The sequence below is a fragment of the Hyperolius riggenbachi genome, chromosome 1, assembly GCF_040937935.1.
Source record: "Hyperolius riggenbachi isolate aHypRig1 chromosome 1, aHypRig1.pri, whole genome shotgun sequence".
NCBI classification, from domain to species: Eukaryota; Metazoa; Chordata; class Amphibia; order Anura; family Hyperoliidae; genus Hyperolius; species Hyperolius riggenbachi.
Genome location: NC_090646.1, coordinates 588,906,628 through 589,050,806, shown reverse-complemented (window position 1 = coordinate 589,050,806; position 144,179 = coordinate 588,906,628). Strand labels below are relative to the sequence as shown.

The following is a 144,179-nucleotide window of genomic DNA, read 5'->3' as shown; positions in this document are numbered from 1 at the left end:
AGCCAGAACTGACAACAGAAGCAAGGTAAAAGTTCACAGAGACAACAGGTGCAAGCAGAGTCCATGTAAAGTGACACACGTAAAGGCACCAGCAGGGATAAGAAGAGTAAGGAAGAAAGAGAACATGGTGTGCAGGAGCACCAGTAGAGGCAAAAGGGTTACAGGAAGTAATAGGAACTCACCGAGCCTGCAGAATCGGAACTTTATCCCCAGTACGACTGGCCAGACACTTGCCAAACCAAAAATATATATACTATATTGTTTTGGGAACCACCAGGGGCCCTCCTTTAATAGCTGCGTTAACTCTTTATTTATGCTATGGTGGTAATGACCACCTCTATGGCCCTTATTCAAATAACCTTTTTTCTTGAGTTTACTTCCAGTATTCCATATATGCTCAAATATAAGTCGACCACGTGTATAAGTCGACTCCAATATTTGACCCTCTTAACCTGGAATGTTTGATTGCCTCGTGTATAAGTCTACCCAGCAAAGTTAATGGCTGCACTTGGGGACCAGGAACAATTAACAGCTGCACTTGGGGAACAGGGGGGGGGGGAGTAATTTTTCATCTTATCTTCAAAATAACATTTTCAGTACTTTTCAAAAATAATATTAAAAAATACTGAAAAAGTAATCAAAAAAGTATTATCAAGGTCATTAGTTAGCCATTGTTAAACATCAAGAGTTAGTTGCGGGACTATTTGATAATGTTACAGATGAAATGTTCTGGACAATCAGAGATGCCAATGATGTGTTAAAATGGCCTACTAAACTTCTAGAAAAACACTGGACTGGTACTAAATTATTCTAAAGCCGCACAATGGGGGGAGGGGTGGGGTGCTATCATGAGATCTGTATGTTGTAGCTTTCTATACAAGAATTACAGAGACTTGACTGCAAGCTATCTGAAACATATGATACCTGGTAAAGAAGTTTCCAGAAAAGAAAATTCTGAAGGCCTACTTCTTCCAATATAAAGGAATAATTGGTGCGGAGTATGACTTTAATCATAGAGGAAAAATGTACAAGTGGCACATTCAGGATCAAGAATGCAATTGCCTTGAATATTCATATCTGAGCTTAACCTCGGCTCTGCCTGTTCAGTAAGCCAGCACCTATTCAGTAGGAGATCTTGGGCAAGTCTCCCTAACACTGCTACTGCCTATTTAGCGCGTCCTAGTGGCTGCAGCTCTGGCGCTTTGAGTCTGCCAGGAGAAAAGCGCAATATAAATGTTCTGTGTTTGTTTGTTTGTTTGTTTGTTTTGTTAACAAGAATACAATCATATATCAAACTTAATCTACAGAATAATCTATCACATTTGACTTTTTGAGAAAATGAACATTCCAAGAGTCACACAGAAGGGTGGACAGTCTACAACATAAGTTTCAAAAGACTTTCAAATCGGCGGTAAGGATCCTGATCATTTCAAAAGAAAGAATTAGTCCATAATACTGAAAACATGAAGTGCAGAAGCAACTTCAACAATTTGATGTCAATACATATGGTTCATGGAGAACATATTTGAAAACAGCCTATTGCAACAGGCTAGTCTACTGTCTTGTGACTTCAATTGCCAAGAACTGTTCAATACCTAAACTTTTGATATTAAATGTACGGTTAAATGGAAAGATGACATCACTTCATGGGATCCTGCTGGCGAACTACACATACTTTGTACTACTACTAGTGATGAGCGTAATGACCCAATTACGATTACACAAAATGTAGCGTAATTCGTGAAATTACGATTATGGCCGTAATCGAACTTTCGCGAATTTCACGAAATTACGCAAAATTTCACGTTTACGTAACACAAACAAATCAGAATTTCGGAAATTCATCCGTTCACAAAATTGCGTTCCAATCCAGAGCCTCCTGATTCATTTAGTTTCAAAGTTTTTTATTATGATAATAGAAAATCGGTACATAATTAGCCAAAGAATCGCCACCACCCAACATGGGTAGGGCGGCTGCATAACTAGAAAAAATATATAGAAATACAGTGGTTACATAGTTAAACAGTATAAGTTTTACATGGTAAAAATAGTGATCAACTGTATATTTTAGGGAAAGAAGAGAAGAAAGAAGTGAGAGCTATAACATTGGGGGTAACAGAGGTGGTGTTGGTAGGAAGTTTCATGTATTTAGCCTAAAAAGGTTAGCAATAGCATCGTAATGGGAGATCCAGGTCTCATCATCAGGGAACTTACAGTTATTGTTGCTTTCATAACTTTAATTTGAGGTTCCAGCCTGTGTAAATTTCTAATGTAAACTAGGCCTCTAAAATCGTTTGAAAATTAAAGTTCCCTCTAAACTCTACCCATGGCTCCCAAATATCGGTGAACTGGTCCATTGCGTCTCTAATTAGGGCGTTAAGCCGTTCACACACCATTATATAGTCGATTCTCTGTTCCAATACTGACAGAAAGAGGGTGGGCTGTAGCCATTGTGAAGCTATATAGGTTTTAGCGGCCACAAAAATGTATTGTAGAAGTCTATGCTGTAAATTTGTGAATTTTGGAGGCTTTAATCCCAACAGGTAAACCTTAGGATTTTTAGTTATACGAGAGGGAAATAATCTTGATATCTTTCTGGTTAGTTTTGACCAGAATAATGCGACTTTTGGACAAGTCCACCATATGTGGAAGGTGGTCCCATTAGCAGCACACCCTCGAAAGCATCGGGGGGAGTGAGCTGGGTCAATTTTGTGCAGACGTACTGGGTCTAAGTATGATCTATGTAGAAGTCTGAGTGAAGATTCTAGGTTAGAGGTCTGTAAGCTGCCTCTTGAAAGGGTATCTAAACATTGTGACCATTGTTCCTTAGTTAAGGTCGTACCTATGTCTTTTTCCCAATCCTCCATATAAGAGAATTTGTGGTCAGGTGGTGGTTGATTGAAGGTGCAATACAAAAAGGACAAGATTCCTTTGCGTAATGGGTCGTTAGAACAGATATTCTCAAAAGAGGATTGTTGCATATCTTGAGCAGATGACACTATGGATTTGTAGTAATGAAGGATTTGGGAAGCTCTAAAAAATTCTAAAGACGGTACATTTTTGTCAGCAATGAGCTGATTTAAAGAATAAAGTTTACCTCTTATCGTCAAGTTTCTGAGCGAGGTTAGTCCATTTAGCTGCCACCAGTGGAAAACCCGTAGGTCTTGGCCAGGTAAGAAGTCTGGGTTTTGGAGAAATTCTGTCCGTGGGGATGGCTGAGATTGTAATTTCCATTTAAATCGGCATCTACGCCAAATGGTCAGTGTAAAGGCTGTTATGGGAGAATTTATGGCTATAGTAGCTGGAAGAGGCGTTTTCGCCCATAGGGCCCCTTTCCATGAGATCGGGGACAGAAGAGCGTTTTCCAAAGAGACCCATAATGGTGTGTGAGGGCCTGCATAAATCATTGGTAGTGAGGCTAGTTGAGAAGCATTAAAATAACGTTTCAGGTGAGGAACTGAAAGGCCCCCATCTTTCCTATGCCAGTGCATAATTTTTCGTGAGATGCGAGGGCGCTTATCCCTCCATATAAATTTAAATAAGGCAGTTTGTAACTTTTGTAAATCTGAATTTTGTACTGGAGTGGGCAGTACCCTGAAAAAGTATGTAAGTTTTGGTAGCCATGTCATTTTTATGGCTGTGACTCTTCCAAGCCAGGAAAGATGGGGGAAGTCCCATTGTGACAGAAGGGTCAAAAGTTCTTGCATCAGGGGTCTATAGTTCCATTTGTATGTTTGGGAAACATCATTGCATAACTTAACACCTAGATATTGTATATAGTGGGGTTGAAATTGAAATCGGAATATTGAGGCCATCATTCTACCCATATCTTTAGGATAGTTGCAAAACATAATTTCTGATTTATCAATATTAAGGTGCAGACCAGAAATCAGACCAAAGGAGCGAAAGGTCTTCAGGAGATTGGGGATTGAAACCATAGGATTAGTGAGAGTGAGAAGGACGTCGTCCGCAAATAGACTTAGTTTTGCTGTAAGAGGGGGAATAGTATATCCTGAGATATCCGGGTGCGATCGAACAAACTCTGCAAGTGGCTCCATTGCTAATGCAAATATGGCAGGTGACAAGGGACACCCCTGCCTTGTGCCTCGAAATATATTAATGGGTTGATAAGAGGTACCTGGAAGTTTTAATGTAGCTTGAGGTGAGGAGTATAATAGAGTGAGGCAATGCAGAAAGTTTCCCTGTATCCCGAATCTCCTGAAGACCTCAAACATATATGGCCACGTCACGGTATCAAAGGCCTTCTCAAGGTCTAGAGCCAATAGTACTAAAGGAGCCTTGGTCTTCTGTGCATGTGCAATGATGTTAATGTTTCTTCTTAGGTTGTCAGAGGCTTGTCTATGTGGGACAAAGCCCACTTGGTCCCTGGAGACTAAACGAGGAAGGAGTTTGTTGAGGCGGGCCGCTAGCATGGCTGTCAGAATTTTATAATCTAAGTTTAAAAGGGAAATGGGGCGGTAATGTTTTGGGTTAAGGGGGTCTTTATGGGGTTTGGGAATGATAGTGATTGTGGAGGCCAAAAATTCAGAGGGGACGTGATTTAGTTTACGCAAGGAATTTAGGGCCTTAGTTAGTGGGGTAATTAGGTGTGGGAGACATTTTTTATAATACAGAGCCGAAAGGCCATCTGGGCCTGGAGCTTTGTGCAATTTTAAATTTTGAATAGTTTTAGTTACTTCTAATTCAGAAAAGGGGTCATTAAGGGACACTAAGGCTTCAAAATTAATTGCAGGGAGGTGGACTTGGTCGAGAAACTCATTGATTTTGTTAGGGTCTTGCTGTAAGGGAGAATTATAAAGCTGAGAATAATATGAGTGGAATATCTCGTGTATTTTAGCTGGATCGGCTGTAATATTGCCCTCTGGAGTCCTAATTTTATAAATATGATTAATTTTTTCCTGTTGGCGGAGCTTATTTGCTAGGAGAGTATCTGCCTTATTTGCATAGCGATAAAATTTAGCTTTAGTCCACCTCATTGCTTTTTCTACCTTACGTGAGAGTACAAGATCCAATTCCAATTGTGTATCTCTTATTAGTTTAGATAAATATCTAGAAGGGTCTATTTGATTAAGCAGGGTCAATCTTTTGAGCTTATATAAGAGGCGTAAAAAGTTTTCAGAGCGTTGTTTTTTGATGCGGGATGAGATTTGGATTAATTTACCTCTTATAAAAGCTTTATGGGCTAACCAATTATTCATGGGAGTAGTATCTTCAGGGACATTATGGTCAAAAAAGTAGGATAAGGCATCGAATGTTTCATTACGTGTAGAAGGGTCGATAAGGATCGACTCGTTTAGCCTCCAGGGAGTCCTACGGGTGACAGGGATCCGGGTGTCCATGCATAGCAGAACGGCATCATGATCGGACAGGGGTGTAGGGATATGTCGTATGTAAAGTAGCTGAGGGACCATAGAGGTTAGGAGCAGCATGTGATCCAGCTTGGCATATGTATTATGTACTACTGAGTAATGGGTATATCCTCGCTTATTGCCATGACATTCCCTCCAAGCGTCTACCATGAAATTATCCTCTAATAAGGTTTGGAGAGTGGTTCGTTGCTGTTTAGTTAGTTTATCGGGGGAGGGTTTAGATTTTTCTAAAGTTTCATTTAGCGTAAAATTGAAATCGCCACACCAATACAACATTGTGTTAGGTGCATGTGATATAAGTGGAGCAAGTTCGAGAATTGTGGGGAATGCCTGGTCGGGAGGTGCATAACAATTAATGATCTGAATGTTTTGAGAATACAGAGTCCCTGAAAGAATAAGGTATCTACCCGCTGGATCACACACTACTCCACCCACATCAATAGGTAGTGAGTTTCTGAGTAAAATAGCCACTCCTCGGTGTTTTTTGGTAGCATTAGCCATGTAAAATTTCCTATAGCAACTATGCATGTAATTAGGATGGGAAGACACTGAGAAATGTGTCTCCTGCAGACATATTATGTCAGGATTGAGACGTTGTATGTTAGCAAAGAGTTTCCTTCTCTTTTGAGGAGAGTTAAGACCCCTAGTATTCATAGATAGCAACTTAAATGGGATAGACATGATGTGTTATGAGAATGTGCTTATATGTTGCCCTGTATGAGTAGCCCTGGTTTCTCCTTGATAAGACCCCCAAAAAGTTATAGGATATAAACAGAAAACAGATAGAGTAAACATCAATATTCTGAATGGTGGATAAGCCACCAACATTTCTCGGATACCGAGGGATGGGAGGCACCCATATTAGTAGGTGCAGTCTCATTCCTCAAATGCGGGGAACAGCATAAGATCCCTGACCGAGCAGGGCATATGGTTTACACATAATCCTGTAAAGTAAAAAAGGGTGATTAGCTGAACCAAGACATGTAGTATTAGAGCATGCAGAGATGAAACATGGTATATCATATGGTATCGATAAAGCTTCTGCTAATGGTGGACATTTTGCTACAGTTAGCATTTGGGATGTAGAGAGTTATCGTAGAAGATAAGGGGTATTGCAGTCCCAATTAAATACAAATTAGTCCGGAAAAATATTATGTTGAAAAATAGTAATATAAACATGGTATATAGTAAAGGCTCTTTATAAGAAAGAATACCCCACAGTATTGTTGAGCAGGAGCAGATCTTGATAGAAGATAAGGCAGTCTCTTTGAAGCGTACAGAAGTAAGGCATAGAAAGTTAGTAGGGCCAAAATGGCGACGGCAGTGCCATTCCTCGCAACGTTCAAACAGTGTGAGAAAACAAAGTCAAAAAGAATATGGAAAGTGGTAGAACCGATATAAAGTTTATAAACTGAAAACTATACAAAAGGGGCAAAAACGATCTTGTACTTAGCTGTCTGAAAATGTAGGAGAAGCGATCTGGCCCCATTGCCGTCTGGCTCCTGGTTTCCATATTCTTTCAGGTCGCTGAGGGAGAGGAGCAGGGACCGGTGGAGTCGATGTTGATGGGAGTGGAAGCTGCTCCATGCGGATTTTGGCCTCCTCCAGGATCTTCTTACCCTCAGCCGCTGTGCGGATGACATGCGAAGTTTCTCCTAGCTGGAAGGTAAGCTGACAGGGGAACCCCCAACGGTATCGGATCTTCTCCCTAATCAGGGTGAGGGTAATCTGCCTCATGGAGCGTCGTTTCTGAAGGGTCATCGGGGAGAGGTCAGCGTATAGTTGAACCGATGGCGGTACCTTCGGTAGCGCAGTAAGTCCTCGGGCGGCCATCATAAGCTGGTCTTTCACCTCCCCGTAATGAAGTTTAAGTATGACGTCTCGGGGCAAATTAGAATTGCGCGGGCGGCCGAGTGCTCTATGTATTCTATCCATGCGAAACATGGAGGGATCCAGCTGAGGTAGTAAGGCCGCAAATAGGTTAGTTGCTACTTCCCTGATTTCTATTATCGATTCCGGTAGGCCTCGGATTCGCAGATTAGAGCGGCGGGCCCGGTTCTCGAAGTCCTCGAGCTTACCCTCCAGCCAGGCAATCCTTTCCTCCTGGGCGTCGAGCCTCTGCTTATCTTCAGCCAGGGCGTCGGCTATTTCGTCATGACGGGTTTCTAGATCGTTTACCCTGTCACCAATGTCGCCGATTTGAGCAGTGATATCCCGGACCGCTAAGGCCAATTCTTGCTTGAAAAAGATTTTCAGTTCCTTGTATTGGTCTGGCTGCGGGCTTAAATGAGCTGGTGAAACATTAGGCTGCGTTGCCGGAGGATTCGATACAGAGCTTTCAGGGGAGGAAGAGGCCGAGCCCTGTGTAGCTGTCTCCGCCATCTTGGAATCCCGCTTCTCTTGCTGCCGCTTCAGAAGGGCTTTTATTGTGCCAGGAGCGGCTTCAGGTGAGTTCTTGTTGCCCCTTCGCTTGCCTCCCATAATTAGTAAGGCGTCAGGTTGCTGAAGTGTGGGTCAGCTATCCCCGAAAAGCTTAGGAAAAGCCCATATATCTCGGTCAGGCACGGAGCCAGCAGAGTTCACATCCGTCCTCGCCGGCGCCGCGCATGCGCCCTTCCTCCTGATTCATTTAAAGCGACAGCACTGGCAGGTACCTTTGCATTATCCGAAATTGCAAGGCCCAACACTAAGTGTCTCAACATGACCGCTAAGTGCACCATGGCAAAGAGCACCTGTCTTAGAAGTGGCTGCAGATAGAGCCTCCTGATACATTTAAAGCGACAGCATGTGCAGGGGCCTTTGCATTATCAGTAATTGCAATCAGTAATTGTAATTAATGAGTGACTTTCCTGAGTTTGTAGAAAAGAGAGAAATCGAGAGCCCAATATGGTGTAGTATGTCAGAGATACGAAGGGAAATGGATAAGTGAGATGGTTATACTCACAAACATGGGTTACCGCTCAGGCAACCACTGTATAGGCAGGTGAGGAGATTAGACCTGTCCTCACTCAGGATTAAGAAGTTGCTCTCTGTAGATCATAAAAAATGGGGTAGGATCACCCCTCCACCTGGGGTGGACTCAAGTATACTGGTAGGTGATCAGAGGCGCCAGCAGAAAAAAAATTGATATAAAATTGTTAAAAATTGCCGAGAGGGAAAGTAGTGGACTTCCCCTCAATAATTAGACACCAGGGTCTGACATCAAATCAAACGAATACATTTATTCAATAGTACCCCAAAATCTGCAACGCATTTCGTGGGAACAGACCGACTTCCTCAGGCAATAAAACGGGGACAACAAACACTGTGAACAAAGGACAGAGGGTATTGCTATAAGATTGCCGCAAATAACAAACATACAAAAAAAATAAAAATCACAAAACGATGATATAGCAATAATCATATATCAAAAATCAGGATAATGGTTATGTAGGTTATGTATAGGAGTGGAGGATACAGAAAAGTATGAACACATGGGGAAAGATAAAAATAATAATAACACCACCTGGAACAGCGGTTACATGGTGCTAGAGTCATATTAATTAGTGACATGTTTAGGTGAACATATTGGGGCAAAACAAGGGGGGTTAAAAATAGGCAAAAAGAAGAGCATAAACAGCATAAATAACAGATGCAAACTTACCAGCAATCAATGTGCAGTGAATTTAGCACCTCTGTACTGGTCTGAGGATGCTGGCTGGTTTAAATGTGAAAGCAGAATGTCATCTAGCCAATGGGAAGGCTTGTTTGATGTGGGAGGGGTGTGTGGATGGTCATGGTGATATTGATCTAACGAATCAGACTGCGGTGAGCCGCTGAGTCTGATTGGGCTGCTCTTTTTGGTGGGAAAGTGTCATCAGTGATGCGTACTGTCATGGGCGGAGGGAAAAAAAAAAAAAAAACTATCTGGACAGTTTCCCCTCTTTTTCTCTTCTCCTCCCTTTCCCTTTCTCTTATCCCCTCCCCTCCCCTCCTCCTTTTCCCCTCTATCCTTTCTCCTTCTCCCTCCCCCCCCTTTTTTTTTTCCTCTCCCCCCCTCCCTCCCTCCCTCCCCTTTCTTTCCCTTCCTTCCTTCCCTAATCGCGCATGACACAGAACATCCTGATATGCAACACTGGTGGCAAATTGTTCAAAACGATATAGAGCAAAAAAATGCAAAAGACAGGGACAATTGGAGACAAAAAAGACAGGGACCATTTCTAAAAGTGCATGATATACAACATCCTGATATGCAATACCAGTGGCAAGTTATTCAAAAATATGTATATATATATATATATATATATATATATATATATATATATATATATATATATATATCAAAGAAATGCAAAAGACAGGGACAATAGGAGATAAAAAAGACAGGGACAATTGAAAATAAAAACGTAAAAGTGCGTTAAACAGATCCATGTTAAAATACACGATACATAAATAATAACAGATTGTAAGGAATAAAATAGTAAAACAAAATAGCCATTAGAAGAGAGTGACTAAGATAAAAGAAAAACTGTCAGAATGTATAATTAATGTATTTTTTCTAAAATTTCATTGAGGCCCTCCAGAACTAACGTTTTTAATGTTTGAATCCAAAACATTTCTCGTTTTTTGAGGTGCTCAAATGCATTTTGCTTACTTGGATCCACTGAGTCAATCAGTGTGATATTGAATAGTGATGGGTTGCTGTCGTGGTGGGTGCTGAAGTGGCGTGAAACACTGTGCAGTGGAAAATTCTTGATAATATTTCTTTTATGCTGTCCTATTCTGCTACGTGCTAATTGTGTAGTTCTACCCACGTACTGAAGTCGGCATGGACAAGAGATCAAGAGATCACGAATTTACAGTCGCAAGTGAGATGTTTATTTATTGAGAAGTGGCAGTTGGTACTTGTGGAGGTGAATGAGGTATCTGTACGGATAAACTGGCATGCTAGGCAACGCATCCTGTTGCATGGGGAGCAGCCGGGTACAAGCGGTGCGGAGCGATCTGGGGCATCCTGTTGGAGTGGGCGCAATTTGCTTGGTGCTAGGATGCTCCGAAGGTTGGGTGCTCTTCTGTAGGTGATTGGTGGGGTTTTGGGTAAGATTGGCCGTAGGTAGGGGTCCTGTAGCAGGATTTCCCATCTGTTATTAAGTATATTTCGGATCTTTGAGTGTTGCGCATTATATTGGGTGATGAATCTAGGAGGGCCTGTCTTAGTAATAGGTTTTTTGGGAGTCCCTAGGGTAGTGTGATATTTGGCCCTTGATTTGGCATCTTTAATAAGTTTTCTGGGGTATTGGCGTTCTGAAAATTTTGTTATCAAGATGTCAGATTGTATATTGTATTCTGTTTGGTCTGTGCAGTTTCTGTATATTCTCCTAAATTGGCTTTATGGTGTATTGGTAATCCAGGGATGGTGATGGAAACTGTTGAAGTGTATGTAGTTGATGGCGTCAACCGGTTTAAAATAAGTCTTTGTTTTAATTTGATTAGATTCTATGTAGAGTACCAGGTCTAAATACTCAATAGTGGAATGGTGGTGGTGGTGTGTGAACTGAAGTCCCGCTGGGTTGGAGTTAAGGAAAGCTATGAAGTGGGGAATGATGGAGGTGTCATCCTTCCAAATGAATATGAGATCATCAATATAACGTTTATAGAATACAATGTTTCTAGAAAATTGGCTGTCTTGTGAAAATTTCATATGTTCAAATAGACCCATAGTGAGGTTCGCATACGAAGGGGCGAAGGAACTACCCATAGCTGTCCCGCTAACCTGATGGAAAATTTGGTCATTGAATGTGAATATGTTATTATGAAGAATGAACTCTGCACATTGCAGTAGAAAGGTTTGTTGTTGGGCTGGCATGGAGGGATTGGAGGCCAGGAAATGTCTTAATGCACTAAGGCCAAATGAGTGGGGAATATTGGTATAGAGGGCCGAAACATCACATGTGAGCCAAATGTAATCCGGCTTCCATGGGACATCCTGGAGGAAATTAATCAGTTGTTGGGAATCTTTTAGGAATGACGGTAGGGCCTGGACATGTGGTTGTAAATGTTGGTCCAGAAATTTGGAAAGGTTGCTGGTAATGGAGTTAATTCCTGATATAATAGGTTGGCCTGGGGGTTTATGGAGGCTTTTGTGTATTTTAGGTAAATAATAAAAAATGGGGGTGCTTGGTTGGGTGTTAATAATAAAGTTCCTTTCATTCTTGGTAATGATGTTTAGCTGAAGGGCATTGTTGATGAATGTCTTAAGAGCAGTGGTGCTCAGCAGAGCTCGAATATTCGAGTAGCTCGAATATTCGAGCTCTTTTTCAGCTATTCGAGCTCGGTATTCGAGCTCCGAATAGCTGCAGCTATTCGAATGGGCTATTCGAGTAAACGCGAATAGCCCATTCACTATTCGAGCTATTCGAGCAAACGGCGCTATTCGAGCTCGGGTACCGAGCTCGAATAGCGTCATAGCCCAGATTGATGTCCTTAGAGCCAATCAGAGGGCTCCCAGGCCCTCTGACGGCAGCCAATCACAGAGGGGGACCCTGGCCAGCCCTTACCCTATAAATAGCGGCCGCCATGTTAGGTTTCTCCGTCCTTGCCTGAGACTTGCATAGAGAGAGAGTTGCTCCTTTGTGCTTTGGCTTAGCAAGAGCTCTATTGTGGTCATTTACCTAGCGTTTTTGCTCACATACACCTCCTATACACACCTATATTGTTGTTAGTTAGATAGACATTGTATTTTAGTTAGTAGCTTTTGTGTTACATAGACAGAGACAGCTGCTGCAGGCAAGCTTACAGCTTTAGGCCTCAGGGCCTGCCTGTGTGGGCAGCTGTTCTCTCCTGTCCTCTGTTAGTATATTTCTCTCATCTATACCAGTATTTCTGCTGTCCTTTACTACTGATTGATTCTGTATTTAGTATTGTAGTTATACTGTACTAGGACACTCACTGTCACTGTTTATAGGCTAAGGCTAAGGCTACTAGCTCCTGCGTGTGTGCACTCACTGTCTTGTACACACACACTCTATTTCCTTCTGATTACTGATTGATTATTGTAATTAGTTGTACTTACTGTTACTACTTACTCTTACTGTACTAGGAGTCTAGGACACTCAGTCACTGTTCATAGGCTACTAGCTCCTGCGTGTGTGCACTCACTCACTGTCTGTGTACTGTAGTGTACACACACACTCTATTTCCTTCTGATTACTGATTGATTATTGTAATTAGTTGTACTTACTGTTACTACTTACTCTTACTGTACTAGGAGTCTAGGACACTCAGTCACTGTTCATAGGCTACTAGCTCCTGCGTGTGTGCACTCACTCACTGTCTGTGTACTGTAGTGTACACACACACTCTATTTCCTTCTGATTACTGATTGATTATTGTAATTAGTTGTACTTACTGTTACTACTTACTCTTACTGTACTATAGGAGTCTAGGACACTCAGTCACTGTTCATAGGCTACTAGCTCCTGCGTGTGTGCACTCACTGTCTGTGTACTGTACACACACACTCTATTTCCTTCTGATTACTGATTGATTATTGTAATTAGTTGTACTTACTGTTACTACTTACTCTTACTGTACTATAGGAGTCTAGGACACTCAGTCACTGTTCATAGGCTAGCTCCTGCGTGTGTGTGTGCACTCACTGTCTGTGTAGTGTGTACACACTACACACACTCTATTTCCTTCTGATTACTGATTGATTATTGTAATTTCTAGTTGTACTTCCTGACTCTTACTACTTACTTACTGTAGTAGGGACACTCACTCAGTCACTGTTCATAGGCTAGCTCCTGCGCGTGTTTGCGCGTGCGTGCACTCACTGTCTGTAGTGTACACACACTAAATTTACTTGTGATTACTACTGATTATTGTAACTTCTAGTTGTACTTCCTGACTGTTACTACTTACTTACTGTACTAGGGACACTCACTCAGTCACCTCACCCACCAACCCACTCCATTAAAGTACCCCACTTTTAACCCGCCCTTTTAAAAAACTTTTGTCTTTACGCCCAAAACATCGAAGATGTCTGGAAGTGGCAGCCAGCGCGGTTTGGGCAAGGGGAAGGGCAGCAAGGGAATCAGGAGGAGAGGGAGCAGCATTGTGGCAGGCCGCGGCCGCGCCACCATGCACAGTTCCGCAGCAGCAGCAGCGTCAGTGGCTAACATTCCTCCCATAGCCACTGGCCGTGGACGCCTTGGGCGCCGCCCAGCAGGAGCATCTGCAACTCACGCTGCAGAGACACAGCAGCAGCAGCGTGTAGCACCTGCTCCGATTTTCCTCCAGCCGGGTCGGAAACGTCCCATTGAGGAAAAGCATGCAGACACTGTGGTGCAACTCATGACGGAGGATGAGCAGCCCGCCATCAGCTCTGCATCCGAGGCCTCCACCCTCACCACCACCACCCCTGTTCGCAGCAGCCACCCAGCAGGGTCTGGGGAGGAGGACAGTTCACCGTCACAAGTTGGCGACCTGTCACTCAGCAGTATTTTTACCCCAGGCACCATCAGGGTATTGTCTGCTGTTGTTAGCGATTTGGAGGAGGAGATGCTGATGGGCACTTTGGGGGATGAGGGATTGGACAGCAAGACTGTGGCGACAGTCAAGCAGCCCATCCATGCATCAGGAGAGGAGTTTGGGGGGGTCATCATCCCAGCAGGACATGTTTCAGGAGGGGGAGGATGATGATGACCCGGTGACAGACAGAGACTGGGTGCCACCACCTCCAGGGGATGTCGTCCTCAGCAGCTCTGAGGAGGAGGAGGAGGATGCGCTTGTGGGCCTTGCAAGGAGGCGCATCATTGCAAGCATTGGCAGCAGTAGGCAGGTCCCACAGCCTGCTGGTGTCTCAGGCTCAGCAGCAGCAGCAGCAGCATCTGCCAGTACCACCACCAGCCGCACCCAAGCCCCCCCCCCCCCCAACCACCACAGGGAGACAGGCGGCAGCAGCGCTTCCATGCCGTAGGGGGATGTTTCTGTCACCAATCTGGCGATTTTTCACCATGCCCACTGTGTACAGCAAGTACGCCACTTGCAACCACTGTCAGAGGAAGTTGAGCAGAGGTGCAGACCCCTTAAAGTTCAGCACCAGCTCGCTCATCAACCACCTTGCTGCGAAACATTTCCACCAGCATGAGGAGTTCCAGAGGCTGAAGGCATCTGGTGCTGGCAGTGGCACCACACCCATCACTGCACAGCCTTCAGCTGCAGCAGCAGCAGCAACAGCAGCCACCCGCCCTCCTGCTCCTCCAGCAGCACCAGCAGGAGTGCGGAAACGCACTGCTCCTCCCCCCTCTGCAACTCCTGCCGCCGACACTGAGGCCTGTTCTGGCAGCCAGTCCTCAGTGGCCTCCTCCGCTGTGTCTGCTGATTCCCGTGCCAGCAAAAGGCCACGCCAGAGCCTTTTGAGCGAGTCCTTCCAGGGGGTGGTTAGGGCTCTGCCTCCCAGCAGCCATCGCGTGCGGCAGCTGAACGGCTTGCTGGCACGGGCCATGTGCTCCCAACTCCTGCCGTACACGCTCGTGCAGGAGGGGAGCGACATTCGTGCGCTGCTTGCTTGCGCAGCCCCAGACTGGCAGCTCCCCAGCAGACACTTCTTTGCCCGCAAGGCCATTCCTGCACTGCACCGCTTTGTGATGGCCAATGTGGAGCGAGGGCTGGAGCACGCGGTTGGTGAAAGGGTCCAAGTCACCATGGACTCCTGGAGCAGCCGCTTCGGGACAGGCCGCTACCTGTCCTTCCCTGTCCACTGGGTCAGCTTGGTGGAAGGGGGTGAGGATGGGAGAGCAGCAGCGGGCACAGCAGCAGCAGCAACACAGTGGGTGGTGCCACCCCGCAGGGTCAGGGGAACTGCAGCAGGTTCCTCCGATCCTCTGCCATCCTCCGGCACACCTGGCCAAACCCCCCGCCTCAGCAGCAGCGTGAAGGCCCGCCACTGCCAAGCGCTGCTGCACTTGGTCAGCCTTGGGAAGACCAAGCTGACGGCAACCCATGTGTTGGACAAACTCCAGGAGCAGGAGAGGATTTGGCTGACCCCCAGAGGCCTCAGAGTCATAGAGGTGGTGGCCGACAATGGGGACAATCTGGTTGCCGCAATAGACAGGGGAAACCTGACCCACATCCCCTGTCTTGCCCACGTGCTGAACCTGGTGGTGCAGAAGTTCTTGCGCACCTACCAGGGGATGGGCGAACTGCTGGAAACGGCAAGGAACGTTGTGCGTCACTTCCGGCGCTCGGCTGCAGCCTGTGCGAGCCTGGAAGACGTGCAAAAGGAGCTGGATCTGCCACGCCATCGGCTGATCCTTGACGTTCCGACTCGCTGGAACTCCACCCTGGCGATGTTGGAGCGTCTGGTTGAACAGAAGCACGCTGTCAAACAGTACCTTGCCCTGGCCACTGTTTCCGCCGCTCAGAGAAGGGACAAGACCAGCAACAGGTGTGCTTAGTGCTGGCTCCCTTTCTGCAGGCCACTAACATGGTGAGCAGGGACCATGCTATGGTCTGCGAGTGGGTGCCCCTGGTTTGTCTGCTGAACAGGGCCCTCGATGCTTTGCTGGAACAGGGAGCGGCAGCCTTGGACCAGCAGGAGCGGCAAGCAGCTGCACAGTCCACCTCTGAGGGGGAGGAGGAGGAAGACTTGGTGGAGGTCCCTGACCTTGCTGCTGATGAGGGGGAGCAGCACAGTTTAGCTGAGTTGGTGCGGGGGTGGAGAGAGGATGAGGCTGACGAGGCAGAGGAGGAGGATGAGGACAGCAGCACTGCCGTCGATGTGCCAGCAGACGTGGCCCGCCTCTTCCCAATGGCAGCGCACATGCTGACGTGCCTGCGCAGGGACCCCAGGGTGATCCAGATGAAGCAGAGGGAGGACATCTGGATCAGCATGATGTTGGACCCACGCCTCAAGGGGAAGTTGAGCCAGTTCCTGTCGCCTGCAGGAGGAGACCCAGCGCAACAAATAAGGAGCTTGCAGCAGGCCCTTGTTGAGCGCTTGGAGGAAGCCTTCCCCCAGCCTTCCACCCCCACTGTCCAGCAGCCAGCACAGAGGCAGCAGCAGGTGCCTGCATCCAGCAGCAAGCGCCCCACAGACCTGCTGTCTCTCAGCCACGAGCTCTACAGGACTGTAGAGGCTCCGGCAGCAGTGACTAGAGAGGAGGTGCATGCAGCAGCATCCTCCACCGGTCACAGCCAGCGCCTGACCCGCATGGTGGCTGACTACATGGGCTCCTACAGCGGGCTTGACAGCGATGCCCCTGTTGATCCCATGGAGTATTGGGTCAAGCGCCTGGAGATCTGGAGCGAGCTGGCGCAGTACGCCCTGGAAGTGCTGTCCTGCCCCCCTTCCAGCGTGCTGTCCGAGCGCTGCTTCAGTGCAGCTGGTGGTGTGGTCACCGAGAAACGCTCACGTCTGTCTCACAAGTCTGTGGACAGACTGACGTTTCTCAAGATGAACCAGGCGTGGGTGGAAGGCGAGTTCCTGGCCCCTGTTGTCGGCGAGAGGGGGACATGAACTGTCTAAGAACCATTGTTAATGTGCCTTACCACCCTTTACCACCTCCTGGCTCCTGCTCACTAAGCCAGCCTGGTTCACTTTGACTATTACGTCGCCTGCAGCCACACATTTTACACCTACAGTGGGCTGCTGTGTACTGCCCTTCTGCTGTCTGTCTGTGTTTCCCACTGCCAGGGTACACAGATTTACCTTCTGCTGCCACTCTGCCACCAGCTATTACGTCAAACAATAGCTATATATCTGTGTAATTTGTTTTACAAACAAAACCAAAAAACCATTAAAAAAAAAAAAAGGTTTAATTTTTCTGAGGTGCCCGGGTTGAAAACTGTGTTGTCCCAGTTGTGTATTGGACACGATGTGGGCTGCACGACCGCTGTCTGGGACCTCCTGTTGTGTTCATTTACGGCCTGGTATCACCGCTAGGTACCAGGGCTATTATGTCACACTGCCTGCCTGCTGCCACACTCACACTACTCCTCCATTCCTCCTGCTGCTGCTGTCTGTCTGTGTTTCCCACTGCCAGGGTACACAGAATTACCTTCTGCTGCCAGTCTGCCACCAGCTATTACGTCAAACAATAGCTGCACACATAATTACTCCTCCATTCCTCCTGCTGCTGCTGCTGTCTGTCTGTGTTTCCCAACTCCAGGGTACACAGATTTACCTTCTGCTGCCACTCTGCCACCAGCTATTACGTCAAAAAATAGCTATATCTGTGTAATTGGTTGTAAAACCAAAACTACAAAACCATTACAAAAAAAAAGGTTTAATTTTTCTGAGGTGCCCGGGTTGAAAACTGTGTTGTCCCAGTTGTGTATTGGACACAATGTGGGCTGCACGACCGCTGTCTGGGACCTCCTGCCTGCTGTGTTTATTTACAGCCCTGGTATCACCGCTAGGTACCAGGGCTATTTAGTCACGCTGCCTGCCTCATTGACTGCCTGCTGCCACACACTCATCCTCCTCCTCCTGCTGCTGAATTTACCTCCTGCTGTCTGTGTGTTTCCACTGCCAGGGAGCACATACAATGGCGCTTCCAACATGCGTGCACCACCAGCTATTTGTTACGCTCAAAAATAGCTGCATTTCTTTAAAAAAAAAAATTGAAAAGAGAAATAAGTGAAGAAGAAGACGATATAGAAGAAGATGAAGAAGATGAAGAAGAAGAAGATGAAGAAGAAGAAGAAGGAGAAGAAGAAGAAGATGAAGATGAAGAAGAAGAAGATGAAGAAGATGAAGAAGATGAAGAAGAAGATGAAGAAGATGAAGAAGAAGATGAAGAAGAAGATGAAGAAGATGAAGAAGAAGAAGATGAAGAAGAAGAAGATGAAGAAGGAGAAGAAGAAGAAGATGAAGAAGAAGAAGATGAAGAAGATGAAGAAGATGAAGAAGAAGATAAAGAAGATGAAGAAGATGATGAAGAAGATGAAGAAGAAGATGAAGAAGATGAAGAAGAAGAAGATGAAGAAGAAGAAGATGAAGAAGATGAAGAAAAAGAAGATGAAGAAGAAGAAGATGATGATGAAGAATATGAAGAAGATGAAGAAGAAGAAGAAGACAATATAAAAGAAGAAGAAGAAGATATAGAAGAAGATATAGAAGAAGAAGATATAGAAGAAGAAGAAGAAGATATAGAAGATAAAGAAGAAGAAGAAGATGAAGAAGTATATACAGTACTGAACAAAATTCTGGACACAACTTCTCTTTTCACCTTTTTTTTTAAAGGAACATCCCCACATAATCACTTGCTGTTGTTACTTGGAAAAAAAGATGTTTCTTGCATCATTCACCCTCAAAACAAGTGTAGGAAGCTATTTAAGGCCAATTCGAATAGTCAGCTCGAATAATGAGCTCGAATACCGACTCGAATAGTAAGCTCGAAGTCCGAGGTCGAATCGAATAGTAAAATTTATTCAACTCGAATATTCGACTGACCTCGAATAATTTACTATTCGAATTCGACCAAACTCGAATTTTGAAAAGGGGTATTTGAGCACCACTACTTAAGAGTCTGATTAAGAGTGGGGATTGGGTCAGAGGGCAAGGTTTCATAATGTGAACGGTTATTGAGAAGTCTAGCCGCTTCCTCAAGATAATCAGATCGATTTAGTATGACGATTCCGCCACCTTTGTCTGCTGGTTTAATGACTAAATTGTGGTTGTTTTGTAAGGTTTTGATGGCTATGGACTCGTGTTGGTTAAGGTTGGAGTCGAGTGGTGAAGGGTGGTCATGTATAGTTTGGATATCGTTGAGTACCATGGAATAAAACGTATCTATGAATGAACCTTTGGATGCTACAGGATAGAAGCGGGATCTGCCTTTGAGTTGTGTTGAGATGTATTTTTCTGTGTTCAGTTCAACATGTGGGACAATGGGTATTGGTAGGGTATCATTATTGGTGATGATGATAGAGTAGGGGTTGGAGATGGTGTCAGTTTTGAGGGATTTGATTGCATAATGTCTTTTTAAAGTTAATTTGCGGATGTAGCTGTTAAGGTCGGCAAAGAGTTCAAATGTGTTTATCTTGTTGGTTGGGCAGAAGGAGAGTCCTTTTTCAAGAAGTGCAGTTTCATGTGCGTTAAGCAGGTGATCAGACAGATTAAAAATGCATTTTGTTTTGGGGGTTACGGGGTTATTAATTATTACGGTTTGCTTCTTTTTCCTTTTTCCTCGACTTCCTCTTTTTCTGTGTGTGATAGCTGGCGTTTGGATTTGTTCGGGGGCTGGAGAAAAGCCTTCTCTGAGCGGGGGCTTGGTAATTGTGTTGAGAGGATGTTCTTGGAGAGTGCTGAGGGGAGCTCTAAAAAAGAGGAGGTGAGGGTATTATTGGCTGACTCATTGTTGGGAAGAAAATTGGGATTGTTGGCTAAGGGCTCGGAGATAATGTTGTCGGTGGAGGGAGAGGGGTGTGGACTGAATGTGTTGTTGGAGTGAGAGGTGGTGGGGTTTTCGTCTCTATCTAGTTCTGGAATGTGGTTGGCAGGCTTAGTAGGTGAGTCCTGATCTGAGTTGTAGATACTGATTTGTGAGGCCCGGAGCGGAGAGTTGGAAGTGGCAACGGACGATTTTTCAACTGGAGGATCATTTGATACCGACTGGGCGGGAAATGTGGAGTTTTTGGATAAGGAAGTGTGAGGTCCATTGGGGATGAAATTAAACTTGAGACTAGTTTGGATTTTAGCAGTTTTTTTGCCGGCTCCAGTACGTGGAGTCGATGTAACCGTTTTTTTGGGATTATGTTTTTTCGTGAGTTTGGTATTGGTTGTAGTGGTTGTGGTGGAGGTGAGGTCGAAACTGTTAGGTGGTGGGGCTGTGGCAGTGAAGGGAACATTGTTAGGGATAGTGTTTGGGTTGGAGGGGGAAAAAGAGGGTGTGGGCAAGAGGGTCGCCGGTGGAGGTGTTGGTGTGGGGACAGTACGCATCACTGATGACACTTTCCCACCAAAAAGAGCAGCCCAATCAGACTCAGCGGCTCGCCGCAGTCTGATTCGTTAGATCAATATCACCATGACCATCCACACACCCCTCCCACATCAAACGAGCCTTCCCATTGGCTAGATGACATTCTGCTTTCACATTTAAACCAGCCAGCATCCTCAGACCCGTACAGACGTGCTAAATTCACTGCACATTGATTGCTGGTAAGTTTGCATCTGTTATTTATGCTGTTTATGCTCTTCTTTTTGCCTATTTTTAACCCCCCTTGTTTTGCCCCAATATGTTCACCTAAACATGTCACTAATTAATATGACTCTAGCACCATGTAACCGCTTTTCCAGGTGGTGTTATTATTATTATTTTTATCTTTCCCCATGTGTTCATACTTTTCTGTATTCTCCACTCCTATAGCCTTGTCTTTAATGGTGGTATCTCTAATGCAAAACCTTATACACCATGGCCATCTCTTACTAGCAAAACCACGGGTTCTTTGACACTAAGCACATACCTAGTACCCTTTTTTTCCCGTCCCTTCACGTTATAAGGACGGGAAAAATAGGGTCAATCATGACCTTCACATGTTTCCACCCTATATTGGGACACTCCTACAGCAATGTGTGTGTGTATGTATGTGTATGTGTATGTGTGTGTATGTATATGTATATATGTATATATATGTGTATGTATATGTATATATATATATGTGTATGTGTGTATGTGTATATGTATGTATATATATATATTTATAATTTTTTTTTTAATTTTTATTTTTTGCCTCAAGTATTTAACACATAAATATTATCCCTATTTTTTCATCCTTTTTATCATCTGTACAAATTTAATTGCCAATTTTTTTTTTAATTGTATTTTTTTATTTTCTGTTTGTTCTTTCATTGATATATTATCATCCTGTTTTACATTGTCATGGCTTTTGATCTAGCAAACGTATGAACTTAGTATATATAGTTATTGTCCCTATCTTTTATACTTATTGTTGTTATTATAATTTCATCAACTTTTATTGTCTGTACATATGTTGATACCCCTATGTATACGTCTGGATACTCCACTTAGCTCATGTGCCACCTATGGATTTAGTCCCTACTTTTGTTACATAACCATTATCCTGATTTTTGATATATGATTATTGCTATATTATCGTTTTGTGATTTTTATTTTTTTTGTATGTTTGTTATTTGTGGCAATCTTATAGCAATACCCTCTGTCCTTTGTTCACAGTGTTTGTTGTCCCCGTTTTATTGCCTGAAGAAGTGGGTCTGTTCCCACGAAACGCGTTGCAGATTTTGGGGTACTATTAAATAAATGTATTCATTTGATTTGATGACAGACCTTGGTGTCTAATTATTGAGGGGAAGTCCACCACTTTCCCTCTCGGCAATTTTTAACAATTTTATATCAATTTTATTCTGCTGGCGCCTCTGATCACCTACCAGTATATTTTCCTGAGTTTAGTCATTACCTAAATGTGCATAAGTACTATTAAAAACGAAATTACGTCCATTACGTCCATCGTAACTAAATAACTTTGTTTCTATAGAAAACATGAAATTATGAAATTTTGCGTTAAACACGAATTTGCGGCAAAACGCAAAATTACGAAACTCAAATTTCGCTTACGGAATTCCGAATTACGGTTTGTATGGCAATTACGAAATTATGAATACATGTCGTAGCGGCAAAATTCATGTCTGTAATTAAGGAAAAACGAAATTACCAAAGTTTCGTCTCAACATTCACTACTACATACAATTTGTGAAAAAAAAACCTTGTGGTATAAGAAAGGTGTTATAATCTCTATTAATACCTAATAGTATCTAACTAAAAAATTAACATGTTGTAAGCTAACAATAAAACTTTGAATGCTTAGTGCTCCAAAGAACCTAGGGGATACATGAACTGTATAATTCCTGTTAATACATTTTGAAGTCTAAGTCTTACCAATTGACTTGAACTGGGTAGCAACTACCTCCTAGAACTTCACCACATATCTACAGAAGCTACCACAATGATATAAACATCAGATTCAAAGGTGAATCCATACATATGTCATACACAAAGACTAACCAAATCTAGACCAACAAAATTCCCATTGGAGTAGATATTAATCTTACTACTGAATTTATTGTCAATCTGACAATGCCACACACAACGCCACTCAATGAACAATGATTTGTAAATATTTTTATTTTGATTATAGACTTTATTTTGAGATTTATCATAAGAAGTACAAATGCAGATCACTACTCATCTGCCATCATTTTCCTGCAGGGGGGAGATCAGAATTCTTGTAGTTTTTTATGCTGGAAAAGCTGCCATATGTACTATATATGTGTTAAGTTTGAATGTGCTATGCAAAATTTCAGTGTAAAACTGTGACGTTAGAGTACTTTTTCAAAATGCTGCTCTGGGACTTTCAGACAGTACATTTTAGACAGTGTTCCTCATAAGATTGATTTAATTACACAAGCTAGGTTATAGACAAGCGTATTGTGTGAAGACTGAAAAGAGTTTAATATATATTAGTAAAAAATGTCAAATGGTGTGTTATATCACAGATTATTTATAAGCAATAACCCCTTCTAAAAAAAAAGAAATAATTATTGTTAAACCCCATAAATAAATATAATATAATTTATAACTTGGATAAACTTTAATGTATAACTGTAAGCTGCAAATAAAAGTTGAAGACGCATATTAGCAAGAGTGGTCAGCTAGAAGAAGATGTTTTGGCTATGATTGTTTTGGGAACAGGCATTTCTGAAACATCAACAATATAAAAAAAAATAAGGGATTTTTCTATGTAATAGTGAAATCTTTCGGTGTAAATTATTTGCCAGTTTAGCTTTTAGGACATAGCTCTTATGTCCAAAAATGCATGCTAGATGTCGGAACTACGTCCATGAAAAAAAAACCATTGCCATGGCCGATCGAGCGTTCACCCACGGGGGTACTCATTGCCGTCCATTAGCCTGGAGATCAATGAATCAGAACACAGATCCCATTCATTGATCTAAGTCCCTGTGTCAATGAACTCCGGCATCAATGAGAGGCCTGTGTCATTGCGATGTCGGAAGTAACACATCCTCACATTACTTTCAGCATACTAGCGTACTAATAGTACACAACAGAAAGTAATGCGCAAGGACATCTTGTGGTCAAATAGTAAAATTACACTTGCACACATTTATTTTACAAAACAGACCTACACATATTATAAAATTAAGTCCTTACCAAGGGCGTAGGGCCCGTGGTCGCAGCGGTCGCCTTGGCGACCGGGCCCGGCTCCTGAGGAGGCGGGGGAGGGGCCCGGGGGGCCCATCTTCGTTTGGAGGGCCATGCGGCCCGTGCGCGCTGGTAGGGGGGAGCCGCAGCCGCGGGGAGGGCAGCCCGACCTCTCCCTCCCTTCCTCTCCCCGGGGCCCCCCCCCTCAGATGCAGAGTGAGCGGCTCACGGAAGCGCTGTAGGCAGAACTCACCTCCCTGCGTTCCACTTGCCGCTGATCTCCTCTCTGGCTGGCTCTGCATAGATGCTGTTACACACGCAGCTTCCGGCTAAACAGGAAGCTGCGTGTGTAAGCATCTATGCAGAGCCAGCCAGAGAGGAGATCAGCGGCGATTGGAACCAGGGACGGAGGTGAGTTCTGCCTACAGCCCTTCCGTGAGCCGCTCACTCTGCATCTGAGGGGGGGGCCCCGGGGAGAGGAAGGGAGGGAGAGGTCGGGCTGCCCTCCCCGCGGCTGCGGCCCCCCCCCTCCATTATGGGGACGGGGCACCTACCTACCTAATCTATCCTGGGGGCAGCTACCTAATCTATCCTGGGGGGCAGCTACCTAATCTATCCTGGGGGGCACCTACCTAATCTAACCTATACTGGGGGGCACCTACCTAATCTATCCTGGGGGGCACCTACCTAATCTAACCTATACTGGGGGGCACCTACCTAATCTATCCTGGGGGGCAGCTACCTAATCTATCCTGGGGGGCAGCTACCTAATCTAACCTAATCCTGGGGGGCAGCTACCTAATCTATCCTGGGGGGCAGCTACCTAATCTATCCTGGGGGGCACCTACCTAATCTAACCTATACTGGGGGGCACCTACCTAATCTATCCTGGGGGGCAGCTACCTAATCTAACCTATACTGGGGGGCACCTACCTAATCTATCCTGGGGGCAGCTACCTAATCTATCCTGGGGGGCAGCTACCTAATCTAATCCTGGGGGGCAGCTATCTAATCTATCCTGGGGGGCTGCTACCTAATCTATCCTGGGGGGCAGCTACCTAATCTATCCTGGGGGGCAGCTACCTAATCTATCCTGGGGGGCAGCTACCTAATCTAACCTATACTGGGGGGCACCTACCTAATCTAACCTATACTGGGGGGCACCTACCTAATCTATCCTGGGGGCAGCTACCTAATCTATCCTGGCGGGCAGCTACCTAATCTATCCTGGGGGCAGCTACCTAATCTATCCTGGGGGGAAGCTACCTAATCTATCCTGGGGGGCAGCTACCTAATCTAACCTATACTGGGGGGCACCTACCTAATCTATCCTGGGGGCAGCTACCTAATCTATCCTGGGGGGCAGCTACCTAATCTATCCTGGGGGGCAGCTGCCTAATCTAACCTAATCCTGGGGGGCAGCTACCTAATCTATCCTGGGGGGAAGCTACCTAATCTATCCTGGGGGGCAGCTACCTAATTTAACCTATACTGGGGGGCACCTACCTAATCTATCCTGGGGGCAGCTACCTAATCTATCATGGGGGGCAGCTACCTAATCTAACCTATACTGGGGGGGCACCTACCTAATCTAACCTATACTGGGGGGCACGACCTAATCTAATTTATACTGGGGGCACCTACCTATCTAACCTATACTGGGGGCACTTACTTATCTAACCTGTATTGGGGGCACCTAGCTAGCCTATACAGGTGGCAACTAAACTGGCTACCTATATTGGAGGCACCTACCTAACTAACCTATACTGGGGGCACCTACCTATCTAACCTACGCTGGGGGCAACTATTCTGGCTACCTATATTAGAGGCACCCACCTAGCTAACCTGTACTGGGGGCACCTATCTATCTAACTTATACCGGCGGCGCCTGCCTATCTCACCTATACCGGGGGCAACTATACTGGCTTACCTATGCCTGACTACCTATACTGGGGGTACCTATAGCTGGCTATAGGGATTTTGATATGTGTGTGCATCCGTCGGGTGTTGCCGGGGGAGGGGGGGCTGTTGTTGCCGGGGGGGGGGGGGGGCCACATCCAGATTCCGCATCGGGGCCCAGAGGTTTGTAGCTACGCCACTGGTCCTTACTTCCTATACTCTCCCAAAAATACCCAAATAAAACTTTTGATAATCAAAGAAAAAAATTACAATAAAAGAACATAAATAGTTACATTAGTCTCTGAACTTTTTTTTAAGATGTATGCCATAATGCAGTAATAATAACATTACTATTATTTTTTAAAAAGTATGGGCTTGTGGCTGGATAGTGTAATGGTTAAGGGCTCTGCCTCTGACACAGGCGACCTGGGTTAGAATCTCGGCTCTGGTTGTTCAGTAAGCCAGCACCTAATCAGTAGGAGACACGTCTGAGTGGCTGCAGCTGTGGCGCTTTGAGTCCCCCAGGAGAAAAGCATGATATAAATGTTCTGTGTTTGTTTGTAAAAAGTGATGGATGCAAAACTGAAAAAAATGCACCTTTATTTCCAAATAAAATATTGGCGCCATACATTGGGATAGGGACATCAATTAAATGGTGCAATAAATGGGACAAATGGGCAAATAAAATACATTGCTTTTAATTAAGGTAGCATGTATTATTTTAAAACTATAATGGCTGAATTCTGAGAAATAATGATTTTTTTCAATTTTTTCTTAATATTCCTGTTAAAATGCATTTAAAAAAATAAATTATTAGCAAAAACTGCCCCCCAAATAAAGCCTAATTGGTGGTGGAAAAAACAAGATATAGATCATTTCATGAATGAATTTATTGGCGATAAATTTATTGGCGAATGAATGGGAGGAACACTGTAATGATGCATAGGTAAAAAAAAACACTGAAGCTGAAGTGGCTAAAGAATGTATTTTGTTCATAAATTAGACAAATACAGTACATAGAAAATGGATTTAAATTATTATGTTTTAATATGCAATTATATTTTATATTAATATTATTGATTTATAAAGCGCCAACATATTGCGTGGCACTGCACAAAGTAAGAACGAACATGGGTTACATAATAATACAGACAATGGTGGACTCCATTATACAAAATACATAATTGGTGACAAAATACAACATTGATACAAAATACAGAATTTGTAATGACAGTGATAAAAGTAACATGATGAATAAATGTATAATGAATTCCTAAACACAAAAGTAGAGAGAGCCCTGCCCTTGCAAGCCTACAATCTAAAGGAATTGGTGTATGATGAATTGTTATTTTAAGAAGTATGTAATCAGCTTTATAATGAAAGGAGTATATTGGTTGAAGCCTTGTATACTTCAATAAACATGAAATATCTGTTGACTTTTTTTAACATATTATCTTTTTATTAATAAACCGAAAAAAATAGGGATATGCATATAAGCATCAACATTATACAAAAGATACACAAAAAGCATATTTCAAAATATTAAACAATAACCTTCCAGACTAGAATAAATGATCCACGGATAGCAACTGTAAAATGTCTAGTTGAACTCGATGGACGTATGTCTTTTTTCAACTCAAATAACTATGCAACTATGTCATATATATATATATATATATCAAGATGGCGCCGGTCTCGGACGCCTCGGCCACAGGGCTCCGGCCTTTTTTGCCTTTTTAGAGGGCTATCCCTCCTCCACTCACCTCTGGCCTCTCCTCTCGCTGAGGTAGGAGGCAGAGGACATGGGCACTGCCGGTACGGCTCTCTAGCAGCCACAGATCGCGGCAAGAGGATCAGCTGCTCGGATCGGCTGCTCGGGGACCCACGTGCAGTGCGCAGGCATGGAGAGGCAGCACAGAGCTCTGCCGACCTGCCGCCACTGCCCCCGGACCATCAGGGACACCACCTGCTGTCGCCACCACGGAACCGAGGGGAGAGGCACCAGTCCTCCGCACTTTCCAGCCATGGAGGAGGATGCCTGTGCGCCGGCTGCTCGGCTGGTCGGGTGCGGGGCGCTTCACTCAGTGGACCAGCTGTTCGAGTGGACCAGCGCTCCTGCACGGGCATCCTGTTGCTGCCTGATTGCAGGCCCGGCCCCCGCCAGCCACCGCTACAATAGAGAGCTGCCGACCAGGTAACCAGCTACCCAGGGCGACCAGGACTCCACTGGCACCGCAGGAGCAGCCTTCCTCGTCCTCCGCAGCCTGGGATTGAGGTGGCTACAGGATCCCCCTCCACCACTGGGCCGCTGCGATAGGGCCTAGGAGTCCAGGAAGCCAGCCCAGAGCATGTGGGACTCCCCACATGCTGGAGGCCTGACCACCATCGCTTCCTGCTGGGCTTCCCACGTGGAATGCAGAGAGGGTCCTCATCAGCCACAGCCTCCACCAGCCGCAGCCCCAGCCTGCTCGGCCACCCAGGGTTTACCACTGCCACGGACCAGGTCAGCCTGCACCAACACCCAGCTCTGTAGCCCTGATCAGGGATCTGCCTGCATCACCACCCAGCCCTGAAGATCCGCGTGGGGTGGCCCACCTGGCGTTGTCCCACTGGGATGTTCTCTACTCGGACTAACTGTAACCTGCAGCCCAAAAGAATGCCTCTGTCTCTCTCCCTGCCTTGGCTCTCTTTCTTCTACACTCTCTCTTAGCTATCCCTTCTCTCTTTCTCTCTCTCTACACTCTCTTCACGGACACACTGCGGGGATCTGGGACTGCTGCGGAGCAGAGCGAGCGCCACCGGTAGACGGTAAGGCTGCTCCCCTCACATAGCACTCCTGACTTCCCCAAGCGTCCTTCACCAGATCAAGGGCTGTGGGTATATGTGGGTATGCATGTATGTGTGTATATATATATATTTATGCATATGTATGTATGTATGTATTTGCTTACTTGTACTACTGTACCTGATTGTATGTGTTGGATTGCACGTATGTGTTTGTACCATCTCCGACCCTGTTGTGCCAAAAATAATTCCGGGTACAACCCCCGTTGTACTTGGCGAAATAAATCTGATTCTGATTCTGATTCTGATATATAGTGGATCTGAAAATAAAAATAAAAAAATAAACTGAAAATAACAAACAATGAACATGAGACCACGTAGCATGGAAAAATGTAACATCTGTTGACTTTAAGTTACAGATTCACATGTTTTGCTGGGTCAAAATGGCCGACTCCATTTCTGGAAAAGGACAGACACATTCCAAACTAATTATTAGAGGGACATATTATCAGAAGTGCATAATAAAATGATAGGTAGAATGAGATTGTTTAATATTTAAAAGTCCTAATCTCTGTGGCAATTAAGTCAATAAGCAGGTCAAGATGGCTGGGGATTTTTAATTAACTTTGTCACATTGACTCAATAAGCAAATATCAGTATGAGTAAATACCCCAAACTTCGACAATTGCCACAGATATCTGAAATATTGAATTTGTAAACAAAAAGATTATGGCTTAGGTATTCAAAACATGATAAAGACTGACGCATGGATATTTCAGCCAATCAAAACCAGAGATTATGGGAAATTCCAAATTAGGCAGCTATATTGAATCCACTGTGTATAAAAATAGGTGGATTCAGAGCTATTCACAGAAATCAAAACCTAGACTCTCCTGAAAAACACCTACTCAGCTACAAGCCAGAAGCTACCTTCCAACATGTAGTTCTTGATGCTGAAGTCCAACATGTGGTTTTAGATGCTGAAGAGAGGACAGAGAAGGGATAATATGCTTAATATTCTGATGATTTACTTAATTAATTTGTCTGCATTAAGTTATGTTAAAGCGGAATATAACCCTGCATTTCAACTTTGCTCTAAAACATTTTTTACAGCATATTATATGCAACCAGCATTTTTTTTTTACTAGACCAGCATTGGAAGGGTTACACACAGAGCTTTAAAGTTCTGTGGAGAGAAATGCAGACGCATCCGAAGTTTAGATAGATACATTTAAGTAAACACAATGTAACAAGTGTGGAATGTGACACACACTCTGACTGTGCAGGAGCTCCGGACACAGAGAGAGTGAGTCACATTCCTCACTTGTTACATTGTGTTTACTTAAATGTATCTATCTAAACTTCAGATGCGTCTGCATTTCTCTCCACGGAACTTTAAAGCTTTGTGTGTAACCCTTCCAATGCTGGTCTAGTAAAAAAAAAATGCTGGTTGCATATAATATGCTGTAAATAATGTTTTAGAGCAAAGTTGAACTGCAGGGTTATATTCAGCTTTAAGATGTTAGCAAGAAGTTCAGCTAGATGACATTATTTATGCTATTTTTTTCAAGACAATTACTGCAAGTTTTTACACAGGTACGATATACATAGCTACCAATACAGATGAGACTACTTTTGATCCCATTCTACATAACACAACTGTTATAATTCTTTTTTGAATGTATTTAGAATGATGAGATGGAATACTGTTAGAAGGAAACGCTACTTGGAACTGTTCATATTTTGTATATATTCTGTATAAGCAGAAAATACAATTTTTTATATAAAATCAAACACTGAGTGCTCTGATTCATTTCAAGGCATACTGCCAACCTATAATTACTGTTTTAGAGGGTTCAGACGTTGCTATGCAGCAGCACCTGCGAGCATCACAGTTATGGAGAAGAGACCAAGCAATGCAGTTGAAGTGAAGAGGACAAGGAAGCACAAAGGCCCTGTAGAAAGAGAGGAGAAGTGGATCAGGCACAAGAGGAGAAAGTGGCAAATCGAAAGAATGGTGAGTATGTTTTGTTTCTGCGCCACAGCTTGATACTGACCTGGTGCCCAGAGGTACCTTTCATCTATCTTCTGTTACAATTTGGTGGGGTGTAGGGTGTTCACACAGTGGAGTAGCTAAGGAGCTGTGGGCCCCGATGCAAGTTTTACAATGGGGCCCCCCCAAGCAGTCTATACATAACGATTGATATGGCGCACCAAAACCTGCCAATGGCAACTACAGTGTCAGAGGGGCAAGAAGGGGATGGGGAATAGTTTATTAATGATTACTAGTATTCAAAGTATCTATAGAAGTGATTATTACGAGCACAGGACCAATAGAGAGCTAATACTGTAGTTGAGGGAGGGCCTTTCGGGGCCCATCTAGCCCAAGGGCCCCAATGCGGTCGCAACCTATGCAACCCCGATTGCTACGCCCCTGGCTGCACATTTGTAATACCAATCACTGCATACCCACCTGTTCAGTGCACCTACCTACCTACGTGAGTGCACGCAGTGTCACTGCACCTGTTGATGGTACCTGTATGTGTGACAGCTGCACATATGTAATACCAATCACTGTATACCTACCTGTTACTGTGCACCTACCTACCTACTTACCTACGTGCCTGCAAGCAGTGTTATATAGCAGTCACTGCACCTGTTCACGGTACCTGTGTGTGTGACAGCTGCACATTTGTAATACCAATCACTGCATACCCACCTGTTCAGTGCACCTACCTACCTACGTGACCACAAGCAGTGTTATATACCAGTCACTGCACCTGTTCATGGTACCTGTGTATGTGACAGCTGCACATTTGTAATACCAATCACTGCATACCTACCTGTTCAGTGCACCTACCTACCTACCTACGTGGCCGCAAGCAGTGTTATACAGCAGTCACTGCACCTGTTCACGGTACCTGTGTGTGTGACAGCTGCACATTTGTAATACCAATCACTGCATACCCACCTGTTCAGTGCACCTACCTACCTACGTGAGTGCACGCAGTGTCACTGCACCTGTTGATGGTACCTGTATGTGTAACAGCTGCACATTTGTAATACCAATCACTGTATACCTACCTGTTACTGTGCACCTACCTACCTACTTACCTACGTGCCTGCAAGCAGTGTTATATAGCAGTCACTGCACCTGTTCACGGTACCTCTGTGTGTGACAGCTGCACATTTGTAATACCAATCACTGCATACCCACCTCTTCAGTGCACCTACCTACCTACGTGACCACAAGCAGTGTTATATACCAGTCACTGCACCTGTTCATGGTACCTGTGTATGTGACAGCTGCACATTTGTAATACCAATCACTGCATACCTACCTGTTCAGTGCACCTACCTACCTACGTGACCGCAAGCAGTGTTATACAGCAGTCACTGCTCCTGTTCACGGTACCTGTGTGTGTGACAGCTGCACATTTGTAATACCAATCACTGCACACCTACCTGTTCAGTGCACCTACCTACCTACGTGACCGCAAGCAGCGTTATACAGCAGTCACTGCTCCTGTTCACGGTACCTGTGTGTGTGACAGCTGCACATTTGTAATACCAATCACTGCACACCTACCTGTTTAGTGGACCTACCTACCAACCTACCTACGTGACCGCAAGCAGTGTTATATACCAGTCACTGCACCTGGTCATGGTACCTGTGTGTGTGACAGCTGCACATTTGTAATACCATTCACTGCATATCCATTTGTTCAGTGCACCTACCTACCTACGTAAGCGCACGCAGTGTCACTGCACCTGTTCACGGTATCTGTGTGTGTGACAGCTGCAAATTTGTAATACTAGTCATTGCATAATTGTTCACAGTACCTGTGTGACCGCATGCTGTGTAATATATACAGGTCTGTACATACCTGTTAACTGCACCTGTGTGACAGCTGCACATTGTATTGTAATACCAGTCACTGCATACCTTTAACTGCACCTGTTTGACTGCACATTGTATTAGTAAAGTTAGTGCATACCTTTCACCCCCCCGATATGGACAAAACAGGCAGAGGCAGAGCCAGAGGCAGGCCATCCGGCAGGTCTGTTCGAGGTCGTGCTGATGTGATTTTGTGCAGCCCTGGCCCAAAGTATAGGGCTCAGAAGAAGGCACGTCCCATCAACTCCCAAGATTGTCAGGACGTGGTTGACTATTTAACACAGAACACCTCATCTTCCGCAGCCACCAGCGCTACTACAAGCACCACATCCGCTGCATTTGACACTTTGCAGGAGTTATTTGGTAGGGAATTAATTGATTCACAGACATTATTGTTACAACAAGATGAAGGCGCTAAGCAGGTTACACCACCTCATATGTCTGAGTTAGGCGACACTATGGATGTAACGTGTGAGGAGGTGGATGATGAAGTACCTGCTGTTGGTGCTGTTGGTGCAGTTTATGAGGTGTCTGAGGCAAGAAAAGCTGGGGAAGATGATTATGATGAATATGATGATTTGGATTCCACGTAGTATCCTAAGAGATAAGATGACCAAGGGGACAGTTCAGAGCTGGAGTCAGAGAGGAGTAGGAGGAGACGAGTTGCTGAAAGAAGCAGGGAGAGCTCGTCTTCAGAAACAGCTGGTGGCAGTGTCCGGCGCCATGTATCGCCACCTATGGATGGCCAACCAACATGCCCTTCAATGTCAGCTGCTGATGCCACCATAGTGCCATCACCCCAGGGGGGCTCAGCGGTTTGGAAATGTTTTTTGTGTGTCTGCCTTAGATCAGAGAAATGCCATCTGTTCTCTCTGCCGCCAAAAATTGAGCTGTGGAAAGGCCAACAGCCGCGTAGGGACAACTGCCTTACGAAGGCACATGGAGAAAAGGCACAAACTGCAATGGGAAGAGCACCAGAGGAAAAGCAGCACACAAAAGCAAAGCCACCCTCCTTCTCCTCTTCCTCCTTCAGGTGCATCATCTTCAGCCGCTTTCTCCCTTGCAACTTCACAATCACAGCCACCTTCCTCCACTCCACCTCTCACCTTGAGCAGTTCCTGCTCCTCTGCCCACAGCAGCAGCCAGGTGTCCATGAGGGCAATCTTTGAGCGGACGAAGCCAATTTCTGCCAGTCACCCACTTGCCCGGCGTCTGACAGCTGGCTTGGCGGAACTGTTAGCTCGCCAGCTGTTACTATACCAGCTGGTGGACTCTGAGGCCTTCAGAAAAATTTGTGGCCATTGGGACACCGCAGTGGAAGATACCAGGCCACAATTATTTCTCAAAAAAGGTGATACTTAAACTGTACCGTGAAGTTGAAAGTCAAGTGGTGTCATCTCTGGCACACAGCGTTGGGTCAAGGGTCCATCTGACTATGGATGCCTGGTCTGCCAAGCATGGTCAGGGCAGGTACTTTACTTACACAGCACATTGGGTCAACCTGGTGACCGCTGGCAAGCAGGGAGTACGTGGCTGTGCAGCGGACCTAGTTGTGAAACCTCCACGGCTTGCAGGCAGGCCTGCTGCCACCTCCTCTCCTCCTGCTACATCCTCTTCGCTGTCTTCAGCCTCCTCCTCCATGGCTGAGAGGCAGTTCAACTCTACTGGTGCTGTGATCTCCTCTCCAGCTACACAGCCCCAGCTCCCCAGGGCCTATGCTGCATGCCAGGTACGACGGTGTCACGCCATCTTAGACATGTCTTGCCTCAATGTGGAGAGTCACACTGGAGCAGCTCTCCTGGCTGCTCTTAACAAAAAGGTGGATCAGTGGCTGACCTCGCACCAACTGGAGATCGGCAACGTGGTGTGTGACAACGGCAGCAATCTCATTTCGGCTTTGAATTTAGAAAAGTTGACACATGTACCCTGCATGGCACATGTGCTGAATCTAATAATTCAGAGATTTGTGTCTAAGTACCCAGGCTTACAGGACATCCTGAAGCAGTCTAGGAAGGTGTGTGGGCATTTCAGGAGGTCTTACACGGCCATGGCATGCTTTGCCGATATTCAGCGGAGAAACAACTTGCCGGTGAGACGCTTGATTTGCAATAGCCCGACTCGCTGGAATTCAACACTCCTGATGTTCAACCGCCTGATACAACAGGAGAAAGCCATCAAACAGTATCTCTACAACTACAGTCAAAGGACATGCTCTGGGGAGATGGGGATGTTCTGGCCGAAGTACTGGACACTCATGCGAAATGCCTGTAGGCTCATGCGGCTGTTTGAGAAGGTGACAAACCTGGTGAGTCGCCATCAGGTTTGAAGTGAAGGAACCATCAGCGACTTGATCCCATATGTTTTCTTCCTGGAGCGTGCCGTGCGTAGAGTGGTGGATCAAGCTGTGGAGGAGCGTGAATAGGAACAGGAACAGGAAGAAGAGTTGTGGGATCAATTCTCATCAGAACCAGATGTTTCCTCAACACCTGAGGCTGCACAGAGGGGGAAGGAGGAGGAGGAAGAGTCGTGTGGGGAAGAGGAGTCAGATAAGGAAGGTGGTTTTTTTTTAGGAGGAGGAGGCGGAAGAACAACCGTAGCAGGCGTTGTAGGGGGCTTGTGCTGCTCAGCTTTCCTGTGGTGTTGTTCGTGGCTGGGGGGAGGAGGAGAACTTCTCTGACATCACTGAGGAAGAGCAAGAGGAGATGGATAGTATGTCTGCATCCAACGTTGTGCAGATGGCATCTTTCATGTTGTCCAGCCTGTTGAGGGACCCCCGTATAAAAAAACTCAAGAGAAATGAGCTGTACTGGGTAGCCACGCTACTAGACCCTCGGTATAGGCACAAAGTGGCGGAGATGATTCCAAATCATCAGAAGGCAGAAAAGATGCAGCACTTGCAAAACAAGCTGGCAACTATGCTTTACAGTGCGTTTAAGGGTGATGTCACAGCACAATGGAATAAAGGTGCCACTGCCAGTAATCCTCCTCCTCCCATGTCCACGCAGGCAAGGACAGGATGCTCAAGTAATCTCATGGTGATGTCGGACATGTGAACATTCTTTAGTCCAGTGTCTTGCCTTAGCCCTTCCGGATCCACCCTCCACCAATGCCTGGACCGGCAGGTAGCTGACTACCTGGCCTTAAAGCAGTAGGATCAGCCATACTATGCCAGGGAAAAAAAACACATATATAAGTAGATAAATACTTGAGCTACTTACATAACACATGTATTGTACTGTCCACGCTTTGATTTCAGTGAATGTTATATAGTAAATGACGAGAATTCTGTTAGTGGTGGGGGCCATGTCTTTTGCCCACAGTTAAAGGGAAGGTTCAGGGAGGGTGGAGAAAAAATAAAAATCAATTTCCACTTACCTGGGGCTTCCTCCAGCCCGTGGCAGGCAGGAGGTGCCCTCGCCGCCGCTCCGCAGGCTCCCGGTGGTCTCCGGTGGCCGACCCGACCTGGCCAGGCCGGCTGCCAGGTCGGGCTCTTCTGCGCTCCAAGTCCTGGCACTTCTACGTCCCACGCCGGCGCTCTGACGTCATCGGACGTCCGCCGGGCTGTACTGCACATGCGCAGAACTACTGCGCATGCGCAGTACAGCCCGGCGGACGTCCGATGACGTCAGAGCGCCGGCGTGGGACGCAGAAGTGCCAGGACTTGGAGCACAGAAGAGCCCGACCTGGCAGCCGGACTGGCCAGGTCGGGTCGGCCACCGGAGACCACCGGGAGCCTGCGGAGCAGCGGCGAGGGCACCTCCTGCCTGCCACGGGCTGGAGGAAGCCCCAGGTAAGTGGAAATTGATATTTTTTCTCCACCCTCCCTGAACCTTCCCTTTAAGAGTAACTCGTGATGTTATTTCTGCCCTTTACTTTTTTTCTTGTCTCCTCCAATCGCTTAATCACCTCAGCCTTGCTTGTAAACACAAGTGAGTAGGGGATTAGGTTTCAGATAAGCAGCTGGCAGGGAAATAAATGAAAGAGGAGGAATACATTATAGATAAAAAGAACCCCCAGTATTCAATTCTTTGGCACCGACTACTAAAGGGCCAGTGCTCCTTAAGTATGTGATAACTCCAAATCATAACAGCAGAAAAAGTTTTGAAAGTTTTGAATGCAGGATTAGCATATTTATCACTTAATATACTAAGACCAGTTGCCTGCAGGCCGCTTGGCTGCCTTCTCCGCCACCACCAACAGGGTCCAGGACTCCAGGAGGCCGCTGTAATAATTTTTCTGGTGCGTGTACATGCCTGCCTAATTTTTCTGGCTGCACTGCAGCTGCAACAACAAAACAAAAGGCATGTACATGTGTCAATTCCCTTTCATGATCGTTACCTTTGCCGCGGTGAAGGGGCATTCATCACAATGAAGCAATGACTGCCGGCTATATGTCTCGCGGGGGGCACACCTGAGATAATAAGGTTGTTGCTTCATTGTGGACAGACCAAATTAGATCAGCTGGACAGTCACTGTTCTGTCATTGAGCTACCTCAGCCCGGCGACCATATGGGCTGGAAAGCCGCCATCACCTGCACTCTCGTCATGGTGTGCACAAGTCCAGCACGGCTGTCACTACACAAACTGCTGTGAGCGGTGCGTTACACAGTGAGTTTGGTCTGTCAGTGTGAAGCAGCACACTAATTACACTACCTGATTGATGTATACACATGCAAGATGTTTTAAAGCACTTTAGGCCTCCAATTTAGCATCCAATGTGATTTCTGCCCTTAAAACGCTGCTGTGCGTCAAATCCAGATTTTTCCCCGGGACTTTTGGCGTGTATCCCACTCCTCCATGCAAAAACTCACATGTTAGACCCCTTGAAACATCTTTTCCATCACTTTTGTGGCCAGCATAAATGTTTCTAATTCCTCCCCATTGAAATCTATTGCGGTTTGCGTAAGTTTGCGTGAACCAAACTTTTTGCGGAAGTTCGCATTCAAGGTTCGTGAACCAAAAATCGGAGGCTCGAGCCATCTCCACAGATTGGCTGCCATGTTTCTGCTGACTGTGAGGTAAGGGGTTAAAATCTAGCTCAATGATGATGTATAGGGGGCGAATCAAATCCACCAAGTATTTACCTGAGGAGGTGAATGTGAATACGCGGTCTTCGCCGCAAATCATTCACCTGGCAAATAGTTTGGCCCATCTATTGTTGATTTCTGTGTATCTGGTTTCTTGCAGCACAGAAAGCTATATATATATACTTCTGGTATTTTGAAGAAGCATAATAATAGATAAGGTGATCCAGGCAACAGCTTATGCTGCTGATGCACACATACAAGGTATAGGCAAAATACAAAGGGTCATCACATCCATTACTAAAATGCAAATAATGGATACAAAGCATGATATTTGTTGAAGCAAAACAGACCAGGAATGTTACAAGCACTACAATGGACAGGAGCTCTGCTCTGGACTTCTTACCAGAATTCTCAGTATTTGTTATGCTTAGTCTCCGTATGATGCCAATGTAACAAACAGTGGTAATAACCAATGGCAAAAAGAACAAGGCTGATGAAAAGGTGGTAAAATAATACAGATAGAAGTTCTAGAGTTGTTCCATGTTCAGAACATCATGGCACGTTGTGATATCCAGTACAGGTATGTAGAGTTTGCTGTTTTAGAAGAAGAGGTAGAGTGCTGGTTATTGATAAAGCCCACATAAAGGAGCAAACCAGCCAGGCTCTTTTCTTTGTGCGCCAGGAAAGAGAAAGCAGAGGATACACCACAGCCAGGAACCTGTCCACACTGATGCTGGTCATGAGAAGGATGGAGCAATACATGTTGCAGTAAAATGCTGCAGTGACAAAGCGACACATTCCATCTCCAAGGCTCCAGCTGTACCCAGAGAAGCGATAAGCAATGTTGAGAGGCAGCACAGTAACGAAGAGGACATCGGCAACCGCCAGGTAAAGCATATACACCACTGCTGGGTTTCTGATTTTTGCTATAAATACAAACATGATAATCGCCATGACGTTTGCAGGTAAAGACACAGCAAATACCAGGGTGTACACTGATGGAACAAATCTGGTCAGCCAATTATTAGAGAGGTGAGACTTGGCATCCTTTGTAATTTTGCCAAACTTCCTGGCAAAGGATGCATGGCCTAGAGAGGAAAAAAAAAATACATTATTTTACTTGAATTAGTCATACCTGATCCCAGTATTTGTGAGTATGTTAGTGAGACATAGAACTATGAAGAAAAATTACTGTAAGTTTGAAAATGTATATAATTCAATTGATGATTAGTTTGATTTATATTTGTATATGTTTTTTGTTCCAACTTCTCAAAAACAAGCAAACTGTAATGCAACATACAATTACCGTATTTTTCGGACCATAAGACGCTCTGGACCATTACCGAGGTTTAGAGGACAAAAACCAGGGAAAAAAATACAGTATATACTTAACCTGGTGCGTTATATGGTGCAGGGGCGTCTTGTGGATCCTCTACCCAATTAATATGTCCCCCTTGTAGCTCTTGTGTCCCCCTTGTACCTTTTATATCTCCCTTGTATCCTCTTCTGCCCCACTTGTGTCCTTCTCTGTGTCACTGTGTGCCCATCCGTGCCACCTGTGTCTTCATATGTGCCCTATGTGTCCCCGACCCTGCCTCCCTCTGTTTATTCTCCTCTTCTTTGAAAAAACAAACCTTTACTGAAAAGGTACCATAGCATATTTCCTTTGAGAAAAGTGCTACTTGCTTGAATGTACTAATCCTCTGGCTTTAGGTTTTTGACATTTGTTTTCAAAATAGTCTCAACAGTAAAATAATTGAATGTTTGTAATATATCAATTTGGATCTGTTTTCTAGAATCAAATTAAGGAAAATTATGCTTGTTTGGACTGGAAGAATTTCATTTAAATTTGATGTACCGTATTTTTGGACTATAAGATGCACTTTTTCTCCCCCAAAAGTGGTCTGAATACAAATAATCTTCTGCCTGTATGTCCTTCTTTGTGCCTAATTCCGTCTGTCCCCTAATTAGCATCTGCCCCCTTTGGCTCTGTACCCTGTGCGATCTGTCATCTGTCTCCTGTTGGCTCTGTCCCCGTCGGCTCTGTCCCCTGTGTGAGCTATCACCTGTCACCTGTGCTACCTGTCTGCTCTGTTCCCTGTCCGCTAGCCCCTGTTGGGCATTGTATGGCATTAGTGGGGAGTGGTCAGGCTGTGGCTTGCCACACAGTGATGGCACAGTGCGGAGATGAGATGAGCAGCAGGAATCATCCTAGTAAAGCCGCTGGTGGGTCCATGCACTTAGCAAAAGTATTTCTCTCTCCACTTCCACAAACATCATTAATGTGGAAGTGAAGAAAGAAATACTTTTGTTTCATGCAAGGACCCACCAGCGGCTTTACTAGGATGATTACCGCTGCTGATCTCTGCACTGTGGCACCAGCAAGCCACAGCTTGCCCACTCCCCACCAATGCCGGATGATGCCCAACAGGGGCTAGAAGACAGGGGACAGAGCGGACAGATAGCACAAGGGGACAGAGCTGTCAGGGACAGAATGATAAGGGGACAGAGCTGACAGGGGGCAGATCGATCAGGGACAGATGACAGCACAGGGCATAGTGGCGATGCGACAGAGCAATCAGGGACATATATAACATAGCACAGGAGACAGAGACGACGGGGACAGGGCAATCTGGGGACAGATGACAGACAGCACAGAGGGCAGAAGGGATAGAGCTGACAGGGAACCGAAGGGATAGAGCTGACAGGGGACAGGGCCATCAGTGGACAGAGAAATCTATGGACAGATGACAGACAGCACAGGGGGACAGAGCGGACAGGGAACAGAGTGGTCAAGGGACAGGGTGGATAGGGACATGTACCTCTGATAGCTTTCCCAGAGTTTTCTTCCATGTCCCTCGGAGGATTTGCTTCTCCCTCGGTGATTACATTTTCCCCAGTGATTGGTGATGATGACACCAGAGCCATGCAGTGTCATCAACACCTGGAGGCAAACAATTTTTGAACAGCCGGGTCCTCCATACCCCTTGCTCCATCCATGCTGTCCCTGTACACTAGCGGCACACATATCATCTCCCCCAGGACTGGGAGACAGGGGGAGAGGATCGTGGCGGCAGAAGCAGGTATAGTATAGCGGTAGGTAGATTCCCTGCGCATTTTCCATTGATTTTTCCATATTTTTGGAATACAAGATGCACCCACTTTTCTTCCTAAATTTTGGGGGAGAAAAAGTGTGTCTTATATTCTGAAAAATATGGTAGTTATGGGAAATGTGTGGAAAATACTGGATGACAACACCAAGACTTCAGCTCAGTGTCTTTTTTTTTCTTTCTTCAATTTCCTTGATTGCCATGTTTTGCCGTCAGCCATCCCCATTGCTGGGTTATTGTTAGGTAGTGAAGCAGTTAAAATGGGTGCACCACAGTAAGAGATATTTGGTTGCCAGCTATAAAGCCAATATGTGGTAGGGGTGCTGGAGCCAAGCTATTAACCTCCCTGGCGTTCAATTTCCCCAGGATTTCTGTGCAAAAAGTGGCTCAATTAATTTCAAATAATTTTAAAGCATTTTTATTGTAATCATTTTTTTAATATTGAATTCAATACAGGTTATTGTATTGAATTCAATAAAAACATTGTTTGATGTTGATGACTCTGCGTGGCCCTGGTGTCATCAACACCAATCGCCGGGGAACATGTAATGTCTGAGGGAGACGCAAATCCACCGAGGAACATGGCAGTAAACACTGGGAAGGCTATCAGAGGTACATGAGACCACTGAGACCACAGTCTTTGCAGTCTGTTTACATTTTTAAACAACTTGACTTCAAATGATAATCTAGATTTTTTTTTTCCTGTTTCTTTTGTTTAACCATTTCTGCCGCCTGGACGTGAAGTTCACGTCCAGGCAGCTGCTGCTGTGTGGGTGCGCGCTCCCGCCTGCGCCCGCCGCGCACCCGTGTGTGCACGTGGTGCAGGGGGTTAGCCCATCGATCAATGAATGGGAATATTATTCCCATTCATCGATCTAAGTGCCCGCTAGAAAGACCAACGTCTTTCTGACAAAAAAAAAAAAAATACCCATCTTCCTAGTATATCCTGGAAGTGAGATCTCACTTCCAGGACAAAAAAAGAGAAATTGCTCACGGTGGCCATCTTGTGGCCAAATAGTAATACTACATCTACATGCACTTTTTAATGAAATAAACCTATATTATATAATTTAAAATTAACTGTTTACCCCCACACCAAAAATTACCCAAATAAAATTTTTATGAAAAAATTAAAAAAAATTACAAATAAAAAAAAAACAAAACATAAATAGTTACCTAGGGGTCTGAACTTTTTATATATGCATGTGAAGAGAGTATATTTCAAACATTTTTTTAATTATTAGCTCGTAATCGCGATGGACGCAAATCTGAAAAAAATGATCCTTTATTTCCAAATAAAATATTGGCACCATACATTGTGATAGGAACATAATTTAAATGGTGTAATAACCAGGACAAATGGGCAAATAAAATACATAGGTTTTAATTATGGTAGCATGTATTGATTTAAAGCTATAATGGCTGAAAACTGAGAAATAATGCATTTTTTTCCATTTTTTCCTTTAATATTCCTGTTAAAACGCATTTATAAAAAAATATTTTTTAGCAAAATGTACTACCCAAAGAAAGCCTAATTGGTGGCAGAAAAAACAAGATATAGATCAATTCATTGTGATAATTAGTGATAAAGTTATTGGCGAATGAATGTGAGGTGAAAATTGCTCTGATGCATAAGGTGAAAAATCCCCACGGACTGAAATGGTTAAGGTGTAAATGTCGGAGAAAGGGACTCGGCTGCTGACACTTTTTTTTATAGTTCTGTTTTGGTCTGGTTTATCTGGTTAGAAAGAATAATGGAATGTAACTTGCTTTCTCACGCAGGATTGTTCATAGTCTGTTCCCTTATACCTAAATATGATTGTATCTTTATGCAACAGTGGTATCCACTTATGCAATTTGAGATGTACAGTATGTCCGTATCTCAAAATTTGTTTGAATAACAAAATTATTTTTAGGGTCTTTTTTTTTTTAACTTGCTGGTATTTTTAAAAGTAATTTTATTGACAAGGTGTTAACATATAACCAAGGAGAAAACGAATGTTCTACCCTGTGTGAATATATGTTATTCTCTGTTTGAGATTATTCCGTGCTAATGTTTTCATCAGGGCCGGATTTACCATAAGGCGCTGTAGGCACATGCCTACAGGTGCCTGATGCTGGAAAGGTGGCTCACTCCCCTACTCGAATGCCTCCCTTCTTCCTTCCCTATGCATCCTGATGCTTGTGAATGAGAGGTTACTTACCCAGCACAAGAGCTCCCTTTAGTCAGAGGCACCTCTAGCTATATAATACCGAGGGTACTTCTGGGTACCTAATACTAACGGGCACCTGTAGCTACCTATGACAGGCAAGGTAAGTAAGGGAGGAGTTACAGCTGGGTCATCCAGTACACTTGTAGTGCCATTCCGCGGGTGTTTGTAGGTTCATGGAGGGTGAAGTCTAAGGTGCCAGAACATCTGTGCCTATCGGCTACTGTGAGGTAAATCCGGGGCTGGTTTGCATAAAAGTACAGGGGTGGACAAACTATAGAAACACCTGGAAAAAGTGTAAAAAGATTCAACTGACGGTTTGATGACCTTGGCACCACTGTCACCTCTTGGTAGCGTTTGCATCACTGATGAGGTTTTTGCAATGGCACCTCATCCACAAAATCCTTGCTCCTGGAGTTTTGTCCTGTTTTGATCTTGATAGAATTTGCGAGCTTGTTTTTTTTTTTTTTTTTTTTTTTTTCAGCAGTCTCATCTTCTACATCTCCATCATCAATGGTATTTGACAAATGTGGGTTTTATTCAGTCTTACTCTTGGATACTCTAACTTGTGATACACCAAACACTTCCATTACCTCGGACACAGAAGGACCCATCATATGAACCCCAACAACCTGTCCATGTAGTCTTAACAACAAATAATGCAACGTTTAGATGAGCTTATATAAGTAGTTATATTACACAACAAAGACAGTGCCACCTATACAGCAAACTACACTTTAGCAAACACAATTTAAAGGATATCCAAAGTGATAGGTTGTAAACAAATATTTACTTATTTAGCTGTTTAAAGGATCCCTGAACAGAAGCCATGGGTATGCATATAAGCATACCCACGACTATTTATTAAAGAGGGGACACTCACCAGCCCCTTCAGTAAGTTCTGGTTCTCCCTGGGTGGCCGCTATAAATGGCATGGCAACAAAAGACACTGAAGCAAAGTCACGCTGTGCTCCGGACCAGGAATCCTGCGTGTCATTTCTGCGCATGCACAGGCTTCCTGGCTTCTTCCCCCTCCCTCTGCCCTGCATCATTATGTAGTTCACATGCGGAGCGGAGGAAGAAGCCAGGCTTCTTGCTTCCATTTGTATTCTGAAGTGTCCAGTCCGGACCCCTCCCTTCGGCATCCTTGACTTGGAAGCAGAAGTCCGCAATAGCCGCCGCACCTGCGCAGTGTGCATGGTCGCACGTGTGCCTATGCAGGTCAGAAGTCCTCTATTGTGGACTTCTACTTACAGGTCAATGATGCTGATCCAGGGGAGGGTCTGGGCCTGGTCTGGACACTTTAGTATGCAAGCGGATGTAATCAGGGGGGGGGGAGGGGTGGTCGTATTTTAGGAGGACACAGACCGCATCCCAGCAAATTTGAGCAGCTAAATAGGTAATTACATTTTTTACAAGCTGTTGCCTCAGCTATCCTTTAAGGCAAATATGATTCCAGAAGTTTCCATATTTTTGTCCACACTTTTTAATGTATTATTATTTACTATATTTGTACTGAGCATTAGTGCTTTCACACTGGAATACAAATTTTTTGCAAGTTTTGAGAATTTACATTTTTATTGAGCTATATTTAAATAAAAATATTTGAAACTTAAAATACATAGCAATTTTCTCTAAGTATTCTAAATTGGAAATGGAGAATGCTTAGCAACTTTTTATTTCAGCCATACGCATTATATTTTCTGTGGATGTGTTTTCTGTGTTTGTGTTTTACTGTAGATTTCTGTGTATCTGCTTTCTTGCAGCTCAGCAAACTATATACATACTGTTGGCATGTCGAAGAAGCATAATAATAGATAAGAGGATCCAGGCAACAGCTGATGCTGCTGATGCACACACACAAGATATAGGCAAAATACAAAGACTCATCGGATCCATTACTAAAGTACAAATAGTGAATGAAAAGGATGATGTTGGTTGGAGCAAAGCAGACCAAGAATGTTATAAGCACTACAATGCACAGGAGCACTGCTCTGGCCTTCTTACCAGAATTCTCAATATTCTTGATGCTTAGTCTCCGTATGATGCCAATGTAACAAATGGTGGTAATAACCAATGGCAAGAAGAACAAAACTGCTGAAAATGTGGTAAAATAATACAGATAGAAGTTCTGGAGATGTTCTAGGTACAGAACATCATGGCATGTTGTGATACCCAGTTCAGATATGTATAGGGTTTGCTGTTTTAGAAGAAGAGGTAGTGTGCTGGTTATTGATATGACCCACATAAAGAAGCAAACCAGCCAGGCTCTTTTGTTTGTGCGCCAGGAAGGGGAAAGCAGAGGATACGCCACAGCCAGGAACCTGTCCACACTGATGCTGGTCATGAGAAGGATGGAGCAATACATGTTACAGTAAAATGCAGCAGTGACAAAGCGACACACTCCATCTCCAAGGGTCCAGTTGCTCCCAGAGAAGCGGTAAGCAATGTTGAGAGGCAGCACACTAACAAAGAGGACATCGGCAACCGCCAGGTTCAGCATATACACCACTACCGGGCTGCTGATTTTTGTTATAAATACAAACATGATTATCGCCATGACGTTTGTTGGTAAAGACACAGCAACTACCAGGGTGTACACTGATGGCACGAATCTGTTCAGCAAGTTTCTAGAGAGGTGAGACTTGGCATCCACTGTAATATTGTCATCGTTAAGAAAGAAAGTCAAACCTGGAGAAAAAAGAAATAGCATTAGATCATCAATAAAATGCATTTTTTTTTAATTTAATTATACGAGATCTCAATATCGGTGTGCAGAAGGACCCAGTAAATGCAACAGGAACAAACTCCCCAAGACATAAGATTATTTGTATAAAGCTGGCCATTTGCACAAAAATGCGTATTTCAAATCCACGGCTATTAAATGTCTAAAATCAGTAAATGTAGATATTTTTACAAGGTCATCCCATATATCTAGCATCAGTACCAGTGGCGTAGGGATAACCATAGCAGTCATAGTGGGCGTGGCTACTTTGGGGCTTGTAGTCAAGGGGGGGTCCTATGGTTTTGTTTGGCAATAAGGGGATCTGATAAAAAGCAGAGCAGCGAGCGGAGTGCTGGAGGGAAGTGACATACCACTTAAGGCACCATCAATGACTTACTTTCCTCGTAGGTCAGGTGTCGTGAGAGCCGCGTTGCAATCAGAGATGCTTGGACGCATGGGGAATGTAGATTGTTGATGGAGCCTGGAGAAGTATGTTCCCTCCAGCATCTGAAAAAAGCACCAAAAGGACAAGGAGCCCTTTGCCAGGTGATACATCTGTGGAGAGGTAGGATATTCCATTCTACAAGTAGCTCTTCACTTTGTGCACAGACCTCTTGGTCATGGGACTGACTTTTCCCAAACAGGATTTCCCTAGAACAGCTGCATTCAACATTACAACTATGTAAGTACCTTTACTAACTGTGAAAAATCAAGTACAACACTGGTTTTAACACTGTGTATGTGACCTATGCAGTAGGTCATGGGGAATTTATCACTATACCCAGCTGACTATCACTTGGCTAAGCAGAATGAGGGTTGTGTGGAGGGTGTTGCTGGATAGTGTAAGTGTTGCTGGATAGTGTAATGGTTAAGGGATCTGCCTCTGACATGGGCGACCGGGGTTCGAATCTCGGCTCTGCCTGTTCAGTAAGCCAGCACCTATTCAGCAGGAGACCTTAGGCAAGTCTCCCTAACACTGCTACTGCCTATAGAGCGCGTCCTAGTGTTTATTTTTTTTTTTTTTTTTTTTTTTGGTTGTACTTACCCAGATGCCTCATTGATGAAGCAGTTGAATTGGGCACCGCAACTATGGGAGGTGCTCTAATATACCGCAATGTTTATTGCAGTATGTGGTGCCAAGCTAGTAAGTTGGAGAGTCAGCTATAACAAGCCTATTCAAGTTATAGTAGCCAATCCGTTATCTCTAGCCAATCAGCTGTATTTCGGTTATCGCATCGTTGTGGTTTGGGGCACCAAAAATTGGGAGCACTGTTAGGCATTGAGAGGGGGTTAGTGTTAAGCATTAGTGGGGGGGGGGGGGGTAATGTTAGGCATTAGGAGGAGGCTAAGTGTTAGGTGAATTTCATGAACTTTTGCGGAAGTTCGTGTTCGCGGTTCGCGAATCCAAAATCTGAGGTTCGAGACATCTCTAGTCTGGATGTGTCTGAATAGCTCTGAAACCACCTAATTTATACACATTGAATTCAGTATGGCTGCCTAATTTGGAATTTCTCTAAATCTCTGGTCCTGATTGGCTGAAATTTCCATACATCACTCCTTATCATGTTTTGAATACTTAACATTTAAAATACCCATAATATGTTTTGTTTCCAAATTCCTTAACCACTTTACCGCTAATGCTGGGATTACACGATACGTTTTTTGCGTTCGATTCGGCGCACAATCTATTAGCCATTCGATTTTCTGCTCGATTCTCTTATCTTCCACTCGTTTTTCTTATCTTTTTTCGATTGACTTTTATAAGAAATCGAGCGGAAACGAATCGAGCGGAACATCGGACATGTCGGAATTTTATCATCGAAGGCATCTATCGGAACGATTCTTACAAAAAACGTATCGTGTGATCCCAGCATAAGGGTTTTTCCCCTTAAAAACCAGAGCAATCTTTACCTTTCAGCGCTGCGTCCATAACTTTATCAGTACTTATCACACTGAAATGATCTATACATATATATATATATATTTTCGCCACCAATTAGGCTTTGTTTTAATACTTTTTGCTAAGATTTTTTTTTTATTATTCTAAATGCATTTTAATGCGAATAATAAGAAAAAAATTGAAAGAATTCATTATTCCTCAGTTTTTGGCCACTATAATTTTAAAATAATACATGATACCGCCTATCATAATTAAAATCCACACACTCTATTTGCTCATTTGTCCCAGTTATTGCAACATTTAAAATATTTCCCTAGTACAATGTATGGCGCCAATATTTTATTTGGAAATAAAGGTGCATTTTTTCAGTTTTCTATTCATCACTAATTACAAGCCCATAATTTAAAAAGTAACAGTAATATACCCTCTTGACATACATATTAAAAAAAAACCTTCAGTCCCAATGGTAACTATTTCTGTATTTTTTTTATTGTATTTTTATTTCAAAAGTTTTATTTGTGTAACTTTTGGGGAGTGGGGGAGGTCAGGGGTTAATTTTAAATGTAAATGTAGGACTTTTTATAAAAAAAAATGTGAATAGGTGTACTTTTACTATTTTGCCACAAGATGTCCTCACGCATAACTTTCCTGTGCGTACTATTAGTACGCAAATGAAGAAAAAGATCCGCACCACCTTCAGAAAAGCTTAGTCTGTTTTATTGGAAAAAAACATACAAATTTAAAAAGAACTTTAAGGCAGGACAGTCCACTGTTTCGGGCTCCTGCCCATCTTCATGCTGCCTAGTTCTGAAGTAACATACAAAAAACACCAACATATATACAGAGAAACAACCAATCATTGAGTATATACTAATTAGAGGACCTGATGGGAAACAGCCTATTTACATATCTAGTCACACCTCCAACTCCCCCATTGGTGGATCTGAGCAAGATCCAAACATTCAAAAAATAACTGTCAATAATGGCTGAATAAAAAAATATCAAAATCAGGCATGCCTCCAAGATGTATTGGCAAGATATCAGCCAAAACGCCATGGTGGAATATGCTGAATAGCAGAAAAAAGAAAAAATCCAAAAAGTAACATTTTATTAAAGAAAACAAAACATCAAAATCCGCATGGAAATGACACATAAACGCATCAATACGACGCGACGCCATACCCGCATACGCGTATAGATGACGTAATAATGCATATCCTCTATCTAGACTACTGACGATCAAAAATACGCATCTATGCCGGACGTATATACACATGAGACAAGCGCTCAAAAAATGACGCATAAACGTATAAAAAATTACGTATCAATAAAACAATCGCCTAGAAAGTGCCACATGAACGCGTCCTAACTATACGCAATCTTTGCAACTAAAAATACGCGTAAAATTAACCAAACACCAAAAAATGCCGAAAAATGCCAAAAAAATGCCGAAAAAATGTCAAAAAAAGCCGAAAAAATGTCAAATAAATGCCAAAAAAATGCCAAGAAAATACTGAAAAAATGCCAAAAAATGCCAAAAACATAAAAATGCCATATATGAAAAAATCATGCCATATATGAAAAAAATCAATTCAGCACTTTCCACCAATGGTATATCAGATGATTGGTAGTATAATAAAAAATATCCAATAAAAGAAAGCTAATAAGGCCTATAAATATCTATGAGTCTATCAGTATCACCAATCTAGTCTCAAATCATACTCTTTATTTAACCCACTATTCACAGTGTCAAGTTCTCTGATCCATTTAGATTCTAACTTCAATAATCTAGACAATCTATCACCCCCTTTATTATCCTGTTTAACCCCATCGATGACACAAACCCTAAGCTGACTAACATTGTGTCCAAAGGTAGTAAAATGCTCTGAAACGGCCTGATCCATATTCTTTTTGCGAATGGTAGATTTGTGCGAGGCCAAACGATCTTTCAATCTCTGTGTCGTTTGGCCAACATAGCACTTACCACATGGGCATTTAAGCATATAAACCACCCAACGAGAATCACAAGTGTACCTATCTCGTATGGCATATCGTTTACCACTCATAGGGTGAAAAAAGGTATCACCCTTAATGAGGCTATTACAAATATGACATTGTAAACAGGGAAAAATGCCACATTGCTTTGGTTGTTTATTAATACTGATATCAGAATGAACCAATTTACTCCTAAGGGAGGGTGCTCTTTTGTAACAGAACATAGGGGGGCGATTAAATTCCTTAATATAAGGTAATGAATCCCTAAGAATATTCCAATGTCGTTTAATACAACGTTCCACTTGACTACTGACTACACTATAAGTGGAAACAAATGCAACCCTATCTTGTTTGTCTTGTCTACCAGAGCCTCTCCTTCTCCTACCCCCACCTGGTCTATTATCAAGTTGGTTAAGAAGTAATTTGGTAGGGTATCCCCTTTGCTTAAAGCGTACCACCATTTCGGACAACCTCAAGTCTTGTTTGCCCTCCTGGCTGACAATTCTGTCAACCCGTTGGAACTGTCCACCAGGGATATTATGGATCATGTGCTGCGGGTGAAAACTCCTGAAATGTAAAATAGCATTCCTGTCGGTCTCTTTACGAAAAAGATCGGTCACCAAGTGTCCATCTTCCTTGATAACCATGGTGTCTAAATAAGAAATCATCAACTGATGATAATTGGTGGTCAATTTAATGAAGGGACACTTCAAATGCAGGGAACTGACAAAATCAACTAGGGCCGAGTGTGGCCCCGCCCACAGACAAAAAACATCGTCTATGTAACGAAGCCAACATCTGGCATATTTCTGAAAAAAAGAATTGGTATAGACAAAGGCTTCTTCATAAAGACCCATAAAAAGGTTAGCATAGACAGGGGCCACACTTGACCCCATCGCTGTTCCCCTGCATTGAAGATAAAAAGACCCATCAAAAAGAAAATAATTTTCTCTCAAAATAATATTCAAGAGCACCAGCAGGAAAGCCCTTTGAGAGTCGTCAAAATCAGACGATGTGAACAAATAATGCTCGACAGCCTCCACACCCCCATCGTGTGGGATGGAGGTGTAGAGGCTCTCAACATCCAGGGTCACCAACAACCAATGATCTTCAACATCAGTAAACTTACCGATCTCTTCCAAAAAGGCCCCAGTGTCTTTAATAAATGATGGCAGGCTACAAACAAATGGTTGGAGAATTCGATCAAGAAAAGAGGCTAAGGGAGAAAAAACAGAATAAGTAGCAGCAACAATAGATCGTCCTGGGGGAAAGAGTATTCTTATGTATTTTTGGTAAAGTGTATAGCAATGGAGTGGATGGGCACCGATTGATAAGAAACTAAGATAAATCATCACCAATTAATCCACTATCATGGGCTTGTTTAACTAAAACATCAATTTTGCCCATGATGGAAACAATCGGATTACCATCCAACCTGCAATACACTCTAACATCAGATAATTGTTTCTCAATTTCCTGGATATAATAATCCCTATCAAGTATGACCACTGCTCCTCCCTTGTCCGCTGGGCGAATGATGATTTGTAAATTCTGTTCTAAAGATCTAATGGCATTCCTTTCATCTGAACTCAAATTATGATTCACAACTAGCTTTCCTGTTCTCACTATCTTCTCAACCTTACCAATATCCCCCATGACCCTTTTAGAAAATAGATCAATGGCCGGGTGACTATTTGGGGTAAATGCACTTTTATTCCTAAGGCCCAAACCCTGTAATGTAAGACATTCATCTCGGGCAGGAGCAGTGAAGTGAAAAATACTCTCAGATCGGGGAGTCCCGAAAAATTTTTTTAGTTTCAGTGTTCTGAAAAAACGATTTAGTTCGACATCCAGTGAAAAAAAGTCCGGAAAACTAGTTGGGCAAAAAGAAAGTCCATATTCGAGAACCTTCTTCTCAGAATCTTTTAATGGATACTTAGAGATATTCACGACCAGTGAGGGTGTCAAGGTCGCTTCCTGAGTTGCATTGGACTCTTCTGTTTGATTGTATTTCCTCCTGTGTTTCTTACCACCTCATCTGTTCTTACGTTTGTTGTTTCTGGAGAGTGGTCCCGGGAGGATAAAAAATCAGAAGATGATCCTCCAGATGTATCTACACCAGATTGATGCTGTGGTCTACGGTTCTTTCTAATGTTACCCGGTCTACCTCTCCCTCTAGGGGATGGTTGGAACGGTTTCTTGCCGGGAAGGGTCCGCCTCTGCCAGCTGTAAACATAGCCATTTGTATAGTCATTTCGGTCCCTTTTAAACTTAGATCTCTTAGAGTCCTCCAGACCAACAGCAAAAGACTTCATTTTGGTGTCTAAAGTCTCCAGATAAACCTGAAAGTCATCATCACTGAGGATATCTTTAAGCTCAGATTCCAACATACTCATTTTAATCTCCAGTTTAGGAAGTTCTCGGTGTATACGAGCTACCATATGGACCATCGAGTCAAAAGAGGCTTTATTCCATATTTTCGCCCACACATTGGTAAACTCCACATCATCTGAAAAAAGGAAAGGAGCCACATGTGATCTACTTGACCGTGGGATAACACCTGCTCGATGATATTCTGCCAGTGTCTTTGCATGCAGGTCCAATGTCACCCACGATTTCCTAGTCATCTCCAGGTCCTGTTTAATAAGTTTCGGATCCGTTTTATTGAGATAGGTTGAACCTCCTTCTGCTCGAGCCAGAATAGTGCTGATCTGCTCATAGGTATAGGAAAACACATTGTCCCTTTTCTCTAGGCCTTCTTCTGCCATGGTGCAAGCTCCTTGGTGTCAAAAATCAACAGTAATTTTGAGTGTGGAGTCGCACTTGCTTGGCTTCCATCAATTTCAGATGGTCAGGTGTGCAGATCTAATAGTCCCGGACACCATGGGACTCAAACTGTGGCAAATGAAGAAAAAGATCCGCACCACCTTCAGAAAAGCTTAGTCTGTTTTATTGGAAAAAAACATACAAATTTAAAAAGAACTTTAAGGCAGGACAGTCCACTGTTTCGGGCTCCTGCCCATCTCCATGCTGCCTAGTTCTGAAGTAACATACAAAAAACACCAACATATATACAGAGAAACAACCAATCATTGAGTATATACTAATTAGAGGACCTGATGGGAAACAGCCTATTTACATATCTAGTCACACCTCCAACTCCCCCATTGGTGGATCTGAGCAAGATCCAAACATTCAAAAAATAACTGTCAATAATGGCTGAATAAAAAAATATCAAAATCAGGCATGCCTCCAAGATTTATTGGCAAGATATCAGCCAAAACGCCATGGTGGAATATGCTGAATAGCAGAAAAAAGAAAAAATCCAAAAAGTAACATTTTATTAAAGAAAACAAAACATCAAAATCCGCATGGAAATGACACATAAACGCATCAATACGACGCGACGCCATACCCGCATACGCGTATAGATGACGTAATAATGCATATCCTCTATCTAGACTACTGACGATCAAAAATACGCATCTATGCCGGACGTATATACACATGAGACAAGCGCTCAAAAAATGACGCATAAACGTATAAAAAATTACGTATCAATAAAACAATCGCCTAGAAAGTGCCACATGAACGCGTCCTAACTATACGCAATCTTTGCAACTAAAAATACGCGTAAAATTAACCAAACACCAAAAAATGCCGAAAAATGCCAAAAAAATGCCGAAAAAATGTCAAAAAAAGCCGAAAAAATGTCAAAAAAATGCCAAAAAAATGCCAAGAAAATACTGAAAAAATGCCAAAATATGCCAAAAACATAAAAATGCCATATATGAAAAAATCATGCCATATATGAAAAAAATCAATTCAGCACTTTCCACCAATGGTATATCAGATGATTGGTAGTATAATAAAAAATATCCAATAAAAGAAAGCTAATAAGGCCTATAAATATCTATGAGTCTATCAGTATCACCAATCTAGTCTCAAATCATACTCTTTATTTAACCCACTATTCACAGTGTCAAGTTCTCTGATCCATTTAGATTCTAACTTCAATAATCTAGACAATCTATCACCCCCTTTATTATCCTGTTTAACCCCATCGATGACACAAACCCTAAGCTGACTAACATTGTGTCCAAAGGTAGTAAAATGCTCTGAAACGGCCTGATCCATATTCTTTTTGCGAATGGTAGATTTGTGCGAGGCCAAACGATCTTTCAATCTCTGTGTCGTTTGGCCAACATAGCACTTACCACATGGGCATTTAAGCATATAAACCACCCAACGAGAATCACAAGTGTACCTATCTCGTATGGCATATCGTTTACCACTCATAGGGTGAAAAAAGGTATCACCCTTAATGAGGCTATTACAAATATGACATTGTAAACAGGGAAAAATGCCACATTGCTTTGGTTGTTTATTAATACTGATATCAGAATGAACCAATTTACTCCTAAGGGAGGGTGCTCTTTTGTAACAGAACATAGGGGGGCGATTAAATTCCTTAATATAAGGTAATGAATCCCTAAGAATATTCCAATGTCGTTTAATACAACGTTCCACTTGACTACTGACTACACTATAAGTGGAAACAAATGCAACCCTATCTTGTTTGTCTTGTCTACCAGAGCCTCTCCTTCTCCTACCCCCACCTGGTCTATTATCAAGTTGGTTAAGAAGTAATTTGGTAGGGTATCCCCTTTGCTTAAAGCGTACCACCATTTCGGACAACCTCAAGTCTTGTTTGCCCTCCTGGCTGACAATTCTGTCAACCCGTTGGAACTGTCCACCAGGGATATTATGGATCATGTGCTGCGGGTGAAAACTCCTGAAATGTAAAATAGCATTCCTGTCGGTCTCTTTACGAAAAAGATCGGTCACCAAGTGTCCATCTTCCTTGATAACCATGGTGTCTAAATAAGAAATCATCAACTGATGATAATTGGTGGTCAATTTAATGAAGGGACACTTCAAATGCAGGGAACTGACAAAATCAACTAGGGCCGAGTGTGGCCCCGCCCACAGACAAAAAACATCGTCTATGTAACGAAGCCAACATCTGGCATATTTCTGAAAAAAAGAATTGGTATAGACAAAGGCTTCTTCATAAAGACCCATAAAAAGGTTAGCATAGACAGGGGCCACACTTGACCCCATCGCTGTTCCCCTGCATTGAAGATAAAAAGACCCATCAAAAAGAAAATAATTTTCTCTCAAAATAATATTCAAGAGCACCAGCAGGAAAGCCCTTTGAGAGTCGTCAAAATCAGACGATGTGAACAAATAATGCTCGACAGCCTCCACACCCCCATCGTGTGGGATGGAGGTGTAGAGGCTCTCAACATCCAGGGTCACCAACAACCAATGATCTTCAACATCAGTAAACTTACCGATCTCTTCCAAAAAGGCCCCAGTGTCTTTAATAAATGATGGCAGGCTACAAACAAATGGTTGGAGAATTCGATCAAGAAAAGAGGCTAAGGGAGAAAAAACAGAATAAGTAGCAGCAACAATAGGTCGTCCTGGGGGAAAGAGTATTCTTATGTATTTTTGGTAAAGTGTATAGCAATGGAGTGGATGGGCACCGATTGATAAGAAACTAAGATAAATCATCACCAATTAATCCACTATCATGGGCTTGTTTAACTAAAACATCAATTTTGCCCATGATGGAAACAATCGGATTACCATCCAACCTGCAATACACTCTAACATCAGATAATTGTTTCTCAATTTCCTGGATATAATAATCCCTATCAAGTATGACCACTGCTCCTCCCTTGTCCGCTGGGCGAATGATGATTTGTAAATTCTGTTCTAAAGATCTAATGGCATTCCTTTCATCTGAACTCAAATTATGATTCACAACTAGCTTTCCTGTTCTCACTATCTTCTCAACCTTACCAATATCCCCCATGACCCTTTTAGAAAATAGATCAATGGCCGGGTGACTATTTGGGGTAAATGCACTTTTATTCCTAAGGCCCAAACCCTGTAATGTAAGACATTCATCTCGGGCAGGAGCAGTGAAGTGAAAAATACTCTCAGATCGGGGAGTCCCGAAAATTTTTTTTAGTTTCAGTGTTCTGAAAAAACTATTTAGTTCGACATCCAGTGAAAAAAAGTCCGGAAAACTAGTTGGGCAAAAAGAAAGTCCATATTCGAGAACCTTCTTCTCAGAATCTTTTAATGGATACTTAGAGATATTCACGACCAGTGAGGGTGTCAAGGTCGCTTCCTGAGTTGCATTGGACTCTTCTGTTTGATTGTATTTCCTCCTGTGTTTCTTACCACCTCATCTGTTCTTACGTTTGTTGTTTCTGGAGAGTGGTCCCGGGAGGATAAAAAATCAGAAGATGATCCTCCAGATGTATCTACACCAGATTGATGCTGTGGTCTACGGTTCTTTCTAATGTTACCCGGTCTACCTCTCCCTCTAGGGGATGGTTGGAACGGTTTCTTGCCGGGAAGGGTCCGCCTCTGCCAGCTGTAAACATAGCCATTTGTATAGTCATTTCGGTCCCTTTTAAACTTAGATCTCTTAGAGTCCTCCAGACCAACAGCAAAAGACTTCATTTTGGTGTCTAAAGTCTCCAGATAAACCTGAAAGTCATCATCACTGAGGATATCTTTAAGCTCAGATTCCAACATACTCATTTTAATCTCCAGTTTAGGAAGTTCTCGGTGTATACGAGCTACCATATGGACCATCGAGTCAAAAGAGGCTTTATTCCATATTTTCGCCCACACATTGGTAAACTCCACATCATCTGAAAAAAGGAAAGGAGCCACATGTGATCTACTTGACCGTGGGATAACACCTGCTCGATGATATTCTGCCAGTGTCTTTGCATGCAGGTCCAATGTCACCCACGATTTCCTAGTCATCTCCAGGTCCTGTTTAATAAGTTTCGGATCCGTTTTATTGAGATAGGTTGAACCTCCTTCTGCTCGAGCCAGAATAGTGCTGATCTGCTCATAGGTATAGGAAAACACATTGTCCCTTTTCTCTAGGCCTTCTTCTGCCATGGTGCAAGCTCCTTGGTGTCAAAAATCAACAGTAATTTTGAGTGTGGAGTCGCACTTGCTTGGCTTCCATCAATTTCAGATGGTCAGGTGTGCAGATCTAATAGTCCCGGACACCATGGGACTCAAACTGTGGCAAATGAAGAAAAAGATCCGCACCACCTTCAGAAAAGCTTAGTCTGTTTTATTGGAAAAAAACATACAAATTTAAAAAGAACTTTAAGGCAGGACAGTCCACTGTTTCGGGCTCCTGCCCATCTTCATGCTGCCTAGTTCTGAAGTAACATACAAAAAACACCAACATATATACAGAGAAACAACCAATCATTGAGTATATACTAATTAGAGGACCTGATGGGAAACAGCCTATTTACATATCTAGTCACACCTCCAACTCCCCCATTGGTGGATCTGAGCAAGATCCAAACATTCAAAAAATAACTGTCAATAATGGCTGAATAAAAAAATATCAAAATCAGGCATGCCTCCAAGATGTATTGGCAAGATATCAGCCAAAACGCCATGGTGGAATATGCTGAATAGCAGAAAAAAGAAAAAATCCAAAAAGTAACATTTTATTAAAGAAAACAAAACATCAAAATCCGCATGGAAATGACACATAAACGCATCAATACGACGCGACGCCATACCCGCATACGCGTATAGATGACGTAATAATGCATATCCTCTATCTAGACTACTGACGATCAAAAATACGCATCTATGCCGGACGTATATACACATGAGACAAGCGCTCAAAAAATGACGCATAAACGTATAAAAAATTACGTATCAATAAAACAATCGCCTAGAAAGTGCCACATGAACGCGTCCTAACTATACGCAATCTTTGCAACTAAAAATACGCGTAAAATTAACCAAACACCAAAAAATGCCGAAAAATGCCAAAAAAATGCCGAAAAAATGTCAAAAAAAGCCGAAAAAATGTCAAATAAATGCCAAAAAAATGCCAAGAAAATACTGAAAAAATGCCAAAATATGCCAAAAACATAAAAATGCCATATATGAAAAAATCATGCCATATATGAAAAAAATCAATTCAGCACTTTCCACCAATGGTATATCAGATGATTGGTAGTATAATAAAAAATATCCAATAAAAGAAAGCTAATAAGGCCTATAAATATCTATGAGTCTATCAGTATCACCAATCTAGTCTCAAATCATACTCTTTATTTAACCCACTATTCACAGTGTCAAGTTCTCTGATCCATTTAGATTCTAACTTCAATAATCTAGACAATCTATCACCCCCTTTATTATCCTGTTTAACCCCATCGATGACACAAACCCTAAGCTGACTAACATTGTGTCCAAAGGTAGTAAAATGCTCTGAAACGGCCTGATCCATATTCTTTTTGCGAATGGTAGATTTGTGCGAGGCCAAACGATCTTTCAATCTCTGTGTCGTTTGGCCAACATAGCACTTACCACATGGGCATTTAAGCATATAAACCACCCAACGAGAATCACAAGTGTACCTATCTCGTATGGCATATCGTTTACCACTCATAGGGTGAAAAAAGGTATCACCCTTAATGAGGCTATTACAAATATGACATTGTAAACAGGGAAAAATGCCACATTGCTTTGGTTGTTTATTAATACTGATATCAGAATGAACCAATTTACTCCTAAGGGAGGGTGCTCTTTTGTAACAGAACATAGGGGGGCGATTAAATTCCTTAATATAAGGTAATGAATCCCTAAGAATATTCCAATGTCGTTTAATACAACGTTCCACTTGACTACTGACTACACTATAAGTGGAAACAAATGCAACCCTATCTTGTTTGTCTTGTCTACCAGAGCCTCTCCTTCTCCTACCCCCACCTGGTCTATTATCAAGTTGGTTAAGAAGTAATTTGGTAGGGTATCCCCTTTGCTTAAAGCGTACCACCGTTTATGTGTCATTTCCATGCGGATTTTGATGTTTTGTTTTCTTTAATAAAATGTTACTTTTTGGATTTTTTCTTTTTTCTGCTATTCAGCATATTCCACCATGGCGTTTTGGCTGATATCTTGCCAATACATCTTGGAGGCATGCCTGATTTTGATATTTTTTTATTCAGCCATTATTGACAGTTATTTTTTGAATGTTTGGATCTTGCTCAGATCCACCAATGGGGGAGTTGGAGGTGTGACTAGATATGTAAATAGGCTGTTTCCCATCAGGTCCTCTAATTAGTATATACTCAATGATTGGTTGTTTCTCTGTATATATGTTGGTGTTTTTTGTATGTTACTTCAGAACTAGGCAGCATGAAGATGGGCAGGAGCCCGAAACAGTGGACTGTCCTGCCTTAAAGTTCTTTTTAAATTTGTATGTTTTTTTCCAATAAAACAGACTAAGCTTTTCTGAAGGTGGTGCGGATCTTTTTCTTCATTTGCCACAGTTTGAGTCCCATGGTGTCCGGGACTATTAGATCTGCACACCTGACCATCTGAAATTGATGGAAGCCAAGCAAGTGCGACTCCACACTCAAAATTACTGTTGATTTTTGACACCAAGGAGCTTGCACCATGGCAGAAGAAGGCCTAGAGAAAAGGGACAATGTGTTTTCCTATACCTATGAGCAGATCAGCACTATTCTGGCTCGAGCAGAAGGAGGTTCAACCTATCTCAATAAAACGGATCCGAAACTTATTAAACAGGACCTGGAGATGACTAGGAAATCGTGGGTGACATTGGACCTGCATGCAAAGACACTGGCAGAATATCATCGAGCAGGTGTTATCCCACGGTCAAGTAGATCACATGTGGCTCCTTTCCTTTTTTCAGATGATGTGGAGTTTACCAATGTGTGGGCGAAAATATGGAATAAAGCCTCTTTTGACTCGATGGTCCATATGGTAGCTCGTATACACCGAGAACTTCCTAAACTGGAGATTAAAATGAGTATGTTGGAATCTGAGCTTAAAGATATCCTCAGTGATGATGACTTTCAGGTTTATCTGGAGACTTTAGACACCAAAATGAAGTCTTTTGCTGTTGGTCTGGAGGACTCTAAGAGATCTAAGTTTAAAGGGACCGAAATGACTATACAAATGGCTATGTTTACAGCTGGCAGAGGCGGACCCTTCCCGGCAAGAAACCGTTCCAACCATCCCCTAGAGGGAGAGGTAGACCGGGTAACATTAGAAAGAACCGTAGACCACAGCATCAATCTGGTGTAGATACATCTGGAGGATCATCTTCTGATTTTTTATCCTCCCGGGACCACTCTCCAGAAACAACAAACGTAAGAACAGACGAGGTGGTAAGAAACACAGGAGGAAATACAATCAAACAGAAGAGTCCAATGCAACTCAGGAAGCGACCTTGACACCCTCACTGGTCGTGAATATCTCTAAGTATCCATTAAAAGATTCTGAGAAGAAGGTTCTCGAATATGGACTTTCTTTTTGCCCAACTAGTTTTCCGGACTTTTTTTCACTGGATGTCGAACTAAATCGTTTTTTCAGAACACTGAAACTAAAAAAAATTTTCGGGACTCCCCGATCTGAGAGTATTTTTCACTTCACTGCTCCTGCCCGAGATGAATGTCTTACATTACAGGGTTTGGGCCTTAGGAATAAAAGTGCATTTACCCCAAATAGTCACCCGGCCATTGATCTATTTTCTAAAAGGGTCATGGGGGATATTGGTAAGGTTGAGAAGATAGTGAGAACAGGAAAGCTAGTTGTGAATCATAATTTGAGTTCAGATGAAAGGAATGCCATTAGATCTTTAGAACAGAATTTACAAATCATCATTCGCCCAGCGGACAAGGGAGGAGCAGTGGTCATACTTGATAGGGATTATTATATCCAGGAAATTGAGAAACAATTATCTGATGTTAGAGTGTATTGCAGGTTGGATGGTAATCCGATTGTTTCCATCATGGGCAAAATTGATGTTTTAGTTAAACAAGCCCATGATAGTGGATTAATTGGTGATGATTTATCTAAGTTTCTTATCAATCGGTGCCCATCCACTCCATTGCTATACACTTTACCAAAAATACATAAGAATACTCTTTTTCCCCCAGGACGACCTATTGTTGCTGCTACTAATTCTGTTTTTTCTCCCTTAGCCTCTTTTCTTGATCGAATTCTCCAACCATTTGTTTGTAGCCTGCCATCATTTATTAAAGACACTGGGGCCTTTTTGGAAGAGATCGGTAAGTTTACTGATGTTGAAGATCATTGGTTGTTGGTGACCCTGGATGTTGAGAGCCTCTACACCTCCATCCCACACGATGGGGGTGTGGAGGCTGTCGAGCATTATTTGTTCACATCGTCTGATTTTGACGACTCTCAAAGGGCTTTCCTGCTGGCGCTCTTGAATATTATTTTGAGAGAAAATTATTTTCTTTTTGATGGGTCTTTTTATCTTCAATGCAGGGGAACAGCGATGGGGTCAAGTGTGGCCCCTGTCTATGCTAACCTTTTTATGGGTCTTTATGAAGAAGCCTTTGTCTATACCAATTCTTTTTTTCAGAAATATGCCAGATGTTGGCTTCGTTACATAGACGATGTTTTTTGTCTGTGGGCGGGGCCACACTCGGCCCTAGTTGATTTTGTCAGTTCCCTGCATTTGAAGTGTCCCTTCATTAAATTGACCACCAATTATCATCAGTTGATGATTTCTTATTTAGACACCATGGTTATCAAGGAAGATGGACACTTGGTGACCGATCTTTTTCGTAAAGAGACCGACAGGAATGCTATTTTACATTTCAGGAGTTTTCACCCGCAGCACATGATCCATAATATCCCTGGTGGACAGTTCCAACGGGTTGACAGAATTGTCAGCCAGGAGGGCAAACAAGACTTGAGGTTGTCCGAAATGGTGGTACGCTTTAAGCAAAGGGGATACCCTACCAAATTACTTCTTAACCAACTTGATAATAGACCAGGTGGGGGTAGGAGAAGGAGAGGCTCTGGTAGACAAGACAAACAAGATAGGGTTGCATTTGTTTCCACTTATAGTGTAGTCAGTAGTCAAGTGGAACGTTGTATTAAACGACATTGGAATATTCTTAGGGATTCATTACCTTATATTAAGGAATTTAATCGCCCCCCTATGTTCTGTTACAAAAGAGCACCCTCCCTTAGGAGTAAATTGGTTCATTCTGATATCAGTATTAATAAACAACCAAAGCAATGTGGCATTTTTCCCTGTTTACAATGTCATATTTGTAATAGCCTCATTAAGGGTGATACCTTTTTTCACCCTATGAGTGGTAAACGATATGCCATACGAGATAGGTACACTTGTGATTCTCGTTGGGTGGTTTATATGCTTAAATGCCCATGTGGTAAGTGCTATGTTGGCCAAACGACACAGAGATTGAAAGATCGTTTGGCCTCGCACAAATCTACCATTCGCAAAAAGAATATGGATCAGGCCGTTTCAGAGCATTTTACTACCTTTGGACACAATGTTAGTCAGCTTAGGGTTTGTGTCATCGATGGGGTTAAACAGGATAATAAAGGGGGTGATAGATTGTCTAGATTATTGAAGTTAGAATCTAAATGGATCAGAGAACTTGACACTGTGAATAGTGGGTTAAATAAAGAGTATGATTTGAGACTAGATTGGTGATACTGATAGACTCATAGATATTTATAGGCCTTATTAGCTTTCTTTTATTGGATATTTTTTATTATACTACCAATCATCTGATATACCATTGGTGGAAAGTGCTGAATTGATTTTTTTCATATATGGCATGATTTTTTCATATATGGCATTTTTATGTTTTTGGCATTTTTTCAGTATTTTCTTGGCATTTTTTTGGCATTTATTTGACATTTTTTCGGCTTTTTTTGACATTTTTTCGGCATTTTTTTGGCATTTTTCGGCATTTTTTGGTGTTTGGTTAATTTTACGCGTATTTTTAGTCGCAAAGATTGCGTATAGTTAGGACGCGTTCATGTGGCACTTTCTAGGCGATTGTTTTATTGATACGTAATTTTTTATACGTTTATGCGTCATTTTTTGAGCGCTTGTCTCATGTGTATATACGTCCGGCATAGATGCGTATTTTTGATCGTCAGTAGTCTAGATAGAGGATATGCATTATTACGTCATCTATACGCGTATGCGGGTATGGCGTCGCGTCGTATTGATGCGTTTATGTGTCATTTCCATGCGGATTTTGATGTTTTGTTTTCTTTAATAAAATGTTACTTTTTGGATTTTTTCTGTTTTCTGCTATTCAGCATATTCCACCATGGCGTTTTGGCTGATATCTTGCCAATACATCTTGGAGGCATGCCTGATTTTGATATTTTTTTATTCAGCCATTATTGACAGTTATTTTTTGAATGTTTGGATCTTGCTCAGATCCACCAATGGGGGAGTTGGAGGTGTGACTAGATATGTAAATAGGCTGTTTCCCATCAGGTCCTCTAATTAGTATATACTCAATGATTGGTTGTTTCTCTGTATATATGTTGGTGTTTTTTGTATGTTACTTCAGAACTAGGCAGCATGAAGATGGGCAGGAGCCCGAAACAGTGGACTGTCCTGCCTTAAAGTTCTTTTTAAATTTGTATGTTTTTTTCCAATAAAACAGACTAAGCTTTTCTGAAGCGGAGCAGTGCTTTTCAGCGCTGCTAGATTTGGGCGCAGCCGGCGCCTCCATAGACTTCAATAGGAATCATTCCTATTGAAGCGCTCAGTGAGTAACGTCGGCTCCGTCAGAAGACAGAGCCGAAGTTGCTTAAAAACATAATAATTCGGCCTCCAGCAATCGCTGGAAGCCGAATTATTTCATTCCCCCACTATCCATGTCGGCCTGGAGGGGGAATAGTAATTAAATCGGCCCGGACTTGTGCAGAAGCAGGATCAGCCATATACCGCTGTATCCTGCGCCCAAGTCTACCGGCGCCGATTTCAAATGTACGCTTTCTGAAGGTGGTGCGGATCTTTTTCTTCATTTGCCACAGTTTGAGTCCCATGGTGTCCGGGACTATTAGATCTGCACACCTGACCATCTGAAATTGATGGAAGCCAAGCAAGTGCGACTCCACACTCAAAATTACTATTAGTACGCAAGCAGTAAGTAATTAGACGTATAAGTATCGGTTTTTGTGAATGGCGCCGGTATCTCATTGATTCCGGCGATCATTCACATAGGGACTTCGATCAATGAATGGGAACGATTCCAATCAATAATATCCCCTCTAGCTATCGGTGGCAAGAATGAGCGTGGGAGCGATGAGGAGTGCATGGCGGCAAGGGACATAGTAGCTACATCCCTGCGAGGTGAAAAGGGATTTTGCAGGGACATAAATACTCGCCCCAGGGACAATTGACATATGTTTTGGATATTTGCACATACTGACATTTGCTTATCGGGTCAATTTCATGCAGTTAATTAAAAATGGAACTCACAAGCCATCTTGTCTTGCATTCCTTTGTCTCTGACCTACTGAGTGACTTACTGTATTTTTCAGACCATAAGACGCACTTTATCACCGCCAAAATTTGGGAGGAAAAGTCTTATGTTCTGAAGGTAAAAAAAAAAAAAAGTGTAAAAAAGAGCAGAGGTGTGCAGGGAGCCACTTACCCATCCAGCGCTGCGCTCCGCTTGTCCCCGCGTCCCTCTTCTCCTGCATCTCGGTCATCCATCTTCTCCACAGCGACCGTCTTCTGGCTTTGACCACCTGCCGCTGTACAGCTCCAGGTAACCTGTTTGCGTCCACGTGGCCTCCGCAATGCATCCTTGGTTCTTCTTTTCCCCAGCGTCTGTCTTCTGGCTTTGCTATACAGCGGCCTCCTGCCACTGTACAGCTCTGTGTCCTCCATTTGCATCCATGTGGCCTCTGCAGTGCATCCTTGGTCCATCTGATACTGAGGCACTAGTGGCGCATGTGCTCTGAGGTCACGCAAGACCTCAAGCATGAACCCGGCGCACATGCGCCACTCATGCACCAGTAGCAGCCGGATCAAGGCTGCATAGCGGAAGCCATGCAGACGCAAATGGGGGACCCAGAGCTATACAGTGGTAGGCGGCCGCTGTACAGCAAAGCCAGAAGATGGATGTCGGGGAGAAGGACCAAGGCTGCATTCAGTGGTGGGCCGAAATTTTGCATAAGCAAAACTTCGAAACTCACAATTACGTATCTTAACCACTTGAGGACCACAGTGTTAAACCCCCCTAAAGACCAGGCCTTTTTTTGTAAAATAGGCCACTGCAGCTTTAAGGCCAAGCTGCAGGGCCGCACAACACAGCACACAAATGATTCCCCCCCCCCCATTTTTCTCCCCACCAACAGAGCTCTCTGATGGTGAGGTCTGATTGCACCCCAGGTGTTTGTTTTTGTTTTTATAAATATTTATTTGTTGTTTTTTATTAAAAATGTGTATTTTTTATTTTTGCTGCAGTGGCCACTCCCTCCCTTTCCCCACCAGCCTATCACTTCTGGGCCAATGGAGGAGACATCCATGTCACACGGCTGTCAACAGTACAGCGCTGCACCAGATCGCAGCGCTGTACAAGCTTTATAGACAGCGGTTTCGCCTTGTAACAGTCTACCGAGCGGCTCGGAGACTGAAAGCTGAGCTCCGCTCCGCCCACCAAGCAGGAGATGCGTGCGCAGCCTGCGCGTGATTTCCTGCAAAACAGAGACCCAGGACTTTACGCTGATCAGCGTTAGGCGGTCCTGGGGCTGCCACTGCGGCCACGCCCATCGGCGTGATGCGGTCAGCTAGTAGTTAATCATAATGAGAAATTTCAGAGGAAATCGTAATTCATTTCATATGTAATAGTAATATTGCATAATTTCAAATAATTTTTTGCATAATTTTTGCTCAATTTCACAAACTTTTGTGCCGACTTTAATGGTTAATACCAAAGACCCCATACATGCTATTGCTACCAAAATTGCTACATATGTTAAGGAGAATAGTGGGTACAAGTGGAAATAAGAATTTTTACAAAAAGACCTTGAAGTTTTTGAGAAAATCCATTTTTAAATATGCAAAGAGAAATGTTTTTTAAACTTGTTCATTTTTTGTTTAAAAACCATTTTTCTTTGCATTTTTAAAATCGATTTTCTCAAAACCTACAAGGTCTTTTTAGAAAATTATTTTTTGACATGTACCCACTATTCTCCTTAACATATGTAGCAACTTTGCTATTCACCGCCAAGGTCGGCAGGAAATTACGCAAAATTTTAGGCGAAATTACGAATTACTATACGAAATCAATTAAATTTACAAATCGTAATTACGTATAAGCGTAGATGCAAAAATTTACGTGAAATTTTGTGAAATTGTAATTAGTTGATTACGTTCATCACTGGCTGCATTACAGAGGCCACATGGATGCGAACAGGGGCCCCGGAGATATGCATCCTTTGTTCTACTTCTCCCCAGCGTCTGGCTTCTGGCTTCGCTGTACAGCAGCCTCCTGCCACTGTACATCTCTGTGTCCTCTGTTTGCTTCCAAGTGGCCTCCGCAATGCATCCTTGGTCCGGCTGATACTGGGGCACGAGTGGCACATATGTGCCGGGGTCATGCTAGACCTCAAGCATGACCCCGGTGCACGTGCATCACTTATGAACCTGTAGCAGTCAGACCAAGGCTGCATTGCAGAGGCCATGCAGACGCGAACAGGGGACCAGCCAGAAGACAGACGCCAGGAGAAAAAGGACCAAGGCTGCATTGCGGAGGCCACATGGAAGCAAATGTGGGACCCGGAGCAGTACAAGGGCAGGCAGAAGGCAGACACCGTCGAGAAGAAGGATGCCAGAGGAGAAGAGTGACTGGTGTGAGGAGTGTGGCAGCAGGATCAGGTGAGATCTGAAGTTAGGTGAGGACCCCTAGTGTAGTATAGCTTAGTCGGGAGGGCAGCAGAGGGGTTAGTTTAGTGTAGAGCCTAGTGTGTAGTGCAGTGTAGTATAGTGTGTAGTGTAGTGCAGTGTGTAGTGCAGTGTGTAGTGTAGTGCAGTGTAGTATAATGTGCAGTGCATAGTCTAGTGTGTAGTGTAATGAACTGTAGTGTGTAGTCTAGTATAGTGTAGTGCAGTGTACTGTAAGTGATAGGATGCAGCAGAGTTTAGAGTAGTGTAGCTTAGAGACAGTTTTGTGAGGGTAAACGGTCCATAACATGCCCCTGTACCATAGACACTCCTAGGTTTTCTTAATTTTTTTCCTGATTTTTGTCCTCAGAACCTTGGTGGTCTTATGGTCCGGTGCATCTTATGGTCCAAAAATTACGTTATTTGCCCCAGATGTTAGGACTTTTATCTGTTTTTCATGACGCACTTCTGATAATGTGTCCTTTTGCTAATTCGTTTGGAATGTGTGTCCTTTCACAGAAATAAAATCAGCCATGTTGACCCAGCAAAACAGACATGTACAAGTCTACAGCAATTTACTGCTTATTGAAGTATACAGGGCTTTACCCCGTTTAAATATAAAACGTATTATACAATTCTTAAAACAACTAATCATATAAGATATAGTTGTATATTAAAATTTAGTAATCAATAATAATTTTCTATATATTTGTCTTTCTTATGAACAAATAAATGTAATCATTTCCCCCGACATGTATCCCTATTTAATCATTTTTAAATAATAGGAACAACCCTTATTATGTTTACAAAGTAATATTAATAATCTTAATTTTATTAAGATTATAAAACTGCAGATGGCCTAATAAGACAATGGTGTTAAACTTTCAATTTACGCTTAAACTTATACTTTACCGTTTCATATTTTGACTTTCTCTGGTGAAGCAAGAGAAGTGTGGTCCGGTGTTAGTTAAGGAGCAGAGATGCAGACTAGTGTTGGGCGAACAGTGTTCGCCACTGTTCGGGTTTGCCCGGATTTTGGGCTGTTCGAGTTCGGTTCGGGCTCCGCCGGACACCTCGTGGTGTCCGACCATGCGTTCGGCCATGTGGCCGAACTTATGTTCGGCCTGACAGCGCATGGCCGAACGTTCCTCGAACGTTCGGCTCGCGCTGTGATTGGCCGAGCGGGTCACGTGGTTCGGGCTCGAACACGCGGCTCGCACTGCGATTGGCCGAGCGGGTCACGTGGTTCGGGTAAATAAATACCCGAACCGCGTCATTTCTCCGCCACTTGAAGTTGGGTTTAGCTTTGGGTAGGCAGGCAGGTTAGACTCTCCTACCAGCTAGGCTAGCCAGGGCCCCCCCAGCCTCCTAGTCATACTACTGTAGTGCCAGTCAGCGTGCTTGTACTGCTGGGATCAGTAGTACTTCCGCCACCAGTATATAGCATTGTCTATTTGCCACTGTACTGCCAGTCAGCGTGTACTTCTGGGATCAGTAGTACTTCCGCCACCAGTATATAGCATTGTCTATTGCCACTGTACTGCCAGTCAGCGTGTACTGCTGGGATCAGTAGTACTTCCGTCCGTCACCAGTGTACAACATACTATATAGCATTGTCTTATTGCCACTGTATTGCCACAGTCAGCGCGTACTGCTGGGATCAGTAGTACTTCCGTCCGTCACCAGTATATAGCTGTTATGATCATGTCTGCAGCGTTTACTGCTGGCTGCAGTGGTATTGTAACCCAAGCAGTTCTGATGTCATTACATACATTTTCTTGCATAGTTTGGTTTTCACTTAAACTAGTTGCTGATTCCATCTGCAGTCGCTCTGAAGTTAATGACAGTTTAATATGCTTTTGTGTAAACAAACATTGTCTGCTGCAATGGAGGGGCAATCCCTTTCCTGCAGGCTGCATTTCATTGTCTGCCTTTTCCTGCTGTCAGCCTGTGATTAGTTACCATTCACTTGTGTGGGAATCTGCAGGTCTGCTCCCATTGGATGACCTCAGTATAAAGAACTGCTTCCTGCAATGCTTGATGGGCTACCATAGTCTCAGATCCTGTCTGTTACTCTGCCCGTGCCCCACCTCGTTCCTAGTCCGTGTGGACTGCGCTGACTCCTGCGAAGGGGTCAGCGAGTCCTCCTAGTTCTGCTCTTGTTTCTAGAAGTTGTTTCTTTGCTTGTCTTGTGTCATATATTGGTTCATCGCCAATATATACGCATACTAGCACGTTTATTATTTTCCTTGTATTCGTGTTACGTTGATACATCAGTGTCGCTGATATATACGTACACGAACTGTTTATATCCTGTGTTCCGTTAGTCAGCGTTCCAGCACGCTGAGCTAGTTATCCTGTTCCTGGTCCTGTTTGTGGATTGCGTTCATCTCTGCGAAGAGATAGTGAATCCTTCTGAGTCCTGTTCCCTGTATTACTCCAGTCTTAGTCAGAGTTCCTGCTTATGTCATATATCGGTTCATTACCGATATATACATATGTTAGTCAGACGTTACAAATAGTTTCATTGATAGCTGTAATTGTAATACGCTAGGAAATCATACTTATTGTATATTTGTCTGTGTTACGTTCATCTATCTTGATCCTGCTATTTCCTGACTATCCTGTCCTGTCTTTGTGAGGCACGCCATTGCTGCAAACGCATTGGCTACCTCATTCCAGTCTGTTTTATTGTGGACGCTTGCTGTCACTAAGTAGTGGCTAGTTAAGCAAGCGTTCATTCTGTCTACCTGTCCTGATCTCCTCAGTCCTGGTTTATGCGCTCAGCGCTACTTTGCGCTGAGACGTTATTACGAAAGTGTTGTTTGTGGCTGTTCGGATCTGCATCGGCTCTGTGCACCACAATCTCCTATTGGAGTCAGTCCTCTCCTCCACTAAACTGGGGATATCCTGATTCCTTGTGCTGGTGTGTGTACCTCCTTCACGTCAGCTTATGTGTTGCATGCTGACTGTGGAGATTACACCTCCAAGCTTAACATTATGGTAGCCCCATTACCAATCCCTATTGTGGGGGGAATTTCCAGAAATTATGACACTGTTTGTCAGGGGTCCGGCTTCTTTAAAAAATTTGAAAAGCTTGATCCTGAAGTTGCAGACAGATTTATATCAGAATTGGTTAAAGTTCTGGCCAATCCCGACTTTCGGGCTTCTGCAATTTCTACCTGGTCTGATTGGATCGTTTGTGCTCTTTTTAAAGGCAAACTTTTTGATTGGGCAATCGATGTCTTAGATCACACTCAGTTTAGACAAAGTCCTTTGCAATTTATAGCTTTTGTAATTCACAATTGGTTGCGCATAGATCCATTGCCTTTTCCTCTTAATGAACTCCTGGCAGCAGGCCAATCAGCTGCTCCTTCAATTGCTTGCAAGAATGAGCAGCAAGCAGAAAGTGTTACTAATAATATTCCTGCAGCTTTGAATAAATCACCAAAAACAGCAAGGTCAAAGGCAAAACGCAAACGTTCTAAGAAACGTGTCCAATCTGCAGAATCGTTATCTTTAGCGACTGCGCATCAGACCTGCAATGAGATTCTGCCATTAACAGATAATGAAATGCAATTGTCTTTCAGGGGAGTTAAATGGACTTATGAAACTACTAATGAACTTTCATCACTGGCTAGGGAAAATAAAGATTTTTGTTTAAAAGAATTATCTGAGTATGATTATGAGGATATATTACAGAGTATTGAACAGATCAATTTATTCGTGCAGCAAGGGAAATTTGCATACACTACAGTTCAACACTTGCTACAGGTATTGGAGATCCTTAGGAATAAGAAATCTGCCAATCGCCTGCTAAATAATCCAATGTATGTTTCTGCCAAAACCACATTAGCAAACTGTGATCTGCCTGTTAAGTATGCTTGGAATCCTCCATTTGAGAAAGGAGAGATGGAAGCTCTGGTCAATGAATGGAAGAATGATTCAAGTTCATTTTGTCAATTTTACAGTGCAAAAAGTGAATTAGTATTGAATGCATGCATTAAGTCTGCCTATAACCTAATAAAAACTGGTGTGTGTGGGTATGACCTTGTGGCTCCATTGATCGATGTGTGGAAAATGATTTTGGACGATTTTTATGCGATTCAATCAGTTGATACCAGGGAAGACACACTGTCAATTGGAGACTGTCCCACTTCTCCAGTTACTGAGTCCCTGCCATGTTTTGTGAATGTTCCTGTAACTCCACCCTGTACCATGGATAACTCAGTGTTACTTCCCAGTAAAACAGAAGCCACTGATACTTTCTTAACTTTGCCCTGCACAAATTTCTCAGCAGAGAATCCAGAGGTCCTGCTGACTTCTGAGTCCAGCCTAGCCAGTACTCATGAGTCTTTGTTCAGTGCAACAGACACCAGAAAAATCTTGCCTGTCTCTGCAAACACTTCTGCAGAAATTACCTGTGTTAATAAAGTTCAACTCCTGTCTGATCCAGCAGATGCCAATAGATGCACTACATCAGTTTCCGAGTCCCAGCAATCCTGTCCAGAAACCTCAGAACCCCAGCATCTGAATTTTCCAATTTCACAATTGAATGGTGATTCAGATGCGCAAACATTGTGTTTTGATCTTCCTGTTTCTACACCTCACTCTAGTTTCATGAATAACTCAGAGCGTCTGCTATGTGAATCCGAAATCGCAGAATTATTACCGTGTTCAGAAAATGTTCCAGTGAACTTGCCCTGTACCATGAATTGTGCAGTAGATCTCTCCAATGAAACTCAGGTCACAGAATCATTATGCTGTCCAGCAGGTGCTTCCATGGTTTTGCCCTGCAATATGGACTGTTCAGTGATCCTGTCCAGTGAAGCTGTGGTCACAGAGTCTTATGCTTCACCCAGTACTTTGGATACTTCAAACCCTCTAGCAGAGGAGTCTGAGGCATTGCTTACCTCAGTTGGTGTTGCAGTAATATTCACTTGTCTAGCAGCTGTTTTGGAATTACAGTCTGCTCTAATAAAGCTTGATGAATTCCTGCCCAGCGAAGCAGAAGCCATTGAAATATTGTCCTCGTCAGCAAGTGTGTTGGATACCTTGCCCTGTACACAGTCTGATTTAACCGATGTTGTTGAGTTCCTCTCCAGTGTTGTAACAGCCGAGGAACTCCAGCCCTGTCCTCTGAATGTTTCAAAAGCCTTGCCCTGTAACATGGATAATTCTGACTCGCTGGAAAAAATAATAGAAATCTCAGAATTTCAGTCCGGGTTAATGAGTGTTTCTGAAACCCAGCCCTGTATCCTGGAAAATTCTGGTTCTCTGGCCGGTGTGGCAGAAGTTCCAGAGTCCCCTTTCTGTCCAGTGAGTTACTCAGTTTTGCCTAGTTCAGTGGGGATTGCTGCACTACTGACTTGTTTTGCAGCCCTTCATGAGCTCCAATCCAGTGTATTTGATGAGTCTCTGTCTAGTCCAGAAGAAGTTATGGGAACCCTGTCTAGTTCGGTGCATACATCAGAAGATTTGTCCTGTCTTGTAAATGCCCCTGAACATGATTTGATAATAACCTTGCTGGAATTAGAGACATCTAAGTCTGATCCTGCATTTTTTAGTGAGAATCCAGCAACTGTGAAGTCTAGTCATGATGATTTTTTTTTGCCCAGTCCTGGTTTCGGTCCTACCTTGACTGACTTTGAGGTTCGCAGTTCCTTGACATGCCCAGAAGTCTCTCTTGTGCTGGTGTGTGCCCAGATGTGCTTCGTACGCCAGAGTGCCCAAGTGTGTCTGTGTTGGCGTGCTCACACGCTTCCCTAGTGGAGACATGTTCTGATGTTGCCGGTTGGCCTGCATGCCCGGAGATGGTTCTGGTCCCTAAAAACCCTGATCTTGATGTTTGTCCTTGTGACCCTGACTCTAGAGTTGCCCTGGGTTCCATAGGGGTTCTTGATGGTTCTCCATGTGAGCCTAAGGGGCGTTCTGACCTGTGGGGATCTCTTTGGAGCTTCCAAGTGTTCTGGGAGATCTCTGAGGAAACTTGTCCTGGTACGTTGGACTGGTTCAACGGTGGGTTTTGTGTTGGTAGGGACAGTTCCGGTGGGCATTGCAAAGGCTTTGGCGTTTTTGGACAGTCCCGGGAAGGCGGTGGGTATCGCTCAGAGAGTTTCTGGGGGCTTTTTTCTGGAAGTCGTGGTTCTGATGGGTATCACACTGAGGCTTGTAGTGCTGACGGGCATGGTTCTGTAGGTTCTGGTTCTGATGGGTCCAGTCTTGTGGGGACTGATTCTGGAATTTGGTCTTGCCGGGCTGTCCCGGTCATCATGAATTATCAGTCAGATTGTTTTGTTGGGAATTACAGTTTTGAAAAGCGTCTGGTATCCGCTTTTAAGGGGGGGGGTAATGTTATGATCATGTCTGCAGCGTTTACTGCTGGCTGCAGTGGTATTGTAACCCAAGCAGTTCTGATGTCATTACATACATTTTCTTGCATAGTTTGGTTTGCACTTAAACTAGTTGCTGATTCCATCTGCAGTCGCTCTGAAGTTAATGACAGTTTAATATGCTTTTGTGTAAACAAACATTGTCTGCTGCAATGGAGGGGCAATCCCTTTCCTGCAGGCTGCATATCATTGTCTGCCTTTTCCTGCTGTCAGCCTGTGATTAGTTACCATTCACTTGTGTGGGAATCTGCAGGTCTGCTCCCATTGGATGACCTCAGTATAAAGAACTGCTTCCTGCAATGCTTGATGGGCTACCATAGTCTCAGATCCTGTCTGTTACTCTGCCCGTGCCCCACCTCGTTCCTAGTCCGTGTGGACTGCACTGACTCCTGCGAAGGGGTCAGCGAGTCCTCCTAGTTCTGCTCTTGTTTCTAGAAGTTGTTTCTTTGCTTGTCTTGTGTCATATATTGGTTCATCGCCAATATATACGCATACTAGCACGTTTATTATTTTCCTTGTATTCGTGTTACGTTGATACATCAGTGTCGCTGATATATACGTACACGAACTGTTTATATCCTGTGTTCCGTTAGTCAGCGTTCCAGCACGCTGAGCTAGTTATCCTGTTCCTGGTCCTGTTTGTGGATTGCGTTCATCTCTGCGAAGAGATAGTGAATCCTTCTGAGTCCTGTTCCCTGTATTACTCCAGTCTTAGTCAGAGTTCCTGCTTATGTCATATATCGGTTCATTGCCGATATATACATATGTTAGTCAGACGTTACAAATAGTTTCATTGATAGCTGTAATTGTAATACGCTAGGAAATCATACTTATTGTATATTTATCTGTGTTACGTTCATCTATCTTGATCCTGCTATTTCCTGACTATCCTGTCCTGTCTTTGTGAGGCACGCCATTGCTGCAAACGCATTGGCTACCTCATTCCAGTCTGTTTTATTGTGGACGCTTGCTGTCACTAAGTAGTGGCTAGTTAAGCAAGCGTTCATTCTGTCTACCTGTCCTGATCTCCTCAGTCCTGGTTTATGTGCTCAGCGCTACTTTGCGCTGAGACGTTATTACGAAAGTTTTGTTTGTGGCTGTTCGGATCTGCATCGGCTCTGTGCACCACAATCTCCTATTGGAGTCAGTCCTCCTCTCCTCCACTAAACTGGGGATATCCTGAGTCCTTGTGCTGGTGTGTGTACCTCCTTCACATCAGCTTATGTGTTGCATGCTGACTGTGGAGATTACACCTCCAAGCTTAACAATAGCATACTATATAGCATTGTCTTATTGCCACTGTATTGCCACAGTCAGCGTGTACTGCTGGGATCAGTAGTACTTCCGTCCGTCACCAGTATATAGCATACTATATAGCATTGTCTTATTGCCACTGTATTGCCACAGTCAGCGTGTACTGCTGGGATCAGTAGTACTTCCGTCCGTCACCAGTATATAGCATACTATATAGCATTGTCTTATTGCCACTGTACTGCCATAGTCAGCGTATACTGCTGGGATCAGTAGTACTTCCGTCCGTCACCAGTATATAGCATACTATATAGCATTGTCTTATTGCCACTGTATTGCCACAGTCAGCGTGTACTGCTGGGATCAGTAGTACTTCCGTCCGTCACCAGTATATAGCATACCATATAGCATTGTCTTATTGCCACTGTACTGCCACAGTCAGCGTGTACTGCTGGGATCAGTAGTACTTCCGTCCGTCACCAGTATATAGCATACTATATAGCATTGTCTTATTGCCACTGTACTGCCACAGTCAGCGTGTACTGCTGGGATCAGTAGTACTTCCGTCCGTCACAAGTATATACTATATAGCATTGTCTTATTGCCACTGTACTGCCACAGTCAGCGTGTACTGCTGGGATCAGTAGTACTTCCGTCCGTCACAAGTATATACTATATAGCATTGTCTTATTGCCACTGTACTGCCACAGTCAGCGTGTACTGCTGGGATCAGTAGTACTTCCGTCCGTCACCAGTGTATAACATACTATATAGCATTGTCTTATTGCCACTGTACTGCCAGTCAGTGTGCGTGTACTGCTGGGATCAGTACAACCATAATGAAGAAATCCAGTGAAAGAGGGAGGGGCAAGGGAAGAGGTGTTTCCCCTGACGGTCCACGTAGAGGCCGCAGTGGAGCACCTAAGAAAACCCACTCAATACCACCCATGTGTGCCAGACAAACAACCCTCACTAATCCACAAGAGCAGGACCGGATAGTGAATTGGTTGACCTCTCAAGCATCCAGCAGCGGGTTAAGCAGCACCAGCACATCCTTGTCACGCACGAGGTCCTCTGCCAGTTACAAGGAGCCAGTGGGCACAAAGGTGACACAACCAGCAGCTACACCATGCACACAATGGCCAAATAACCAGTCCGAACAATTATTTTCGGACACAATGGGCTCTTCGGAGGAGCTATTCCCACTCCTACCCCCACAAACAATGGAGCAGCCAGAAATGTTGTGCCCGGATTCACAACCATTGTGCGAGGAAACTGCACCACTCATTCAAATGCAAGGCGAGGACGAAGACACCCAAATCCCTGAGCAATGTGCGCAGGAATTGGAATTGCAGGAGGTCCACCAAGAACATCTTGAAGACATGGGAGTGAGGGTGTTCTGGGGAGCTCTAGTCCACTGCACACAGACACAGTCACAGATGAGGAGATGGAAGAGGAGGTTTTGGACGATGTGGACACAGACCCGGAATATCGAGTAGAACCTCACCGTCGGGATAGCAGCAGTACAGATGAGTCTGCTGCAGAACCCACTGCTGCAAGAGTTCGCCGTGTGCCACAAAGTAGGCGGGGTATTTCGGACACAACAGGCGTAGCCGTAGAAGTGAGACGCCAAAGAGGCACAAAGCAAACTCGCCAGCAAAGCAGGAGCTCAAAAGTCTGGGCTTTCTTTGAAGACTGCAGGGTGGATGTTACCATGGTGATTTGCAAGGTGTGCAGGACCCGACTGAGCAGGGGGAAAAATGTCAACAACCTCTCCACCACCAGCATGCGCCGCCCCATTGTAGCCAAACATAGCACTATGTGGTCAAACACGCAAGGCCAGGGTAGCGGCTCGCTTCCAGCCCCCAGCAACACTGCCTCCGTTGTCACCAGACCCTCCTCAGCAGCAGCCCAGCCATTACGTGGTGCACAAACATCCGTAGTAGACGACAATGTCAGTTTCCGCAACAGTCCTCTTGACGTTTCCCAGTCTTCAACCACCACGACAACAAGAACCAACTGTCCTTCAGTGTGCGATCCTACGGTTCAGTTGTCTATCCCGGAGATGTTTGAGCGCAAGAGAAAATTGCCAGCAAATGACCCCCGGGCCGTGGCACTAACAGCCAGCATAGCCAAGTTTGTGGCCTGCGAAATGCTGCCATATCGCGTGGTGGAGACAAACAGCTTCAAGCGCATGATGGCGCTTGCCATCCCACGTTATGTGGTTTTCCAGCCGATACTATTTTGCGCGGTCTGCAGTGCCAGCGTTACATGAGCACGTGGTTAGCAAAATAACCAGAAGCTTGAAAAATGCCGTTCCCTGCAAGGTTCACCTCACCACAGACACCTGGACGAGTGCCTTTGGACAGGGTCGATACATCTCCCTGACGGCGCACTGGGTGAACCTTGTGGAGCCTGGCAGTGACTCCTCCTCACCGGCTACGGCGCGGGTGTTGCCCACGCCGCAAACTGCTGGACCGACGTCCCTCAGAGGCACCAATCTCGACTCTGACTCCTTCTCCTCCAACGCCTCTCAAAGCTGTACCTCATCCGGCATCGGTAACCCAGCAATAGGGTCGTCGTGGAAGCAGTGCAGCACAGCTGTTGCCATGCGTCAGCAAGCCTTACTGAAGCTGATTTGCCTTGGAGATAAGCAGCACACAGGTGAAGAAATTTGGAAGGGAATCAAGGAACAGACCGATTTGTGGCTGGCACCGCTGGACCTGAAACCAGGCATGCTTGTGTGTGACAATGGGAGCAATCTCATTCGCGCTTTAAAGTTGGCTAAGCTGAGACACATCCCTTGCCTGGCACACGTTATGAACCTAGTTGTTCAACGGTTCCTGAGGACATACCCAGGCGTGGCAGATCTTCTGCTGAAGGTGCGACGAGTGGCCAAATATTTCCGAAAGTCCAGTACCGCTTCGGAGGGACTCACCAAGATGCAGGAGCAGTTCAATCTACCGAACCATCGCTTGGTGTGTGACGTACCCACGCGCTGGAATTCGACGCTGCACATGCTAGCACGCTTTTGCGAGCAGAAGAGTGCAGTGGTCCAGTACATGACGGCGCAGTACCGAGGCGCATCCGGGCAGCTACCAAGCTTCTGTGGATCTGATTGGGCCACCATGTTGGACCTCTGCCAAGTCCTCCAAAATTTTGAGCAATCCACGTTGCTTGTGAGCGGTGAAAACTCTTCAGTCAGCATTACGATACCACTGCTGTGTTTACTGAAGAGATCAATGTTGCAGATCAAGGAAGCCGCAGTCAGGATGCAAGTGGGGGAATCTCAAGAGGACAACGATCAGCGTGATGATGATACTAACATCAGACAATTTGCGTCAGGAAACGCTGGTCCTCCCAGCTATGCTGAAGAAGAGGAGGAGGAACAGCTGGAGTTGGAGCAGGACTTGGATGCCCCCACTGCCGAGGGACAGAGCGGTGCACGTTGGACTTCCACGATTCAGCGGGAATGGACAGCAGAAGAAGACGAGGAAGAAGGTGGGCGACGGCGTGATGCTGGTGATGATGATGAGGGTGCGTCAAGCTCAGAAGAACATGATGAGGATTCTGTTAGGACTGTGGCAGACATGGCTCAATTCATGCTAGACTGCATTGAATGCGACCCGCGCGTTGTTCGAATTCTGGACAACGTGGATTACTGGGTTTATACCCTTCTGGATCCACAGTACAAAGACAATGTTCAAAAACTCATTGGGGAAAGTGTCAGACAGGTCAAAATTGAAGAATACCAGCAGGCCCTTGTGGAGACATTAGAGAGGAGATTGACATCCTCCTCCTCCTCTAGCCAGTTCCACGCCGACAGACTTACTTCCGCTACCCCAGGACGAGGAGGGGAACAAAGAACGCAAGCTGCAGGTAGTGCCCACAAAGGAATGGTATCGGCAGTGTCCTTGGAGTGGCAAAATTTTATGACACCCATGCAGCAGCCCACAGAACAGCAATCGCCCAGTTCCACCTCCAACACCGATCGCCTGCAGAAGATGGTCAAGGACTACATGTCAGATGGCGTAGCCGTGTTGAACAATCTATCTGCACCCTTCAATTATTGGGTCTCTAAGCTACACATCTGGCACGAACTGGCAATGTACGCAATAGAGGTGCTGGCTTGTCCTGCAGCCAGCGTTATGTCCGAACGCTGTTTCAGTGCTGCCGGAGGCATCATTACAGATCGCCGTATCCGCCTCTCCACAGCAAATGCAGACCGGCTGACACAAATTAAAATGAATCAATCGTGGATTGGAAACGACTACGCAACACTCCCCGAGACCGACCACGACCAAGGACCATGAACATCTGTGATGGCTTAGCATTGCCACTTTCCGTAATATCCCATTTCTATTTATTAATCACTGCATGGCGACAAAACTCATTGCTTTGCTTTGAAAATAATACAAGATTGTTGTTACCTGTGCCAAAAAAAACCGACATTTTCCGCATTTAAAAGACAATTTCCCTTTGAAACTTAAAAATCGTTTTTCTCAAAAACTATAAGGTCCTTTCAGAAAAAAATAGTTTCCTCTTATACCCACCCACCCCTGTCCACATACCCTGAAAATTTGGTCTATGTTACATGTAAGGAGGCTTTGCAAAGCAGGAAAGTTCGGGTCCCCATTGACTTCCATTATGTTCGGTGTTCGGCACGAACGTACCGAGCATCGGGACACCGTTCGGCCGAACGTTCTCGAACCCGAACATCTGGATTTTTGCCCATCACTAATGCAGACATCAAACCAACAAACGTTGATTGCGGTGATACCTTTAATGACTAACTGACACAGTTCTGTATAATGCCTGAAGAAGAAACTTAACGTTTTGAAAACTCATAATGAACCATGTACAGTTAGTCATTAAACGTATCACCGTAATCAACGTTTGTTGGTTTGATGTCTGATTTTCTCTGGCTGAGAAATGTTATCTACTCTTGCTAGGTCGCACGACCTTGTAACAAGTACATGTCAACAATCTTCTAGCTTACAAATGAAAATAACCTTATGAAAGTTTCACTGTCTCAAATTAACAATTTCATTAGTTAAAAAGTCGCAGAGTAATATTTTAAGTACTCTTCCCAGTTTACATTGACATTAAAACATATACATGTGACAGCTGCTAGAATTCTGACACAACAGTCTCAACCAACCAGTACAAATCGATGGCAGTACTCACACCAGCGTATGCCTTGGTTCCATGGCTCCACCGAGGTTAATGTACTTTCAATTACTGCATTTTAACATTTAATACAGAGTTCATGGTGTGTGTGTGTATATACAGTACAGTATAATGATACATATATGCAGTGTTGCACCATTTGATCCCATGCAACCCTATGGGCCATCAATATACTGCCAGCAGCCGACCCAGATTTTCCATCCGGACCAATCGAGCATATCGATCAAAATCGGCTGGACATCGATCGATTGCCCGATCGATCGTGTTTTCTAGGATCAGGATCGATCGGCCAATTCAATCGATTGGACGATTCGATCAATTCGGCCATCGGCTGAAATTGATCAGTGTATGGGCCTTTTAAGTATTGATATTAGTTTGCTTGGCTACCTTAGTGACACGACCTGATCAGGCAAGTAAGAGGACAACAGTCAAGAGGGAGTATTCTATTAGCACTAATGGCACAAACTTGGTCAACAACTTACGATTTCTGAGGAGGGAGTCATCCTTTGTGCTGCGGTTATTGTTCAGTAAGTTTGGTGGCACATCTAAGTACAAAAAAAAACAATTACTAAGGATCTTAAAATGGTAAAATATGTAATTGCTAACAAGTGTTTTTTTTTCTCTTGACTGATATATACTGACTGTCATATTTTATTATGTGACAATACAGTGAGAGGAATATGGACAGTGGTGCAGCAATAGGAGATACAGAGGTTGCTACCGCACCGGGGCCCCTAAACCAGAAGGGCCCACCAAGGACCCTCCTTCATCCATCCTTTTAGCTTTTGATTGGCGCTTTGCTGATAATGATCACCTCTATATGTGCGTTGAATAGTAGTTATCATTAACAAATGGTTTCTTTCCTCTGATTGCACCTCTTACACTGAAGATGTCCTTGGAAGGTTTTGTGTCTCCATATCAATAATATGATTGGGGGTCCCATCGAAAACTCGCACTGAGGCCCCTGGCTCCTTAGCTACACCACTGGATGTGGAAGCTGCCATATTTATTTTTACACAAAGCACATTGCCTGGCTGTCCTGCTGATCCTCTAATACTTCAGACATAGACCCTGAACAAGCATGCAGATGTTTGACTGAAGTCTGACTGGATTTCCCACATGCTTGTGCTTGTTCAAAGTGTGTGATTTAGACACTACTGATGAATGAAAGATCAGCAGGATGCCAGGCAACTGGTATTCTTTAACATGAAATAAATATGGCAGCCTTCCTATCACGCTCACCTCAGATGTCCTTAAAGCATTCCTGTTTTATATCTAGAAGTTGCTAGGGAGCTCGGGGTAGAATTTCTAAGGCCTGGTTTCCACTTGTGTGTTTTCTGTCCGTTTTTTTGGTCAGAAAATTCGCATAGATTTTAAAACTAATGTAAGTCAATGCAGCCGTTTCCACTCCATGCAAATTTCTGGGATCCTGCATCATATTTTCGGACATCGTGCACGATTCGCGTACAATGCTTTGTATAGGCAACGTGAATTTTTGCGTTATTTGTGCGAAAATTCGCATTAGATCGATGGTTACAGGAAGTTGTCAGCAGTCATGACAAAGCTGTTACTAGGCAGTTTATGTCTATTTAACTAATGAGAATTTTCGCGTATGAAAATTCACATAAAAAGCCTACAAATTTACATGCACATTTTCACCAAGCAGAAAAATCTTATATGATTTTTTGCAGGCGAAAATGTCACGCTACAGTGGAAATGTAGCCTAACTATAGATTTCTAATATAAAGGCATTGCTGTTTCATTGAGTAAGTTACATATAGTATGATCACAACTGAACCCCCAGTTCTTAAACATTTTGAAATGCCATGGATGAGGAGAGACAGTCTGTGCTCCTGTGTGTGTACCTATTGATTTCTCCAGTCCTCACCAGGCACTGGGGAAAACTGTACTACCTATACTGGGGCAACTATACTACCTATACTGGGGGCAACTATACTACCTATACTGGGCGCAAATATACTACCTATACTGAGGCAACTATACTAACTATACTGGTAGCAACCTATACTAGCTACTTATACTGGGGCAACTGTACTAGCTACGCATACTGGGGCAACGATACTACCTATACTGAGAGCAACTATATTAGCTACCTCTACTGGGGCAACTATACTACCTATACTGGGGCAACTATGCTAGCTATCTATACTTGGGCAACTATACTAGGGGCATCTATACTACCTATACTGGGGTAACTGTACTAGCTACCTATACTGGGGGCAAGTGTACCTGTCTACCCTATACAGGGGCACCTACACCTGGCTACCTTTACTGAAGGTGAAAATTTCTGGTGCTGTGCCAACATTTAAAATCGGGGGTGGGGGCGGTGCACATCCTCAAAAGCTTGCCTCAGGCAGAAAAAAGTCTAGAACTGGCCTTGTCTATACATAACATTTGATAATGCCAATAGAGATGGCTCGAACGGTTCGACCGCTAACTTATTCACGCAAACTTCTGTGTTTCAATGCGAATTTTATGGCGGTTCGACCCGCCCCCTATACTACATCATTAGGGTTAACTTTGACCCTATACATTACAGTCAGCAGGCACAGGGTAGCCAATAAGGCTACACTCCCTCCTGGAGCCCCACCCCTCTTATAAAAGGCAGGCAGCGTCAGCCTTTTCACTCACTCGTGGGGCTGCAGTAATTAGAGAAGGGAGAGCTGCTGCAGACTCACATAGGGAAAGCTTAGTTAGGCTCTTGTAGGCTTGTTAGCTTGCTCCTTGCTGATTCTTATTGCTAAAAAAGCATCCCTCAACAGCTCTTTTGGGAGCTAATCTTGTTCTTGTGATCTATTTTTTTTTGTGTGTGTGGCCCACTTGCATTATATACAGCCCTGTCAGTCAGTCGCAGCTGGCCTTTGGCCCCTTGGTGGTAATTCCTACTGTGCCACTGCCAGGCCCAGCACATTCAGTGACTACTTGTGTGTGTGACAGGCAGCTGCACATTTGTAATACCCATCACTGCATATACCTAGCTGTTCAGTGCACCCACCTACCTACGTGAGCGCACGCAGTGTAACTGCACCTGTTCATGGTACCTGTGTGTGTGTGTGGGACAGCTGCACATTGTATTGATACCAGTCACTCACTGCATACCTGTTCACTGCACCTGTGTGACTGCACCTTGTATTAGTCAAGTCAGTGCATACCTTTCACTTCATCCCCCCCAATATGGGCAAAACAGGCAGAGCCAGAGGCAGGCCACCCAGCAGGTCTGTTTGAGGTCATGCTGTCATTATTTCGTGCGGCTCTGGACCAAAGTACAGTGTTCAGAAGGCGCATGCCATCAACCCCCAAGATTGTCAGGACGTAGTTGACTATTTAACACAGAACACCTCATCTTCCTCAGCTTCCGCACGGAAGCGTGGCATATCTTCATCCTCCTGCTCTGATTCTGGCACCCTACTTAACACTCAGTCGGCCACCACCACCAAAGTGCCATCACCCCAGGGCTCAGCTGTGTGGAAATTTTTTGTGTGTCTGCCTCAGATGAGAGCAATGCCATCTGTACTCTCTGCCACCAAACATTGAGCCGTGGAAAGACCAAGACCCGTGTAGGGACAACTTCCTTACGAAGGCACATGATGACAAAGCACAAACTGCAATGGGATGACCACCTGAGGAAAACCAGCACACAAAAGCAAAGCCACACATCGCAGTGTAAGATACCAGGCCGTAATTATTTCTCAAATAAGGCGATACCCAAACTGTACCATGATGTTGAAAAGCAAGTGGTGTCATCTCTGGCACACAGCGCTGGGTCAAGGGTCCATCTGACCACTTGGTCTGCAAAGCACGGTCAGGCCTGCCCGAAGGCTAAGTCGCTCCCCACACAGCATCTTTGCCTGCAGGCTGCTTGACTGCCTTCTCCGCCACCACCATCAGGGTCCAGGACACCAGGCGGATTCCTGAATTTTAAAGGCCGCTGCTAGCAGCGGCCACTATAATGATTTTTCTAGTGCGTGTACATACCTGCCTAATTTTTCTGGCTGCACTGCAGCTGCAATAACTAAAGCATAAGACAGCTGGTACTGGGGTGATGCGAACAGGATTACCGCACTTCTTATCTTGTGGTGCAACCTGCGTGCTCTGATAAAGTTGAGAGTAACTTGTGCATAAAAATGAGGAGAAGGAGGTGCAATTCGATCAGCTGGACAGTCACTGTTGTTCTATCATTGAGCTACCACAGCCCTGCGACCATATGGGCTTGAAAACCGGCACGGCCTGCACTCTCGCCATGGTGCGCACCAGTCCAGCACGGCCGTCACTACACAAACAACTGTTTGCGGTGCGTTACACAGTGAGTTTGGTGTGTCAGTGTGAAGCAGTACTCTAATTACACTCCCTGATTAATGTATACACATGCAAGATGTTTTAAAGCACTTTAGGCCTCCAATTTAGCATGCAATGTGATTTCTGCCCTTAAAACGCTGCTTTGCGTCAAATCCAAAATTTTCCCCGGGACTTTTGTTATCTATCCCACTCCTCCATGCCCCCCTCAAAGTGTTAGACCCCTTGAAACATCTTTTCTATCACTTTTGTGGCCAGCATAAATGTTTCTAGTTTTCAAAGTTCGCATCCCCATTGAAGTCTATTGCGGTTCGCGGAAGTTCGTGCAAACCGAACTTTTGCGAAAGTTCGCGTTCGAGGTTCGCGAACCAAAAATCAGAGGTTCGAGCCATCTCTGAAATGCCAAGGGATCTAACAGTATTAGAGGGGTAAGCATGGGATAAGGAACAGTTTGGGAACAGCATCTATAGAAGTGATCATTAACACCAGCACAAGACCAAGACCAAGAAAGAGATAATACTGTGGTTGAGGGAGGGTCCCTTGGAGGCCCCTCTGGCCCAAGAGCCCTGATGTAGTTGCAACCTCTGCATCAGGGGCATAACAATAGCCCTTGCAACCCTTGCAACCTCTGGGGGCCTGGTCAGCTCTGGGGGCCCTCTTCGCCTCCCTCTCATTACCCACATGCAGAGTAGCACAGGTAGAGTAGTAATGTTTTACCTGCTTTAGTAGCACTGGTCTCCTCCATGCATCAAAGCCGCCCACTATCTGCTGCCATTCGCTGGCTCCCGATCACATGACTGATGCAAGACACGTGATCATGAGCCGGCAAATCGCAGCCGACAGTGTGCAGCTGTGATGCACAGAGGAGACCAGCAGCACTGGTGCAGATAAACATTACTCTGTTCCCGGCACAATTCTGCATGCGTGTCGGGGCAAGGGGTGTGTGTGTGTGTGTGGGGGGGGGGGATCAGGTATGGCGGGGAGAATTTTGGATTTATGAGGGCATGGATGAGGAGTTCGGTGGTGACAGAGGTCAGGAAAGGTAGTGTGGTTAACAGTGACATGCACATCTGGGAGGGTCAGGGATGGCCGTGTGGGAAGATCATAAATTCCGTTTTGTCCAGGTTTAGTTTCAGGCACCTAGCAGACATCCAGAAGGAAATGGCTGATAGGCGGGAGGAGACCTTGTCCATAGTAGTGGTGGATAAGTCAGGGGTGTGGAGGTAGATCTGGGTGTCATCTGCCTACAGATGATAATTAAAATCCATGGATAAGATAACCTTGCCAATGAAGGATGTGTATAGGGAGAATAGTAGGGGGCCAAGGACCGAGCCTTGGGGCCTCCCACCAAGAGGTGGTTGGGGGTGAATGAGAGAGTGGTTTGAGAGGTAGGATGAGAACCAGGCCAGGGCGAGTTCATGAATGCCCATGGACTGAGGGGCTGGAGGAGTAGGGGATGGTCCACTGTGTCAAATGCTGCTGAAAGGTCATGGAAGAGGAAAATGGAGTATTTGCTTTCAGCTTAAGCTAGGGGTAAGCTTAAGGCGAGGTCATTGACCACTTTGGTGAGAGCTGTTTGGGTTGAGTGGGCAGGCCGAAATCCAGATTGCAGTGGATCTAGTAGGGAGTTGGTATTTAGGGACTGGGTCAGGCGTTCCTGCAAGGAGTTGCAGAGTTCCACACCAGAGACTGGAGTGTCTGTCCATAGGTCCACAATAAACCATACACTCCACAGAGCTGGGCCCTCTGAAAGAGTGTCTAGAAAAAAAGCAATTACTGCATTACAATAAGTAGGCACATATTTAATTGCTGCCATTCTGGAACTGTTAATGGCACAAGCCTCAAAACTGGTACAGTTGGTCAATGGGTGACGGGTTCAAATTTAGAAATGGGGGTGTAGCCACAGCCATTCAGATTTGTTTCATTTCAATGCAAATTATTGATGCAAAAGACTGCAAAGCTCACAAACTAGGTCATTGAGTAATTGAGTAATTGTGTGTTAGTGTTAGAAAAAGTGGGCGAAGCCAACACCAGCCAAATACGTACCCGGGCAACGCTGGGCCAGCAGCTAGTTTATAATATTAGTGAGATACACTATAGCTCTTCGATGTTGCACTATTAGATATTAGACAAGATTTCAGCAGAAATCTTGCCTAATAATGATTGTGCCCCTGCTAGTGTCCGAGTGCACAATGGACTTGCATAAAACAGCAGCATCATCTGAGCCGGTGCAAGAATTTTACCTTCAATTGTATATTATGAATAGCCCAAATGTCACTTTTAATCATTTGCCTATGAAAATCTACCAAAAACATTTGCAAATTTGACCAAGAAAATATATCTTAAGCGGATCTGAACTTGCTCTCTGCTCTGAAAGATAAACAACAACATAAGAACCTTTAACTACCTGCGGACCGAGCGAGTACGAATCTACGTCGGGCAGGGGGCGCTGCGGTCCTGACCGGACATAAGCTCTACGTCCCATTGACCGCGCACCACAGCCCGTCCGCGTCGCTCGGTCCGCTCTGCCCCCACCGCAATGTGCTGCCCTGCCACCTCTATGACGGCAGAGCACTGTGAGCCGGGCAGGAGCCGTTTTCATTGGCTCCTGGCCCTGTCATTACTGTAAGCCAATCCCATTGGCTTACATGGAGTTACAGGGTCAGGAGCCAATGAAAGCGGCTCCTGACCGGCGCACAGCGCTCTGCCGTCATAGCGACAGCAGAGAGAGCAGCCTGCGGCGGGGACAGAGCGGCGTGTCCGGCAGGAGCGACTGTAACTTTCGGTATTTCGTCGGGAAGCGGCGGTTTGCTGGACCAGCACCCTCTGGTCCTTAAGGGGGCAGAGGGTGCTGGTCCAGAAAGGGTTAAAGAAAAAAAAATCATTGGTACAGCTGATACAAATCCTGCAATAAATCTGCAGTGCATCTACTTCTACTATTTGTCAAGCAGCATGAAACATCATTTAATCAGAGCACAGTTCAGAAAAACAACCAATAAGATTTTGTCAAATTGTCTTCCGGTATCTGATACTGTAACACTTTCATAAATGTAATTTGTTCTTAACTCAAACTTCTCTTTCTGAATAATTACAGTCTTAACTTAACAATTATTTAACTGTAACTCCAGTTTGTAGTTTGCACCCCGTACTCCTAGTGTTGTGTACTATGCTGGCATAACCCTCATCAAAAAGAAAAATATATAGACAAGACACACTTATACCATGCTTTTCTCCTGGCAGACTCAAAGCACCAGAGCTGCAGCCACTAGGGCGCGCTCTATAGGCAACAGCAGCTTTAGGGAGTCTTGCCCAAGGTCTCCTTACTGAACAGGTGCAGGCTTACTGAGCTGGAAGAGCTAAGATTTGAACCCTGGTCTCCTGTGTTAGAGGCAGAGCCTTTCACCAGTTCACTTCCAAGGAAGTAAAAGGTGGTTGCATGTGATTTGTTGCACACATCCGCCGTTCATGATGATTGATCCGTTTTAGAGGCAGTAACCCTTTTTATATAGCTCTCAGACTAAAAATGACTGAATGGACAAATAAGAAGATTTCTTTATTTAAACCCCATTCATGGTGCTTGAGGGTAACAGTAAAAAAGGGCGCAGGTGGCTAGTGGACAAATCGGGCGCCGCCATTCACTCCCATAATAATTATCGTTTACTGGGCGCCGAACAGGAAAAAAGGGCGCCCGAGAATAATAACGTTTACCAACGGCGCCCAAAGATTTTTCATGTTTTATAACTGCTTGTGGTGATTTACGTTTCTTATTTCAATAAAACATTATTTTAAAAGTTATCCCTTAGTGTTTGTAAAACATTATTCACGAAACAAAGCGATCAGTACGTAACGTAAATTGTACTATATTTTATCCCTTACTGTTTTTAAAACATTATTCTACACACAATACAGTGATCTCTAAGGAGGGTCTTAGGTTTAGGCACCATTAGGGGGGTCTTAGGTTTAGGCACCAACAGGGGGGTCTTAGGTTTAGGCACCATTAGGGGGGTCTTAGGTTTAGGCACCAACAGGGGGGTCTTAGGTTAAGGCACCAACAGGGGGGTATTAGGTTTAGGCACCAACAGGGGGGTCTTAGGTTTCGGCAGCAACAGGGGGATCTTAGGTTTAGGCACCAACAGGGGGATCTAGGGGTTAGGGGTAGGTACAGGGAGGGTTACTTAGTAATTTTTTTTTAAACGTTATTATACGTTTCACTATTTAAACGGAAGATTAACGTTTTTACAATTGCCGATTTCATGCACATTATTTAATGATTTATAACTTTATAAAACATTAATTTTAAACGAAATACAGTACAATTCATTTTTAAACGTTACCCATGCTTATCGTTTAAAACCCCGCGCCCTTTTTTCCCAGCGCCCCTTTTTAACGTACGTGTGCATGAGTACTAAAACTGAACAGGTATTTACATTAACTAAATAATTATCTTTTACTTACATGGTTGATCCTCATCACAAAGTACCATCCAGGAGATATTTGCCCCAATAAGGAAGAACACAGCAAACAGCAGCCACAGTCCCATGTTTTATGTGTTCAGTAGTTTCTATCTCTTCATCTGTCCATCTGTAATAGGTGACGGTTTCTGTAGGCATTCCTGGAAGACAGAAACTAATCAGCTTCTCCTCACATGCTGGGAGTTTCCATTTCTCTGATAGAAGAGGGGGAGGGCTTAATGTACGAGTTCCAACAAGCCAGTTTAAAAAGAACTTTCACTTTTTAGCATGGGTACATGTTAGTGCGATTTGTTTAGCTCTGCTCAGCTACTATCAGGACCCTTTCAAAGAATAGATGTGATTTTGTGCTGCTATAGATGTACATGAAACTCATGAGCCTTGTGTGTACCTGCAGCCAAGGCAGTGTATGGTCCAGTGATAAAGAGGGAAATTATCATGCAATGCATATTAACAGTAATCACTACGGGCCAGTGCACACCAAAAACCACTAGCAGATCCGCAAGACGCTAGAGGTTTTTGAAGCAGATTTTCGGAGCCATTTTAGGCATGTTTAGAGAGGTTTTCTAAACATGCCTAGGGTTTTTCTGGAGCATTTTTGGGTAGCAGATGTTATATTTAGTTACAGTAAAACTGTTACTGAACAGCTACTGTAACAAAAACGCGTTTGTCAGAGCGGTTTTCCACTTTCCTATACTTTCAGAAATCTAAAAAATGCTGCAGCCCCCGAGTTTGTGTTTGTGGAAAAAACGAACTGCTCTGGCGTGCACCAGCCCATTAAAATACATTACCCAAGCAGTTTTAAAACAGCTAGCGTTTTTAACAAAGCTCCAGAACCGCTCTGGTGTGCACCAGCCCTACCTGTGCAGTGGTCCTAGCTACTACTACTACTACTACTACTACTACTACTACTACTACTACTACTACTACTACTACTACTACTACTACTACTACTACTACTACTACTACTACTACTACTACTACTACTACTACTACTACTACTACTACTACTACTACTACTACTACTACTACTACTACTACTACGTAACTGTACACCCAAGTAATGTTTTTTTTTTCTGGAATCTGTACTCTTGCATTTTGTTTCTGTACGGACAGACCAGGTACTCTCTTCTTACTACATAAGTAATTAGTTACAAAAAGTATAAACAATTGTTGCTAGTTTTCCACATCAGCCCAAACTGAGTGATTAGCGATAACTCTGACTTTCCCAGTCCTGATAGAATCCATTACAATCAGCGGGAAGTAGCTGAGCATATGAAGTCAATGTGATGATCCGCTCAGCTGGCTGCACTGGCAGACAGCTGTTTGACCATTCCTCTAGTCTGAAGGTTACAGGTCTCTGGAAGAGAGACCTCTCTTTCCTCTGCAAGTTTCTGGTCTGTTCTGCTGTTGAGGAATTTGCATACATTCGTTATGCAAATCCCCTACCTGCCTCCTGTGATGACTGGCACTATAAAAAGCTATGTTTCCCAGAGTCCTTTGCTGGTCATTTCTTCAGGGTTTGTTGTAAACACTCCTAGAGTGTCAGCCATTGTTGATCTGTTAAAGTTTACCTTAGGGTAATTCTTGGAACTGTACTAGGCAGTTCCTAGTGCAGTTAGATTGCATATCTGTTTTGTCTGTCTGTTGCGATTGTCCTGTCCCAGCGGTGGTCGACAGGAAATCGTTCTGTTTTTCTGGGTGCTAACCGGGGCAGCGGTTGCTACCGGTAGCACCTTCTGATCTGTCTTGCTTGGATCGCACTAGTCTTGCGCTAGCGCTGTGGATCCTTCTGTTCAGTTTTCCTGGATCGCACTAGCCTCTAGCGGTAGTGCTGTGGATCCTTCTGATCTGTCTTGCCTGAATCGCACTAGCCTTGCACTAGTGCTGTGGATCCTTCTGATCTGTCTTGCCTGGATCGCACTAGCCTTGCGCTAGTGCTGTGGATCCTTCTGTTCTGTTTTCCTGGAGTATAGCTGGAGCAGCGGTTGCTACCAGCTATCTCATCTGCCTGTCTTGCTTGGATCGCACTAGCCCCTAGCGGTAGCGGCTGTGGATCCTTCCTAGCTTATTCCTGTTTCCCGTTTGTCTGGCTTGTCTGATACGAACGCTTGCTGTAGGCTCGGTGAGGTGACCGTTAAGCAAGCGCTTGCGTTCTCTGTTTCGTGTTTGTCTGTCGGTGGTTAGTTAGGCGTACTTGTCTCTGTTGTGCTTAAAACGCGGAGACCGCGCTGTAAACGCGTTCGCTGTTGCGAATGCGTGCGGTGTTCGCGTTTAGTTAGCTTTCGTTATTTTCCTTATCTTCTCATTGTATGATTTGCTGTGCCTTTGCTACTCTCGTCCCCTGTCTTGCTTAAGCCTTGTGTCACCTCTGGCAATTGCCTCTCTCGCGATTGCGTTCCTACTTTGTTTCTGCTGATCTGTGTTCACCGTCGCTGGGTCGCGACTAGATTGGTGAACGCACATTCATCCTGTACCTGTGCTCTTTCTCTTTAAGGGCTGTTCAGCCCCGCATTGTCTTGATCTGTACAATCCCCATCTGGCATCTGTGGCCGTGCAGCGATTGTACTCGTCTGCACTCCACAGCGCCATCTGCCGGTGGGAATTGCCCTCTACTGATGCTTGCACCAAAGCTGGGTTCCCCCCTTCATACCCTTGTGGAGGATTTCCGCCGTGTCAGCGCACGTCTTGTGCACTGACCACGGAGATTATCCCGCAATTGTTACAGTCAATTTCACAAATTAAGCAATCTGACAAAATATGTGCCTGAACAGAAATTTCGGGAAAAAAAAGTAATTACCCTCACACCCATTCTGCTGTCGTGTGATTGTGTCAGTGATAACAGCCCTTGTTCTTCCCTTCTTCTAGAGGCTAATGTGGTGCAAGAAGAGACTGTCTATGGGTCATAAGGACTTACTCAGAGACACTCACGATCTAGCTTCACAGTTTAATGCACCTACCACTTCAAATCAGAAGGAACCCCATTGGTCTGCTAAGGACCAATGGGGCTCCTTGGAGCCCAAATTCAAAGATGCTTAGAGAGTTCTGAGCTATGTAGCTCAGAGCTCTGTCGGGTCCGTGCAGGGCGCTAAGTCCCCGCCGGCTCCGCTGCCCTCCCCGCCTCTCCCACATGTAACCCACATGTCACCCACATGTGGGTGACATGTGGGTGACAGATGTGGGCGGGGTGGACAGCGGGAGCCGGCGGGGACTTAGCGTCCTGCAAGGACGCGTAAGTGTATGCGGCGGCTGAGCGGCGAGTGACGTCGGGTGCGGCGTAGTTACAATGTAACAAAGTTGTTACATTGTAATAACTTTGTTACATTGTAACTGATAGAACATTTCCGAGGCTATTGCGAGGGATCATTTATTTAAAGGGACAGGTAAGTATTAATGGTTAATTAAGAATATTAAAGGACTTTTTTCGTGGTTATGTTTTTTGTTCAATAAAAATACTTTTTCTAAGTGTTTGTGTGTTTATTTACTTTTAACTCTTAAAGGAAATGGGTAAGGGGTACAAGTACCCCTATTCTCATTTCTCCTGGGAGGGGGGGTGGGCATCTGGGGGACCCCTTTTTAAAGGGGACTCCCAGATGCCACCATGAACCCCCCTCCCCCCCAGGAAATCGCGGCCTCCCCCTCCACCGCCCATCGGAGGTGGAGAAGAGCCCCTTGTCCTTGGATTGGACAAGGGCTCGGAGGGGGAGGGGAAAGCTTGGCTGCCCCTCCCCTTCCGAGACCCCCCAATCCTTGGACCATGCGGGCTGGTATAGTCAGGGGGCGGAGCCCAACGCGGCCGGTGCTCCGCATTCTGGCTATCCCAGCCTGCATGGGGGACAAGGGGTTAAAGAGGTCTGGGAGGGGGGACCCCACATCGTTTTTTTAATATATTTCCCACACTCAGAACGAAGTAAGTAAAACTCTTCCCACTTGGGGGAATCTATGAAAATAATACACTATTGTTACCTGTGCAAAAAAAACTGACATTTTCCGCATTTAAAACATTTTTGCCCTTGAAACTTAAAAATCGATTTTCTCAAAAACTATAAGGTCTTTTTGAAAAATGTTTTCCTCTTATTCCCACTGATCCCCTTAATATACCCTGGGAATTTGGTGTTCCTAAATTTTAAGCAGGCTTTGCTATTAACCGTTAAAGTCGGCGGGTTTTTAAATGTATACATTTTTCCTTTGAAAATTTAAAATCGATTTTCTGAAAAACTATAAGGTCTTTTTGAAAAAAAAATGTTTCCTCTTATTCCTTCTGATCTCCTTAATATATTCTCCAAATTTGAGGCTCTTAGCATTTAAGGGGGCTTTGCTATTAACCCTTAAAGTCGGCGGCTACCTAACATTGATCCATGCGTCAACTTTTCCGCTTGGGAGCATGGCCTTACGCATTAATTGCTAGTAGGAAAATGACGCGTAAGACTGTACCGTAACAACCTGCATTACGGTATTCTTACGCGTAATTGCGTAAGGACCATGCGTAATTACAGACATGAACCGTAGATAAATGTCTACGCCGTAACCGTAATTCCGTAATGCATAAAAGCGTAAAATTACGCGTAATGATCCGTAAGCGTAGTTTTTTCCATTACGTCCAGCACTAGGTTAGAGGAGTTGCAACCCAAAGGGAACTTCAGATGTGGCCGCTGCTCAGTCTGCTCCCTTATGAAACAGTGCCCAAGTTTACGAGTAGGCCCAATAGAGAAAAAATTCAAATCCCTAATTACATGTCAAACAAGATTTGTGGTGTATGTCATCTGGTGCCCCTGTCACCGTTTTTATATAGGCATGACTACGAGAAGATTAAAGGAAAAAATCCAGGACCATGTCAGATCAATATCTTCGGGTAGGGGTTCCCCACGCTTGATTGAACATGTAAGATCAGACCATCACAGTAACCCGAATTGTTTGAGATTGGTAGGACTGGAGCAAGTAAACGTTCCATCTAGGGGAGGAAATAGGTAACAACTCCTACTAAGAAGAGAATCCTGGTGGATAATTAAAACAGATGCTATGGGGGCATTAGGTCTAAATGATCATATAGATATGGCCTGTTTCCTGGACCCTTAGATAGTAATAGATAGAACTGGATTTAATGTACTGTTATGTAGTTTAGGTCTGGATGCCTATATCATGTTTTTAGGAGATATTGTGTTGTTGTCATATTCTAGGAACTGGACCCAGTGCTGGGCCGAAATTACGCATTAGCGTAATTACGCATCGTAATTCATTACAAATGCACCGTAAGCGTTACGTGTAAGGTTACGGTATAACGCGTAATTAATTACGCGTAGACCGTAGGTTACGTTATTACGCGTAACAAATTACGCGTAAGACAGTAAACTCCCATTGAAATTACACAGTCTGCCGTAATCGCGTAATATTACGCTCCCGTATAATATAAAAAAGCCGCCGACTTTAAGGGTTAATAGCAAAGCCCCCTTAAGTGCTAAGAGCCTCAAATTTGGAGAATATATTAAGGAGATCAGAAGGAATAAGAGGGAAAAAAAATTTTTCAAAAAGACCTTAGAGTTTTTGAGAAAATCGATGTTAAATTTTCAAAGGAAAAATATATACATTTAAAAACCCGCCGACTTTAACGGTTAATAGCAAAGCCTGCTTAAAATTTAGGAACACCAAATTCCCAGGGTATATTAAGGGGATCAGTGGGAATAAGAGGGAAACATTTATTTCAAAAGACCTTATAGTTTTTGAGAAAATCGATTTTTAAGTTTCAAGGGCAAAAATGTCTTTTAAATGCGGAAAATGTCAGTTTTTTTTGCACAGGTAACAATAGTGTTTTATTTTCATAGATTCCCCCAAGTGGGAAGAGTTTTACTTACTTCATTCTGAGTGTGGGAAATATTAAAAAAAAAACGACGTGGGGTCCCCCCTCCCAGACCTCTTTAACCCCTTGTCCCCCATGCAGGCTGGGATAGCCAGAATGCGGAGCACCGGCCGCGTGGGGCTCTGCACCCTGACTATACCAGCCCGCATGGTCCATGGATTGGGGGGGTCTCGGAAGGGGAGGGGCAGCCAACCTTTCCCCTCCCCCTCCGAGCCCTTGTCCAATCCAAGGACAAGGGGCTCTTCTCCACCTCCGATGGGCGGTGGAGGTGGAGGCCGCGATTTCCTGGGGGGGGGGGGGGTTCATGGTGGCATCTGGGAGTCCCCTTTAAAAAGGGGTCCCCCAGATGCCCACCCCCCCTCCCAGGAGAAATGAGTATAGAGGTACTTGTACCCCTTACCCACTTCCTTTAAGAGTTAAAAGTAAATAAACACACAAACACATAGAAAAAGTATTTTAATTGAACAAAAAACATAACCACGAAAAAAGTCCTTTAATATTCTTAATTAACCATTAATACTTACCTGTCCCTTTAAAAGCCAGTTCCCACGCAATATCCTCGGAAATATACTAATTTGTTACTTTGTAACTCCACTGCACCTGACGTCACTCGCCGCTCACCCGCCGCCCGCCGCATACACGCTAAGTCCCCGCCGGCTCCCGCCGTCCACTCCGCCCACACCTGTCACCCATATACATGCTGGCACCCATGGGTGCCAGCATGTATATAGGTGACATGTGGGAGAGGCGGGGAGGGCAGCGAGAGCCGGCGGGACTTAGCGTCCTTCACCCGACAGAGCTCTGAGCTATATAGCTCAGAGCTCTCTAAAGCATCTTTGTATTTGGGCTCCAAGGAGCCCCATTGGTCCTTAGCAGACCAATGGGGTTCCTTCTGATTTAAAGGAACCCCATTGGTCTGCTAAGGACCAATGGGGCTCCTTGGAGCCCAAATACAAAGATGCTTTAGAGAGCTCTGAGCTATATAGCTCAGAGCTCTGTCGGGTGCAGGCCGCTAAGTCCCGCCGGCTCTCGCTGCCCTCCCCTCCTCTCCCACATGTCACCTATATACATGCTGGCACCCATGGGTGCCAACATGTATATGGGTGACAGGTGTGGGCGGAGTGGACGGCGGGAGCCGGCGGGGACTTAGCGTGTATGCGGCGGCCGGCGGGTGAGCGCCGAGCGGCGAGTGACGTCGGGTGCGGTGGAGTTACAAAGTAACAAAGTTGTTACATTGTAACAACTTTGTTACATTGTAACTGATTAGTATATTTCCGAGGATATTGCGTGGGAACTGGCTTTTAAAGGGACAGGTAAGTATTAATGGTTAATTAAGAATATTAAAGGACTTTTTTCGTGGTTATGTTTTTTGTTCAATTAAAATACTTTTTCTATGTGTTTGTGTGTTTATTTACTTTTAACTCTTAAAGGAAATGGGTAAGGGGTACAAGTACCTCTATACTCATTTCTCCTGGGAGGGGGGGTGGGCATCTGGGGGACCCCTTTTTAAAGGGGACTCCCAGATGCCACCATGAACCCCCCCCCCCAGGAAATCGCGGCCATCACCTCCACCACCCATCGGAGGTGGAGAAGAGCCCCTTGTCCTTGGATTGGACAAGGACTTGGAGGGGGAGGGGAAAGCTTGGCTGCCCCTCCCCTTCCGAGACCCCCCAATCCATGGACCATGCGGGCTGGTATAGTCAGGGTGCGGAGCCCCACGCGGCCGGTGCTCCGCATTCTGGCTATCCCAGTCTGCATGGGGGACAAGGGGTTAAAGAGGTCTGGGAGGGGGGACCCCACGTCGTTTTTTTTTTAGATTTCCCACACTCAGAACGAAGTATGCCTCTTCTGCGCCTCCAATCATTGGAGGCGCAGTAGAAGCACGTGACGGCGACGCAGCGTTCCAGGCGCGGAAGTAACGTGAGTATTCTCCGCGCCAGCCTGCTCGCTGCCCACTGCCCCCGGCCCGCTGCCCGCATTTTTGGGGGGAGAAGAGAGGCAGAAGGAGGGGACCCAGGTGAGGGAGGGGGGGATATTTCCCCCCTCCCCGCCGCTATTCCTGCTGTCACCCCTCTTTCTAGCTACACGGGGGGGGGAGCACTATACTACCTAAACTGGGGGCCACTATACTACCTAAACTGGGGGCCACTATTCTAGCTATACTGGGGGCCACTATACTGGGGGCAGCTAAACGGGGGGGGTCACTATACTAGCTACACTGGGGGCATCTATGGGGGCCGCTATATTACCTATACTGGGGGGGGGCACCATACCAGCTACAATGGAGGCAACTATACTATCTAAACTGTGGGCCACTATACTAGCTATACTGGGGCAACTATGGGGGCCACTATACTAGCTATACTGGAGGGCAGCTGTACGGGGGCCACTATACTAGCTACACTGGGGGCAGCAACACTACCTACATTGGGGGCAGCAGCTATTCTGCCTATCCTGGGGGCAACTATACTAGCTATATTGGAGCAACTATACTACCTTCACTGGGGGCAACTGCTAGCTACCTATACTGGGGGCAACTGCTAGCTACCTATACTGGGGGCAGTGGCGGCACCGGGGGGGGGTGCTTTGGGTGCTGAAGCACCCCTTAAAATTCTCCAAGCACCCCCCAGCGTGAACTGACTTTCGGCATCTAATAGATGCCGTATCAGTTCACCGCAGCGGCAGAGCAGGGCTATAGTAAAATGTCCGAAGCCCTGCTCTGGAGACTTTGGGAGTTGCTGGCTGCAGAGGATCGTGGGAGCTGCGCACTGGACGGAGGCCGGAACAGGAGCTCTGCTGCAGGTGAGTAAATGTTTTTTTTTTTTAATTTATATTAGCAGCCAGGGGTAGCGTTTATGTTCTGGCCAGGTCTGCTACACGATTGCATGTATTTTCTGGTCAAATCTGCTACATAATTGCATGTATTTTCTGGGCAAATCTGCCGACATGATTGCATGTATTTTCTGGGCAAATCTGCCGAAATGATTGAACGTATTCTCTGGGCAAATCTGCAGACATGATTGCATGTATTTTCTGGGCAAATCTGCCGACATGATTGCATGTACTTTCTGGGCAAATCTGCCGACATGATTGAACGTATTCTCTGGGCAAATCTGCAGACATGATTGCATGTATTTTCTGGGCAAATCTGCAGACATGATTGAACGTATTCTCTGGGCAAATCTGCAGACATGACGTGTATTTTCTTGAGAAAACCTGCACAATTATGTGAATTTTCTGGGGAAAGGGTCACCAAAACTTGGGTCCACTGTCTTTGCTTTAAAAAAATTTTTTTTGGGGGGGGTTGTCTTATGATACCCAGCACCGGGTGTCAAATGCCCTAGGTACGCCACTGGGCTGCCTCAAGTAAATAATAAGCCCCTATGCAGTTATGCTGGATATACACTATGAGATTTTATGGTCGATTTACTGTCATCGATTATTTCTAACATGTCCGATTTGCTTTCCGATTTATTTCGATCGATTTACGTTAACTTAACCACTTGAGGACCGCAGTCTTTACACCCCTTAAGGACCAGGCACTTTTTTCCCATTCAGACCACTGCAGTTTTAACGGTTTATTGCTCGGTCATACAACCTACCACCTAAATGAATTTTCCCTCCTTTTCTTGTCCCTAATACAGCTTTCTTTTGATGCTATTTGATTGCTGCTGTGATTTTTAGTTTTTATTATATTCATCAAAAAAGACATGAATTTTGTCAAAAAAATGATTTTTTTTTTTACTTTCTGTGCTGACATTTTTCAAATAAAGTAAAATTTCTATGTACATTTTTGTCCAAATGTATTGTGCTACATGTCTTTGCTAAAAAAAAATCCAATAAGTGTATATTTATTGGTTTGGGTAAAAGTTATAGCGTTTACAAACTATGGTGCAAAAAGTGAATTTTCCCATTTTGAAGCATCTCTGACTTTTCTGAGCACCTGTCATGTTTCATGAGGTGCTAAAATTCCAGGATAGTATAAATACTCCCCAAATGACCCCATTTTGGAAAGAAGACATCCCAAAGTATTCACTAAAGGCATGGTGAGTTCATAGAAGATTTTATTTTTTGTCACAAGTTAGCGGAAAATGACACTTTGGGGAAAAAAAAAGTAAAAAAAAAAGTTTCCATTTCTGCTAACTTGTGACAAAAAAAAAAGAAATCTGCCACACAGTCACCATGCCCCTCTCTGAATACTTTGGGGTGTCTTCTTTCCAAAATGGGGTCATTTGTGGGGTGTGTTTACTGTCCTGGCATTTTTGGGGGGTGCTAAATTGTAAGCACCCCTGTAAAGCCTAAAGGTGCTGATAGGACTTTGGGCCCCTTAGCGCACCTAGGCTGCAAAAAGGGGTCACACATGTGGTATCGCCGTATAGTATAATGTGTTTTGGGGTGTATTTTTACACATACTCATGCTGGGTGGGAGAAATATCTCTGTAAATGCGATTTTTTTTTATTTTTTCACACACAATTGTCCATTTACAGAGATATTTCTCCCACCCAGCATGGGTATGTGTAAAAATACACCCCGAAACACATTATACTACTTCTCCTGTAGTAGTACAGCGATATCACGTGTGACACTTTTTTGCAGCCTAGGGGCTCGATTTACAAAACGGTGCTAACTTTAGCACGTCTAAACTCAGGTGAAATGTGAGAAGTAGTGATCGTGCGCAAAGTACCGCGTGCAAAGTTTTGCGTGCGCGCACTGCACAGAGCGCAGGGCGCTCCGCGCAAAGTGCCCATTAAAGCCTATGGGACTTAGCGCGCGCATAGAACTTTGCGCACGTAAAACTTTGCGCGCAAAACTTTGCGCGCGATCTGATTGAGAAAACTGGTGCTACTTAGCACCCTGGTTAGCGCGCCTTAAGACTTTAGACGTGCTAAGTGGGTTAGCACCTCTTAGTAAATCAAGCCCCAGGTGCGCTAAGGGGCCCAACGTCCTATGAGTACCTTTAGGATTTCACAGTTCATTTTGAGGCATTTGGTTTCTAGACTACTCCTCACGGTTTAGGGCCCCTAAAATGCCAGGGCAGTGACCTAATTTTAGAAAGAAGACACCCCAAGGTATTCCGTTAGGAGTATGGAGAGTTCATAGAAGATTTTATTTTTTGTCACAAGTTGGCGGAAATTGATTTTTATTGTTTTTTCTCACAAAGTGTCATTTTCCACTAACTTGTGACAAAAAATAAAATCTTCTATGAACTCACCATACACCTAACGGAATACCTTGGGGTGTCTTCTTTCTAAAATTGGGTCACCTGTGGGGTTCCTATACTGCCCTGGCATTTTAGGGGCCCTAAACCGTGAGGAGTAGTCTACAAAACAAATGCCTCAAAATGCCCTGTGAAATCCTAAAGGTACTCATAAGACGTTTGGCCCCTTAGCGCACCAAGGCTGCAAAAAAGTATCACACATGTGGTATCGCCGTACTCAGGAGAAGTAGTATAATGTGTTTTGGGGTGTATTTTTACACATACCCATGCTGGGTGGGAGAAATATCTCTGTAAATGGACAACTGTGTGTAAAAAAATAAAAAACTGTCATTTACAGAGATATTTCTCCCACCCAGCATGAGTATGTGTAAAAATACACCCCAAACCACATTATACTACTTCTCCTGAGTACGGCGATACCACATGTGTGACACCTTTTTGCAGCCTAGGTCCGCTAAGGGGCCCAACGTCCTATGAGTACTTTTAGGATTTCACAGGTCATTTTAAGGCGTTTGGTTTCTAGACTACTCCTCACGCTTTAGGGCCCCTAAAATGCCAGAGCAGTATAGGAACCCCACAAGTGACCCCATTTTAGAAAGAAGACACCCCAAGGTAGTATGGTGAGTTCATAGAAGTTTTTATTTTTTGTCACAAGTTAGCGGAAATAGATTTTTGTTTTTTTTCACAAAGTGTCATTTTCCACTAACTTGTGACAAAAAACAAAATCTTCTATGAACTCTCCATACTACTAACGGAATACCTTGGGGTGTCTTCTTTCTAAAATGGGGTCACTTGTGGGGTTCCTATACTGCCCTGGCATTTTAGGGGCCCTAAACCGTGAGGAGTAGTCTAGAAACCAAATGCCTCAAAATAACCTGTGAATAGGACGTTGGGCCCCTTAGCGCACCTAGGCTGCAAAAAAGTGTCACACATGTGGTATCACCGTACTCAGGAGAAGTAGTATAATGTGTTTTGGGGTGTATTTTTTATACATACCCATGCTGGGTGGGAGAAATATCTCTGTAAATGGACAATTGTGTTTAAAAAAAATAAAAAAAATGTCATTTACAGAGATATTTACAGAGATATTTCACGGTTTAGGGCCCCTAAAATGCCAGGGCAGTATAGGAACCCCACAAGTGACCCCATTTTAGAAAGAAGACACCGCAAGGTATTCTGTTAGGAGTATGGTGAGTTCATAGAAGATTTTATTTTTTGTCACAAGTTAGCGGAAATTGATTTTTCCACTAACTTGTGACAAAAAAATAAAATCTTCTATGAACTCATCATACACCTAACGGAATACCTTGGGGTGTCTTCTTTCTAAAATGGGGTCATTTGGTGGGGTTCCTATCAGGGCTGTGGAGTCGGTCCAAAAATCCACCGACTCCGACTCCGACTCCTCAGTAGAGTTGGGCCGAACGGTTCGCCTGCGAACGGTTCCATGCGAACTTCAGTGGTTCGCGTTCGCGTCCCGTAGGCGAACCTTTGCGGAAGTTCGGTTCGCCCCATAATGCACATGGAGGGTCAACTTTGACCCTCTACATCACAGTCAGCAGGCCCAGTGTAGCCAATTAGGCTACACTAGCCCCTGGAGCCCCACCCCCCCTTATATAAGGCAGGCAGCGGCGGCCATTACAGTCACTCGTGTGCTGCCTGCGTTAGTGAGAGTAGGGCGAGCTGCTGCAGACTGTCTCTCAGGGAAAGATTAGTTAGGCTTAACTTGTTCCTGTCTAGCTGCATACCTGTTCTGTGAACCCACCACTGCATACCTGTGCTGTGAACCCACCACTGCATACCTGTGCTGTGAACCCACCACTGCATACCTGTTCAGTGAACCCACCACTGCATACCTGTGCTGTGAACCCACCACTGCATACCTGTTCAGTGAACCTGCCACTGTATACCTGTTCTGTTCAGTGGACCCGCCACTGTATACCTGTTCATTGAACCCACCACTGCATACCTGTGCTGTGAACCCACCACTGCATACCTGTTCTGTGAACCCACCACTGCATACCTGTGCTGTGAACCCACCACTGCATACCTGTTCAGAAAACCTGCCACTGCATACCTGTTCTGTTCAGTGGACCCGCCACTGTATACCTGTTCATTGAACTCACCACTGCATACCTGTGCTGTGAACCCACCACTGCATACCTGTTCTGTGAACCCACCACTGCATACCTGTGCTGTGAACCCACCACTGCATACCTGTTCAGTGAACCTGCCACTGCATACCTGTTCTGTTCAGTGGACCCACCACTGTATACCTGTTCATTGAACCCTCCACTGCATACCTGTGCTGTGAACCCACCACTGCATACCTGTTCTGTGAACCCACCACTGCATACCTGTTCAGTGAACCCGCCACTGCATACCTGTTCTGTTCAGTGGACCCGCCACTGTATACCTGTTCTGTGAACCCACCACTGTATACCTGTTCAGTGAACCCGCCACTGCATACCTGTTCTGTTCAGTGGACCCGCCACTGTATACCTGTTCAGTGAACCCGCCACTGCATACCTGTTGTGTTCAGTGAACCTGCCACTGCATACCTGTTCTGTGAACCCGCCACTGTGTACCTGTTCTGTTTAGTGAACCCGCCACTGTATACCTGTTCAGTGAACCCGCCACTGCATACCTGTTGTGTTCAGTGAACCTGCCACTGCATACCTGTTCTGTGAACCCGCCACTGTATACCTGTTCTGTTTAGTGAACCCGCCACTGCATACCTGTTCTGTTCAGTGGACCCGCCACTGCATACCTGTTCTGTTCAGTGGATCCGCCACTGTATACCTGTTCAGTGAACCCGCCACTGCATACCTGTTCTGTTCAGTGGACCCGCCACTGTATACCTGTTCAGTGAACCCGCCACTGCATACCTGTTGTGTTCAGTGAACCTGCCACTGCATACCTGTTCTGTGAACCTGCCACTGTATACCTGTTCTGTTTAGTGAACCTGCAACTGTATACCTGTTCTGTTTAGTGAACCCGCCACTGCATACCTGTTCTGTTCAGTGGACCCGCCACTGTATACCTGTTCAGTGAACCCGCCACTGCATACCTGTTCTGTTCAGTGGACCCGCCACTGTATACCTGTTCAGTGAACCCGCCACTGTATACCTGTTGTGTTCAGTGAACCTGCCACTGCATACCTGTTCTGTGAACCCGCCACTGTATACCTGTTCTGTTTAGTGAACCCGCCACTGCATACCTGTTCTGTTCAGTGGACCCGCCACTGTATACCTGTTCAGTGAACCCGCCACTGCATACCTGTTCTGTTCAGTGGACCCGCCACTGTATACCTGTTCAGTGAACCCGCCACTGCATACCTGTTGTGTTCAGTGAACCTGCCACTGCATACCTGTTCTGTGAACCCGCCACTGTATACCTGTTCTGTTTAGTGAACCCACCACTGTATACCTGTTCAGTGAACCCGCCACTGCATACCTGTTGTGTTCAGTGAACCTGCCACTGCATACCTGTTCTGTGAACCCGCCACTGTATACCTGTTCTGTTTAGTGAACCCGCCACTGCATACCTGTTCTGTTCAGTGGACCCGCCACTGCATATCTGTTCTGTTCAGTGGACCCGCCACTGTATACCTGTTAATTGAACCCGCCACTGCATACCTGTTCTGTTCAGTGGACCCGCCACTGTATACCTGTTCAGTGAACCCGCCACTGCATACCTGTTGTGTTCAGTGAACCTGCCACTGCATACCTGTTCTGTGAACCTGCCACTGTATACCTGTTCTGTTTAGTGAACCCGCCACTGTATACCTGTTCTGTTTAGTGAACCCGCCACTGCATACCTGTTCTGTTCAGTGGACCCGCCACTGTATACCTGTTCAGTGAACCCGCCACTGCATACCTGTTCTGTTCAGTGGACCCGCCACTGTATACCTGTTCAGTGAACCCGCCACTGCATACCTGTTGTGTTCAGTGAACCTGCCACTGCATACCTGTTCTGTGAACCCGCCACTGTATACCTGTTCTGTTTAGTGAACCCGCCACTGTATACCTGTTCTGTTTAGTGAACCCGCCACTGCATACATGTTCTGTTCAGTGGACCCGCCACTGTATACCTGTTCTGTTCAGTGGACCCGCCACTGTATACCTGTTCAGTGAACCCGCCACTGCATACCTGTTCTGTTCAGTGGACCCGCCACTGTATACCTGTTCAGTGAACCCGCCACTGCATACCTGTTGTGTTCAGTGAACCTGCCACTGCATACCTGTTCTGTGAACCCGCCACTGTATACCTGTTCTGTTTAGTGAACCCACCACTGTATACCTGTTCAGTGAACCCGCCACTGCATACCTGTTGTGTTCAGTGAACCTGCCACTGCATACCTGTTCTGTGAACCCGCCACTGTATACCTGTTCTGTTTAGTGAACCCGCCACTGCATACCTGTTCTGTTCAGTGGACCCGCCACTGCATATCTGTTCTGTTCAGTGGACCCGCCACTGTATACCTGTTAATTGAACCCGCCACTGCATACCTGTTCTGTTCAGTGGACCCGCCACTGTATACCTGTTCATTGAACCCGCCACTGCATACCTGTTGTGTTCAGTGAACCTGCCACTGCATACCTGTTCTGTGAACCCGCCACTGTATACCTGTTCTGTTTAGTGAACCCGCCACTGTATACCTGTTCTGTTTAGTGAACCCGCCACTGCATACCTGTTCTGTTCAGTGGACCCACCACTGTATACCTGTTCAGTGAACCCGCCACTGCATACCTGTTCTGTTCAGTGGACCCGCCACTGTATACCTGTTCAGTGAACCCGCCACTGCATACCTGTTGTGTTCAGTGAACCTGCCACTGCATACTTGTTCTGTGAACCCGCCACTGTATACCTGTTCTGTTTAGTGAACCCGCCACTGTATACCTGTTCTGTTTAGTGAACCCGCCACTGCATACCTGTTCTGTTCAGTGGACCCGCCACTGTATACCTGTTCAGTGAACCCGCCACTGCATACCTGTTGTGTTCAGTGAACCTGCCACTGCATACCTGTTCTGTAAACCCGCCACTGTATACCTGTTCTGTTTATTGAACCCGCCACTGCATACCTGTTCTGTTCAGTGGACCCGCCACTGTATACCTGTTCAGTGAACCCGCCACTGCATACCTGTTGTGTTCAGTGAACCTGCCACTGCATACCTGTTGTGTTCAGTGAACCTGCCACTGCATACCTGTTCTGTGAACCCGCCACTGTATACCTGTTCTGTTCAGTGAACCCACCGCATCAGTGCGCATACCTGTGCAGTTAAGTGAACCCACCTACCTACGTGAGTGCACGCAGTGTGATATACCACTCCGTGCATACCCGATATGGACAAAACAGGTAGAGGAAGAGGTAGTGCCAGATCCAGAGGAAGGCCACCCGGCAGGTCTGCGCGAGGTCGTGTAAATGTAATTTCGTGTGGACCTGGCCCACAGTACAGTGCTCGGAAGAAGGCACGTCCCATCACCTCCCAAGATTGTCAGGACGTGGTTGAGTATTTAGCGACACAGAACACCTCATCTTGCTCAGCCACCAGCGCTACTACTAGCACCACTTCCGCTGCATTTGACACTTCGCAAGAATTATTTAGTGGTGAAATCACTGATGCACAGCCATTGTTGTTACAGCCAGATGAATTTTCACCAGCTCATATGTCTGAGTTACGCGGCAACACTATGGATGTAACGTGTCAGGAGGATGAAGGATCTACTGATGGTGCAAGTTTGGATTTGTCTGAGGCAAGCGAAGCTGGGCAGGATGACTACGATGATGACGGTAATAGGGATCCTCTGTATGTTCCCAATAGAGGAGATGAAGAGGGGGACAGTTCAGAGGGGGAGTCAGAGAGTAGTAGGAGGAGAGAAGTTGCTGAAAGAAGCTGGGGCAGCTCTTCGTCAGAAACAGCTGGTGGCAGAGTCCGGCACCATGTATCGCCACCTATGTACAGCCAGCCAACTTGCCCTTCAGCATCAGCTGCTGAGGTCCCCATAGTGCCCACATCCCAGGGTGGCTCAGCGGTGTGGAAATTTTTTAATGTGTGTGCCTCAGATCGGACCAAAGCCATCTGTTCGCTCTGCCAACAAAAATTGAGCCGTGGAAAGGCCAACACTCACGTAGGGACAAGTGCCTTACGAAGGCACCTGGAGAAAAGGCACAAACAGCAATGGGATGGCCACCTGAGCAAAAGCAGCAGCAGCACACAAAAGCAAAGCCACCCTCCTTCTCCTCTTCCTCCTCCATCAGGTGCATTATCTGCTTCTGCCGCTTTCTCCCTTCCACCTTCACAGGCACCCTCCTCCACTCCGCCTCTGCCCTTGAGCGGTTCCTGCTCCTCTGCCCACAGCAGCAGTCAGGTGTCCGTGAAGGAAATGTTTGAGCGGAAGAAGCCAATTTCGGCCAGTCACCCCCTTGCCCGGCGTCTGACAGCTGGCGTGGCGGAACTGTTAGCTCGGCAGCTGTTACCATACCGGCTGGTGGACTCTGAGGCCTTCTGTAAATTTGTGGCCATCGGAACACCGCAGTGGAAGATGCCAGGCCGCACTTATTTTTCGAGAAAGGCCATACCCCAACTGCACCGTGAAGTTGAGAGGCAAGTGGTGTCATCTCTTGCGAAGAGCGTTGGGTCAAGGGTACACCTGACCACGGATGCCTGGTCTGCCAAGCACGGGCAGGGCCGCTACATTACCTACACAGCCCATTGGGTGAACCTGGTGGTGAACGATGGCAAGCAGGGCGCAGCGGACCAAATTGTGACACCTCCACAGCTTGCAGGCAGGCCTCCTGCCACCTCCTCTCCTCCTGCTACATGCTCTTCACTGTCCTCCTCCTCCTTGGCTGAGTGGCAGTTCTCCTGTCCAGCTACACAGCCCCAGCTCCGCAGGGCCTATGCTGCATGCCAGGTAAGACGGTGTCACGCCATCTTAGACATGTCTTGTCTCAAAGCGGAGAGTCACACTGGAGCAGCTCTCCTGGCTGCTCTTAAGAAACAGGTGGATGAGTGGCTGACCCCGCACCACCTGGAGATAGGCAACGTGGTGTGCGACAACGGCAGCAATCTGCTTGCCGCTTTGCATATGGGGAAGCTGACACACATACCCTGCATGGCACATGTCATGAATCTAGTGGTTCAAAGATTTGTGGCAAAGTACCCTGGCTTAGCGAATGTCCTGAAGCAGGCCAGGAAGTTCTGTGGGCATTTGAGGCGGTCTTACACAGCCATGGCACGCTTTGCAGAAATTCAGCGCAAAAACAACATGCCGGTGAGACGCCTCATTTGCGATAGCCCGACTCGCTGGAACTCGACCCTGCTCATGTTCTCCCGCCTGCTAGAACAGAAGAAAGCCGTGACCCACTACCTCTACAACTACAGTAGAATGAAACAGTCTGGGAAGATGAGGATGTTCTGGCCCGACAAATGGACACTGATGAAAAATGCATGCAGGCTCATGCGGCCGTTTGAGGAGGTGACCAACCTGGTGAGCCGCAGTGAGGGCACCATCAGCGACTTAATTCCCTACGCTTACTTCTTGGAGCGTGCTGTGCGTAGAGTGGTGGATGAAGCTGTGAATGAGTGTGACCAGGAACCGTTACGGCAGGAACAGGCATGGGACCAATTTTCATCAGACCCAGCTGTTTCCTCAACACCTGCGGCAGCACAGAGGGGGGAGGAGGAGGAAGAAGAGAAGTCGTGTGCAGAAGACGAGTCAGACTCAGAGGATGATGAGCAAGGTGTTTCTTTGGGGGAGGAGGAGGAGGAGGGGACAGTGGCAGGAGAACAACCTCAGCAGGCATCGCAAGGGGCTTGTGCTGCTCAACCTTCCCGTGGTATTGTTCGCGGCTGGAGGGAGGAGGTTGACTTACCTGACGTCACTGAGGAAGAGCAAGAGGAGATGGAGGGTACTGGATCCGACTTTGTGCAGATGTCGTCTTTTATGCTGTCCTGCCTGTTGAGGGACCCCCGTATAAAAAACCTCAAGGGGAATGACCTGTACTGGGTGGCCACACTACTAGACCCTCGGTACAGGCACAAAGTGGCGGACCTGTTACCAACTCACCGGAAGGTGGAAAGGATGCAGCACATGCAGAACCAGCTGTCAACTATGCTTTACAATGCCTTTAAGGGTGATGTGACGGCACAACGCCAGCAAGGTACCACTGCCACTAATCCTCCTCCCGTGTCCACGCAGTCAAAGACAGGACGCTCCAGCGATCTCATGGTGATGTCGGACATGCGGACGTTCTTTAGTCCAACGCCTCGCCGTAGCCCTTCCGGATCCACCCTCCACCAACGCCTGGAACGGCAGGTAGCCGACTACCTGGCCTTAAGTGTGGATGTAGACACTGCTGTGAACAGCGATGAGGAACCCTTGAACTACTGGGTGCGCAGGCTTGACCTGTGGCCAGAGCTGTCCCAATTTGCCATCCAACTTCTCTCCTTCCCTGCCGCAAGCGTCCTGTCAGAAAGGACCTTCAGCGCAGCTGGAGGCATTGTCACAGAGAAGAGAAGTCGCCTAAGTCACAAAAGTGTTAAGTACCTCACCTTTATCAAAATGAATGAGGCATGGATCCCGGAGGGCTGCTGCCCGCCCCAAGACTAAGTCAGTCCCCGCACACACAGCATCTCTGCCTGCACGCCGTGTGACTGGCTGCCTGGCCTGCCCCAAGAAGACTAAGTCGCTCCCAGTCCCTCCACACAGCATGTCTGCCTGCAGGCCGCTTGACTACCTTCTCCGCCACCACCAACAGGGTCCGGGACTCCAGGCGGATTGCTGAATTTTTTAGGCCGCTGCTAGCAGCGGCCGCTGTAATAATTTTTCTGGTGCGTGTACATGACTGCCTAATTTTTCTGGCTGCACTGCGGGCAGCTGCAACAACAAAAGAAAAGGCATGTACATGCGCCCATTCCCCTTCGTGATCATTACCTTGCCGTGGTGAAGGGGCTTGCGTATCACAATGAAGCAATGACCGGCGCCTAGATGAGTGTCTCGGGGGGCACACCCACGATAATAAGGTCGTTGCCTCATTGTGGTCAGACCAAATTTGATCAGCTGGACAGTCACTGTTCTGTCATTCAGCTACATCAGCCAGGCGACCATATGGGCTGTAAAGCCACCAAAACCTGCACTCTCGCCATGGTGCGCACCAGTCCAGCACGGCCGTCACTACACAAACAGCTGTTTGCGGTGCGTTACACGGTGAGTTTGGTGTGTCAGTGTGAAGCAGTACCTTAATTACACTACCTGATTGATGTATACACATGCAAGATGTTTGAAAGCACTTTAGGCCTGTCATTTAGCATTCAATGTGATTTCTGCCCTTAAAACGCTGCTTTGCGTCAAATCCAGATTTTTCCCCGGGACTTTTGGCATGTATCCCACTCCGCCATGCCCCCCTCCAGGTGTTAGACCCCTTGAAACATCTTTTCCATCACTTTTGTGGCCAGCATAATTCTTTTTTTTTCTCAAAGTTCGCATCCCCATTGAAGTCTATTGCGGTTCGCGAACTTTAACGCGAACCGAACCTTCCGCGGAAGTTCGCGAACCAGGTTCGCGAACCTAAAATCGGAGGTTCGGCCCAACTCTACTCCTCAGTTAAAGATTCCACCGACTCCGACTCCTCTAATTTGCATATTACAATTTTGTTGATTAACAGTATGTAACGTGAAATTCGTCTCTTAACTGCCAACGCTTAGGAATTTTACAAGACAACTGAAGTGAGAAGGATATGTAGACTACTATATTTATTCCCTTAAGACTAAAACTAGTCCTTGGTAAGAGTACTTGTAAAAAGGTACAGACCGGAACAAAGAACATCTATCAGGCCCTAGGCAATGTAACTGTGGGTACATGTAAGAGGAATGTGCAGGTACTCTGCAGGGGAATGAGGAGATTCTTCCTCTATTACACATTCTTCATGCACAATCTGAACAAGGTTTATGGGTGACAGACAACACCTCTCTGTTCAATGTGCACAACATTCTCAGTGGATTCCCTGCAGCTCTGTGGGGAGTGCATATGTAGAGTATAGTACTACTGTCTACCAAAGTAAACCTGAGACAGATGAAATTAAAGTTTTATACATACCTGGGGCTTCCTCCAGCCCCCTTCAGGCTAATTAGTCCCTCGCTGTCCTCCTTCGCCACCTGGATCTTCTGCTATGAGTCCCGGTACTTGAGCCAGTCTGGTGTAGTGCGCATGCACACACTCCGCCGCCGGAGCACTTTTGCGCAGGTGCAGAATGCTCCTGGCTGTGAAAGCGGCACATAGCCAGACTGCTCTGACTGGCTGAATTACCGGGACTCATAGCAGAAGTTCCAGGTGGTGAAGGAGGACAGCGAGGGACTGATTAGCCTGAAGGGGGTTGGAAGAAGCCCCAGGTATGTATAACACTCTTCTTTTCATCCGTCTCAGGTACCCTTTAATTTGTAGTCACCAAACCAAATTTTAACAACATATCAAATTATTTGATTTCATGAGCAAAAATGTATTTGATTACATTTGCATAAACCAGCATCAATGCAGAATTATTTCCATCTCATTGACCATCTCTATTAGTGACACAGCTACACATCAGGCTTTATTCTTACAGCATAGACGTTATTTAGTATATATAAGAGATTCCTGTGTACACATCATATATACTGTACAGTCACAATCAGATATGTATATCTGACTTTAAAAATACGGGGACTGCTTTATTGAAGCAGCACAAGTAACTCATTTTGATTGGTTTATTTCATTTTTGTGGACTGAGCACAGCTATTACTGTCTATATACTGTATATATACATTATTTTTAATGACTATTATCTGAGAAATAGAACATTTTATCATATTTTCTATTTTAATTACAGTTACAAATTCATTAGGAGTCGGAGTCGGTGCATTTTTTCCCGACTCCGACTCCAGGCACCCAAAATTGCTCCGACTCCAACTCCACGACTCCGACTGCACAGCCCTGGTTCCTATACTGTCTTGGCATATTAGGGGCCCAAAACCGTGAGGAGTAGTCTGGAAACCAAATGCCTCAAAATTACTGTTCAGGGGTATAAGCATCTGCAAATTTTGATGACAGGTGGTCTATGAGGAGCCGAATTTTGATAGGTGATCAGGGTGTGATTAGAGGGAAGAATAGATGCAAGCAATGCACTGGCGAGGTGATCGGGGTTGGGGTCTGTGGGTGATCTGAGGGTGTGGGCGGGTGTTTGGGTGCCCGCAAGGGGCAGATTAGGGTCTGATCTGATGGGTAGCAGTGACAGATGGTGACAGGGGGTGATGGGGTGATTGATAGGTGATCAGGGTGTGATTAGAGGGGAGAATAGATGCAAGCAATGCACTGGCGAGGTGATTGGGGGGATCTGAGGGCGTTCTGAGGTGTGGGCGGGTGATTGGGTGCCCTAGGGTCAGATTAGGGTCTGATCTGATGGTAGCAGTGCCAGGTGGTGACAGGGGGTGATTGATGGGTGATTGATGGGTGATCAGTGGGTGATTAGAGGGGAGAACAGATGTAAATAATGCACTTGGGAGGTGATCTGAGGGTGCGTCTGCGGGTGATCTGAGGATGCGGGCGGATGATCAGGTGCTCGCAAGGGGCAGGTTAGGGTCTGATCTGATGGGTGGCAGTGACAGGTGGTGATTGATGGGTGATTGACAGGTGATCAGTGGGTGATTACAGGGGAGAATAGATGTATACAGTACACAGGGGGGGGGGGGGGGTCTGGGGAGGATCTGAGGGTGTGGGGGGGGTGATCAGGGGTCCCCAGGGGGCAGTTTAGGACCTAATCTAAAAAATAGCGTTGACAGTGACAATGAGTGATTGATGGGTGATTAGGAGGGTGATTGGGTGCAAACAGTGGTCTGCAGGGGTGATCAGGGGGGTCTGATGGTTGCTGTGGGCGATCAGTGGGCAGGGGGGGCAGGATCAGTGTGGTGTTGTGCTCACTAGATGGGCTGCAGCCTGCCCTGGTGGTCCCTCGATCACTGGGACCACCAGGGCAGGAGGCAGCCTGAATAATACGCTTTGTATACATTACAAAGCGTATTATACGCTTTACATGCGGCGATCGAGGGGTTAACAACCCGCTGGCGCTTCCAAACGGCCGGCGGGTTGACATCGTGGGTGGGCATCTCAGCGCGCGATCCCCAGCCAGATAATGCAGAACGAGCCGCCGCCAATCGGCGTTAGGCGGTCGTTCTGCACACCACTTTGCCGCCGCCCATTGGCTGTGGGCGGTCGGCAAGTGGTTAAATAGGAAATCAATCAGAAAATGCTCGGAAATCATTCGGAAAGCAAATCGGATATGTTGGAAATAATCGATCTGACAGTAAATCGACCATAAAATCTCATAGTGTACCCAGCATTAAAGAGACTCTGAAGTCTCCCAAATTACCTCTTTTTATATCATATTCCTCTTGAGCACTAACAGCAAAGCTGAATCGCAGCATCCCTGCGGCCATAGGAGATCTTTATCACCCCCCGGTCACAAATCACTCCGGTATTTCCTGGAGGAGGCAGAGCTTTTCACAGGAGCTCTGCCTCCAGTCCATTCAATCACGACAGATCGCTGCCTCTCCCCGCCCCTCTCTTAGAAAGAAGACTGAGAGGGCCGGGGAAAGGCGGCTGTGATTGAATAATCTGAAGGCAGAGCTACAGCCCAAAGCTCTACCTCCCCGTGCAGCAAAATCTGCGACTTTGAAAGTCATAGGATTTTGTTCTGGGATTTGGGGGGATAATGACCTCCTACGGCCATGGGGATGCTGCGATTTGCTGTTAGTGCTCAAGAGGAATCTGAATTAAAAAGAGGAAATTTGGGAGACTTCAGAGTCCACAAACAATTCTGCGTCCTCTTGCGAAATAGCGAACACAGAGGACAGCCATAGATTTTAATGGGCAGGCGAACACTAACACCTATAGGAACTATTTCTGGCCCCAAAACTGTTCTAAAAGTTGTTTAAAGTGTCTAAGGGGTTTCCAACCCACCCCCAAGATTGTAAGCCTCTGGCAGGGTCTTCCCTTCCCTAGTGTAATCTACAGGATTGTGTGCTCCTTTCCTATGACCGCCTCGTACTTACTGGGCCTACCTAGCCCATATTGCATGAGCATGTATTTTGTACCATTTGCCTTGTACAACTTTGTTCTATGTCGAATAACCTTGTTACTGTATGTTTGCCATCCATGTATCACTGCATATATTTATTGTCCAGTGCGTAATATGTTGGCTCTTTATAAATACAATAAATAATAATAAATGGCAACATTTCCACGAAAAAAATATGTAATTTACGCAGTCATGATTTAATCTCAAAGGGGCAGAAATCACATTACATTTCTAAATTTGTGGAATAAAGTGCTTTAAAAGAGTAGCGAGGGAAGCCTCAATGGGATCCTGAGGTTTCCCTCTCTTAAGGTAAATATCTGATTTTGATCCCGAGCTTTGGCTCGGCATCACTTTAAAAAACTTTTTGAATTAAAAAAAAATATTTAACTCAAACACAGTATTATTAATGGCCAGTAAGCGAAAAAAATACATGTATTAGTCAATCAGCTAAAATAAAGAAGAAAATAAAACCACTGTACGGGTGAAATAAACATATTTACCACCTGAAAGGACATTAACAAGAAATTATAAATAAATAAAAACTAAGGGCCATATCCTATTGCTGAACTCTCCAGCGCTAAGCACTCTGGCGAGATCTTAATTTAGGCGATGGGGGCATCGCCTAATCCTATTCAATTTAAGACCCCCCAGGCGGAAAAGAACTCGCTTGGGCGATATAATCACCCAGCAAGTTCTTTACACAATATCCAATTGCCCTTTTTATGCCTCCGGGAAGCGATGCTTCCCAGCAGACATGAGCGTTAGCTTAGACCTGCAAAAAGCAGGTCTAAACCAGCTAACACACATCGTCCCTGAAGCATCTGGCGGTCCCCTTTAATAAGGAGACCCTCAGAGCTCCCCTTCGGGTCACCGCACATGTTAGAAGCCCCCAGGTAGCTCTGCCGGTCACCCCTGTAAAGATACATACTACCGCTAATCACCCGACGCCTCTCACCGCAAAATCCCTTGCATAATTACAGTGTATCTATCACTGTAATTTCTTTGTGCATAGGAGCCCAGGCAAAGCATCTTTGAATCTGCAGCTAGGGCTCCCCATTGGTCCGCTGTTTGAGCCAAAAAATGTCTCAGACAGCAGACCAATGGAGAGCCCTGGCTGCAGATTCAAAGATGCTTTGCCCGGGCTCCTATGTGAACAGAAATTACAGTGATAGACACACAGCCCAGCAAGCAACACTGGGGATCCGGCTGCCTGACCCCCCAAACGCGCCTCCACTCCACCTGCAAATTCGCCTGGTCCTTAAAGGAAAACCCCCTGCAGCTGAACGGTGCCCTCGCCGTGTCTCTCCGATGCAGCTGGACTCGCTGGCGGCCACTTCCGGTTTGGCCGTCACCAGCCGACAGGCTGGGACAGGCTGGGAACACGGCTGATTAGCCTCGTTCCCGGCCGCAATAGCATTACGGAGGGCGCTATTGTGGCCGGGAACGCGGCTAATCAGCCGCGTTCCCAGCCTGTCCCAGCCTGTCGGCCGGTGACGGCCAAACCGGAAGTGGCCGCATCGGAGAGACACGGCGAGGGCACCGTTCAGCTGCAAGGGGCTGAGGGGAGCCCCGGGTGAGTACAAGTCATTTTTTTTAGGAGACTTAAGTTTTCCTTTAAGGGGGGTTAGGCAGCCGATCCCCAAATGGTTAAAATGGGCTTCCTCTCAAGTACTGTCCCATAGGGACTCTCTTTTTGGTATGAGACAGATGGAAACTATCCGCTCTCAAAAACGAGTTAGTGGCAGTTTCCTTTCTATACAAAGAAGCTGATCAATGACCCGAACCGTCAATCATAAATAAACTATCACCAGTCACTGGAGGGCGCTGCTTGCTTCATTCTCTTACTGCTGACCACATGAGTGGCTGCCCTCTCCCTATATTCCCTTCTTTTGACAAATCAAACAAAACAAAATAAAAAAAAGTAGGCAAACCTTGATACACTCAATCTCTACAGTTTAAAGGAGAACTCCAGGGTTGCTAAATAAACAGAATCTTTGAATTATTTTGTATCCTGGCTTTCAGTATGCTAGGAAATATTGCTGAAAACAACAAACAGCAAAGTGCTATTTAAATTACTGAATATCATATTTAAATGGATTCTTAGAGTGGCCATACAACAGTCGCTGTGCCACCAGATCAACTGTTAGATAGATCCCTCTCTGATTCAATCTCATTGGAGAGGCCACACACTGCTCAAGAAATATATTGGAAATCGTCCTGCTGAAGCCCCCCCCCCCCCCCCCCCCCCCAAGTGTATATGTGTTCCCTTCATGCCCTTGTGCAATGTTGAAGGCTCACCTGTCCACCAGCATGAATCCTGTCCTCCTCTGGTACCGGGCATCACCACCAGATTTGTGGAGGCATGACAAAGCCTTCTTTTTATAGCTGTGGTACGTCAGTGTAACATCCCCTGTGATGGCGGCTGCGGGCACGCAGGATGTCCCTGCAGCCGCCTTTGTTCTCGGTTCTGAGGCCTCACCCGTTCTGCTGGCATCTAGCACGCCAGGGATGGGACTGTCAGTTGTTCATAGGGTCGCTGTCTCTCGTGGGCGCGCGCGTAGACAGGACCTTTATGCGGGGGGAAGGCGCGTCAGCTGACCTTCCCGTCGGCTGGCGTCATGAGAGACTCACAGCGCTCGGATTGGCTGATTGGTAGGGGCATGGCTGTGGGCTCTCCTCGCGGCTTCATAGCGTTCTCCGCTCACTCTGCTGTTGTGAATACGTCAGTGTTAGCGCTCAGACCTTAGACTAGTTCCGGTGTGTTTTGATCTGGGAGGAAACCAGGGATTTCACACAAGACTAGGATTATTACCTTATTGTATTATTGATATTCTGTGTACTACTCTGGCTTATCTCTGACTCTGATTCTGCTCAAACGTTTCTGTACTTCTGCCCATCTGATCTTAGTTGCCGAACCTCTGCCTGAATCATTACTATTCTCTGGTCTTCTGATTGTGTACTGTGTACCTGCCTCTCTGTTGCTGAACCTTGCCTTTCTGACCCTTCTACTCTCCAGTGAGCCCTTGTCACTGGAGAGGTGCTCTGATAGTACCCACCAGCTCCTCTGGTGAGGTCTAGCTAAACTATCTAGTACCGTTGCTGATAGCATTCACCAGCTCCTCTGGTGTGGGCTCCTAGCTACCCAGCTTCTATCTTGGCTGGTACCCTCCAGATCCTCCGGTGGGGCCTAGCACAGATTGTCTGCAGATAGTACCCACCAGCTCCCCTGGTGAGGTTAGTCAAACTATCTGCCAATTCCACTGGTAGTTCTCTCCAGCCCCTCTGGTGAGATCTACCCTCTACTGTGCACCAAACACTATTGTCTCTACATTTCTGTCTTCTACCTTCTATACTTGCATTATTGGTGATACTGCAGATCACCACATAATCAGGTATAGAGTCTGCATTATTGGTGATTCTGCAGATCACACAATAATCAGACGTCTGTGTTGCTACACCAATACGTTATACAATCGTTACAGCCAGACCATGTTTTTGGATAGTTTTTCCAAGTGGTAGCATGCATATGGTGAACAGCAAAGGGGATAGGAATGAATGGTTGGATTTCAGCCTGGCTATACAGAAAGCTGTGCAGTCTCATGTATGGGCTTTGGGATGAACTTTTAGGGCTCATTCACACCTAAGTGGGAATCACATGATTCCCGCTTACCACAAAGTGCTAGCGGTTTTTAAAAACACTTAGCCCATGTTATCCTATGGCAGTGTTCTCTCTGCCGTGATCATGGGCGTTTTGCGATTAGCGATTATCGCAAATGCGTTATCTGCAGTGTTTTGGCTGCGATTCTGGAGTGATCGCTATTAGCATGTATAGAACCACTAATCGCGATTGCTCCCAAAACGCTACTTTGTCCAGTGATTTTTCCGAGTTAATTGGGGAAAAATCATTCCCGCAAAATGCTAGCGATAATCGCTAGCGTTTTGCGATTTCAAGTGTGAACGGGGCCTAAGACAACTATTGTACCTTTACCGGAATTGCCAGCATTGAAAACAAGGATGTGAAAAGGCCAAACAATCAGAAAACTGATGCAATATGCTCTGGTTACTTTTTATTTTTCTCAACAAAGCAATTAAAATTTTATGGGCAAGTCACAAAATTCCTGGCTTACAGAACAGGCCACACCAGACTGGAGTTGATCAAACAAAGGCTTTATTTTAATTTCCATTATTTAATAATAAGAAAATAAAAGCACAAAATTGTACAGTTATTATGAACACGGACACCAATACCTTATTAATGTCTAGACATAAAAAGAATATTTCACTTTATTTAAAGTCAAAAAATGTAATTAATAATAAAGAATTCTGAAAAAGTTGATGCATAGCATTTAATTATTTGTGCAATTTTGTGAAACAAACCTAAAGTGAAAATAAACGTATGAGATGATTAATAGTATTTGTTTTACTAAAGGTAAATTAAGCTCATATTTTTATGTTCAGTTGTAAGACTTCATTCTAACAGCAGCCTTGACACGCGTACGTTAAAAAGGGGCGCTGGGAAAAAAGGGCGCGGGGTTTTAAACGATAAGCATGGATAACGTTTAAAAATGTATTGTACTGTATTTCGTTTAAAATTAATGTTTTATAAAGTTATAAATCATTAAATAATGTGCATTAAATCGGCAATTGTAAAAACGTTAATCTTCCGTTTAAATAGTGAAACGTATAATAACAGTAATAAAAAATTACTAAGTAACCCTCCCTGTACCTACCCCTAACCTCTAGACCCCCCTGTTGATGCCTAAACCTAAGACCCCCCCTGTTGGTGCCTAAGTAACCCTCCCTGTACCTACCCCTAACCCCTAGACCCCCCTGTTAGTGCCTAAACCTAAGACCCCCCTGTTGGTGCCTAAACCTAAGACCCCCCTGTTGGTGCCTAAACCTAAGACCCCCCTGTTAGTGCCTAAACCTAAGACCCCCCTGTTGGTGCCTAAACCTAAGACCCCCCTGTTGGTGCCTAAACCTAAGACCCCCTGTTGGTGCCTAAACCTAAGACCCCCCTGTTGGTGCCTAAACCTAAGACCCCCTGTTGGTGCCTAAACCTAAGACCCCCCTGTTGGTGCCTAAACCTAAGACCCCCCTGTTGGTGCCTAAACCTAAGACCCCCCTGTTGGTGCCTAAACCTAAGACCACCCTGTTGGTGCCTAAACCTAAGACCCTCCTTAGTGCTCACTGTATTGTGTGTAGAATGATGTCTTAAAGGGAACCAGAGAGGAAGCACCCTTGTGTATTTTACCATATATATCAGTAAGAACATTAGAGAAAACACTTACCATGCTGTCTGTTTCATCCTCACTGCTAAAAGTGTCTGTTAACAGCAGTCACAAGAATCCCAGACTGAGCAATTAAATCTGGCTTTGCTGGGAATGATTATTGCTGAGTCATTATAGCAAAGCCACAAGGGGGCAGGCTTGGGCTTGAAATAACACCACAGGAGACAGACTTAGCTATAATCTTTCTGTAGCAAAGCTAGACGGAGCAGCCTGACTTCTCAGTCGGGGGTTCTTATCAGAGGTGATTACAGTCAGATTACACAGAGAACAATGAAACAAAGGGCAGATTAGGTGTTTACTGTCATGTTCCCACTGATTTATAAGGTAAAATACAAGAGGGTGCTTCATCTCTGGTTCTCTTTAAAAACAGTAAGGGATAAAATATATTACAATTTACATTACGTACTGATCACTTTGTTTTGTGAATAATAATGTTTTACAAACAGTAAGGGATAACATTTAAAATAATGTTTTATTGAAATAAGAAACGTAAATCATCACAAGCAGTTATAAAACATGAAAAATCTTCGGGCGCCGTTGGAAAACGTTATTATTCTCGGGCGCCCTTTTTCCTGTTCGGCGCCCATTAAACGATAATTATTATAGGAGTGAATGGCGGCGCCCGATTTGTCCACTAGCCTCCTGCGCCCTTTTTTACTGTTACCCCTTGACACATCTACCTTTTTAGAATGGAAAAGCAAACAAACGTAATGTACTTTCCAGCACAAAAACCTTATCAGAATCTTTCTCTCACTCTTCCTCAGTGTTTGGCTTCTATTTACTTTTCAGGAAAGGACTGAATTACAAAAGCTGTTTGAGAAGCTGATTTACATAGATAACAACTCCTTTTTTTAACTCTTGCAGTACTGGAAAACAGAAAGGGATTTCAGACTATTTCTTAGTATTGCTAGTACTACATGAACCTACGTTTATCTCGTCATCATATCACACTTCACTTCAAGTAAGCTTTAAAGGGAACATTAGCGAAATTGCTAGTTTCTTTTTCACAAAGTAGGTCTATGTTAAACCTCGTACACATGTTAGAGGAACCTAGCATGTGCACAGCTGCCTCACAATTTGATTTAGCTATCACAGAGGGCTATGGCCTACTAGAACACATTCTTTTTTGTAACTGTGGTCCTTTAAGCCCCATACAAATGTTGATAAAACTTGGCTAAGGTTGTTAATAATGGCAGTCTCTGCCAAGAATCCAGAATGTGTACAGATACCCCCCAACCCTGCTCGGACGGCAATCTGGCCCAGCAGATTGTTTCAGCTGAACGATGGCTGAGAGCATTTTTTAGCTTCTCCGCCAGGCCATGCTCCGATTCCCCCAGATGTGCAAGTGCTTGTATAGCATGTAAAAAAAACAGGAAGACCTGCGTCCAGTAGCGCTGAAGTCAGCAGCAGAGGACACAGGTGCCATTGCCAGAGAGGCGACGGGGGGCCACACCCCGAATGCGAGACTTGGTCGAACAGACCTTAGGATTTGGTGAGTCTGTACCCATATGGGACTTTATACGCCATCTATTGCTTGATGACAGTGATTGAAGGGAATGCGGACTTACTTACCTGCATTTGAATCCTAGAGTAACCTAGCTGAGTCTGCAGCTCTCCACACCATTGGGTGAGGACTTTCATCTCCTACCATTGGGACTCATACCTCACTGCCATTTGGCTAAGGAGTGGGAGATTAATCATTGCAGCATTGTTTTTCATTGTACCATTTAGCGTGTAGCACGCAGTGTTTGAATGTAGGACTAACTATTTTGCATATTATTGCATTCACTAGCTTCTGTGAGCGCTGGTCTGATTGTTAAATTTTGCTTTGCGGTTTTTTTTTTTTGCTAAACTTTTTAGAGAGAATTCATTTTTAAAAAATCCAGTAAATGCATGTAAAAAAAACCCTGTCCCTGAGCTGGAATTTAATGTGCACCACTTTATGGCTCCTGATTTCCTCCTAAAGGTTCTCCTGCTAACTACACATTTCACTTACTCCTTTCCTCTACAGTCAGTCCACAATAGGCTTTTCAAAAATTAAGATTCTTTTTTTTTTTTTTACAAGCTTTTTATGCAAAATTAATAAAAGAAAAATCAATTTTACTCATGCAAAACAACTGTCCCTGAGATGGAATTTTAATGTGATGTAATTGCCTGTATAATCAAACTCTGGCCTTAAGGTGGGCACAAATTATTATTATTTTTATTATTTAGTATTTATATAGCGCCGACATATTACGCAGCGCTGTACAGTGTATATATATATATATATCTTGTCACTAACTGTCCCTCAAGGAGCTCACAATCTAATCCCTACCATTGCCATATGTCTATATTATGTAGTGTAAGTACTGTAGTCTAGGGCCAATTTTAGGGGGAGCCAATCAACTTATCCGTATGTTTTTGGAATGTGGGAGGAAACCGAAGTGCCCGGAGGAAACCCACGCAGACACAGAGAGAACATACAAACTCTTTGCAGATAGTGCCCCGGCTGGGATGCGAACCAGGGACCCAGCGCTGCAAGGCGAGAGAGCTAACCACTACGCCACCGTGCTGCCCACACAATTATAGTCATTTGAAGGCAATGGGACATGAGCCCTTGGGTGACAGTTCAGAGTTGAGTGTTGTAAAGAGGCATCACTATCCTAAAGGTTAGTAAAGCCACTCTTGCTATGGAGAGGGAAGGACAGCTGACAGTACAGGGCAGGACAAGGTGGCTTCTGGTGGGTTGGTTGAGGATGGGAGCAGAGGGATCAGTCATCCATCAGGGATTATTGTCGCTAAAGCATTGGCATGCTAGATCTTTTATGCTATGGTGTGACTTTGAGCCCATTGTTCCCCTCCTTACCTCTCCCACTGGAAGTCACTCCATGCTGCACCACATCTTGCCCCCCCCCCCCCACACACACACACACACACACACACTTCCCATAGCAACAGGCCCATTGCTCTGCTTCAGCTCTAGCAGAGTGCTCAGCTCCCAATCTGTCGCCCAAGTAACTGAATCCCAACCTCTGTGGGCAACAGCATTGTGCATGTGTATGCACCTTTAGTATCCCTTCAGATATGGCTGAACCAAACTGAACAGGATTAGTGATGGTCATGTCTAGAGAACTTGTGGAGAAGCATATGGTTTGTTTGATTAGTTGATAGATTTGCAATCAGTGTTGGACTGAGAGGTGGTGAAGCTAAGGAAATCCACTTGCTGGCCAAACAGCAGTAATTAGGTGTTGCTGCTCACAGTGAAGACTTGTACAGGTTTCTATTGGGAGTGATAACACAGGGTAACTGCTGCTTGGCTAGCAGGTGGATTTCCTTAGCTTCTCCACCTCCCAGTCCAACACTGTTTGCAAAGCTCTGATTTGTTGAGATCACATCCTGCTTTAGCACATGATCATGACTAGCAAATCAGAGACTTACATATCTATCAGCTGACAAAACTGGTCACATGCTTCCCTGTGACTTGTAGACATGACCATAACTAAATATGATGAACAATCTAGTGTTTGCATTGTGTTCAGAGGATTCTCAGACAGAGATGAGTGTAGTAAGGAACAAGAAGCACATTAGACAACCTATCACAAGAAATTCCAAAAATTAAAATGAGTTTATTATATAACATACGTTACATGCTAATTATAGTCATATTGGATATAAACCTAAATTATTTTTTAAACATACTAATTATGCAGAAGACAACTCCATAAATATATAAAATTCCACAAATTCCACAAATAATAAGGTGATTATAACATTTACACACACCTATAAGATACTCTGTATAACGGTGATAATAGTCACATAGGGCCCTATCCAATTCACTTTTTCTCCTACGTTTTCCTGTATTATTTTATAGAGAAATGGCCCATATGGGAGATAATTCTTAATTTTTTCTTTAAACAACTTTGCAGAACTTGATTGATGAATTGGAAAAAGTACCAAAAAGTAGATAAAAAAAAAAGTTCTGACAAAATTATTCTAGTATTTTCTTGCTTGCTGGTGGTTTAAAAGAAAACAGGAACCTTGGGTACCTGTTAGCGGCAGAAGTTTGAGTGACACCCGCTAAATACCAGGTTATTTATAGGCCCAATTTTCATATGTTTAACCCACAATTTCTATGGGGCCCACGGGAGCCTATTTATCATTTTTTGCAGCGGGAATGCAGGAGGGGCAGGGTGGTTAAGGTTAGATGTCCGTGAGGAGGGTATTAAGGTTAGGCGTGGAGGGGGTTATGGTTAGGCATGGGAGAGGAGGCTTAAGGTTAGGCAGGGGAGGAAGTTTTTAAGGTTAGGCATAGGGGTTGTTCTTACCGTTAGGTTAGGGGGAGTCAATTAAGGTTAGACATGGGGGGAGATTTAAGATCAAGCAGGGAGGTGGTTAAGGTTAGGCATAGGTAAAGTAAGGGTTATGTGTGAGAATACGCAGGGCCGGCCGCCCCCCCCCCCCCTCCCCGGCAGCATATCGGACTTTAAAAATACAAAAATACGGGGACTGCAACACAAGTAATTATTTTTAATTGGTTTATTTCATTTTTGTGGACTATGCACAGCTATTACTGTATACAGTATATAAATGATTTATGATGACCGTTATATAAAAAATAGAACATTTTATCATATTGTCTATTTTAATTACTGATTAAATTCATTAGGAGTGGGAGTCAGTATTTTTTCCCGACTCCAGGTACCCAAAATTGCTCCGACTCCTACTCCACAGCCCTGATGAAATGACTCTTAAGGACCATTTCCTTTAGTAATTCTACACACAAGTGAAATGCTGGCATGGCATTAACCCCTGCAGAGTGACAAAGGCCTATGTTGCAGAAAGTGTAGGCCCTACTGTTTGGGGTTCAATGTGGATGTACCATCCTGCGGTTACCTTCACACTGGATCTGCTGGTGTGTGTCTCTGCCTCCATGCTCTGCTTGTTCTCCCTCCTGTCTATCTTAGCGGAATTAAGCCTGATACACACTTTCAATTATGATTGGCCAATCATTGACCAATTTTACCACCTGCCTCCATGTAATATAAGGGATACCTACATAATCTGCTCATAGTCTTAAATATCTGTTGCCCCTCATACTACATGCAGGTGGTAAAATTGGTCAGTGATTGGCCAATCATAATTGAAAGTGTGTACTAGGCTTTATGACAATAAACCCCTAATCTAAGTTGGTGCTATGTAAGCATAAGTGCAGTCGCAACTCGCAGGTAGCAACTTGTGCTAAGATGAGCTGGTGCGGTGAAAATGCTGCTGTAAGATCGCTGCAAAAGTGTCAGTGCATGGAATAAAGTGCAGAAGTGAAAGAGTAGAAATCCTTACCCGTGTGTAGGTCAGGAGGGCGGGAGACAGCCTAATCAAAGCCCAAAAAATAAATAACAGCAACAGGATGATATATACCTCCCTGCAATGCAGGGCCCCAGCCTGTATATGCAGCCTGGCCTGGGCCTGCATATACCAATACCACACACCCACTACACACTACCAGTCTGTCTACCACACATGACAATCATTTCAAAATAAATACCAGTCTGTCTCAGACTACGGCTACCACACTTATATATATATCAATATGATTGATGACGTCACTCACATACATTCACATACAAAAAAAAGGAATCCGATCCGACAGTGAAACTAAGGCATAGCAGAGCGGCCTGAGCCTGGGGCAGCAAACTGACTCACCGGCGATGGTGGGGTCCGGCGGTGACGATGGCGGAGGGTAGGGGTCGGACATGATCCAGGCCCAGCCCAGCATCCATAATCTTGCGCTGGTGGGCAGGGGGCAGCTGCAGGCGGTGAGCTTGCTCCTCCATCCCGCTGGGGGGCAACGGTGGGCACATCATTGTCACGGTCGCAGCGGCACTCAGTGACCGTGACTACTATCATGGCGGGCGGCAAGCAGCGTGACTCCCACTTCCAGTCCTGTACTCTGCCTGGCGCCCACCATCAAGCAGGCGGAGGCAGCAACAGCGTGCAGGTGCAGCCTCACAGTCACAGAGGCCTGATAGTAGGCGGCAGAGGCAGAGCTCGGAGTCTGGCATGGTGGGTGGGTCGCGGGTGGCAGGGCTGGCGTGCACTGTGCACCGGGTCAGTCACTCACGATTGACGATTCTTTGGCGCAGACTTCACTGCAGTCAGAGTCTGCAGCCAAATTGAGGGTATCAGGCGGGCCGGGTAACCAGCACACACTCCATTCTGAGCAGTCTCTCCAGAGGGCGGCAAACCAGGCCAGGCAATTCCTCTTTATGCCTCCTGGTGCCACCCCTCCACTTCCTGCCGCCTGAGGAACCCGCCTCACCCCGCCTCATGAGCGGGCCGGCCCTGAGAATACGGTTCATTTAAGTTGTAATACAATATTGGTGTTATTTACTGATCGTAATTGACAATTTATAGATTGAGAATATCGGTAAATTTACTTAAATTGTGCTCTCAAGATGTCACCTCTTTTTTCATTCAGACCTTAAAAAAGCTTTTTATTGAAAATAATATCACCTAGGAGAAAAATGTAATTGGATTGGGCCCATTGTGTATAAACTTAAATTATTTTAAACTATATTAATTTTACAGCAGTGCAACTCGATGAATATATCAAATTCCACACATGAAAATATAACTATTACACTCATTGGGTTTTTTAAGACACTTTAAATGAGGCTGATTATAGTTACATTGTATATGCTACAGACAAGGTATGAAAGCAAAGCATTCTAGAGAAGGCCCAAATCATACTAAGCTAAGTATGAAATGTCTGCTTTTGTATTAAAATATCACATACTTTGCCTAGGCAAGCAGGCATTCTATAGAGGTCAAGTATGAAGTGAGCTCCCTGATAATGAGGAATGACTATAATGAGGCACTATTTGGGCATCTTAACACTCATAAAAGGCTTTTCCTAATGAGATTGTTTGTTAACCTTTAGACTGCCAACTATTCTTAAAAAAAAAAGCTACTCGTCTGTGCCAGTTATTATGGCATCCTGGTGACTGCATGTTTTGACAAGCTCTACATGTTCCATAGTCCACATTAGTCAGTAGGCATTTGTGATTGAAGGCAAATAATTGAGATTTGATACAGAATTATGGTAGTTATGATGAAAACCTATGCAGCTGGTAATTTGGCTAATTCAATCTTGAAAGCATTGGTCCATTTTCAAACTGCATAGACTTTCAACATAATTTGCATAAGTGGAAAGTGGAAAATGAAAAAACGAAAACCAGAAAACAAAACCGGAAAACAGGAAGCAGAAAGTAAAAAGCGGAAATTCAAAGATTTTGTCAAAGATGCAGAAATTCTGCAACATCCGAAGACGTTGGTGGCAGACAGAAATATTTGTGGTGGAGAACATCTTTAGATGTCCGCGGCATGTAGAGATGGCAATTTCAAACCATCTACTGTAAAATATGTTGGCAACAGTCTAAGGAACAAGTGTCAAACACAAGGCCCACGGGCCGAATGCAGCCATCCTTGCCATTTTATGTGCCTCCCCCCAGAGCTTCAAATGCGCATTACTGTTTAGCAGTAAAAGAATGACAGCTCACAGCCCTCCCATCTAGAGGAGCACACTGGTGACTGTTTCTGGTTGAAACATTGTCAGTTTGAGTTACAACTCATAGGACACCTCAGAAAAATTACAATGGGGCCCCCTCTGAAAGTCCCAACCCTCTTGTGTGGCTGGTAAAACACCCCACAACTTACCAAAAAGACTATGGGGGAAATGAAGGCTCGCATCTTGCCTTGGGCCACCTTTCATCTTTGTCTGTTTCTTCCAAAGCAGCACTGAGACAGTTAAATATTAAACTGCTCCACTGCGCTCAGGGGCGCCTAAAGCCACTGGCTCTAAAGGCAGCTGCTTGGAGCGGCATGAAGGGGGGGGCGCGCTGCTGCGGGGGGAGACTGCAGCTAATCGCCGCTATTGCAATCAGCTGCGCTTGTGTCCGATCGTACTTTGCCTCCTGTATGCACGCCCCCGCCCAGGCCCAGCAATAGACTCACCCACTCCACCTCCTCCTAATCCTCTGTCCTGCCCCTCTCCCTAGCAGCAGCCGCACGATTTGTTTACTGCAGCGTGTGCCATCGCCTCTAACTCCGCCCCCCGCCAGCCAGAAGTTCGGGGACCTAGGCTTGCCGCTGTCTGACCCATCCATGCTTCTCCTTTCCCCCCCTGTGTGATGAGCAGGCAGAGGTGAGGGTGAGCTGCAGGGGGGAGACCGGAATCAGTGCAGCAATGCTGATAAGTGCCGAGGAAGAGACAGGAGGACAAGGCAGCTGTGCACTGTGTGAGCCCAGAGCTGTGTATATCAGCATTTAGCATGTGAGCTTATACGATGCTGATATACACAGCTCTGAGCAGCTCATAGTGCACAGCTGCCTGTCCGGAGACTCACACATCGTCTGCTCTTATCAGCACTGCTGCCAGGAGATCTTCACTCCTGATAAAAACCCTCACTGACCTTCACCTGCTGGGGGGAGGGGAAGCAATAAAAAGCAGCATACATGCTAACAGTGGGGGGAAGGTAAACATGGGCACACAAGTTAGAGCAGTGACGTAGCTATGGAGCTGTGGACCCTGATGCAAGTTTTACATGGGCTCCCCAAGCACTCTATACATAACAATTTATAAGGCACACCAAAACCTGCCAATGGCTACTACAGTGTCAGAGGTGCAAGAAGCTTGCTAGTGATCACTATTATTCAAAGCATCTATAGAAGTGATTATTGCCAGCACAGGACCAACAGAGAGCTAATACTGTGATAGCGAGTGGACCCTTCAGGGCCCCTCTGGCCCAAGGGCCCCAATGCGGTCACTACCTCTGCACCCCCTGTTGCTATGCCTCTTAGAGCAACTATTATTATTATTATTTAGTATTTATATAGCACCGACATCTTCCGCAGTGCTGTACAGAGTATATTGTCTTGTCACTTAACTGTCTCACTGAGGAGCTCACAATCTAATCCCTACCATAGTCCTATGTCTATGTATGTATCGTAAGCTATGGCCAATTTTAGGGGGAAGCCAATTAACTTATCTGTATGTTTTTAGGATGTGGGAGGAAACCGGAGTACCCGGAGGAAACCCACGCAGACACGGGGAGAACATACAAACTCCTTGCAGATGTTGACCTGGCTGGGATTCGAACCGGGGACCCAGCGCTGCAAGGCGAGAGCGCTACCCACTACGCCACCGTGCTGCCCAACTAACTAGGACTTTGCTCTGGGTGCCCATACATCTAGCCATGATAGGTAGATCAACCAAGAGACAGATTTCTTTCTGAACGAATTTGATCAGAGAGAGATCTGTCAGCTCCCATACACCACTGGCTGAATCCTGATCAATTTCATGCTGAAACTGATCAGGAATTGGTCTTGTGATGCCGCATCTGACCGTCCGACGCTATCCCCTAATGTAAATTGTGTCCCCAGGTTCCCTGTGCAGTATAGGTTACCTGGCAGTGTCTGTCTCTGCTCTGCCTCACATACATGTGCCCTACGTGGTTGCCGGTGTGTATGTGACATCACACAGGCACCCACATATACGCTGGTAACCAGGAGGGGCATGTGTATGTGAGGCAGAGCAGAGACAGAGCCATTGGCGGACACAGACAGGTAACGTATACTGCACATTAGCATTATTTTCTGGTAAAAGCTTGCTGCATTTAGATTATTTTCTGATGAAACATTGCAGCATTATGATTATTTTCTGATGAAACATTGCTGCATTAGGATTATTTTATGGTGAAACATTGCTGCATTAGGATTATTTTATGGTGAAACATTGCTGCATTAGGATTATTTTATGGTGAAACATTGCTGCATTAGGATTATTTTATGGTGAAACATTGCAGCATTAATGTACCCCTGACGTCAGAATTTTTAATATGTTTTCCTCCCTGGTGCTGTGTGACTAGCAAACAGCGTCATCCTCCCGCCTCCAGCACTCCCTGCGGCCCCCGTTCTGACATCACATATGGGCAGGGAGGAAGTGGCAGTTCTTCCTCCCTGTGCCAGTCCTCAACTCAGCCCCCTCCACCTGCCGCTTCAGTTCCCGTTATGATCTGCTGCACACAGCACGCAGGGGAGCTGCGCTGTGTGCGGTCTTGTGGTGATTGAGGTTGGAAGGATATCCGACCTCAATAATCACAAGTCTGCACACAGCGCAGCTCTGTGGCCCCCTGTTTGCAGTGGTTCATGAGCGGAACTAGAGCGCCAGGTGGAGGGGCTGCATTATGGATGGGCAGAGGGGACGAGGAACTGCCACTTCCTCCCCGTCCATATTCGACGTTCTGCTCAGTAGAAGATTACGACTGAGCAGAATGGGGTCTACAGGGGGCACAGGAGGGGGAGGATGGTGCTGTGTGCTCGTCGCACCGCACCAACAACGTAATCAATATTAAAAATATCGGGACCAAGGTCTGGGTCAGGGGTACTTTAAGATTATTGTCATGGGGAGGCACCACGGGGGGGGGGGCACCACAGGTTTTCTTGCTTGGAGTGACAAAATGGCTAGAGGCGCCCCTGACTGCGCTACTCAGAAGAAAGTGGAGAAGCTGCCCCCCATGTTCACTATCATTACGCCACTTACCGTATTTTTCGGACCATAAGACGCACTTTTTTCTCCCCAAAAGTGGGGGGGAAATTTGCATGCGTCTTATGGTCCGAATGCAACAGAAATGACCGGTGTCTGACTTATGCACAGCGTCGGGGGGGGGCATTTTTAGCGTGGCTGTAGATGCAGGCATGAGAGCTCTGCTGTCCGGTTCACTTCTATGCCGGTAATTTGCATCCAGCAGGTCCTGAAGGGTCTCTCACCTTCCCCCCTACTGCGGACCACAGCTTTAAGATACCCGGCAGCAAAATCAAAGTGGTTACCGTGACGGCACAATGCACAGGCAGCCTAGGCACTCCTATGCCCGCAATTTAAATTTTTACCTGCATCCAGCAGATCATGAGGGGTCTCTCACCGTCACCTTACTGACGGCCATGTATCCAGGGTATCCGGCGACAGAATCGTGGTGGTTACCGTGCCGACCCCCATGCACATGCATCCTGGGCTCCGCTACCATGAGCACTTCTATGCCTTCAATTTCAACTCTTACCTGCATCCAGCAGGTCCTGAGGAGTCCCTCACCTTCCCCCTACTGAGGACCACGGATTTCGGATACCCGGCGACAGGATCGAGGTGGTTACCGTGCCAACCCGATGCACAGGCAGCCTGGGCTCCACTGCCGTGAGCAGTTCTATCCCCGCAATTTAAACCCTACCTGCATCCAGCAGGTCCTCAGGGGTATCTCATCTTCCCTCTAGAGGTCCATGGATCCAAAATACCCGGTGGCAATATCGCGGTGACTACCGCGCCGACCCCCACGCGCAGGCGGCATGAGGATTCTACTTTAGGCCCCGGCTTCACCCCCGGAAGTAGGCCGCACTCCGGAGCTGAATTTCTGGACACTGCCAAACACTGCAGCTAGCTCGCTATTGCAGGGGACCTCCAGAGTTCTATACTGGCTTGGCTGTATGTGGTATGTAAACATGAGTGTACACTAATCTGTGTTTTTATTGGCTTAACAGTTTGCTGCATTGTTAAATATAATCATGCTATATTGGTATTAATGGCTAGCTTTATGGGCTTTATCTGACTGTTTATGTGATTTTCATTGTTATGATGGGGCTAGTTTAGCCCCTTTATTCTTCTATACTAGTGTTACATAGTTATTTGGGTTGAAAAAAAGACATACGTCCATCGAGTTCAGCCTATTTGTTTTCTCATATTTATTTCATACACCATTTTTTTATTACCAGCTGGTACTGTGACCCCAGCTTTGTTATCTATTGTGTACTGCAACACTGTACAGCTTGGGGAAGAAGCGCCACAAGACGCCCCTGCACCATGGACGCACCAGGTTTAGAATAATTTTTTTTCCTGTTTTTTGTCTTTTAAACCTAGGTGCGTCTTATGGTCCGGTGCGTCTTATGGTCCGAAAAATACGGTAGTTTGAGACTGTTCAATAAAGGTTAAATCTTAATCAACAATTTGGCCAGTGATTTAGACCATATTTTAGATTTTGGCCCCTTACTTGATTGAGTTTAACATCTCAGGTCTTAAAGTGACTCTGTAACAAAAATTACAACGTTTTTTCTACCATCCTACAAGTTCCTAAACCTATTCTAATCTGTTCTGGCTCACTGCAGCACTTTGTACTATCACGGTCTCTGTAATAAATCAATGTAACTTTCCCCTGTCAGACTTGTCGGCCTGTGTCTGGAAGGCTGCCAACTCTTCCGTGCTGGTCTGTTCCTCTATGCACACTCCAGTGTGTGTTTTATTTACATAAGCCAGCAGCTTCTCTGCTATCTTATCAGTGATAGAAGAGAGCTGGATAAAAACCCTCCTCTGTTTGGCTGTGAAAGTAGCTGGCTGACACATACTGAGGAATTACAAACACAGGCACAGGCAGAGCTGTCTGCAGGAAGCCTGTAATGTTCAGTGCATGAGAGAAGAAGGGGACAGAAGGTAAACACACAAATGATCTTTTGAGATTCAAAAGGAAAGCTGTATACAGCCTGCTTGTGTATGGATGTATTTTCTATGTGTGGACATATTGTACATCAATCTACTTCCTGTTTTGGTGGCCATTTTGTTTGTTGATAAACAAACTTTTTAAAACTGTTTTTGACTACTTTTAATGCGGCCGGGAGCGGCGAAATTGTGACAGAGGGTAATAGGAGATGTCCCCTAACGCACTGGTATGTTTACTTTTGTGCGATTTTAACAATACAGATTCTCTTTAAGGGTTAAACAATAAAGTGCAGGATTTGTTCTTAGGAGAGGACCAAAAAAAACGAGAGGAGCAGATGTGTTTTCAAGCTACTCATCAAGAAACGACGAGAATGTTGTTTCAGAATGATCACAATTTTTTTTCACGTCACGCTTCTCATCCACCCAAAGGCTGAGAGACTGATGACGGGTAGCACCTATCAACATGATCAAAAGTATTAGTTTCTGACTACGTTTCTCTTTTATGGCCACAAGGGCCTTTCAGCTGCAATTTCCTCCACTCGTATAGTGGCTGGTGGTTGGTGGTGTTACATGGTAGCAAACAAGAAAAACATGACGTCTGAGCATGGCCACACTCAGATGTGACTCCACAAGGGGCTGACTCCACGAGGGGATGAGAAAGGGCGCTCATGCGTACACAGTGCGAAACGCCCCCCCCAAAAAAAAACAAGAATTGGCCCCATACTACAATGGTTATATGACTATGGCAGGGATTAGGTTATGAGTGCCTCTGAGGGACAGTTAGTGCCATGACTATGTATTCTGTAAAGTGCTGTGGAATATGTCAGCGCTATTTAAATACTAAATAATAACAATAATGCGGATGTCATTATGGTTAGGTTAGGTATAGTTATGATGCGGAAGGTAAGGGTTAGGTGAGACAGTGAAGTGGTTAAGCAAACAATAAATGCAGAATCCACCCCTTCCAGTGGAGAGATCTTAAAACTGGAGTCCTCAAGGCACAAGGGAATCCACTGGCTAATTGCCCTTCATTGAAACACATGCTAGACCAAAGTGGGAACTTTGTGCATCCACTATTGGAATAAACTTGGACGCCACCACAGGTGCCATTATAAATAGTGGCTATAGTGTAAATTTTGGGAGCCTGGATGTTGTAATAGTGGCGATTGGCAAACTGGCAGCGGGGTGGGTTAAGGTTAAGCATGTGTGGGAATGGTTAAGATTAGGCAAGGACAGAGGTGTTTTTAAGGGTTAGGCATGGGGGTGTTTAAGTGTTAGGAGTAGGGTGCGGTTAAGGTTAGGCATGGGGGTTGTTTTTAAGGGTTAGGTGTGGTGAGGACAGTTAAGGTTAAGTGTGGGGGGTGTTTTTAAGGGTTATGCATGGTTAAACCAGTTAAGGTTAGGCATAGCGGTGTGTTTTTAAAGGTTAGGTATGGGTATAAAGACTAGGCATCAGTAAGGAAGGGTTCTATGTTAGGGTAGTGTTAGTTTAAGCTGTAGTAAAATATCTGTATTTTTTATTTACCAATATTTTACTACCATAATTTACACTTTTAAAACATAAAATATCAGTAAATTTTACCAACATTCTACTAGCCGAAACTGGGCAACCAAATTTCCTTGCGCCCCTTTTTCATGCACGCCACTAGACACCCTTTTGTGTCTTGGAATTAGTTTTGTACAATTTATACATCATGCTACAGCTATCACTGTAATTTCTATGTCTGCCAATTATGTATGATGTACCAGTGTGTACAGAATATTTTGTGTATACTATTGTCTGTATTATTATGTACCGCGTGTTTGTTTCTTACTCTGTACAGAGCCAGGGAATATGTTGGCGCTTTTTAAATCAATAATAATAATAATAATAAACACACCTAAAGAATAATAAACACACCTCCTTTTTATGGCTTCTCCTCTACTTTCTCCTCTACTTTCTCCTCTACTTTCTCCTCTACTTTCTCCTCTACTTTCTGTTCGGACACTTTTCTTTTACAACATAGCATACCGTTCAAAATTTCCTGGCATCTTGGTGATGCAACGTAATATAAGAGAGGGTTGATCGTGGCACTGATGCTGCAAACTGAGCAAGAAACCAAGTAGGCCAAGTACAGCTGGAGAGAAGAGGTAGGCGTGCCAATGAGAAATTCCATATTGTGGGTGAAAAAAATGAGATTTGTGGGTACAAAGCAGATGAGAAACTCGCTTAACACAATAGCGGCTAAAATAACAGCTTGTTTTTTCTGATCTGTGTTACCCATTGAGGAGGAGCTTAATGTTTTGATTGTCCAAGCGTAGCAAAGAGCAGTAACAAGGAAAGGTATAAAAAAGAAGATTGCAGAAAAGACAGTGAAATAGGTTGAATAGAAGATGCGTACCGTGTTTGAATCCTGAACATCATGGCAACTGTTAAGATCCAACCCATCAACATAATATGTTTGTTCAGTTATGAGGAGTGGAATGGTGCTGGACACAGATATAATCCAGACAAAGACACATGCCACCCAAGCCCTATTTAAAGAACGCCAGGAAAGAGACTGGATGGGATAAACGATAGCCAAGAACTTGTCCATGCTTATGCCTGTAATAAACAGAACTGAACAATACATATTGCAATAAAATGCTGCAATGACAAAATTGCACATGATTTTAGGGGCCAACCAATTATTACCGGAGAACCTGTACACGATGTTGAAAGGCATTATACAAGAAAACAGCAAATCAGCAATGGTCAGATTCAGCATGTACACCACTGCTGGCTTTTTCACTCCTATCTTGAACCAGAATACATACGCAATTAATATATTCAGAGGGAGAGACAAAGTCATCACCACAGTGTACACAACTGGCACAAACTGGGTCAACCAGTTGCTCTTGAGAAGTGTCCGCGTGTCCTTTGGAACTCTTTTATATGGGTTTTTGTGAAAGCTGACGTACTGTCTTGTGCCATCACTCAAGATGATTTCTAATCCTGAAAGCAATAACAAACAAGTGGTTAAAGAAGAGGTATAGTCAGGGAAAACAAGTTACGGCCAATTGGCTGGCTGGCTGGCCAGTTCCCACATTGGGGGTGTGGCCAATGTCAGATGTAAGAGTGTACATCTTACCTTGGTCAGTGAGCTAACAAAAAAAACAACACATTTTCTTCTGATTGTGGGATCTGCAGGCCTATGTCTAACATTAACCCACCCTCTCCTGTGCCTAGCACTAACCTCCACACTCCCCTGATTAACACTAACCTTCTTGCTCCAATGCCAAACACTTATGTCCCCTCTCCTCTGACTAACATTAACCTCAGAAATGTTTATTTCCGATTCCGATGGAATTACGCATTCAAACCAGGCATGGTCGGAAGAGCCCATTTCCGTTTCCGATACAATTCCGCATACCGTCATACCGAAATTCCGCTACCGTTTCATTCCGACAGTATTCCGGAGCTTTTCCGCGGAATTCCGACCAATACGGAATTTTAAACTCTCTCTCTCTCTCTCTCTCTCTCTCTCTCTCTCTCTCTCTCTCTCCTCCTCCTCCTCCTCCTCCTCCTCCTCCTCCTCCTCCTCCTCCTCCTCCTCCTCCTCCTCCTCCTCCTCCTCCTCCTCCTCCTCCTCCTCCTCCTCCTCCTCCTCCTCCTCCTCCATCCATCCATCCTCTTATATCATCAAGTAGGGAATTGCATATTTTCAAAACAGCTTATATACCATAGCTGGGATTTGAACCCAGGACACAGTGTGTAGTAGGTATCTGTCTTACCCTCTAGACCATGAACCACACTACATGCTAAAGGTGGCCTAGCATAAACCATACTACCATTATGATCAATTCAATAGAAAAAGTAGCATGAATAAGGATTTGTACTGTTTGAAAAGCATGCAGGACGCAGTGGGTAGTAGGTATCTGTCTTACCCTCTAGAGAGAGAGAGAGAGAGAGAGAGAGATTTTTTGGGTGTTATTCCGGAAAATTCTGTTGGAATTATACAATTTGCGCGGAATTCCGTTTAAGAGGTATAGGAATTCCGTTCCGACCATCAGAATTAGCTAATTCCGGCCGGAATCACGGAATTAATAATTCCACGGAATTTTCCAACCTTTCCGGTTTCCCACTAAGTCAGAATTTCTGGTATTCTCAGGTTTCGTTTTTCGGCATTCTTGTAAATAAAGTTAGGTAATTATTTTTAAAAAGTGTTTTTTTGCGGAATCTGATATAATTTGCCGATGTACGCTATTATGCACACAACCACAGTACACTTCCAAATTCTCTGATTCAGCTAATACTTACAAGTCTTGTGATTGGCCTAAACATTCTGTGGTTTCCAATTTTTGGTACAGTACTGATTCTCTGGTTGGACCAATACTTCCGAGTCTTGTGGTTGACCTAAAATTTCAGTTTCAGTAACACGGTATTCCGTGAAATTCCTATTTCTGAATTCCAATAAATGATTTCAACAGCAGACTGCTGCTTACCAGAATTCTGCAGGGTTTAGAAGCTCATCCCTACTCTGCTCTGCTTAACACTAGCCATTCCCCCCTCCCCTCTCCTAGCATTAAAGGGATCCAAGCAGTTTTTTTCTGCAGTTTTTTCCTGGTTTCTGATAGCTGTAAGAACTGCCATTTCCCCCCTACCTTTCTCTGTGCCCTTACTTATTCAGGAGAAGGTGTGAAGGTAATCAAGTTTATGTTTGAAGCACAGTGTCCTATCTCCCCACCCCCTGCTGATGAAAGCTTTTGTTTGCTCATTGCTACTGCTAATTACTACCGTCCTTATTAGCTAATTACAGAAGCCCTTTTCTGCAGACAGCAGGCCACAGAAGTAGGGCAATCCCATTCACTTTAGAAACAGTTCCAACAGCCTTCCAATGGTTATGCACTATTTCTGTCTATTGATGCTACCTACAAATTCAAAGCACCATATTTTTCAGTATTTAAAGTGAACCTAAAGCCAGTTAAAAAAAATGAGATTAACTCACCTGGGGCTTCCCTCAGCCCCCTGCAGCCGATCGGTGCCCTCGCAGCTCCGGTCCGATGCCTCTGGACCCGCCGGCGAACACTTCCGGTTTGGCCGTCACCGGCCGACAGGCATGGGAACGCGAGTGATTGTTCGCGTTCCCAGCCTGTATATCGCCCCCTATGCTGCTATTGCGACCTCCTGGCCGCAATAGCAGCATAGGGGGCGATATACAGGCTGGGAACGCGAACAATCACTCGCGTTCCCATGCCAGTCGGCCGGTGGCGGCCATACCGGAAGTGTTCGCCGGCGGGTCCAGAGGCATCGGACCGGAGCTGCGAGGGCACCGATCGGCTGCAGGGGGGCTGAGGGAAGCCCCAGGTGAGTTAATCTCATTTTTTTAACTGGCTTTAGGTTCACTTTAAGATGCTCCGTACTATAAGATACACATAGGTTTAGTGGGCCCGGCCTGCAATGCACACAGATTTTCAATCAGTTTCATGTTGAAATCTATGGCAAATCTGTATACAGTGTGTAGAGGGGTTCAATCAGATAGATCCCTCTCTGATCAGATAATAATCTGAGAAGGATTTATCTGTTGCACACATCAGCCAGTATATGGTTTAGTCTCAACTTGGGTGTTTGCCATTTACCCTGCCCCAACCCTGTAACTGTACTTTGCTAACTCCACCCAGAAGAAGCTCCAGTAGGCAGGGGTGAATGCGTAGGTGGTTGGGGCTTTGATCCCCGTGTAAGTGCGCACATCACCCAGCATTAGATGCTGTCATAACAAGGATGGGACATTTTACTTACTTGTGGATCACTCTTGAAACACTGGGGCCCATGAGTACTTACCATCCTAAACACAAGTTGGAAAGCCTCAGTTGTCTATCTGCTAGTTGTGTACTAGACATTTCTTTACTCTTTATGGTCAAAGTATAAGTGTATGCAGCAGACTTACAAGGCCCAGCAGGGGACTCTGATAAGTTTGTAAGGTGGTGTGGTACATGTCTGTGGTGACAGCATCCTCAAAAATATAATTAGAAAGTGTGACTTATATTACACATTTGCAGTGTATTTCCCAAACTATCGCTAAGCACTGTGTCCCTAAAACATAATTGTGCATTGTACCATAAATCACAATTAGACAGAGAGCCCCTAAAACATAATTAAGCATTTTGCCCCAAAACATTGTGAGGTAATAGACTCTAAAAAACATAATTAGGCAGTGTGTACCCCAAAACCTAACTAGTCACTGTGCCCCCAAAACCCAGTTAAATAATCTGCCCCGCAGAGCCGCTTCTAGTAACAGTGGGGCCCTGGGGCAGAATAAATACAGGGGGCCCCCCCAATAGACCAAAAAGGCATTAAGGGCCCTTTTTTGCAGCAAATTTCCCTCCTGGGCCCCTGAGCCAGCTGCTGACCCTCCCTCCCAATCACCACCTGACTTGAATGTGCTCCCTGGGGCAGAGTCTTTGGCAATGTAGCTTTTCACCTGCCCCCCAGCACAGATGAGATGCTACTCTACAAAATACTCTGCAGAGTCCCCAGGGAGCAATAGTTATGATGGGGGAGACACCTTGGGGGCCCCAACAGGCTCTGGGGCCCTGGGGCAATTGTCCTCTTTGCCTCTATAGTAGCGCCGGCCCTGCTGCCCCGATACATAATTAGGCTTAGGTACAGTCCAAATCATTGGTGTTCAGTGGTGCCTTTATAAATAAAAACAATAAAAGACACCATTCTCAACATTCAGCTCACCAGAATCCTGCAGCCTCTTCTTCTTCATCAGTGAATAGCCCAGGCCGGACCATAATGAAGAGCCGGGTGATGTAGCTGCAGCACATTTTAATCCACCTTACCCAAGACATTATACATCCTTAGCATGTAAAAGAGTTACTTACCTGGGGCTTCTTACAGACCCCTGCAGGCCATCAGGCCTCTCTGTCGTTCTGATCCTCTCCAAGGTGTCCCTGTCCACTCCTAAAGATCCAGCTACTACGGATGTCCCAACCGCGCTCACTTGATTGCACTCCCATGACTGGGAGCATTCTGTGCGTACGCCATTTAATTTTTTGGGTGAACTGTGCAAGAGCAGAACACTCCCAGCGACTGAGGAGGTCTGCAGACGGGCCCAGGCATGTGCAGTAGTCTCCAACACTGGGCAGCACTTGGATGTTTTGGAGGTGCTTGAAGCACCGTGGATAGAACCAGAACTACAGGAAGGGACCTGATAGACTGTGGAGGGTGGGTAGAAGCCAGGTTCTGATTAACCCCCCCCCCCTCCCCTGGTGTGTAACTATAGGGGAGCAGCTCCTGTGCCTGCAGGGGCACCAAAAGCTGTTTTGGGGCCCCAACTACTAACCTTCCCTTCCTCTGATACAGGGGACTATACTTCAGATAAGGTGTTTTGTGGCTACACTTATTATGGGTGTGAAGATCATAAAGGCCACACTTGATTTATGACCCTTGTGAGATGGGCCCCAAGGCTGTGAAGGGCTCCAAAGGGAGGCAAGGGATGGGGTGTGAACATGGAGGGGCCATCAACCACTTAAAGAGACACTGAAGCGAGACTAAATCTCGCTTCAGCTCTCATATATAGCAGGGGCATGTGTGCCCCTGCTAAAACGCCGCTATCCCGCAGCTTAACGGGGGTCCCTTCACCCCCAACCCACCCCCCGCAAAAGTTGGTCGCAGACTTGGTCGCTAAATTTCTCTTCCTGGAGGCAAGGGCTAACAGCTGCAGCCCTGCCTCCCAGCTCGTCTGTCAGACGCGCATCGCCGCCTCTCCCCCGCCCCTCTCAGTAAAGGAAGACTGAGAGGGGCGGGGGAGAGGCGGAGATACGCGTCTGACAGACACGCGTGGGGCAGGGCTGCGGCGGTTTGCCCTGCCCCAACCAGGAAGCGCTCCCCCGCATTATGGAGGGGATTTGGGGGGACAGGGACCCCCGTTAAGCCGCGGGATAGCGGCGTTTTAGCAGGGACACACATGCCCCTGCTAGCTATGAGGTCTGAAGCGAGATCTATTCTCGCTTCAGACTCTCTTTAAGGACCGGGCTGTTTTTCGCTGATCTGTACTGCGTGGGCTCTCCAGCCCACAGCACAGATCAGGATAGAGGCAGGGCGATCAGACTTCCCCCCTTTTTTCCCCACTAGGGGGATGTCCTGCTGGGGGGGTCTGATCACCGCCGCTCTGTGTGGCCGAGTGGGGGGGGCTCCTCAAAGCCCCCTCCTCAGCGATTCCCATCCTCCCTGTCCTTCCCTCCCTCCCCTCCTTCCTATGGGCGGCACAGGACGGCGATCCGTCCTGCGCCGCCTTTGATAGGCTTTAGCCTATCAGATGCCGGCGCTCCCTGGCCAATCAGAGGCCGGGGATCGCCGATCTCCTTTACAGCGCTGCTGCGCAGCAGCGCCATATGATGTAAACACAGGGGATTTCTTCCCCGCATGTTTACATTTAGCCTGCGAGCCGCGATCAGAGGCTCGCAGGCTGTTTACGGAGACACCCTCCGTGAACTGACATGGAAAGGCCACTCGCCATGTAAAACCACTTACGACCTGCCGCCGCCTATCGGCGTTAGGCGGTCGTTAAGTGGTCAAAGTTACACTGGGGGGCCCCATGAATTGTAGTTACACCGCAGGGTAACTAGTGGTATACATACACCAAGTAAAGCCAATGGTAACACCCAACATAGTGCACTTTTTTCAAAGTCCCATTTAAAGCACTAGCAGTTTAAAACCTTTGCAATGGTAAAAATCAAAAGCTGAGCACATGACCATTGTATGATCGCACCAATAGCCTGCCTGTCTTACCTCCCATACAGTATTTTAATATGGATAAGGGAATTATTCTTGCACCAACCAAAATATGCTCATAGAATCATATAAATCACCATAACAAATGTCGACTACATACAACTTTAATAGATTTATTTCAAAAGTTTCTGGCCAAACTTACCTTCCATTGATATAATCCGTTTGGCGCGCACGTGGACAGCACTGAAAAAGATAAAGACTATGAGAAATAAATATTGTACTGGCTATCATGTGTAAGTTATTGTACTCTAGTGATGGACGCATATTGCCAAATTAAGGTTTGTGCTGAATTTTGGCTCAAAAAAATTGTGTTCCCTATGATCCCATTGACTTAAATGGCATGCAAACTTTAAAAGCCTTCAGGGCACCTCTGCAGCCACATTCTCTTTAAAAAGGGGGTACAAAATGTCCCAAAACTCGGACAATGGCATGGTGGAGGGGACTCAATGGCAAAATATTCACACACACAAAAAACTTCTTTTACGCGAACACTTTTTTTAATGGTTTTTAAGAGCGATGTCAATACCACGGACTTTTGCCAAGTCCCCATACAAGCTGGAATCACCATGGTTGGTTAAGGAGAACAGTGGGAACAAAGGTTAAAAATCTTTCAAAAAGACCTTGTAGTTTTTGAGAAAATCAATTTTAAAGTTACAATAGAAAAACGTTTATCAGAAATGCGGTTAAATGACAGATAATGCAATAACCTATAAGTAGTGTAAATTTACACATGTAACAAAAAAGAGCAGTGAATTTCATGCCAGGTTTTCCAGGTGGTCAGTATGCAGTACGTAATGACTACCTGTAAACCCAGCGGGAACCGACAAAGCCTCCCTATTTCCCCCAGAGCTCTTGCCCAATCCATGAAAAATGGACTCTTCCCCATCTCCGATGGAGGGAGTGCTGCACATGTGTGTGTGTGCTCACTCCCTCATGCACAGTACACAGCCGCTCGTCATTCAAAATACTCGAAGACCCAAGTACTCCCTAAGCCTGCCCGAGGGGACGGCACTGGAACGAGGACATGGAGAGAGGATCAAGATGACTCTATGGGATCCAGAGCCTTACCTCTTTACAGGTAAGTATCTATTTTTTTATTTTCAGGGTCACTTCATGGTCACATTAAAGGATGAACAAAAACTCATTATATAGTATTTTGCTCAATGTTCTTTGAATAGTGTTATATAGCAATATAGGAGAAAATCTTACCTGTCATCATGAAGCAGGTTTTGGCTCCTGTTGGTGTTACTTTCAATCAACCCTTTAAAAGAAGAACAACGAAGTTACAAAAGGTAGATGTGGAAATAATGGTAGTCATAGTCAGCCTCGTCTACAGAGCTCACAATCAGATTCATATGTAGGAATCTACACACACAACAAAAGATGAAATACTGTTTTGCAGTTCTTTCATCCTTGTGTTATTTATTAGGTTTAGTGCTAAATATATATATATATTATATGTAGTTAATTGCATTTTTACAGGATAATATTAAAATCCTCTTTCCATTCCATTACAAATCTAATAATGAAAAGGGGCACTATAGCGAAAATTTTGCTGCTCTATTATCCCCACCGTCAGTTATTTAATATGGACAGCATACATTTCACCATAGAGCTTGTGTGTCTCCATTTCTCAGTCCATATTAAACACTGGCATGGATATGGCCCCTAAGGACTGGAGTTCAACACATAAGTTAGATGCTGGATTAAATTTACAGCTATTGAGTGGTTCACAGTAAATACGGGGCCTAGCAATAGTGTTTTTATGGGAGGGGACATATAGTAGGCATTGGTCCTTTTCCAGTATATCAGTTGCTGTCAGTTATAACTGAAAGGACAACTGTTGTGCAAGGTAACGACCATGTTTCTCTATGATTCAGTTCACATTATATGCATTTAACGGTAAGCTTTTTCCCAATGTACTGCTATGGGAGGTTAAAAACGCGTCATTTTTTCAGCATATAGTGTGTTAGTATCGTTTGTTAGAGTCAAAGGTTTTGGGGGGACCCTAAATTTAGATCTCAGGGGCCTGTTGACTCCTAATACTTGAAATCCAAATTAAAAGACCCCATTTTGTCAGCTTGTTTTGTATGTACCCATCTGTGACATCTGTGAGCTGAATCACCTTCCTTTTCTTCCAAGCCTTGGGGACTCCTGCAGTAAGAACGTAGTCTCTAGCAATTTCCATGGTAACTGCAGTAGTTTCTCACTCCGCCTACTGAACACGTATTTGTATGAGTGCACCAATAGCCTGTCTGTCTTACCTCCCATGCAGTATTATAATAGGGATAAGGGAATTATTCTTGCACAAACCAAAATACGCCCATAGAATCATATGAATCACTATAACAATTGTTGACTATATATAACTTTAATGGATTTATTTCAAAAGTTTCTGGCCAAACTTACCTTTCATTGATATAAGCTGTTTGGCGTGCCCTGGGACAGCGCTGAAAAAGATAAAGACTATGAGAAATAAAAATTGTATTGGCTATCATGTGTGAGCTATTGTACTCTAGTGATTGGCAAATATTGAAAAATTAAGGTTTGTGCTGATTTTTTGGTGGAAAAATTTGTGTTCTCTATGATCCCATTGACTTTAATGGCATGCAAACTTAAAAAACCTTCAGGGCATCCCTGCAGCAACATTCACTTTAAAAAAGGGGTACAAAATGTCCCAAAACTCGGACAATGGTATGGCGGAGCGGGATCAATGGCAAAATATTCACACACAAAAAAACTTCTTTTACGCAAACACTTCTTTAATGGTTTTCAAGAGAGATGTCAATACCGCTGACTTTTGCAAAGTCCCCATACAAGCTGGAATCACCATGGTTGGTTAAGGAGAACAGTGGGAACAAGGGTTAAAAATCTTTAAAAAAGACCTTGTAGTTTTTGAGAAAATCAATTTTAAAGTTACAATAGGAAAACTTTTATCAGAAATGCGGTTAAATGACAGATAATGCAATAACCTTTCAGTAGTGTAAATTTACATATGTAAAAAAAGAGCAATGAATTTCATGCCAGGTTTTCCAGGTGGTCTGTATGCAGTACGTAATGACTACCTGGAAACCCAGTGGAACTGACAAAGCCTCCCTCTTTCCCCCAGAGCTCTTGCCCAATCCATGGAAAAGGGACTCTTCCCCATCTCCGATGAAGGAAGTGGGGAGTTTAACCACTTGCCGACCGCCCACAGCCGATGGCGGGTGTGGTTATGCGCCGATCGCATCACGTGTGTGTAATGTATACAAAGCGCATTATACAGGTTGTCTCCTGCCCTGGTGGTCCCAGTGATCGAGGGACCACCAGGGCAGGCTGCAGCCCCTCAGGTAAGCACCCAAGCACACTGATCTCCCCCCCTTCCCTCTGATCGCCCACAGCACCCCTCAGACCCCCCCCCCTGCTCACCCCTCAGACCCCTGTTTGCACCCAATCACCCCCCTAATCACCCATCAATCACTCCCTGTCACTATCTGTCAACACTATTTTTTAGATTGGTCCCTAAACTTCCCCCTGGGGGCTCCTGATCACCCCCCCCCCCCCCCACACACACACACACACACTCTCAGATTCACCCCAGACCCCCCAGACCCCCCCCCCCCCTGTGTACTGTATACATCTATCCTCCCCTGTAATCACCTGTCAATCACCTGTCAATCACCTGTCATTCACCCGTCAATCACCACCTGACACTGCCACTTATCAGATCAGACCCTAACCTGCCTCTTACGGGCATCTGATCAACCTCCCACACCATCAGATCACCAGCAGACCTACCCTCAGATCACCTCCAAAGTGCATTGTTTACATCTGTTCTGCCATCTAATCACCCACTGATCACCCATCAATCACCCATCAATCACCCCCTGTCACCCCCTGTCACTGCTACCAATCAGATCAGACCCTTATCTGCCCCTAGGGCACCCAATCACCCGCCCACACCCTCAGAACGACCTCAGACCCCCCCCCCCCAGACCTCTCCCCCCTGTGTACTGTATACATCTATTCTCCCCTGTAATCACCTGTCAATCACCTGTCAATAACCTGTCATTCATCCGTCAATCACCCGTCAATAACCTGTCACTGCCTCCCAACAGATCAGAACCTAACCTGCCTCTTACGGGCATCTGATCACCATCCCACACCATCAGATTGCCCGCAGACCTACCCTAAGATCACCTCCAAAGTGCATTGTTTACATCTGTTCTGCCATCTAATCACTCACTGATCACCCACCAATCACCCATCAATCACCCCCTGTCACTGCTACCAATCAGATCAGACCCCTATCTGCCCCTGGGGCACCCAATCACTCGCCCACACCCTCAGACCCCCCCAGACCCCAGCCCTGATCACCTCGCCAGTGCATTGCTTGCATCTATTCCCCCCTCTAATCACACCTTGAGACACCCATCAATCACCTCCTGTCACCACCTGTCACCCCCTAGCACACCTACCCATCAGATCAGGCCCTAATTTGCCCCATGTGGGCTCCTGATCACTCAGCCAAACCCTCAGATCCCCTTCTGACCCCCTTCCGATCACCTCCCCAGTGCATTGATTGCATCTATTTTCCCCTCTAACCACCCCTGAGACACCCATCAATCACCTCCTGTCACCCCCTAGCACTCCTATCCAACAGATCAGGCCCAATGCAACCTGTCATCTAAGAGGCCACCCTGCTTATGACCGGTTCCACAGAATTCGCCCCCTCATAGACCACCTGTCATCAAAATTTGCAGATGCTTATACCCCTGAACAGTCATTTTGAGACATTTGGTTTCCAGACTACTCACGGTTTTGGGCCCGTAAAATGCCAGGGCAGTATAGGAACCACACAAGTAAGCCCATTTTAGAAAAAAGACACCCCAAGGTATTCTGTTAGGTGTATGACGAGTTCATAGAAGATTTTATTTTTTGTCATATTTCTCCCACCCAGCATGGGTATATGTAAAAATACACCACAAAACACATTATACTACTTCTTCTGAGCACGGCAGTACCACGTGTGGCACTTTTTTGCAGCCTAACTGCGCTAAAGGGCCCAAAGTCCAATGAGTACCTTTAGGATTTCACAGGTCATTTTGTGACATTTGGTTTCAAGACTACGCCTCACGGTTTAGGGCCCCTAAAATGCCAGGGCAGTATAGGAACCCCACAAATGACCCCATTTTAGAAAGAAGACACCCAAAGGTATTCCGTTAGGAGCATGGTGAGTTCATAGAAGATTTTATTTTTTGTCACAAGTTAGCAGAAATTGACACTTTGTGAAAAAAAACAATTAAAATCAATTTCCGCTAACTTGTGACAAAAAAATAAAAACTTCTATGAACTCACCATACTCCTAACAGAATACCTTGGTGTGTATTCTTTCTAAAATGGGGTCATTTGTGGGGTTCCTATACTGCCCTGGCATTTTAGGGGCCCTAAACCGTGAGGAGTAGTCTTGAAACCAAATGTCGCAAAATGACCTGTGAAATCCTAAAGGTACTCATTGGACTTTGGGCCCCTTAGCACTGGCGTAGGAGCAGGGGTCGCAGCAGTCGCACTGGCGACGGGGCCCGCGATCTCCTAGGGCCCGTACCGGCCCCTGCTCCCCGCATTCTCCTCTGTCCCCAGGCCCTCCGTGACAGCCGCTTAGCTCCGCCCCCAAATCGCGGGTAGCTCCGCCCCCAAATCGCGGGTAGCTCCGCCTCTCACAGGATCGTTCCTGTGAGTTGCTTGATTCTTTCACGGAGCCCTGCCCCTGCAAATCCCATTGGCTGGCACAGCAAGGACAGAGCATGGGAGAAGATGGAGATGAGCCAAGAGCTCCCTTCCCCCAGGCAAACAGAGCGGGAGGTATGAGAGGTGAGTGCTGTCTCCCTCTTTATTTCC

The 144,179-nt window shown here is 45.1% G+C and overlaps 2 protein-coding genes and 1 pseudogene across 2 annotated transcripts; all 3 read right to left on the bottom strand.

The window, feature by feature from the left end:
- Positions 1 to 37,308: 37,308 nt before the first annotated feature.
- Positions 37,309 to 38,137, bottom strand: LOC137539983 (proteinase-activated receptor 1-like; annotated as a pseudogene).
- A 5,961-nt stretch (positions 38,138 to 44,098) lies between these two features.
- Positions 44,099 to 87,690, bottom strand: LOC137558182 (proteinase-activated receptor 1-like). The gene is made up of 3 exons (XM_068271723.1): positions 87,539 to 87,690; positions 79,252 to 79,314; positions 44,099 to 45,194 (listed from the first exon to the last, which is right to left on the bottom strand). Exons 1-3 carry the CDS (start codon positions 87,621 to 87,623, stop codon positions 44,185 to 44,187), a joined length of 1,158 nt encoding a protein of 385 aa, XP_068127824.1. The 5' UTR covers positions 87,624 to 87,690; the 3' UTR covers positions 44,099 to 44,184.
- Positions 87,691 to 131,451: 43,761 nt separating this feature from the next.
- Positions 131,452 to 140,749, bottom strand: LOC137539817 (proteinase-activated receptor 1-like). Its single transcript, XM_068261827.1, has 4 exons — positions 140,712 to 140,749; positions 139,512 to 139,563; positions 138,445 to 138,485; positions 131,452 to 132,518 (listed from the first exon to the last, which is right to left on the bottom strand). The coding sequence occupies exons 1-4, from the start codon at positions 140,716 to 140,718 to the stop codon at positions 131,452 to 131,454; spliced, it is 1,167 nt and encodes a 388-aa protein (XP_068117928.1). The 5' UTR covers positions 140,719 to 140,749.
- Positions 140,750 to 144,179: the final 3,430 nt, after the last annotated feature.

Excerpts from the sequence above, each read along its gene's own strand:
- LOC137539817 (XM_068261827.1), bottom strand. Across the intron at positions 138,486-139,511 it reads AACCTGCTTCATGATGACAG|TGCTGTCCACGTGCGCGCCA; the intron begins GTAAGATTTTCT and ends TATCTTTTTCAG. Across the intron at positions 132,519-138,444 it reads ACGGATTATATCAATGGAAG|GATTAGAAATCATCTTGAGT; the intron begins GTAAGTTTGGCC and ends TATTGCTTTCAG.
- LOC137558182 (XM_068271723.1), bottom strand. The coding sequence starts at position 87,623 with ATGGGACTGTGGCTGCTGTTTGCTGTGTTCTTCCTTATTGGGGCAAAT. Across the intron at positions 79,315-87,538 it reads TTGTGATGAGGATCAACCAT|ATGTGCCACCAAACTTACTG; the intron begins GTAAGTAAAAGA and ends TTTTGTACTTAG. Across the intron at positions 45,195-79,251 it reads TGACTCCCTCCTCAGAAATC|GTTTGACTTTCTTTCTTAAC; the intron begins GTAAGTTGTTGA and ends TTTTTTCTCCAG.